Source organism: Erpetoichthys calabaricus, chromosome 12 (genome assembly GCF_900747795.2).
Source record: "Erpetoichthys calabaricus chromosome 12, fErpCal1.3, whole genome shotgun sequence".
Lineage (NCBI taxonomy): Eukaryota > Metazoa > Chordata > Cladistia > Polypteriformes > Polypteridae > Erpetoichthys > Erpetoichthys calabaricus.
The window spans coordinates 53458310-53602488 of NC_041405.2; the positions used below are offsets into that span (position 1 = coordinate 53458310).

Consider the following 144179-nt stretch of genomic DNA (forward strand, 5'->3'; position numbering starts at 1 on the left):
TTTTTCATAATATACTACAAAATTTAATTTTAATAAATCTGAATAGATGTCTATATTTTATTGTGACTGTAAACTATAAATTCTTGAACTATTCTAAGACAATCAATAAAAAGTCAGCATGACATGCAAAATCATTTTGGAAAAAGTATGCTAAATTTTAAATTAGTTTTGAAACTAGATATCCTGTAAGATAAATCCAGTACGCTTAATGATGAGCTTCACTTGCGATGAGAAGTACTGCACAGCCCTTCACCCCAGTTTCCAAAAAGATACTGAGAGAGAGAGAGAGACACAGACACGCAAAGGTTTAATATCAGTTGCAAAAAACACTTTCCGTACTGTAATGTGAAAATTTGAAATCACTACAGCAGCTCTGGATATTGCAGCTGCAGCTCGACAACCTATTTTAACATATATTTAATTAAAAAATATCGCAGTGGAACTAATGTGTCATCAGAACACAACAAGCTGAAAATAGTGATTAAAACTGTTCTTTCTGGAGATAACAATAAAAATAAAAGACATTCTATTATTATCATCATCGTCATCATCAGTCTAAATTATTTGGGTTACTGTAGTAGCTCTAACTTAGGATAGTGGCTCATTAAATCCATCACAGAGTTTTCCAAATTGCAACTCAACACATGATTCAATAAAACCGTTATAGTTTTACTTATATTTCCATCTCGTGTGAGAAGCTAGATAGCTCAAGATAGTATGAACTAAGATACTGAAATGATAAAATGCCAATAATTCTGAACACAACATGCAGGAGCAAAAAGTACTTTTCAGTGAGACATTGCTGTATGTTATGTGGTGGGTTGCAATATCTGAACTCTTTCCTCTCAGTAAGTGCATTTTAGAATCCAAGCAGTTCAATTAATTTATTTAGTTAGTCCTAAGTGAACCAACTTTGTTTTTTTTTTTTTGCTTTTAAGGATCGAAGCAGCAAAGAATAAGACATAACATACACTACCCTGTATCTGCTGTGTTCTTTTCCTTTTTACCAAAGGATACTGAACAACAAAACAATGTGCGTTTCTGCGACAAACTGTGCTTGACTGCTTCCATGGATGTAACTCTGGAAAAAAAGTAAAGAAAAATGTCATACAGGTTTCAAACTAATATAAAAATGCTACTTTTACTTTAAAAAAAAAGCATGATACTGTCTTATTAAAGGGACCTAAGCTACATCTAATAACCTAACTTCTGAATAAGTTGTTTCACAAAATGAAATGGTACACATTGAGTTTCAGCTAGCAGATATTCCCCACCCATACATACATTTTCTTAGCTCACTGCCCCAATTAAAGTGTCACGTGGGGCCAGTTATATTGTGGCAGATTTGGGTAAAAGGTAAAAAATTTTAAAATTACCCTGGATAGGAAGGCAATCAATCACAGAGCACGCTCACCCAAATCCTTACACACTAGTGTTGATCAGTGAATTTTCCAAAGTGTTATTCACAGTGAATTTGCTGCGTTCACATTTGTCCTTGTTTGTCGAATTACTTACTAATAATTAGACAGGTTAGGGAGAACTTTTTTCCCCATTATCCCATAATGCTTTACAAGGCCAGCACAATATCCCCTGTAGCTGTAACAGCCAACATTGGATGGGCCCGCCCCCAGGTATATAATGCGGGGCATTTGCAATATAGACTCTGTGGGACTTAGTAGTAGAACAAATAATTAAAAAATGCAGGTTGTCAAAATTGTGTTTTTATGAAACATATATAGCATAAATAACAGTTAACTCTACTTGTTGCCAAAATGTGCAGATCAGTCTTTGAGTTACTCGTCAGTATAACAGAAGTAGGCATGTACCCTATGTATGCATAATTAGCCATGCGGATATGACAAGCAAACCTTGAAGGAGCCTGGCACCGTTGGGGAAAAAAAAAAAAGACAATGAAATAATAATAACAAAGCAAAGCATCAGCACAGAAAGTTTGGAGAGTGATCAGAGCAACTTCAAAAAACAGAACGAGCCAGCAGCTTCAATCACGACATGCCTCTTTGAATTTTCTGCCTTTAAAATATCTACTCATTTTTTCTGACTTTCAACTACAATTTTGGCTTTTCCACTTTATTTTGAAGAAATATATGTTTACTCGTTTCTGACTGCAATCTTTCTTCTTTGATCTCACAGAGGCATGGTGGTGGTGGTTGGCACTGCTGCCGCACAGCTCAGGTCACCTTTTTGGCTACAATAATCAGTCCAGTATGATTTTCAGACATTTCCCTAGACCTCAGGGACACTCTGAAGATGATTACACCATTACAATCCAGTCAAATCTAATTCAGTTGGTCCTTCCCCATTGACTTCAATGCATTTCGCCATGTTCGGCAACATTCGCAAACAGTTTCGTGATTTCTCCAAACTCAACGTGAAGAAAACACTGTGGAGTTCGCTCATCACTACTACTCACCAATACAGAAGCAAATCTTTGGGATTGGTAAAGCCAGAGAAAACTGCCTAGACACGGACAGAACATACAAACTCCATACAGAGAATTAATGTATCAGACTTTGAATCCTTGTCCATGGAGCTGTGATGGACCAATACCCCTTAACACCTACAGGATAAGTAGTCAGAGAATTAAATATTCATTAACTTACCACTTGTCCTGTATTTGGATTCTTGTGTGCATATGGAGGTCCACGGATGTGGTTCCACATCTGGCCAGAAGTCATAATAAGCACAAAACACTGCGAGAAAAGAAATATGCTGGTTATTGTACAGACCAGAGTCATGCAGTAGTTAAGTCACATGCAAGTTAATTTATATATTTTCATTAAGACTATATGCATGGAGTTTGTTGCGACTTGAAAGTGTAACATCTATTTCTTCTAAGGTATTACTTCAGTAGGATTACTTCTCCACCCGGATTTATTTAGATAAAAATAATTTTGTAATAAAAAAGTGATGCTTATTAAAAAAACTCAAATTATCAAAACTTCCAAAAAATATGAAATGACTTTTGCCTGCAATTGGCTCAGGCTTTGAGAAAGTGGAACTTAAGATGTCCAGGACCATTAATCACAGTGACCCAATCTGAAACAGAAATGTGTCATTCTATAAGTCAATTAATCTAATTCAAAGTAATGGAGGTACAGAGTACTAACAGCATCCAATACAAAGTTAACTTCTAAATGTGAAAACTGATCACTCCATTGCTATATTACTGGATTATATTTTAAAATGATTTTGGTAACTGGCACCCCATCCATTGTTGGTTCCTACCTTGTTCCTGATGCAGTTGGTCAAGCCTATGCCTAGCCCTCTGACACAGGACTGACTTAAATGGGTTGGATGACATTTCTAAAAGTCTGTCAAGGCACTAAAAGTTTGTGGTTTGGACATAAGGGCACTGTTGGCTTGAGGTACAAACGAAATGGGAAGAAATTAATAAAACCATAAAGCAACCAGCTCTCAAATTCTAAGGGAGAACTGTCATTTTATTTTTTGTGCTCTTCTACGCCACCAGAGAGTTGGGTTTGAAACTCAGGCCAGGTAATATATGTGACATTTGCTCTAAAAGTGATAGAGGGATAGATGAATATTCAGTTAAAGCTAACAGAGAGATGAAAAAAAAATTGTACAGTACAAAGAGTATTTTCTTTCATTATTTGTATTTCCCACTTTTTTTAATTTTTGGTATTTGCATATTATATTTTTTTTCACCATGAGTTTAAATTTCTTCTTCTGTGTGTCATAGGAGTATAGGGGCATGAAGTTAAAATAAGTTGGTGTGTATAAGAATTATATGTACCAAGATATTTCTACAAATACTGCGACAAATTAAAGCAAAGATTCAAAACATTTATGCATTGTCTTAAAAGAATAATGAAGTTACACTCTGCCAGCAGTCATGCACATCAAAAGGAGAAACATTTGTAGTTATTGGTAGGTATTATTAAGATACACATATTCTAAAGCTAGACTACATCCATCCATCCATTTTCCAACCCGCTGAATCCGAATACAGGGTCACGGGGGTCTGCTGGAGCCAATCCCAGCCAACACAGGGCACAAGGCAGGAACCAATCCTGGGCAGGGTACCAACCCACCGCAGGACACACACAAACACACCCACACATCAAGCACACACTAGGGCCAATTTAGAATCGCCAATCCACCTAACCTGCATGTCTTTGGACTGTGGGAGGAAACCGGAGCGCCCGGAGGAAACCCATGCAGACACGGGGAGAACATGCAAACTCCACGCAGGGAGGACCCAGGAAGCGAACCCAGATCCCCAGGTCTCCCAACTGCGAGGCAGCAGCGCTACCCACTGCACCACCGTGCTGCCCGCTAGACTACAATGAATAATATAATTCATAAAACAAAAAATCTTACCAAAGCAGCAAATGCCCAAGCATTTCGATTATACAGAAAATCAAGGTTATTCCTTCTCAGATAGACCAGCCCTCCAATAACAGCGAGAAGAAAGCCCAACATGAGAGGGCCAGCATAGTTTGGTGGCCTAATTACACGTATCTGAAATAGGAATAAATAAAACAAGCTGTAATGTAATATCAGTTCTATCCGTTACCTTTTAAACCATAATAACCTCTAACCTTATCTCCAAAATCATATGGATGGGTACACAAACATGTATAGTAACAATTTGACTAAAATCTGTTATACAATTATGTTTTTGCTGATGCTTATATATTAAAAAAATTTAACACAGCACATTAAAATCAAAAATCAATTAACTCCTACCAAAACAAAAAAAAAATATCAGGGTACCAGAGTGCAAACACCTCACTTGTCCCACAACATCACCAACCCCATCCTGCTATCACTAGATTTTGGCTGCATTCATCAAACTTGCTAATATTAGTAGGCTATTAACAAGTTCTTAGTTTGTTTGCTTTCAATTGTCAGTTAAATACACCATTTTGTGGTATGTAGTATGGTCTCTGGTTCACTTCTTTTAGTCTTTTTGCAAAGCTAATTTGCACATCCTAAACATCATGCAACTGCACATTATCTAGCGTTCAATTTTACTTTTTTTGTTTGGAAGATGACACAAAATAAAGTTGAAGGTCTGTGTGCAGGAATCTTAATAAATGTAAATTTAGTGCTTGTGTGCAAGTGTCAGTCATGGAACACAATCAAGCAGCCATAATGCATTAAGCCCCCCAGACCATCAAGGAACTGAAAAAATCCTGATTGCGGAGTTCACTGTACTATAATGCAAGAACAAATCATATAAAGTTACATATCATGGTAATTTGCAGAGTGCACAATGAACTTCACACTTTGTGACAGTCAAACCAATAATAAGTTTTTACATTTATATAGCTCACTACTCAGCTCTTCATTGAGTGAGGAGCCACTTCAACCAATACTAAAGTGTAGCATCCTGGATGATGCAACAGCAGCCATTTTTCTGCCAGTACGCTCACCACGCATTAGTGGTTAGTAGGGCTGCAACGATTAGTCAATGTAATCGACGACGTGGATTACAAAAAATCGGCGCCGTTGCGCTGGAAACTGACTATAGCCGGTTCCGGCGGTTTAAGGGTTAAGTGAATATAATTTCAGTTATGTTTGCTAACGTGTTTGGAGCTATAGTAAAAGAATGAATAGGAGTAGTTGTTTTTGTGTATTCCTGCTACCTCTACTCCCTCTGAGCATCTCTTCTCAGCAGCTGGGAACATTGTCTCAAAGAAGAGAGCCAGCCTCACACCAGAGCATGTCAAAATGCTCACGTTCCTGCACTGCAATCAGGAATATATTAACTGAATCTTTTATAAACTGTACATTATTGTTTTATTTTATTTTAATTGAAGCTTTATTTAAACTTTTGGACTTTAAGACACACCAGTGGCTATTTTTGGTTAAGTTAAATGCACTTTTTTTGTTTAAAGACTATGTGCACTTTAGTTTATATTGTTTAATGTATTTCTTTTTTTATTGTGATGGTCACACTGATATAAAACACCTGATTATTTTCAAATTCATGTTTTATTGGTTATTTTAATTTGATTATTATTAATTTCAATCGTGTTAATGCAGAGACATCAGGGTGACATTCACAGGTGGACAGACATGAGCAGATGAGATAAGACATGCACTGGAGCCCAGAAAAGGATGTGCAACCACAGGTCGCAGGCATCAAAATAGTCAGGCATGAAATAATCGTGCCTAATCGAAAAAAAAAAAAAAAAAATTGAACAATTAGTCGACTACCAAAATAATCATTAGTTGCAGCCCTAGTGGTTAGGTAGTGAAGTGGTGAGAGAGAAAGAGACAGGGTATGATTACAGAGCCAAAATGACATGTCGTGGTGGGCAAACAAGCCTGGACATTGGGATGCACCCTAGTCTTTACAAAGGATGTCCAGGGATCCTTTATGTCCCCAAACAGTCAGGACCTTAGTTTTATATCTTATCCAAAGGATGGTGCCATTTTCACAGCACAGTGTCACTATCACTACACTAGGGCATTGAGATCCATATTCAGACCACAGGCTAAGCGCCCTCTGCTGGCCTCACCAACACCTCTTCCAGTAGCAACCTGAGCTTTGTTAGATGGTCTCCCATCCATGTACTGGCCGGGCCCAAACATGCTTACATTCAGGTGGATGACCTGTTCTGAAGCACATGTGGTATGGCAGCTGGGAATCTTGGGAATGTTTTGTTAGTTTTGCAATGTAAATTTAGAAGTGAATATGAGAGCCTAATGTATTTTGTAAAATATGTAATCAGCAGTACACACACAACACTCAGTGTGATGAAATGTTGCTTATCCTTTTCTTTTAATGTTTTTGTAAAAAAGCTAGTGAGGCCATGGTGGTGCAGTTGTTAGCACTACTGCCTCACATGTCTAAGTCCACAGTTCTGTCCCACAGTGATGATGAATTGCATTAAGCAGGTTTCAGAATAGTATGGTGTGTACTATAATATTAAAATAATCTGTCTTGAATCTATTAATTGCTGTCAGCCTCTAAAGAATGAGCCTTAGTAACATATGTCAACCTTAATGTTCTTAATGTTCAACTCTTTCAAAATTTGCATACAATCAACAAGATAATTAGGCATCATTTGTCATACCATTTGTGGTGTCAGATAAAAATCTGGCCACAAGTTAGATTAAACAGACATATACAATTTGATAATCCATGAAATTGTTGAAGGTATTTTGACAGGAATATTCTGACCCAGAATACATGTTGTTTTCTTCAACAAACATATGAAAGGAGATACAAGTTTAATTTCAAAGTATATTTTACAAAAAAGTAATGTGCTTAATAGATCAAACAATTAATAAGACACTAAGCAAGTTTCAAAAGAAGCATGGCTGCAAGAATACCCTCACATCCTTCACTAATAACCAACTGATTTTAAAAAGAACATTCATTGACTACTGTCAACATATTTTTAACAGGAGTTCAGTCGATGCACTTCCAGGAATTATTTGCTTCATTAGGAAAAATAAAGCTGAACTATAAACAAAACTGGGCTGAATGCAGAGGTTAAAGACAAAAGCTAAACATTACAAGTGTTTATTTTAAACCCATGGTCTGCATCTATCTTGTATGATTTTTTTAGGTCTTAATTGTACTGTACAGCTGGGTAACAGTGCTGGCATGAAAGCATCTTCAGAAGTTAAATATTCGCAAATGCACAATACAATCTTAAATAAGGTATAATAATAGAAACTGTGCAGCCTTAAAATACCTCCAAAACACAATATTTGCAGAAGAAAAAGCTGTTTTTTAAGTGTGAAAGGCTTTGCTGTGAAACAGTAAACCATTTAACCATGTTCAAGCAAGAACTAAGGCAAATAGGAAAAGCTTAAAATGAAATTAAAAGTGACACTCTGAATGAGGTCCTAACAGAAAAGACTACCTTAAAGATATTGAAGAAGGCCAGTTTGAAATATTCTTAAATTTTTTTAATTATATTTTCTCTTGAACTTTAACACTTCACATTTATAACTTTTTTATAAACTACAAAGGCTCTTTCAGGCTAAATGCTTGCCAATCAAGGCTGTTTGTGGCTTTCCATTTGTTAATTGCAAATTGTCTATATTAATGTGTTTCTGTTGAGATTTCTTATGAAAACTAATTACCTTATAAATTCTCTGTAGTTCATTAGTATTTGCAAAAAAATATATAAAATTTTATAAAAGGAAACATACAAAGCCTACACATGAAATGCAGCATTTTTAAACCATTTATGACACAATTCCAATAAATGTCAAACACGAGTTCAGTTCATTGAAACATGCTATTTTTCTTCTGCAAATGAAAATGGAAAACAAGTAAGTGTCAAAATACCAAAATATGAATTGGTTTCACATGATTGATATATACAGTATCAGTCAAAAGTTTTAGAACACCTCAGTTTTTCTTAAGAATTAAATCAATTGAAATGCAACGAATGAGCTAAAATAGCAAAAAAGGTAAGCAGTAAACTGCCAGAGATTTAAATTTAAAGTTTAAGTAAGCAAAAACTGGAAAAAAGGAAATTTTCAGAATATTACAAATGGGCCTATTTCAGGGAACAATTAATAAGTTACAGCCAGTTAAAGTATATTAAGCCTGGCAAGTTGAAGCAAACAATTTGCACAGGTGTACTAACTTCTTTTGATTACTTAAAAACCCTCTGTCTGTCTTAAAGCATAGTTGGAACAGACTGTGTTACTACACCCTCTGAAGTACTACTGGAATAATAACACTGTGGAAAGTTGTAAATTCTAGCGATAATGGCAAGAAAATGGCAATTAACAAATTAAATGGGAGAGAGCATTATTACCCTTAGTGGTGTATGCCCTTTATTTAGAGAAATTGTTAAAAAAAAATCCACAGGCAATTGGAAACTGGAAGAAACTCTGATAGGAAAAGATTTGGCAGACCCAAAGTTACAAATCAACCAGAAGACAAGTTTATGAGGGTCACTAGCTTGCATGATAGGCACCTCATGGCAAGACAGCTTCAAGCACAGCTTAACAGTGGTTGAAAAGGGGTGGGGGTTGATTTGTCTTCAAATTTGTTGGGTTATAAATTGATCTGTTTGTATGGAATGATTACAATGAAAATTAATAAAATAAAAATATAAAAAAAAAAATAAAAAACTGGTTGAAAAAAGCAAGTCTCAATTTCTATTGTGAAGAGGAGACTTTGTGCTGCAGGTTTGACAGGGTGAGTGGCAGTAAGAAAGCCATTCTTTAAAGGACAAAATAGGGCCTTGAAATACCAACTGTGGACTACTGCAGACTGGGAGAAAGTCTTGTGGACTAATGAATCAAAATCTGAAATCCCCAGTTCATCACGCAGGGTGTTTGTACACCCTTGAGTTGATGAAAGAATGGTTCCTCAGTGTGTGACACCAACTATCAAACATGGAGGAGGAAGTGTGATGGTCTGGGGTTCTTTTGCTGGAGGCAGAGTTGGTGACTTGCACATAGTGACTGGCATTCTGAATCAAAAGAGTTACCACAGTTTGGCTGTTATACAGTAATCCCTCGCTATATCGCGCTTCGCGGCTTCACTCCATCGCGGATTTTATATGTAAGCATATTTAAATATATATCGCTGATTTTTCGCTGCTTCGCGGGTTTCTGCGGACAATGGGTCTTTTAATTTCTGGTACATGCTTCCTCAGTTGGTTTGCCCAGTTGATTTCATACAAGGGACGCTATTGGCAGATGGCTGAGAAGCTACCCAGCTTACTTTTCTCTTTCTCTTGCGCTGACTTTCTCTGATCCTGACGTAGGGGGATTGAGCAGGGGGGCTGTTCGCACACCTAGACGATACGGACGCTCGTCTAAAAATGCTGAAAGATTATCTTCACGTTGCTATCTTTTGTGCAGCTGCTTCCTGAAACGACATGCTGCACGGTGCTTCGCATACTTAAAAGCTCGAAGGGCACGTATTGATTTTTGATTGAAAAACAAACTCTGTCTCTCTCTATCTCTCTCTCTTTGTCTGCTCCTGACGGAGGGGGTGTGAGCTGCCGCCTTCAACAGCTTTGTGCCGCGGTGCTTCGCATATTTAAAAGCCAAACAGCCCTATTGATTTGTTTGCTTTTCTCTCTATCTCTGTGACAGTCACTGCTCCTGACACGCACTCCTTTGAAGAGGAAGATATGTTTGCATTCTTTTAATTATGAGACAGAACTATCATCTCTGTCTTGTCATGGAGCACAGTTTAAACTTTTGAAAAAGAGACATGTTTATTTGCAGTGTTTGAATAAAGTTCCTGTCTCTCTACAGCCTCCTGTGTTTCTGCGCAAATCTGTGACCCAAGCATGACAATATAAAAATAACCATATAAACATATGGTTTCTACTTCGCGGATTTTCTTATTTCGCGGGTGGCTCTGGAACGCAACCCCCGCGATGGAGGAGGGATTACTGTATCAGCAAATGGTGTCTATTTTGATGAATCAAAAATATGAATAAAATTTTGTACACTTAATGATTCCTTGATTTATTTTTTATTTGCCATTGTTTATTTGTTCTATGCTTTGATTTCTTAAAACATTAAGAGATTAAACTGCATGCATTTCCATACAGTGTGAAAAAACTGAGGTGTTTTAAAACTTTTGACCAGCAGTTATAAGTATTGGCTTTATACTTTATATATTGAACAGATTAATGCCTTATGTTTTCTTAAACAGCACAAGTCGTACACGTTTGTAGTCCTTATTGCTATTTTTCTTTGAGACATTCAAATTACTTCACTTCTGATTCCAATGATCACTGTTTGCTTGGGAGATTATATGCTATGTGCTTTAATGCATATCTTATTTGTAGAATAAATGAATAAACAACCATGCTCAAGCTTCTCATCAGATCTCATTGGTATTATGCTCTCTCTTCCTCAGCAATCCCCTTAAACAAAAGTAGATTACCCACACAGGCTTAAAAATGACCCTAAAGAGCTCCCGATTCCAAAATTTCATTAGTAGAAAGCAATTAACTCATAACTCCAGCTCTTTTTATGTATTATTGCATTAGAATGTCTCACTGTAGCTGCTGCTAATCTTACAACATCTTCTGCTAAGACTAAGCTGCAAAACATTAATATACTACAGTACAATTTAGAATGCCAATATTAATGTGTCAGTATTGTATAGAAAAATCCTTTACTACTCAACATTAAGTCTTAGTTTATTATAACCTTAGAGTCGGCCTATCGGACCTTTGAAAACAAATTCTAGCACACCTATACTTTTTTGAAAAATACAGTATACACCCCAAATAAAGCAGTCTGAAACTATAAAATGCCAGCACACAATTCTTTAGTTAATTTGTACGTAGCTCCATACCATCTCTTTGAGTATTCCTCAATTTGCAAGGCTGACTGCCCTTAGTTTTCTTAATTCAAATTTAAAAAGGGATGATCAGAAATCTTTACGTCTAAACCTAATGGGGCATTCTACAGTGGAAAATGATCGGCTTCTGAGTACTAAAATATGTGAATTTCAAGCTTCTGCCATTTGTGGATTATAGTGTACCGTTCTTGATTCAAAATGACGCCAACATATTACACACTGAACTTCTAACGACGGAAAACAATCCATGTTTGAAGATTCATTCTCAACCAGTCAATGGATATCAGTACTACTCTCCTTCAAATGCCATAGTTAAAAGATGATCGGCAGAATTCTGTCATGGCAAGATATTGCTTAAATATTAACAAGCTTTGGCTAATTCTCGACACTGATGATGAGGACAACAGCAGGAGAAAAGGTTGCTGTTGTGAAATTAATAATAATAAAATATCAAGGAGTTAGGGTGTGTCAGATGGCACTCATTATAGGGATTAGTTATGGGTCAGTTGAATCTGTTTTTCATGAACAGTTAAAAATGAGCAAAGTGTGCACTCATTGGATACCCAGAGCACTGACTCCTGAAATAGATCATCAGCATCTTCTAAAGAGAATCTTAAACTAAAGAATTTGGAATTGAATACATCTAAGAAGCATTTTATAACAGGGGATGAAACTTGAATGCATCTCTCTCAACCATAGTCCAAAAAACAATCACAAGACTGAAAGTACGGTGGTTCACCAACATCAAAGAAATTCATGGTCCAAACCTGTGACAGAAAGATCATCTACAAAGACTTATCTTGGAGGTTGTAGAGAAGAATGATTATACTACTCAGAGCAACAGTTTACTCAATCAATACTATGCTGACTAAGCAATTGAATAAGCAATAAATATTCTGATCATTCCTTGTACATGCTGTATTAGTTTTGCAATATGGAAATAATAGCAGAAGAATCAACCACTTTGGAACTAAATTTTGTATCTACAAATGCAACTATATATTCTTTCCATTAAGTCTACAGCACATTAACTACTTCAATACCCATTGCTACAGACTCAAATGAAGGGAAGCAGGTAATTAGTTGACTGTGAGATATATTAATAGATAAACCTTATACAGTATATATAATATCCCCTATTGAAACTTATTTTCTCCTATTCACCCCGTGACCCTTCTCTGCCCTACCGTGGATAAGTCGCTTAGGGAGAATGATGGATTGATGTATCATTTCACTTCATTGTGAGTTATTTTATTGTTATAATGATTCAATTCCATGAAAATGTTTTTTAAATCTGTGAAAATTTTGAGGCTTACGACAACATCGGTTCTGTCTGCAATCCACCTTGCTAACTGCTCTGCAGCAAAACCTCGAACTGGAAGGTCATAGGTGTCAGCTCTTTTCGGCTTCCCTTTGGATGGGAAGTGCATAAATGTTGGAGCAGAATTCATATTCATCTATAGTGAAAAAAACAAAAAAAAAATCAATTTTAAGTTTAAATGTACAAGTTCAATATTAACATTTAAATGAAAAAATATACAGTATTTTCTCTTTTTGTATAACATGTCCAAAATTCAGCAGATTAGAACGTATGGTTCCATATTAATAAAGTGTATCACGGTGTTTTTTTTTTGTTTTTTTTTAAATGTTGAAAAAAACACATGCAAAAACAGTAAGTAAAAATCTAATGAAAAATACACAGCTATTGCGTTACAGAATACAGGCATACTGCAGCTCTGCCCAGGGTTAGTTCCTGCCTAGTGCTCAATGCTGCAACAGCAGATTCGGGTCATTCACAAATATTTTGAACTTGAATAAACACGTTCAGGAGATTGATTCATGGTTGGACGGACAAATTATACATAGTATAGTTTCATTTTTCATGTTGGGTGAACAAAACATTTTACACAAGAACAGAAGGAAATTATATATAGATTTTTCTGTTATATAAAAAAAATCTTGGGTTGAGATGCAATTTTTTCTGAGACACTTTAACGCAAGTGCCTTGAGCATGGGAAAGGCGCTATATAAATAAAATGTATTATTATTTATTATTACTGCGAGACAAGGAGGACAGCTGCTGTACAGGCCTTTAAATGTTGGAAGCGCTGCGGAACAAACAGATCACACAACACGCCACAAGCAGCAGCAGCAAGCCAGCTGACTGAGCATAGAGGAGGTTTATAAAAAAAAAAAAACAAAAAAAAAAAAAGTACTTGTTTCCCATTGCATCACTGTTTGAGAGGGGGTTTCAGAGAAGCGACCGTGTCTCCTTGAGGCGAGTTCACCCGCCCTCTTCACAACAGGAGCGGCAGAGACAAAGGGGTTGTTGGTGGGCTTAGCGAAGCGAGCAGGGGGCAAAGCCTCCTAGTGTATACATCTCCTATAATATATAATCCATTATCTCTGCGTTTTTTTCCTCCCACACACAAAACAATGTGCATGTTAGGTTAATTGGTAACTCTTATAAACAGTCCCTGTGCGAATATGGATCTGTATATGAGCGGGTCCTGCTAAGAGCTGGTTCCTCCCATGTGCACAGTGTCAACAAGATAAGCCCCAGTCCCCTGCAACCCAGAACTACATTTCACAAAGGATGTTAATTCAACATTCATTGTTTCAGCTCTACATCAACACTCTAAAACAAAACACATAGAAATAAAATACATAATGTGTGAGTTTACCATATGGAAAACATCTGAACCTTCATCAAAATCCACTGCAGCAAAAAATATCTTATTAGTGAAAGCACTGGAATAACGCCATGAATTTGCCAAAATCTGGTATTCTTCATCTGCCTGCCTAAAAAAAAAAAGGGTAAAGTGTTAATATACATAACATACACACAGCTCAATAGTGAAAATGCTCAACAGTGTAAATAAATATAAATGATGTCGTACATCATTTTGTCTACATTATTTGTTTATCTCACATGCCTAAAACATTTGCAGAAAAAAAGCAATAATTAGACACCCTTGTATTTGTTAAAAAGCTGAAAAAATCCAAATACATCAGCCAGTGCTACACTGTACATTCTTCTTTAGTTCAATCAGCAGAAATATTACTGACAGTAGTACTGTGAAGAAATTTAATGTGTGTACATATTAATATGATAATCTTTTTTCATTGCATGCTTCATTGGAATATTAGAAAATACTTAGACACATTGATTTTCACTTTTTTTTTTTTAATAAATTTGCAAACATTTCTGAAAACATGTTTTCACTCTGTCATTATGGGTTATTAAGTGTGGACTAATGGGAAAAAATGACAAGTTTATCCATTTAAAATGAAATCTACTACACAATAAGGTGTGCAGAAAGTGAAGGGGTCTGAATGCTTTCTGAATCCACCATAGTAAATGGATACATTGAGGGCCCTCATCTATCTGATAACCATTTACCCCACTGCACGACCTTGAGCAATCAAAGAAAGAATTGCACACTCTGCCTAGACCCTTGTCCATCACATGAAACACTAATCCACTTGCTAATTTAAATTTTATGATACATCTATGTTGCACTTGTATCAGAGCGGGGGAAAACGATACATGCTATAGCCAACTTGGGTATCAAACCCCAGTAAATGCTACTCAGAAGTTGACTGTACCAAACACACCTTGCAAAATCAACAACTCAGCTAAACTATACATACACAAATAAAAATAATGTTTGTGAAACATACTTAGAATTCATAGATTCACCCAATATTTACATAATGTAATTTGAGCAAGGTCATCAATATTTCTTATTTCCACACACAGGGCTAATGCATCACTTAATATTTTAATGTGAGAGAAAACAATCAATGTGTCAACAGATGAAATTCATAAGTATTATTAAAACTTAAATATGCACATTGGTGTATTATTTTGCATTTCTTCTAGCTACACAGAAAGACTTAAAAGTAGCACCATCACAATACATTGTATAAAAGGAATTTATAGACAGCATATCGTACATTTCATCATAAAGGTAATTACAAACATAAAATGCACATGCAGCTCTTATTCAACAACAAAGTACAATCATTAAAATGGTACCTAACAAATAATCAATTTTTAAACAATTACATACTTGCAAACAACACATTGTCTTTGAGGCTGCAGTGCTGTAAACATCACAACGACAGAGTAATTCCTTGGTGGAGCTTTCACTAAACGTCGAAATTTATCTCCATTCATACGAATTACAGCTCTTTTACTGGCCCAGTCCATCAGTTGTCCAACTTTTTCAGACAAAAGCATCTGCACAAAAAAAGAAAAGCCTTTAATCGTGCCTCAAGGAGTGGTGGCACGTGCCAAAAAAATTATTTTAATATCTATGATAATTGTATTATTTTATGATGGCTCAGATAGTGACAGGTAAATAATAAAATATAAATCAGCCATTTCAAGCAGTAATAGCCATTAGCAACACTGATTATATCTTGGCTGTATCAAATTAAATTAATGATATCTTTATTAAAAAAAAAAAAAAAAAGATATACATTTCTATCAAACACACAAGCATTTCTGGGAGTGTCCATATATTTCACGGGTAGTGTTATGTTTCAGGCTTTTTACATTTAGGGCATTGGCAGGTTAAGAGATTTGCTCAGTGACAAACTGCAAGCCAGTGATGGCAACTGAACGTTCTGGTTTAAGTCTATTATCTTAACCTGTATTGCCTGCCAATATCCCAAAGACATGCAAGTAAAAGGCCATTCTAAACTGACCGTGTGCGAGAATGAATATGCCATGCAATGGACTGACACTCATACTACAGCACATAATGAGGTAGAAGGGTATAACTGCTAGAAACATTTATGCATATTTGCACTTTAAGATATTTTAATAATGTAAATTACTGGCACGATGGCTAACAGTGCAGTCTCACTTCTTTTAGATACCACGAATACAACAGCCTGAATTCCCTTCTTCAAGAAAAGTAAAGGTTTTTTCAGTTTTATTTTCCTTTCAGAGTCTTCAATTTTCACTAATAGTACAAATAAACAATCGATTTTTATCAGAGTATAAATTTTATTTAGTTTTGATGCATAGCATACTTAGAATTAATAGATTCACCAAATATTTACATAATGTAATTTGAGCGATGTCATCAATATTTATTTCCACCCACAGGGCTAATGCACCACTTAATATTTTAAGAAAGGAATCAATGTAGACCAACAGATGAAAATGTTATTAAAACATCATGCAAAGTAACAGTTATTAAAAATATTCACATGGATATCCTTGTTGGGCATACATCATTACTGCCAAAAATAACTGGGAATGAAAGCAAAAATGCATAGAGCTATGATCTCCACACTTTGACAGGGCGTTATTTGCACCTCTGCATCTGTAAATTGAACAAAGTTCAGTTAAAATTCGGTACTGGAGATATGTCAACCATGAAGGACGAAATACAAGATCACCTGTCACTTTAATATACACCAATTAATCAATACAAAAATCCACGTATAATCGAGTGTTCCCAAAAGCAGAATTGAGGAAGCAACAATCTATTAAACACAATGAAGAAATTAAGCACTTTGAAAATATGGCGAGTAATTCTGCAAACCTTGAGCCTACAACTGTAGTTAAATGGTACGCGCTAAACATTATCTATTTTATATATTCATTCTACAGCTGTATTTATAAAGTACTTGAATAAAAAGTGAATGAAAGGTAATGGGACAGAAAATAAAACTAGGATGTTTGGTCCCTCCTTTTCTAAAGACTTCATGAATTGTTTTGAATGGTCACTACTGCCCGATTAATCCTCATTGCACCTCCTACTTCACAAAATCAGTTATCAACCGCTCCCACCCGCTAGCATTTACATTCTTCTGTAAAGAGACATTAAACGGTCACTGCTACCTCTTTTTTCTTCTGTCCATCAGAAGGTATTCCATAAAGAGTTATAAAAAGTAAGAATACTATACAGACTTTATGAAGACGCATGATTTCACTGCTCCCAAAAATACACAACGATTGGCAACTAACGTTTTGTAGGACAAGGAAACTTAGAACCACGTGAGTTGCAGCAGCCAATAGAAGGTATTTTTGGATTACAGTTAAAGGCTTGTAGCAGTATTCCTTCGTGTGATTGGCTCCTTGCGGTAAACCTGACAGCCTACCAAACAAAGACAAGCTGTTGCGTTCTCATTCGGCAATAAAAGCAGGAAGTCGTTTTTTTTTTTTCAATGTTCTTAACAAATACGGCGGCCGACAAGACTGTATTCAATGTGCTCTGGAGTGTACATTTAAGATAAAACGTAAGAAGGGATACATTAAAAAATGATAGGTTAAAAGTTATCAGAGTTTTTGATAAAATGTTGAATATTTGCTGGTTGTTAGATAAAATCCTTTTTCTGCAAGATGAATCTGAGGTAGTTAAAGCTTTTGAATTATTTTAAGGAGTTTTCATTGGTTTCTGGTCTAAAGGTAAACAAACTAATGTGAGTTTTTTTTTTCTATCAAGAAAGCAGGTGTTCAAGAAACAGGAGGCAACTAAAAATAGTACAATATTTTTAAAATCTCCAAAGGGTTACATATCAGTTTGGTCCAATGATAGAGAAATCTAGGTGAAAATTGTAACGTATACAGTAGTTACTTTGACATATATCTTTACATGATTGGGTTTGCCAGACGTGTTCTGTCCGGCAGACAAAGCAAGAAAATTAACGATAAAGCTGTGCCAAATTCACCCCGCCCCCCACGCAAGCTCGTGGGTCACCCAACCAAAATGTATTATTTTACCATTCTTAAGGTAAATGCATAACTGCTTATGATTTTCACAATATCAGGAGTGCCTATAGCGATCGTAAGGTCACATTTGTTTATATTAGTGTGTTATTGCTTCAGTTTTAAACAGTATTACAAGTATTTGACTATAGCTGTAAGGAGGTTGATGATAAACCAGATTCTAACCTTCCACTCCTGCCTAAATAAACCTCCGCCCGTTTCCAGACTGAAAGGTCGGAATCACTTAAAGATTTCATATACTGTTACCTTCTGACCTGTAGATTATACTCTTGAAATTGCATTACTATAGCTAAAACACGGCCTTTCTCGGGTGAATTCGGCACAACAACTGATTGGTTGCAGACACCTCTCGATTTGTTGGTGAATCAATTATTACAAGATGCTCAAATAATGACTTAAGAAGGCTATCACTGATAAAATTGACATGCTGTTCAGGAGATTCAATCGAAAGATTTGTTTTTCTTTATGCGTACCTCGTTTGAAAACATCTTTTACTTTAGTATTAACCAGGTTTGAAATGACTGGTACAATATATTTTAAAAGTAAGAAAAAACAATCATTGTTATTAATGAAGAATTATGATGATAGGCAATAATATGGAATAACCATCCTACTTATATGGATAAGTGAATTTGCCAGGTGTTTTGGCACTAAATGGACAGGAGAGGATAGGAAATATCTTATAGAAGAAGCTAGTCTATAAAGAATTACGAGAATTAGTTTTGAGACAGGACATCAAAGAGGATGAGGAGGAAAGCCAGCAGATCATAACACTCACAGTAAAAAAGCAGCATCATATGATCCTCCAGACCACAAAAAGCATTTTTTCTTTAGGTGTGTTTGGGTTGCTATTGATTTGTTTCATGACAGAGGCAATGAATCCTGTCCAATAAACATGTAAATAACACAAACTATGTTGAAGCCATATATTTATATTAAACCCAAGGCATGTTAACAGCAAGGTCAGGAATGTCAAATCCCAAACCAACAGCCCTAAACTAAAGTCTAAAGTAATCTGTGAGACGGTCAGTTCCACACCTAATAAAGAGTCTATTGTTTCAATACTTGCAATCTTTTCCACAAAAAGGTAAAGAGATAAAAGCAAAATTAAAGTTATGTATTTTTTTAAAGTGTCTTAATTACACTAATTTAAATTGGTTATCCTCTGTTTCCCCATAGTTTCTTGTTCATGCTGTGCCACATTTTTCAGGCAAAATTTTATGAGGTGTATTTGCCATCAGCCGGAGAACTGATTAAAGCTGGTGTTGTTCCACAGAAGATTAGTTTGGGCTTTAGAGTGTTTGTAGAGAAGCAGAAGAAAGAAGAACTTTAGTGTTTTGTGGAAGAAACAATGAAATACAGTAGCTGGAGACAAAGAACTGGGAAAAACTTGAATGTGCTGTAGCAAAGCCAGATTTCAGAGAAAAATTGATGTTCTGTGGGGACAAGGACAATGGGGATCTTTGTGTCTTGTGGAGTAGATCAAGTTAAAGAAAATGTTGGTGACTTGAAAAATAACAAAAAGTAAAACATTAGTTTTGGGGAAAGTATTTTAGAAAGGCTATGTTTGTGCTTAACCATAAGATGTTAGGGTATGTAGCATGAGGAGGCACAGTTTGGAAGAGTATACATTATTCATTATTTGCTAAATGACAAAGACATTGGGTAGATGTCCCTGAGGCTCTGTTTTTGACCAGTCAGCTTTTAGACAAAACACTGGGGTAGAAGGAACTCACTGTGTCTGTCTTTAACTTGATACAAGAGTTTTGATTCTCCCTTCATGTGAACATTCCACTCAAAATCATGTACTGGCTATAAGCCTGTCAACTAGGCTATTTAACCTGTGCCAGCACAATAAATGAAATAAATGGTATAAGGGCCAGACTATTTGTTTCTTTTTTTTTTTTTTTTGGCTTACGTCAGGTCACGGGCCCTTCTAAGCATATTGAGACAAAATAATAGAGAAGACATTGTCTTGACAATATATCTGGTTAGGAGGAGTAATGAAACATATAATGTTCTGTCCATCCATTTTTTTAACCCGCTTATCCAGGGTAGGGTTGTGGGAAGCTGGAGCCTATTCCAACAAGTATAGGCCACAAGGATGGAATAATCTTAGGAGAGGGTAACAGCCCATTGCAGGGTGAACACACACACACACACACACGAAGATCAATTTAGCAACACCAGTTCACTTAGCTTGAATTTCTTTGGACTGGAAAATGGATGGATGTAGGAGAAAATCAGAGCATCTGGAGGAAACCCATGCAGTTGTGGGAGAATTTGGAAAGTCCATACAGGAAGCACCACTACTACTGTGCCAGCATGCCACCCATAACATAACATTCTCAAACCCACTTAATCCAGGGGGATTGCAGGGGGTGGATTATGAAAAATAACATCAAATTCCTGCTTTATTCAGCCCACATCAATGGTATGAAAGAGCTGGCAGAGAGTTTTAATTGTGTACAGTCTATGATGTAAGGCAATCTGTTGCACATGTAATGCTAAGATGGAAATCGGAACAGATAGTGATCAGGCTAGAGATGATAATTGACAATGCCAGAACAAATTAACCAGCCCCTTGTTTTACCTGATACATTAGATGCAACAAGGCAACAAGAGCCATTTCAGTTTTTCATGGGAGAGATCCAACATCCAATTTTAGAACGGCATGCCAAAAAGCAGGTTGTCATTTAAACAACTGTGTCCTTTGAGGCATGCAAGCAAAAGTTCAGGAAAATTAATTGGTTATATGACTTGACAGTCTCAAATGGCTAAAATTGCTATTGCACAGAGATGCTGCACAATAATCACATTGAGACAGTTTCTTTATGTACACAGTGTTGGCAGACTCATGCATTCAAACACTTTGGAGCAGACTCTCTCACTTGAGTGCTATTACACCTGAAAGCTGTTTTTAAGTAAGAGCTAATGTACAAACACAAGTTATGTTGCACAGTTGAAGTAAATATTTTGAAATGAGTAGAGATTTTATTTCTTTATAGCAAATGCATATCCTTGATTGCACATTCTCCTGCTATTTTGGCTGTTTTCATTTTGACTCCAATTTGTTTCCACCATTCAAAAGCACACAGTGCACTGTTTTCAGGTGATCTAGAAATGTGTGTATGTATGAGATTGATAGTGGTCTCTCATGGATTGGCATCCAGTCTAATTCAGTCTTACAAGTGTTGCTGCTAGCATATGCTCTAGTGAAAAGACAGAATACGGTAAGGATTAGGCTGATGTTTTTTTTTAAATAAGTTTAACAAAAGAAGCTTACTGAGAAGCAGGAAAGCATCTTTAAAATGTAGGTGTAACAGTCTTAATGAATTAACACTAAGTGTAGTAACAGCAAGATGGAGCAAAGGCATTTCATACAATGTAATTTTCATATACCGTTTTAATGTTCAAAAGACTGATGAATGACATTGAATTTAAATTTACAAGGCTGTATCGGCACACTTACACAATGAATTAGGGATGAGGCAATTTTTGAGAGATGCATTTCTTGACCGTTTTATTTGCTTTGTATATCAAGGGTTCCTTTTGAATGAGTGAACATGTTGTCATTATTTTTATATTTGGCTCACTTTTCTTTATATGCATTCTTTTTCTACCCATTTCTTCCTGTGCAAGTACACAGGAGCTAGAACCTAAATGATAGTTTTTACTATAAAACCCCAAAACTGACAACACCTAGAAAGGAAAAAAAAAAAAAAGTATTGTAATTACTGAAAAATTGTAATGCATACAGCATATATAAAGCAATTTTACTTTGTACTTTAGGGTGTTTATCGTACTGTAATGATCTGAATTTCACTATGGGATTAATAGAGTTTATCAAATCTAATCTAATATACTGAAAGTGTAATGCACACAAATAATAGTCATATACAGTATGATACCAAATGATCAATTCTGGCCTTTCCTCAATGTCTGACCCAAAATAGTCTTTTTTTTTTTTGGAGGACAGAGGTCTTTGATTTGATGTGGTGTATTGTGAACTCATGTCGTTAATGTTTATGGAATTATTGTATGTGCTCATATGTCTTGTTGAAATGTTACTTATTTAATAATCCGACATCATCAGCAACCATGGACATACTGTACAGTTTTTTTACACGTTTTTGAAATATTATAATAGTCCCCAAGTTCCATATTAAACTAAAAACATAGAAATAAAAGTGGGAACTAAATTGCGTCCATGATTAAAATGTAACAAACCCTGTTCTGGAAAGTGTCCCATCTACCGCTTAAAGGTACTGCACACCAAAAGGCCTGTGCACGTCATTGATCCGTAACCAACAATAAATGCAATCCAACATGTAAGATGCACTGAAATGTAAGACATAGTCGTGTCGTGAGTTTAATTTTGGCGCGTCTTTTGAGTGTTCTGTTGGAAAGCAATCGAAAAAATCGTACCGAAATTAAACTAATTCCAAATTATAAAGTTCATTATTTTTGGCATGACTTTTTCGTTTTTATTTAAAAAGAAATCTGTTTTATGGAGTACTTTTAAAGTAAGAAACGAAAAAGGCGTGCTAATTTAAATGCACGGCATGAATGTGCATAGTGTTTCAGTGCATATTACAAGTTGGATTACATTTCATTTTGCCACGGTTAGTCTTTCACACTCACACGGTACATCCTTTTGCCTTGATAGAACTGTTTAATCCGAAGCTGTGGTGGCTTTTCAACTGCATCTATGTAAAATCGAGGTTAATATTTTAGACTTACAAAACGAAGCGTATCAGTGCGTTGTAGGCGTGTGAATTGTAAAACGTACTATTGGTGATTGGTCGGATAAAAGATGATTGACAGATGCTCTGTCGTCCACATTGCGGACTTGTTGGCCAATACTATCCACTTGCAAGACCTTCGTCTGCAGTTAGTCCTGTTCGACACAAGGGGCGTAGTTTACCTAACAGTTCGCGTGATGTTGATGTCAGTCTAACCGACATTGCAATTTTGTTATTCAGAGATACTGCAAGATGACGGAAGAAGACGATGTTCAGGCGTCAGTGGGTTTTTTACAAGAGATTTATACATCACCACTGAATCTGAGCCTTCTATGTCTGTGTATCTATTTGCTTTATAAAATAATCCGCGGCGATAAACCACCAGAGTTACCGAAAGAAGAGGAAGAGTTGCCAAAACTGAAGAAGATGGACTTCACGCCAGCAGAGCTCCGTGAATATGACGGGAAGAGGAATCCGCGGATTCTCATGGCTATTAAGGGCAAAGTGTTCGACGTGACCCGGGGAAAGAAGTTTTATGGACCAGGTGCAGCTAATTCATTTGTAGTTTATACTAATCTCGTGTTATTCAGAGTGCGCATTTCTATGTGGGACGACTGTAATTTCGTTCGGGATAAAACTTTTGAGAGGGAAAGCCATACCGTTTAAAAGAACGTTCCAGTGATAAATTGTGCACATTAGTATCTCAACACGCGAGTTTTAAAAATATTTGCAGTATTTTAGTTAGATACGGTGTCAGTGTCTCCTCTGCTTGCATTGCACAGTTCTTAAATTGGAGAAAAGACAAACATTAGATGGGATTTAGGGGTACAAACACGCGCAGTGACATTTTAAATATATGTATTTTATATTTCTGAAATTTTTTTTGCTTGCTCACGCTTGTATCATGCCTCACAAATTGCTGAATTTACTGGTTGCACAGAGGAGCCCTGGACAAAGTACACTTAGTTTTCGAAACCGATTAGGTTAAAGTTAAACCGTCGTCTACTCCCACTTTAGTACCCAGTGGGGCGCACGACAGATCTGTGAAATATGGCAGCTTGTGAGAAAAACTCGAAAATTCGTGCAAGTGGAAGGAGTTTTTGAAGATCACAAGGAGAAATGGTTTCCTCTATACAGAAAGAAACAGTTTCTTTGGATGTAAACGGGAAGCCACGCAAGTAGAAACACTGATAAATACCACTCAATTACTTAGTTATGCAGTTCGAATGACAACAGGGCATGCTTAATAGTCTAGGTACCTCTTAATGTTACCAATTTCCTATTTTAAATCAAGTCTTTAAATCCAGATGTTGTTGTGTCGGGCTTATGTAGCACCCTACAAATAACTTACCTATAAATGCTTGTCACTTATTGTTTGATTTAGCATCATGAAATAATAACAAAGTACCCCGAGTGTGTATAGTATTGCTATTCAGCATGTATTTAGAATTCTACTTGGAATGTCTTACGAAAATCATTTTGTGTGATTCTCCTAGTGAATGGCGCTATATGGTCTCGTTTTGTATCGCTTTGATGTTAAATCACCCCTTCATAAAATATTTTGCTTTCAAAGAGTATTTGTCAAGAGAAAAACATGCATTTATGTATCCACTTTAAATGACGAGAAGTGAGTGTGGACATCAGTAACCTTTCTGACACTTCCAAGAGCTCCAGCTAAAGCATTTTATCGGCAACCTTTTACCCAGTTCCAGCTGGCAACCAAGGACTCGCACGGCATCCGCGAGTGCTGCTTTGTCACGCAAAGGCCTCGCTTACACGAATCGCAAGCAGGTGAATAACAGTAGTATTAAATTCAATATCTTAAGCTGTTTTAGAAACACACTGAATTTTTTTAACCGCATTTGGTAGTCCTAGCTAGTTTTGTGTCATCTTGTCACGGAAAATCAAATTCTTTTGTGTGTGTGTGTGGTTTTTTTTTTTTTTTGTAGCTGCAGATCTTTAAAAGCTGGATAAAAACTGGAAAAAAGTAGTGTCGGTGTAAAAGTTGCCCTTTGGCAGGCTTTTCTTAAATGACATTCTTAAGGTAAAATGTTTAAATATTTGGAGCGTGCCCTCGGCAGTCCATATGGCATCCTGACCCAGACAATACGGTACAGAAAACAAATGACAGGATAGCAAATTACTTTATTATCTAAGCTTAAATAGTTGAGCCGCACATCTGATGGACTTCCAGTGCCAAAATGAATAGGTTTAACTTTAATTATGTACAGCAAAAGCATTTTTGCCAAGAAACAAACAATTAATAGTAAAGGTACTGAGTAAAGGGAGCAATTATTAAAACTGAAATTCCCCTTTGCTGACTATGGTTTTAAACTGTTTGCAAAACTAGGTCAGTTAGAGTATTTTATTATAACATGAGATTATAGTAATAGTCATGATTCTGTGCTACTGTATATCATTCAGAGCATTTTTTGACAGCTGAGACTAAAGCTGTTTTAATCTATAAGTGCATGATTAAATTCTCAGATGTTCAGTTGTGCAATTCACAATAAATGTTTGGTGATTGACAAGTGCCACATTGTATTTTCAGTACTAATGATTGGTTTAGCATTACAAGTATCCGTGTTCTAAGCTGTGCTTGAGAAGAGAGGTTTAAAGGTGAAGTAGTTCTGCACACACTGATCACGGCATCAGAGAGTGTGGGGATGTGTGGCATGTTGATTACCACATGCAAAAAAGAATTGCACTGTATCTGTGCATGTGACAATACGACTCTTCTAAACCAAATTGAAGTCAGGTTTAGTTTATCAGTTAAACAGCATGGGGTTGGAAATTGTCCTGGCAGCGTTGGATGCACGGAAGGAATGGACTCTGGATGGGATGTAAATTCTTTGAGCTCAAACATACACTGACCATCACTCATACCTGACCAGTTTAGAATCTGATTTACCTAAACAAGTATATCTTTTGGAATGTGGATTATTTTTAAAAATAGTTTTATTTTAGTTATATTTGCATTTTAGTCAGTGGAGTATTGGTCTTTGCCAAAGTACAGTATTACTTTAGCATGTTCAGAACTTTGAGGTAGGTGCCAAATATTAATTACAGCCACTCTTTGGATAACAGATGGGCAGAGAGATAAATGAGGCTATGTGCCCATATTGCTAGAGTGTTTTCCCTTTCAGGTTAGTACATTTGCAAAGTGATTATGTGAATTGGACTGGATGATCAATAACCCTGAACCCTTTAAAATTAGTTTAATATATAAGTGGTGATTTACTGACATAATGCTAAAATTTGTATTTTTATCATGATTTGGAAATTTGATTTCCATAATAAAGTCAATTTCTTCTGGCAAAACATTTTCTTTTTTTTTTTTTTTTTTGAAGTAAAAGCAAAGATTTAGAATTTCACTGAGTAAGTTATCGCTATGTGGGAATATTTGAAAATTACCAAATAATTATTAAGAAAAATTCACATGACAGGTTGGGGTCTTTTTGACTTGCAAAGAAAAGGAAAAAAATGTTTTTTTGTTTGTTCTAGTTATTAGGGCGCAGTTGGGTGATTAAAAGGAAGAACAAATTATGTGGAATAATGATGATGATGATTATTATTATTATCATCTGTCTAGAGGTGTAAATGGTCACATTGAGAGCAACAGCAATGCAGGAGGACCAGTGCAGAACATTAACATTTATCCCATGTGAGCAAGAAACACGCAGATTCGGGATTCACACACTTTAACCAATGGACAGACATTTTAGTATATGGTAACAATGATTGAAATTTCTTAAGTATTAGAACTATTTTATATTTTAAGCATGTTCTATCTTCCAGAGGAAAATAGTAATTTAAACAATCTAAATAGGGCATATCATCTTCATGAAGGTTTCTTGCAAGTTGGCCTGTGTTGGTAGACTAACTGGCTCACTGCATTAATACATAGTGTAACATATGACTTAATGTGAATTATCTTTTTTTGATGGCTAAATTTTAATAAACAGAGCAATCACAGCATTATTAAGTCAATCAGTAACAATTAAAATACTCATTTCAAAACTATGCAGAGGTATGATTAATACACATGTAATAAACACCACAACACTAAGCAACGCATAGGTAGATGATACCTGGCTGGACCAATCCGAGCTAATAAAGTCACTTACTGCCCAACAAACTTTCCTGGGCTCTGAAAGTTAAAAAATATGGTTTATTTAAATGGTAAATACTGTATTCTTTAGAATACTGTCGGTAGTGAAGTGATAGTGTTTATTTAAATGGTAAAAAGTACTGTATAGTTCTGTAGAGAAAAGCCAAGCAAAATGACACCTTTTATTGGCTAACTAGAAAGATTACAATATGCAAGCTTTCAAGGCAACTCAGGCCCCTTCTTCAGGCAAGATGTAATCAAGATGTATAGTTCTGCATATTCTGTTGGATACTGATGTAGTGAAGTGATTTTTACTGTTTAAAACAAAAGAAAATTGTGGTATTTAAAACAAAAATGCATTTAAGCCATTTGCTTAAATAAAAAAATAAATCACCAGAACAGTATCTTATTCAGCCTCACACTCCCAGACAAGAGTGATTTTACCTTCTACCATCAATTTTTTTCTGTTCAATTAAGACAAATGGCCTGCTGGCATACTCCCTACCTGTAAGGTCTTGCCAGACCATGCACAGTCCTTCCATTAACACCTAGAAGCTGTGCAGTATTTTAGTTTTCTAAACATCTCTCATAGCTGCAGCTAAGAGTTGAAGTACTTCTGAGTGCACTGAGCGAGTTCTGGTTCTTTATGCACTAGGGTATGTTTTAATAGAGTTCTAGATGTGACCTTTAGTCTGATTAAAACTTGTTTAGAGGAAAAAAACAACCTTTAATTTCTTTAGTGAATGGGGATTGAACTGTAAGCCTTGGGAGGTAAAGTCCAGTGGCTTATCCCCTAGGGTGATGATACTTTGTGTATTTCCAAATGCAAGTGTACATTTACAATATAAGATTTAAAGTTAATCTTCTGTTTTATACACAGTATGGGATTAATTTGCTGTTTACCTGAATTTATGGGGAATACAAATATATTTTTCTGAAAAAAATATTTTCTCATTTACAAATGTGTTAGGTTACATTTTATTATTTTATTTTGCCCTTTTGAAGTGCATTAATGGAAAGGTGCTTTTGTCACTACAATAAACATAATTCATTATCCATTGAAGTGTTCTGGTAGTCTTCGTATTTATTGTTTTTGTTCTGTGTGAACAGTGCACCATTATGATTAATCGATTGCCCACACCCCATTTTGCACAGCTTCAATCTCCCAAAAGCCTGAAGAGTTTTCATGTGAAAAGCAGCAGGAAATCCTCAGAGCTTAAATAGACAACTTGGGAGACCATTATGAAAACAAAAGTGAATGTGCAGTTTTTCAATTTTAAGTCAATTATGCTCTATTTAGTTGAAGTTTTGGTTAATTTTTTTTAAGTGAGACAGTGACCATTTGTGGGGAAAAAACTAAAAAAAACTGCTTTGATAGTATATTCATACCATATTTTTATTTTGTTTACAGAGGGCCCTTATGGGGTGTTTGCTGGAAGGGATGCCTCCAGAGGGTTAGCAACCTTTTGCCTGGATGAGTCTGCACTGAAGGACGAGTGTGACGATCTGTCGGATTTGAATGCCATGCAGAAGGAAACCCTTAGCGACTGGGAGATGCAGTTCACTCGTATGTCTGTCTTTGTCAGCATTTACAGTGTTTAATTTTATCTTTTGAAAACAACAAGAAGAAGCTGTATATTGGGAAAGAAAGTATTTGTTACTATTCCTTTTTCTTTGTTTAAACCTTTTTCTAATTGTTTTTTATTTATTCGAATAGTGCATGCTGACTACATTACTTCATGATGGCTCATGATTAAAAAAAAAAGAAAAATATTGAAAATATTTAGACCAAACCCTGTGATAAAGGATCACATATATGATTTTAACCTGCTTAAATCCTGATAAGATGTGGAGACAAATACACATTAATAATATGCAGATAAATAATTTTCCTAAAAGTTTACATTTTGAAAATACTATCTGGTGTTTCTTAACAACCATTTTCCAAGGTGACACACTTAATGCAATGATTGTGATGTTGGCATGCCTGTCTCTTTTCTGTGTTTTTCTCCTCCTCTAAGCTCTTTCCCTTGCTAATGGTGTCAGTAACTGCTTAGCAACAGCCACAGTTGTGCTCCCATTTAAGCCAAGTTCCCTCTGAAATCTGTCCAAGCGTTTAAACGAGCGGTGCATTTGTTTCATTGCTTTATCTAGTCGTTTGTTTTCAAATCTCCCTTGTTTTTCACTTTGTGTGTGTATTTTAAAACCTTGCTGACTTTTTCAATTTTGAGATGAATTTGTTGGTTATTAATTTTACTTGTTTGTGCACCATCTTGAGCTTACCTTTACTATGCTTATGAATTGCCTGCCTATCTCTATATAAGCTTATGGTAATTTTAACCTATCTGTAATTGAACAAAACAGTTAATGGGAAGATGTGCTAGCACATACTATGCTTGGAGTCCCACTTTTGTCCAGGGTCAGTGCTTATTAGACTGAATTATTTTGGCAACCTCTTTCCTGTCAGCCTGCAATATTTTTAGTACTTGTGCTCATCTAAGTGCCTACAGCACACTTTTACAGAATTAACAATCTTAAATAACATAAGGCAGATTAATTTCCTAATATTTGTTAGATTTCACTACCCATATTTGTGTGATCCCAGATCTGCCGGATAATTATGGCTTTCACTGTATGTAGGCTGTTGAACTTCAAACTCCTGTGTGAGCACTTGCTCCATGTTAATGTTCTTTTTTTGGTTATTTTGAACCATGCCCTTACTTATTGTTTATTATAATAGCTATAACTAAATTGCTTACTAAATTGGAGTGTTTTCACGTCTCCGAGGTGCCATGTTACATGCTAACCCTTAAGAATAAATCAGAAGCTTTACAAGGGGTGATTGAGAACACCTGAGCCTGATGTATTAAGAGAAACACCAGCAAAAGCAAGCCAGTTTTATTTTTGAATCTAATCTCTGTGAACTCTAATAGGCTTTTGGTCTTGCTTTTGGTCTTGTTTATGTAGCAACTCCTGTGTAGAGTAGTTATGGATTTGAAAAGATGCCACTGTTTCTGGAACTGCTTTTAAAACCCTGTGCAGTGTGCGCGGGAACATTTCCTAAAGACAAACTCCAACCAAAAATAATATATTTTTTCTAGGTTACTTACTCAGTGTAATTTGTAGTGGAGGCCAAGAAATTTTTCATCTCATGGTTTCAAGCAGAATGGAGACAAAAACGTTTGATATATAGTAATAGGAGCCAATTGTAGCTGATGTTGTACCAGAGCAAACAATGTGAAAAACGTCCATGGGAAAAAAAGAAAAGGCTTATGTTACTTGTGTTACATAATACATGTCAGTTATCCAGTTATATGCTCAAAATGTTCAAAAGGCATGCTTTTTGGCTAAAATAATGTTAAGTATTTACTTCCTGAATAATTAGCGTACATCTTAAACAGGAAACTGAAACCTCATGAGAGTCACTTTTTCAACTGAAGACCCACCTCTTACCCTCATTCATTGGTCAAGAGCCCTGTCCTGTCGTTAGTAGCTCACATGTGGATTATGCAACACAAGTAATGTGAGATTTGTTTTTTTCACCCATGGACTTTTTTTCACATTGTTTGTAGTTGTACAGCATTGTTCACAATTGTCTTATTATTATATCAAGTTCTTTTCCTCTCCATTTTGCATGAAAATACAGTATTAGGAAAGACATTTTTCTCAACCACCAATACAAACTACATGGGGGTAAGTTAATATATAAAACATGTTTTTGAGTGGAGTATTCCTTTAAACAGAATTGGCAGAGTTGACATCTTTACCTGATTGATTGCCACAAACACCAAAGCAAATTGACATAATATTGGACCTTTTCAGGCTTATAATCAATATTGAATACATTCTTGAAATCGTTTAAAAATTGTGCATGTGACCTTACGAGCACTGGGTTGGACTTTGAATCGAAGAATTACCATACATCCTTGTTTAGATTCTCAGTCATACTGATGTATTCAGGTTTCATCTCCAGTTGTTAAATACTTCTTAAAATTTTCCCTTTCGTGGTTCATTACATTAGCATTTTCTTGGAATGTTGACTTAATGTTTCATTTTATGAGTCAACATTATGCACGTCCAAAAATATTTCCTTCAAAATCTGGACCCACCCAATGCCTGCCATGCAGAGTTTCAGATAAGGAGAACAAAAAACTAGAGGTGCTAACAATGGAAGCAAAGAAAAAGGAGAAAATAAAGAAGTTTAATATACTGTATGTATACACATTCAGACATTCATACGTGCATGCATAATACTGACCATCCCATCCCCCAGGTAACTTTTATAAAAATTTGAATATATAGAGTGTAAGGACCTTGAATGAAAGGATCCCAACTGGGAGGTGGGTGGTGTGGAACTCTCAAAGCTGAAAATTTCAGCTATCTTCCAGTAAACCTTTATGGTATGCAATACAAGTCTTCAGTTGCTGCCCTCTAGTGGCGATCAAAGTGTGTTCCCCAAGTGTGAGTCAAGTTGCCTGCAAGCAGACCGTAATCAGGGGAAAGTGGCATTTAAACCTCTCTGATAGGTTAGTCTTTATGTCCTTACTAAAGCATTTATTTGACTGTAACCAACATCTACACTACTAAATCAATAGATACATGAAAAATGGGCCTAGAATTACCATCAAGGAGTACACCATCTTCCTTGTGGATAGTAAGAAGTTTGGGTTCAATTTCATGCCTTCCTGCTCTGCTTCTGTTTGCTTGCTGTGGTCGCCCAATGCTCTCTCACCCATACAACACTTCTTCCATCTCATCCTTTCTCTTTAGTCCAGCTGATCTCGGTCACTGCGGACATCTCTCTCCTAAATTCACTTGGATGTCAGATTGAAACACTTAAGTCCGGTCACCTCCATGGCTCCAGTGACACAAGCACCAGTGTGTCCAGCTGTTAATTGATCTTCATGGCCAAAGGCTTATTATGGATCACTGGCTAAAATCTGATACATTGAAGTGCAAATATAGCAGCCAGTGTTGGTCTGCAAAATTCATTTTTTTACAGTGAATGTGCTGCATACACCGGTGATCTTGTTTGTTGAATATTTTCTTAGAAATTCAGTCAGGCAAGCTCAGACAAACATTCTTTTTTCCATAACACCCCATAATACTTTTTGAGGCCAGCATAACATTACAGAGCTGTAGCAGCCATGCACTGACCTTTAACGCATACATACTATAAGCATATCTCACATTTTATGCTGATACCAGATTTGCTTCATGCATGCATACCTGATTTGTACTCCAGGTGGATTTGCACCCCGCATGCATTTATATAAAAAAATTTGTGGGGTATATTTATACAGGGTGCTGCAGGGAAACGGGAAATGCACGAATAAACACATTACAAAATACATTTGATGATGAAATGTATTGTACAGGATATGGAAGTAATGATGGTAATCAATATTCATTCAATATTCATTTTATGGTTTGAAGAAAAATTCATGAAGGTGTTGTCCATTTCTCTGTACACATTCTGACAGCCTGTTGTGGAAATTCTGCATTGCTCGATGTTAACATGTCAAGAGGAATGCCAGCGACTTCCTCCTCAATTTTAGTTCTGTAATGGTTGCAGGAAGTATGCAGTACACTTGGCTTTTAAGGTGTCCCCACTAATAAAAATCACAAACAGTGAAATCTGGGGATCTTGGTGGCCATGGAATGTCATGGTTGTGTGAAATGATGCGCCTTCCAAACAATCGTCGAATTGCTGCCATCGATTGTCGGACAGAATGCGAAGAGGCTCCACCTGGGAACTTCTTTTTTTTTTTTTAAGGCTGAACCCGTTTCTTTGAAATTACGCACCCATGTTGTAGTCGCTTGAGCAGACAGGACATGACCATGACGTATCAGCTGGTAATGACGTTGAAATTTCCTTTGTGCAGCAGTCACACTATCACCATTCTTATAAAAGGCTTTCACAGCAAATGGTCATTGCGCACCACTCCACTGCCCCATTATAACTAACTGCAAGAAGTTCTAAATGAGGTTGCATTGGTCCCAAACAACTGCCGACACCTCGGGGTCGCCAACACCTAGTTCCAAAATGTCCCGTTTCCATACACCACCGTGGTGTGTATATATACTGTACATGCACACATATATATATACATACAGTGATCCCTCGCTATATCGCGCTTCGCCTTTCGCGGCTTCACTCCATCGCGGATTTTATATGTAAGCATATTTAAATATATATCGCGGATTTTTCGCTGCTTTGCGGGTTTCTGCGGACAATGGGTCTTTTAATTTCTGGTACATGCTTCCTCAGTTAGTTTGCCCAGTTGATTTCATACAAGGGACGCTATTGGCAGATGGCTGAGAAGCTACCCAACTTACTTTCTCTCTCGCTCTCTCTCTCTCTCTCTCTCTTGCGCTGACGTAGGGGGGCTGTTCGCACACCTAGACGATAGGGACGTTGCTACCTTCTGTGTGCAGCTGCTTCCTGAAGGACATGCTGCACGGTGCTTCGCATACTTAAAAGCTCAAAGGGCACGTATTGATTTTTGACTTTATTTTTCTCTGGCTCTCTCTCTCTTTGTCTGCTCCTGACGGAGGGGGTGTGAGCTGCCGCCTTCAACAGCTTTGTACCGGCGGTGCTTCGCATACTTAAAAGCTAAACAGCCCTATTGATTTTTTTTTGACTGCTTGCTTTGTTCTCTCTCTCCTGACGCGCACTCCTTTGAAAAGGAAGATATGTTTGCATTCTTTTAATTGTGAGACGGAACTGTCATCTCTGTCTTGTCATGGAGCACAGTTTAAACTTTTGAAAAAGAGACAAATGTTTGTTTGCAGTGTTTGAATAACGTTCCTGTCTCTCTACAACCTCCTGTGTTTCTGCGCAAATCTGTGACCCAAGCATGACAATATAAAAATAACCATATAAACATATGGTTTCTACTTCGCGGATTTTCTTATTTCGCGGGTGGCTCTGGAACGCAACCCCCCGCGATGGAGGAGGGATTACTGTACATACATACATACATACATAAAAGGGGTGGGCAAAAGTAGGTTTACAGTGAGTACACAGCATAGTTAGCAGACACTTCCCTTGCCCTCAAGGTACACTTTATAGACCACTGAACTCAAAACTAGTCCAGTTCCTCCTTCCCCATTGACTTTAATGCATTTCATTGAGTTCAGTAAAGTTCCCTAATATATCTGCAATTTTGACAAATTCCGCAGGGTTTGTTCATCACTAATAGCCACACTGGATTTAATTTTTTTGTATTTTTTATATTAATGCCCTTCATAAAATAAATTTGGAATATAACGCAGAATTATGCTAACAACTGTTAGATTCAGATGATGCCCTGTTAGATTTGACTTTAGCAAAGTGGTTCTCAATCCAGAAGCACTCAGGTCTAGATCAGCTACTGTTCCTGGTATTGTTCATGGTAGTAGTGTCCTTAACTAGTGTGGCAGACAGCTGAGACCCATGCCCAGCCAGGATGCCCCTTTGTCACTAGATCCGGGGGAGCAGCCATGGGAGCCACGCTACGTCCTTCGGAACCTTTGTTGGCAGCCCCACTGGGTTGCGTCGGGGCCACTTTCGTGGAACACCGGAGCTCATCTTGGTTGGGCTCTGTGGCCTCCGCCAGGGGGAGCTGCATGGCTTAACGAGCCCATCTGGGTGGGAGTGCAGCCACACCCGGAGGTGCAGCCAGAAGTAGGTCAACGAGCATCTGCAGCACTTCCAGGTGGGCTACAAGAGGAGCCTGCAGCCACTACGCAGGGCGCCAGAGTCGGGAGGAGGAGGACGAAGCTGCCTTGGGAGGAGTGGAGAGAAGAGTGTGATTTGGGGTGTTATTTCTTTGTATTTTGGGACTGTGTTGTGCTTGTGGGGTTCACAGGAAAGACGTGCCCCACAGGTGATGAAGAACTTAAAAGTTCTTTTGTTTATTTTACCTGTGTCTTCATTGTCAGTCTGTGTCGGGTCGGTGCCAACCAAGTGCCAATATCACACTAGCTACCATTGTCTCTCTCTCTGTGAGGTGGTGTCATCAGTAAACTCTCCACAGGATTTCCGGAAGTAGTAATCAACAGGTAGTGCCGTTAAAGTTACAAGTTAGTGTACTGATCACTGTGACCCCAAACTTCAGATTTACCTGTGAAGGGCTAAGTCATCAACCCGACCAATCGCAACCCCCAGGGTCACAAATCCCCAGTTACACGGCTGTCCTTTTGACTTGAATCCCATTTATTTTTATTTTTCAGACAAATACCACTATGTGGGCAAACTTCTGAAGCCAGGAGAGGAGCCATCGGAGTATGCCGATGATGAAGATGAAAAAGACTCGAAGGACAAAAAGAAAGATTAAAAACTAAAACACTAAAGAAAAAAAAATGAAAGTAATTCCTCCATCCCTTAAAGTTTGCTGAAGGCAGTCAATTAATTTTCTAATTTACTTTAAAGTAACAAATTACTGGGGGCCTCTTGCCTGTTATGTAGGGAGTTTTGAAGGCTGATTAACAGCAGTTTAAACTAACTAGTGTTTATTTTATCTTTATACTCATGACATGTATTACATTTTCTTGATGTTGTTAAATTCCTAATCATCTTTGTGTATGCTTTAGAGGTACCAAATGTAGAATTCATAAATTTCTAATGTCATCTGCAGGTGACTGATGGATTGTCTAATGTCTGATGAATTTTACGCCACTGTAACTCCCCTTTTTATCATTTAAATTCTTCATTTTTACTGAGTAAATCAATGTTACTGTAATTTGAAAATTGAATATAAAAGACTATCAAATAAGGGAACCTTTAACAAAATGTGATAAGGGAACCTTTAACAAAATGTGAAAATATGATATTTGCAGGAATATTTGTGTTACTAAAATCAATGTAGAAGAGTAGAGCAGGACTGATTTAATGGTGGGTCTTGATCTTTCACTGAACATTGACTATTGAGAATATCGGCTCGATTATTACAGTATTCTGGACAACACGGAGTCCTTTCCAAACTGCTAAGCTTATTTTAATGGATGACCAAATTTTATCATTTATTTGTGTGCATACAGATTTATATCTACTTTATATTTGTCTGTAAAGATTATCTGTTAGGAAGGTTGTCCTTTATTCGTTACGTGACCAGATTTTATATTTAAAAACTTCCAACAATGGAGGGGAGTTTACAGAATTGAAGTAACCTGCAGCTCCATATTTTGAGGTTTTAGGATATGTAAGTAAACCATCAGGTTGAGAATTGAGGGATACACCTTGATATTAAAAACCAGTTATTTACCTTTAAATGAGCGCAGTGTGAAGATACGTATCTTCATAAAATTTCCATGTATACGATATCACCATTCTGGCACCTTGGCAATTATAAAATGTGAAGGGCAAGAAAAGAGAAATTTAGACAAATGAAGTGTTGCTTATATGAACTCAGTGCCATCCTGTTTCATTATCTGGGAGGCTCATTTGAACTCTCGCCATCCACCAGGGCACTTTGTTGCTTGGAAACTAAAACCTGGGTATTGTGATTGGCATTAAATGCCCTTGGGCAGCGTGGACAGCCTCTGGTTAGAAGTGCACGCTACGTGGGAGTATTAGCCGGGTACTGAGCTCCTGGCCGGACTGCACCCAAACCTACTGAGTTTAACTTCCTTTTCACCAACAAGTAGTCGTCATTTCTCTTGTGTTTTAAGAGACGTGTTCCCAGCTTTTTAATGTGACTTTTGTGTATTAAATTTGCCATCAGAATTATTTTTGGGGATTTTTCTCCTTGTCCTTCAACTGAGATAGCCCTACTTGTGAGTGGTGAAGTGGGCAGCCCAATGAAACATGAAAGCCTGTGATTGAAGGGATGTTCATTTCTCCCGTGTATTCATTCCATTAATGAGGCAGAGGTTTGTTCGGTTTGTTTGTTTTTTTTTTCAGATTTTTGCGATTTTGCTGCTTATAAAGAAACATGGCAACTGCGTATGGTTTTTTCTCTTTTGTAATCAGTAAAAAAAAATGATAATCTGTTTTTATTTACTGAATTTTCTTAAAGACAGAAAAATAAATGAATAAATACATTTATTTGGTTGTGTTTTTTGAAAAAATATTTGTATAGAATATTGTTTCTTTAATCTACCAATTTCTGTTTTTGTAAAAATAGAAACACTTCAAAAGTGATACATAATTCACTTTCAACCAGCCCCAGTCATTCCAGTGAAGAGTCCTGGGTGGCTGCACACAATCCCAGCAGCACTGAGCACAGGGGAGGACGACGTCTAAAGGCCATGTCACATTTGACAACTTTCCCAGCAATTTTTCATTTGTAGCCTTCATCTTCATAACTGGAGGCTCCCGTGAAGCCTAATGTCGTGTAATGTGACATACCCAGCAGCTCGCTCTGATAAAATCAGACAGGTGTGATTTTGTCTTTAGTCGGAGGGTTGGCCTGTGTACATGTCAGAGCTGACAACCAAGTCCACGGTGTATGTGTAGACTGCAGCAATGAGAAATAAGGAACAGGGGGCTTTGGGCTCGTCTGTCTCGTGTTTTACGTACCACAAATGAAAAGAAAAAAAAATTGCTGTGGAACTTGCTGTGCCTGTTTGTACCTCACCAGCTCCATTGGGCAGCGCGTTATTGGTTGTCGCAAAAAAGGGCTGAGCAAGACTGTGCTGGAAGATCAGCACTCAGTCACCAAATGTGACATGGCCAGTTGTTTAAGTTGACATCGTCCAACAACGAGATTGACAAAGCAGTCAGTAAGTCGGACAAACCCAAAAATTAAAAGTTAGGTAATGTGACATGACCTTCAATTGAACACTAACAACGCAAGGTAAAGCAGAATTAACTAAAACACATGTATCTGAGATGAAGCCGAATTCACAAACTCCACACAGAGGGGTTCAGGCTGACATTTGAACTCGAGACTCTGGAGACGTGAGGTACAAGTGTGACCAATGCACCACTATCTGTCTCTTAAGTGATTTTAATCTTGAGTTTAATAATATTAAAATAAAACGCAGTGGAGACATTTATTCCATGGTATTAAGAAGGGAAGCACAGAAAAGAATTTGACAAATTACCTGGTGAAGTCTGTTTTGCTGTTTAACATGCCATTCTGCACAAACTGTTTAAATGCAAATGGCTGAGGTCAGTCTGAGTGCATGTTACGTGGAAATGCTGCATGATTTAGTCATACACTGTGCTTGCATTCCGGGCCAATAAGCACACACTTTGGACTCTATGAAAATGGCACATTTTGAGGTAAAGGTCAGGCTGACTGGCAGTTTGGGGTCTGCTTTGGCTATGGTAGCACCCCTTGGTCCTAATTGCTTCCTAATAGTTCATCTGATGGCACACCCATGCATACACCTCTCCTTACACTCTCAATGAGCCAGTTTAGAGTCGCTGGTCAACTTCATTAGCGTCTTGTGCATGTGGGAGGAAATCTGGAGTAGCACGACAAAAGCCATGAAGTCACAGAATCCACAATTTCTGTAGCTAGTCAGTGAGCTGGGACTCCGACCCTGGCGTCCGGAGATGAGAAGTGGCTCAATATGGCTTTTTCAAGCCAAGGTCCCATAGGATCACAAACTGAACAACACAGCCAATCCTGGCCTCCTTTTCCAGGCAAGTTTCTCCTTATTCTTGTTTGATTGCCTGGCTTTCTGTTAGACCAGTTTGTCACTAGGAGTACAAATCTCAAGTGATCCCCGAGGCATCATGTCCCCCTCCACTACACCAAAGCCATCATCCATGAGGGGAACAGATGGGTGTCCCAAGTCTTGGTAATTTTAAGCAGAATGTGTGCCTGAAGTGGAGTGTAACGTGTTAATGGCTTCACGAGTCAAAAGCAAACTAGGGCACCGTGTAGGTGAAAGGGCCCCCAAGTAACATAGAGGGGGAGATACTGGAAACAAAGAGCATTGATCGATGTGGAGTTGGAGAAGGAGATGGACCTCAGCATGAAATTATTTTCAGTGTGGAGTAACTGATGAGTAATAAGATGAAGACGATAAGATGGCATGCCTTTTAGCATAGCAGGGTCTGTTCTACAGCTAGCAGTTAGGGGTCCGGGGGCAAGCTGGAGCGCTCCTTGCAGGTACAGAAGGAGGTGGCTTGGAGCACCGGTTTGCTGGTGTAGTTGAGTACTTATGAGACAAGAGGATGCCAGAGGACAACTGTGGACTTTTAAATTTAAAAGGTGTGAGGAAGGAGTGGATGAGTGAACACAAAGTCTCTAGTATGTTCATATAGCATTGTTAAAAAACACTTAAAATGTGTCTGAGGTACATTAAGTCCGCACAAAAAGAGAATGAAAATGTACCTTCATGAAACACAGTCAGATCTGATCAAGTTCTTGTGTTTTATAAATATATTTAGTCCTTCATATGCAGCAAAGTAAATAACATCCATCCCCAAAGTGAGCTCCCGAAGATTCACAGTATGAACACTGGCTGCTGCGCCATGTCCATAGCAAAAAATCTAAACTGACAATTTATTTACAGGTTCCTCTTACTGGATTGCACACAGCACACTCTTTTCTGCTTGGCTGTGCGACTGGAGCCCAGCAAAAGGGCCGGCGTAGTGTCCATGATGTTTGCTTTTGGCCTTACATACAGTGGTGCTGCGATGATTACTGTGACCCTAAACTGACACGAGTACATTTACTTCGCAGCACATGCAAGATAAACTGCACTCTCCAAACAAAACTAACTTCTGTGCGATTGTTTTCCCTTGACCTCTTCAGACAGCTGGAGTACATGTGTGCACAACGTTACCAAATAAAACGCAATACTTCGGCAATGTGATGGCGTCTTTTTTTTTTTTTTTTTTTGTAGAGTGTGGGGAATATGCTTTGGTAGTAAAGTGTAAGGGTTAGGTTTTTTAAAGTAGTGCATATATTTGTACTAAAATAAGTATTCCATTATGTTACTCATTACTCTAAAAAGTAATCTGACTACATACGTTACCCCCAAACCTGTAGAGGAATGTGAGTATGGTGGTCAGTGCTATCATACATATTACTGAATGAAGAGAGAAATGGTGAGAGATGAATGACCATTTAAAACATCATTTAAATTAAAGGCTTATGCTTAAGTGCTGAAGGATTAAAATGAACACGAAGAAGCAAGTCAACCAAATTCAGGAATTACAGAGCATCTGGAAAGTATTCACAGCGTGTCACTTTTTCCACATTTTGTTATGTTACAGCCTTATTCCAAAATGGATTAAATTCATTTTTTTCCTCAGAATTCTACACACAACACCCCATAATGACAACGTGAAAAAAGTTTCCTTCAGCACTTAAGCATAAGCCTTTAATTTAAATGATGTTTTAAATGGTCATTCATCTCACACCATTTCTCTCTTCATTCAGTAATACGTATGATAGCGCTGACCACCATACTCACATTCCTCTACAGGTTTGGGGATAACGTATGTTTAATCCCATTTTAGGAGTGCAGGGGTCCGGTGCCAGTCCGTCACAGGGCATGCTCACGCACACATCCACATTCCTCATCCAGGCCAATTTATAATAAAAGTATTCTACAATTAATATAACAGAAAAGTCTTTTATTATCCAAGAATGTTCTGTAAATACAAGTACTCTTCAATATTCCAGGCCAAAATGACAGTGTTAGTGTTAGTCACAAAGTGCGTTCTTTCAGGCACTTCGGCGTCAGCGACTCTGCTAAAGTGTTACAGATTTCAAATCTTTAACACACAAAGTAGCCTGCATAACAATTTGCATTTAGAAGGACTTTGCACCAACTTTGGAGATTATTTTTGTGTTTTGATTTCCACGAATCATATTTATAAATACTTATTTCAATATTTTAAAGAAAACTGTACAAAACTCTTTTCTCTCTTATAAAAAGGCACTTCAAGTTAACAACATGTTAAAGGCAGACTCGGGACACTCTGCGGAGATTCCTGCCCTCACCTGGACTAGAGATTCCTGGGGGAGTCGGACCCCATTGCTGGGGACAGGCTGACCTGGATAGGCCAACGCAGTGACACCCCTCACGAGGACGAGTGGATAGAAAGTGAGTGAAAACATATGTGGCGTTGTGACCAATTCAACGATTTCCGATGTCATGACATTTTTTCACATTTGTCACCAACACCAATGCAATGTAGTGGGACATCACAGGTAAAAAAAAAAGCAGCTGAATGCCAGCCAGCCATCGTTCATCCTACTCCTCCAGTGTCACAGGCCACCCCATTCCTGATTATGGACACCTTTCTTTTTCTATAAATGTGGCACAATCTGTTCAAATGACCAGACCAAAATACAAACCGGTTCCGTTAATGCTGGAAAAGGGTTGAAATCTGACTGACGACGAGATGCTCTCCATAATCTTTATATCTGTTCAGTTTTAACTTGGCAGAAGGAGCAAGAACAGTTCAGAACTCGTGCACTGATTGAATGTACCTGAAAGACATGGTTGAAGTTTACGTTTCATTTTTGGATCCCTGCTTCATTTTGGAGTGTGAAGCCAAACCCAACAGCAGGAACGCAGGAGTGACACCTGAAGACCAACATCACAAAACCAAGTAAGCTTCAACGCTCATTTTTATTTAATTTCAACAGACTGATTAATGAGCTCAAAAAATGAATGAAACCTCAGGGTTTCACTTTCTGTGGTGATATTAATCTTTCCTTTCCAGAACATTCTTCCTTTGGATCGAGTTCCTCCTCACTTTGAAATTTTATTAGAGGTTCTTCTGCCCAGAGGTGCTTTCCCAGGCTGATGGGTGGCATGTTTCAGCGTAAACCTGCTTTTTGCACACGCTCTGTTCTCGTCACTAGGCTCCTTACAGTTTGTTGGCAGCCACTGTCTCATTTCCTCATGATAATAATTAAAAGACCCAAAACTCTGAAAGTAGTTCTGACCATTTGCCGATTCATCCCACAGATACTTGGGATTGTGGTAAAGTTCTGTGCGTTGATCCAGCGTCCTTTTGCCTTTCGTTGTAGACCTCGACTTGTCTGCCCTTCTCTTCTTGTGCTTGGGCTCGTTTTTGTCATGTCGTGAGTTCTTGCGTTTCTTTCTTTCTTTCTTTTCCACATCCTTTTCTTTGCATGGATGTTCCATTTTTTTGCTTTTTGTTTTCTTGATTTTTGGACACAGTTGGTCCATCCCCGCTTCATTGAAGGAATGCATTTTCTTTTTCTTTTTCAAAACCTTCTCTCGTTTTGCCTGTAGAGGTGGTTTTACCGAGAAGCTCTCGCCTGCTGGGAAGACGTCACCATCTTCTTCATGCCAATTGTCTCTGACTTTGTCATTCTGCTCCTTACTTTGTTTTGAATGTCTTTGTGATCCTTTTTTTTTCCTTATCTTACCTGAAATATTTATATTTTCCCAGTCGTTTCTGACACCAATGTTTGCCTTGACCTCGTCAGTTGAGCTGGTTTTTATTTTCTCCGAGTGTACTGACATTAAAGCCTCCGGTGTGCAAGCTCTTTTCTTGCCATATGCTAAATCTGACTGCTGAATCTCCTCCATGTCTTTGAAAGTCCTTGCTTTTTTGCACTGTTCAGAAACATCTCTGTTGTTTCCCATGATTATCCCATCATTGTCCAAATCAAAAGAGTTGGTTTCCACCCTTTTCAAAGTAAATTTCCACATGTGCTGGTCTTCCTTCCTGAAGGCTACGTGACCTCCATTTTGGTAGATACCAGCTTTGGTGCTAACATTCCCATCTGTGTTCCGTAAGCTAATCTGGAAGTTTTTTCCATTGCTGCATACCATTCTCTGCCAACCTTCAGTCTGCTCCTTAGGTGCTGGAAGGCTGTGGCAAAGGCGAGCATAGCTGGGACAAGAGTAATAATTTAACAAATAGTTCAGGAACTCTTCAGATTCGTAAATCTTCTCTCGTTTACCTGATCTGTTCAAATTGCTTTGTGGGGGGACGTAGCTCATTTGAACACGCATGCCCATGTAACGTTTGAACGACTGGGCTATGTCTCGATCTTCGTGGTTTTGCTTGATTGTTACCTTTAGGCTATCGCTCTCATAATTGCGAGTGGCACTCTTAACAAGAGCAACCGACGACTGGTGTGGTATACTTGACAAATCTCCATCAGCATTAGTCCTGTCGTCATTATCACTGGGAGACAGTTTTCTGGGCTCTTCTGGAACCTGTTGGGCTTCTTCTTCCTTTTCTTCCATTTTTTCTTTTGGCATTTCTCCTGACTTGGGAAGCTTGTTTATAGATTTCTGAAATTAAACAACATTAACAGTTACTTAAAAAGTCACAATGATGTGAATACTTACTTACTTCCCAAAGTACGGCTACCAAGGACATGGACACCTGCTCCATGAGCCAATGGTCTGCTGGGTGAAGTACGTCCTAATGTTTTAGTGAACTGTACCTGGAGCTTCCTTAGCGTTACATTTTTTCTCGAAAAGACATGTAAATAGAGTTGATTATTTTGGCTTGAAAAATTACATATGTATTAAATCTGATCTTTCTACTGTAAAATGTGCAAAACACTAAAAGTATAAAGTCAGAAGTGTAGAAAGTATAATAATGATACAAATAATAATGAATAATAAAAATAATGCTAATACTATATACAGTATATTGTCAAAATGTGTCGTTTGTGTGGCATATCTTGAAGCACATTGAAATACACACTCCAACGTCACAGTTGGGACAATGGTAGTATGATTCCTTGCAGATTTTCTTTCCAGACTGATTGGGTTTTGAACAGCACACTGCACACGTGCGATTGACATGAGTGACACTTTCGATTTCACAGCCTAAAGACAGATTCACTTCATCATCACCGCTCGTATCGCTGTCAAGAGCGGGCAACAACTGGGCTGCTGAAAAACGTCTCTTACCAGACACCGTTATGAGGCCAGGAGTAGACGTGTCTGCGCCGTTTCCTAGGTAACACTTGGGCCTGTCGCTTACACAACACACGCCTAAATCGTTTTCCTTATATCGTTTAATTTTTTTTTCCCATGTATTTCAAAAGAAGTCTCACAGGGAATGCTACACAGCTTATTTACAACCTCACTCAAGTCTACTTGACACCATGTGCTATGGAGACCAGCATCCTATTAGCTTTGCATGTTGATTTCACACACTCTCTGGAGGTAGACAGTGAGAAGTCTATGACTCGTAAAGCCCCCCCACCCGACTCCATGACATCACAAGCAACTGTCAGTTGTAACCTTCACTTACAACATCTTAGTGAGTTGGAGGCAGTTACGGCCCACTGCCCTGCTGCTTAGTCTGACGTACCCAGTGACTTACCAGAGCTGGTCTGTGATTGGCTCCAACCTGATTGAGGGGTGGGTTGTATGTGCCAATGAATGCTCATCTGTAAATGCGGTGACGAGTAATAAGGCATTTTGGACCTCACCAGCCAACGAGAAGCTTGCCTGTTTGGTGTCTCATGTTTTACGCACCACAATAGAATGGAGATTATAATGAATGCTTCCATCTGGCAGCATATTATTGGCTGTCACAAAAAAGGGGCTAGCATTCTACGTTAAATTTCACCTATCACACATCTGTCTAACTGTGAATTCTATAAGGCTTTGGCTGAAAATGTAACTTGTATGCTAATTTTATACTGATAAATATAAACTAAAAAGTGCAGTGGTCCAAGCACTGATTTCTGAGCAAATATATTTTTATGCTCACTTATTGTGAACAGAAAGTCTTCCTCCTGTTTTTTGTGCTTCCTGTAAACTGGAGCATGAATCCATGTCACTTACAGTTTCATCACTAACCTCTCATATGGTAACTCCAAAAAAAAAAAAAAACTCCATACTGAAAACAAAAAAATGATATTGTATGTAGCACTACGATCAGAAGCTATTGTATTGTGTATTTGTGAAACACGCTGTCCCTTATCCAGACCCATAATGACTATGCCCATGGCGGATGTGGATTTCTTTAACTTCACTTTGACGAAGGAATCCATTAACTTACTTGTGAAACAAGTTATCTTGGCCAGCCTGTATACAGTCAGTGAGGTCAGGTCAGTCGCCCTTTTAATTTACAGTATTATGATGTTGCATCTGCTCAAAATTTTACTTACCCAAATAAAAACCTGTTGTTTTCACAGTTTTTCTAATAGTACTAGGGTGTTGTACCGTGTCAAGCAAAATGACACATTTTGTTAGCTAACTAAAAAAATTACAATATGCCAGCTTTCGAGGCAACTCAGTCCCTTCTTCAGGCAGATGTAATACAGAGACTGGAGTTCCCTGTGTTTATACACACACTAGGACACGTACAGCATTGGGAAACTTTTACGTGGGTCAACTTAAATGTAAAAAATTAATAGACCTCTTCAGGCAAGAATGTGCAGTCAAGATCTTTGGATAAGATAACTGTCCAAGAAAGTCCTTTGAAGTTTCTGATGGGTTTTCCATACAATGTGGATCTGTAGTCATGTTCTGTGGGTCAGTCCAAGAGATGCAAACAATCCTCATATCTGGCCATAAAACTCTTGTCTCTATTTAAACCATGTTGTAATGTGTTATATTTTAGCATCACATTAACTGCCTGTTCCTTTCTCTCCTGCTGTTTTGAAGATGCCCATAAGCACAGTGACTTTACAGTCCTTCTCACAGTGTCCATGACTGCTGAAATGAGCTCCTACAGGAACATCTGTGTTGCCATGCTTAATGTGGAGCCTGTGTGAATTCATTCTTTGGCTGAGTGTTTCCATATACACTGCAGGGTTGGGACATTTCATACAAAGAATTAGACCACATTAGATGATCTGCGGTGTTCTTGTCACTGAGAGACGTATTCCCAGAACCTCCCCTCCTGGCATACAGATAACCACCACGCCTGCAGCAACTTATTGTCCAAAGCTCCCTAAGTGAACCAACAGATAATGGTACGTCGTCTGTCTGCCTACAGAAAAGATGTCAAACCTGTGCTCACATTTATAATACAGATTGTGTAGTTATACCACATTACTGACGTCAGTAGGGAAGAGCAGCAGGCAGTAAGCTGGAGAGAGAACACGCACATTCAAAGAGGCTGTTGTGCTGGAGAGCGTGTCGGGAATCACTTGATTATTTTGGGGGTGGGGGGGGGGGGGGGGGGGGGGGGTTAAACATGGTGAGCTGGATTTTTTTTTGTTTTATTTTGTGTTTCGAGTTATCCCTACCCTGAACAGACCTGAAAAGATGGTGAAGGGGCAAAGGATCGGTGTGCAGGAGTGGACTTTGAGTGTCTTGGGAGAACCTTTTCCTGAATAAGGAGAGAAAGGGAAATTGGCCCAGAGTGCCAATGGTTTTTTTTTTTATATTTTTAATTACATAAATATGGGCTGTTTAATGGACTTTGCACTGCTTGAACTTTACTTGTTCGACTGATGATTTTTGGAAGACGCCACATATCACATGTTTTTTTATAAAGAACTGTCTACATTTTATTTATGTATTTATTTATTACATTTATTTATGTGTCTCACTCACCATGCTTTAGGCTTGATATGACTGTGCCCTGCATGGCAGCCATTGGAAGGCTTGTGACAAGCAGGGGGCATAACAATGAGCAACTACTACCCCTGGCAAAAATGATGGAATCGGTGCTCTTGGAGGATATTCATTCAGCCGTTTTACTTTGTTGCTAAAAAAAAAGGAATCACAGATATGACACAGACCTATTTTATTTAAGAGCTGAACATTCTGGAATTGTAAAACATACATACTTAGATGAAATAATCAATGGCACATTTTTTGTTTGAACCAAGTACAGGTACTTGAAGAAATTATGGAATCGTTAACCCAAAAATCACAATGAGTGCTTTGCTGTATCCCCTCTGGCTCTTATGGCAGCTTGAATTCTATGAGGCATGGACTTCACTAATGGAAAACAATATTCGTCATCACTCAGGTTCCAACTTTATTGTACAGCAGTTGCCAGATCAGCTTTGCAGTATGGAGTCTTGTCTTGGACCATTTTTTTCAAATTCCACCATAAATTTTCAGTCAGATTGAGAGCCAGACTTTTTGCTGGCCATATCATTGAGTTGATATGCCTTTCCTAAAGAAATGTTTTAACACTCTTTGCTCTGCGGCGAGATGCATTATCATCCTGAAAAATGACTTCATCACCACCATCAAACTTAATTTCCATTAGGAATGAGAAAAGTGAGTGTCAGTGTATACCTGTGCATTTACTGGAGAGGCAATGATTGCCATCTGCCCTGGTCCTTTACGTGACATGCAACCCCATATCAGAAATGAATGTGGAAATTTGCTTGTTTTGTTCAGGTAGTCATATTTATATGTTTCATTGGAACGGCACCAAACAAAAGTTCCAGCATCATCTCCTCGGCCAGTGTGGATTCGTGTTTCACCACTGATTATTATTCATCCAATCAGCCACAGTCCATGACTACTTCTCTTTAGCCCTCTATAACCTTGTTTTCTTCTGTTTATGTGTTAATGATGGCTCTTTGGCATGTAAATCACATTTCCTTCAGATGATTTCTTACAGTTCGTTCACCAACATTGACTCTGCATTCTGCCCACTTGTTTTTCATTTCTTTTGTTGTGCATTTTTTCCAGGCATATTGCTTTGAGTTTTCTGTCCTGATGCCTTGACGTCTTCCTTTGTCTACCTGTAAGTTTCCCTTTTCAAGCTTTCCCATTTTGTTTGTACTTGCTCCATATTTTAGACACATCTGACTGGGAACGACCAACATGTTGTGCCGCACGCTGTGCTGAATTTTATAATCCAATCCATTACTTCAACTGACAGCTCCCTTGTTGGGGCCACGGTTTCTGTCAGTTAGCCCCGTGCAACAGCTCGTCTGGGTCTGCAAGCCCTCGCTCTGAACTAACGACTGACTGGACTATTTAGGCACATGTGCAGGGATGTGTTGTAGAAATTTCATTTAATTTTTTGAGATATGTTTTACAATGCCACAATGTTCAACTATTAAATAAAAATAACCCTAACCCTAATTTTTGCAACAAAGTAAAACAGCTGAATGAACTCCAGTACTCCAAGAGTACAGATTTCCCTCATTTCTGCAGGTGTTTTACTCAGACAGCTTTTCTTATTTACTGTATTTAACATTTGAATTATATACAGTTGGAATATATAACTTCAGTCCATCAAGAAGACCCGAACTGCTGTGGACTCACACCATGACTGGTAACTACCGATGGCCAGCCATGAACCCGCAATGTCCGCCTCAGAAGCGATCTCTGTGCAGCGTGTGCTAAATGGAAAGCTCCTTTGGTCAACTGTGCAGAGGCTGCTTCTGAACTCTGCAAGTGGAACACTTCATGGTAATGTCAGTTGATCTCTCTCTGCATCAGCCCCCCAAACTTTTTTTTGCAGCCACTACACTCCACCCGTCCACAGTGTAAATCCCATCGTCGAAGCCAAGTGAACTGTTGTGGACTCCCACACTTTGAAGATTTGCACTGTGGTAACTGCCTGTGGCCAGCTCTGTGCCCGTGACGTCTGGCTCAAAAGCAGCTCCCTTACAACGAGAACTACTAAGAGAACTCCCAGTCTTGGCTGGCTCTGAACGCTACAAGTGGGGCACTTCTGGTGACGTCAGCTAAGCTCTCTCTCTTAGTTCCCATCTTTTCTGTACAAAATGGCCACTACAATAGCATTAAGGCCACTGTTTTTTGAGCCTATTTCATATTTACTGTTTGTCTATACTCTGCTGGATGATAATTTCAAATGTACATTTTATTACATTGCCAGGTTTCTGTTTTTGTACATATTTTATTAATATTACTGTATACAGCTATATCAATTTTTTCTTTATGAAAACAACTTCAGAAATTTTTCAGCAACAAAGAGTGCAAAGTCATTCTAAAATAAAACTATGAATGTTTAAACCAAATGATGCAACAAAATATCGCAGGAACTATAAAATACTGTGACTTTTAAAACCATAGGGAAAAAAATTAGGAATCCTCAATACAAAATACTTGAAACCACAAAGATTAACAACATCATAACAAAAATAATAAGGGAAAGGAGAATAACAATGACCAACTTAAATACATATGCCAGGAAGAACAGAGCATGTGCATCTGACCACTTAATGCCTACAAATATCAAATTCATGCATGAAATATTCTAAATGTTTCTTCATGGTAACAAACCATGTGCCTGTCTTTTTGGGAATATTAGGCTCAATGGAATCAAAGCAGGGCCCTTCATTCCTGACTCCCGGTCTAAATGTGTTTTGTGTCTATGCTTTCCTCATTTATTATGTAAATATTTCACTAACTTATTGACAGAGGATATAATGGCTAACTTTCCCAACTGTAACCCGAACAATAGAGCACTATGACTTGTAGAATAGAAAATACTCATTTCAGAATTACTAGACACTGTAAACTCACGTCAGAGTGGGAAAGCAGCAGGCCCTGATGGCTACCCTGCCAAATTTTATAATAAATTCTCAATTAAGTTAGCTCTCCTTTTATTAGCAACATTTACAGAAGCTGAACACAATAAAATTCTACCTCAAACTTTTCGCCAAGCATTAATTACCATCTTTCCGAAGCAAAATAAGAACTTAGAAAATACTCATTTCAAGGAAATACAGAGGGAGGATTACTTGACCCCAGGGGGAAACTTGGCTTTTTACAGAAGTTCTTTAAATAATTAATACATAACTAGCCAACCCGCGGCGTAGCATACGCCGCATAATTATGTATTGATGGGTGAACACTTCCTGAAAGACACAGTTGTCCAAATGGGGTGGGTTTGAGGATACGACTGTTAGTGAATGAAAAGATGGAACTCTGGAGAGAGCAACATGCAATTGTCCGTGACTGAAAACTGGAGGACCGCCGCCGAGCCCCCACCTCCCAGAGCGAGGGACGGCGAGGGGCACCCAGTGAGGACGCCCTTTCAGCCCCCTCCGGAGAGAGGGCGGGGAAGCGGGCCCGAGAGGTTTCGGGTCCTAACCGTCCAACGACGGATCGGCACAACCGGTAACGATCCTTTCGCAGGTTCACCTACGGAACCCGTGTTAGGATATTTACATCCTCTAGATAGGCAAGTTCGATCGTCTGACGCCCATTCCGTCCCCGCCATTCTAGTCTGCCGATTTCTTAAGTCATCTCTTAGTCATCGTTCGGTACGCACTGCCTGCTCATGTGTCCGCCCCCAACTCCACACCTGAATTGCTTTCGTCTGTGTACAGTCCACATGCACTTGTGAGGCACGTTGACTGTTCATTTTCCAAACACCACCTCAGTCGCTTTAGTCTGTGTTACAGTTCGCATGCACCTGTGAGCCATGTTCGGGCCACGTGAGGTTTCCTGTGTTGAGTCAAATTAAGCCAAAGGCTCCACACCTGGTGGTGCCCTTCCGTCAATTCCTTTAAGTTTCAGCTTTGCAACCATACTCAGACCGGAACCCAAAGACTTTGGTTACCCGGTTGGCTGCCTGGCAGGTCATTGGAATAACGCTGCTGGATCGCCAGTTGGCATCGTGTATGGTCGGAACTACGACGGTATGTGATCTTCTTTGAACCTCTGACTTTCGTTCTTGATTAATGATAACATTCTTGGCAAATGCTTTCGCTCTCGCGCCATGGTCGGCTGCTTAGTGAATTGTTGGTGGGCGGGGCTCGGTTTTGCATGCGTCTTGCTTGCCATGGATTGCGTGCAAAACAGACATATCTTTTTGAAAGTTTGTCCCTGTGCCTTATTAATTGTCATTGCAAAGACCAATCTAACAGGAAACTGTCTGCGTGTAAAAGTAAAAGGCAAATTGAATCTGATGGGGTCAGGCAAATCCAGCGAATAAGGACAGCTTGTGAGGTAGTAGCTGCGATTGTTTTACACTCTAGTACATTGCGGTGAATGCTGAGAACAGTCAGTCTAGTGCCTTTACAGAGACTTCTTGCTGGCATGAGGTTTCTGAGAAGTATGACGACTGAACCAATTTTAAGTTTGACTTTATGCGGAGGCATGCAAGTGGGAGTAATGGCTGCCCGGCGGCGGGTCATGGGAATAACGCTGCCGGTTCGCCTGTCGGCATCGTTTATGGTCGGAACTACGACGGTATGTGATCTTCTTCGAACCTCCGACTTTCGTTCTTGATTAATTAAAACATTCTTGGCAAATGCTTTCGCTCTTGCGCGAATTGTTGTCGTGCGTGTGCCATAGTCGGCTGCTTAGTGAATTGTTGGTGGGCGGAGCTCGGTCTTACATGCGTCTTGCTTGCCATGGACTTAGTGAATTAAATATATATCTAGATAATAATTCTTTACATTTGTATATCGCTTTACGTAGATAGTCACATAAATAAATACACATACACTATAGTCTGAATGCATTCCAAAATGACTAAAAAGAAAGAAAACTTCTGCCTTTGCAGTCCCAGTCACAGTGAGACATCATGCGCTGTTGGTATAAAGGAGCCCTAGTAACATTTCTTCACACACTTCTGCTGAATTATTCGTTGTCTAAGAGTCCCCGGTGTTAGGGCCAGTTTAAACTTCAGGCTTAGAATATGTACGCAAATGCATCATGGCTGCCACACATTCCCAGTGATGATCTGATGTGTCCTCTGAGCACGTTGTCAGAAATTAACATAACGTGTACGCAATTTGCAGTACCAGCAAAATATAGGTGGCGTGTGTGTGTTCAAGTTTTGGTGTGTGACGTTACTATCAACACGTGATGTCTTTCAGTTCCAACAGTATCAATGTGTGTGCTTCAATGTTTCATTAATGGTTTGATGTGGTGAAGCAAATCATCAAACTTAAATGCTGACATGCAGATGTCTTCATGGTGCTTTTCTTCATTCATTGATCACATATGCAATACAAGCATCGTATATTCCGCAAATAATGAGTCAATACCTTTAAAGGTCTGTTGGTGTCTTTTTTTTTTTTTTTTTTTGCACCTGAAAGTAATCTTATTTTTAACATTTTTTTTCCGTCAACTCACAACACAGTGAAACCAGATGTTGTTTTCTCACCGTGATGATCTCTCGCACTGCCACCTGGTGGAATCCTCCAGATTTATTTAAAGTACATGCACTAGTATAATCAGTACCCTGCGTGCGTAGCAGCGGTGTCCTCAAGCTCACGCATCGTGTAGCATTAAGTACAACCCCGATTCCAAGGAAGTTAGGATGCTGTGTAAAATGTAAATAAAAACAATGCAATGATTTACAAATCTCATAATCCCAGATTTTATTCATGATAGAACACAGAAAAACCATCAAAGTTTGAAAGTGACACATTTTACTATTTCATGAATAATTCCAGCTCATTTTGAATTTGATAGCAGCAACGCATCTCAAAAAAGTTGAGACATGGGCAACAAAAGGCTAGAAAAGTATGTAGTATAAAAAGAAACAGCTAGAGGAACATTTTGCAACTAATTTGGTTAATTGGCAAAAGGTCAGATACATGATTGGGTATAAAAAGAGCATCTTAGAGAGGCAGAGTCTCTCAGAAATAAGGATGTACGGAGGTTCACCAATCTGCAAAAAACTGCATCTATAGATTGTGGAACAATTTCAGAGTAATCTATTAATCAACAGTACATAATGTCATCAGAAGATTGAGAGAATCTGGAGAAATCTCTGTGCACAAGGGCCAAGCCCAAAAATCAATATTAGATCAGGCAGCACTGCATTAAAAACAAGTGCGATTCTGTCATGGAAATCCCTGCATGGGCTCAGGAACATTTCCAGAAATCATAGTCTGTGAACACAGTTCGCCGTGTCATCCACAAATGCAGGTTAAAGCTCTATCCTGCAAAGAAGAAGTGATTCTTGAACATGATCCAGAAACGCTGCCGACTTCTCTGGGCCAAAGCTCATTTAAAATGGATTGAGGCAAAGAGGAAACAGTTCTATGGTCAGACAAATGGGAATTTGAAATTCTTTTTTGGAAAACATGGACGCCACGTCCTCTGGACTGGACAGGATAGGGCCATCCGGCTTGTTATCAGTGCTCCGTTCAAAAGCCTGCATCTCTGGTGGCATGGGGGTGCATTAGTGCTACAGATTTTAGAGTAGCAAATGCATATTTCAGCAAGACAGTGCTAAACCGCACACTGCATCTATTAGAACAGCATGGCTACTTACTAGAAGAGTCCGGGTGCTGAACTGGCCTGCCTGCAGTCCAAACCTTTCACCAGTTGAATACATTTGGTGCACCAGGAAACGAAAAATACAACAAAGAACACCCAGGATTGTTGAGCAGCTAGGATCCTATATCAGACAAGAATGGGACAACACTCCTCTCCCAAAAATCCAGCAACTGGTCTCCTCAGATCCCAGACATGTATGGATTGTTGTTAAAAGAAGAGGGGATGCTACACAGTGGTAAACATGGCCCTGTCCCACCTTTATTGAGATGTGTTGCTGCCATCAAACTTAAAATAACCTTATTCTTTTCTTAAAATGGTGCATTTTCTCTGTTTAAACATTTGATATGTTTTCTATGCTCTATTGTGAATAAAATATGAGATTTGCAAATCCTTGCATTCTGTTTTTTATTTACATTTTACACAACACCCCTACATTTTTGGAATTGGGGTTGTATATTCCTGGTCTTAATGTACCAGAGAGAAGGGATGTACAGCATTGCTCATAAACATTCTTAAATTATCTTTTAATAAGCAGGTTAAAAAAACGGATGGAAATATGCAGTGGGTTCAAGAATTGTTTGTAGCCTTGATAAACACCAAAAATTCATAGAAAATAAATACCTTCTGCCCAAAGAAATGAAAAACTGCCAGGGTTTATATTAATGCAGTTATTTTGAAACAAATGTTTTTAAATGAGCAATACCATTTTGATTTTAAACATGTGCATCGCAGGTTTTAAAGCAGAGTGTTTGACTTTAGTCGTGCATGTCTTTGTTTGAATGGTATTTATGATGGTTCCACTTGACCTGGAGGCACTTCCTGGGTGTAGTGTTCTGGCACCGGACATACTGCTGGGTCTGACATAAAGGTAGTTGTTCTGCCTTCCCCGGGAAGCTGGAGTCAGGAGGAGGAAGAGGAGAAGAAAGACAACACTTCTCTAAGTGGATTGTGGTTATGCTCACAGGAAAGCCAGCAAGAAGACATCTTTTTCAATAAAAGAACATTGACTTGAACCAAGAACTGAGTCATTGCAATTGAGCCTGGGGTTTGGGGGTCTGCAATGCCCCTGGTGTTCAGAGTTTCTTACTTCATGTAGTTTGCACTGATGGACAAGAAAAATTTTCAATCTCATGATGAAAGAACATAAAGTTTCTGATCATACAGGACCCAATAGTGACCAATGCTGGAAAACAGCAAACAATAACAATAATTTTCATGAAAAAAATCTCACATTACTCGTATCACACAATACATGTCAGTTCATCCAGTCGTATGCTCACAATGTGCAAAACGCATGTATTTTTTGCTAGGATACTGTTAAATATCTTGAAAAAGAAAAACTAATCCTCAAACAGGAAGCCCCTTCACATGGGGGTCAAGGCTTTTGAAATGAAGACCTGCCTCTCCCCCTCATCCATTGGTAAGAGTCCTGGATTTTATGACATAAGTAAGTGAGATTTTCTTCATGAACATTTTTAATGTAGTTTGCTGTTGTCCAGTGTCGGTCACTATTGATCATGTTCTCTCTCCACAAAATCACTGGGTCATTTTTTTTTTCCTCGGCCACCATTATAAACTACGTGGGGTAAGTAACATAAAAAAATAAATATTTTGGATGGAATATCCCTTTAAGAAAATAATCATGTGCCGAATCAGCTGCCCAGAAATTGACCTATTCTAGTGATATAATGCCAGTCACCATTCTGCTTTAATGACCTCTTGGTTACAACCATTAACGGTGTGTCTGACTGTGGAGAGAGTGTCAACCTTGTTGAGAGGTTTTCTTACCTCAGCAGCAACATTCATGTCTCTGTTGACTCTTCCTATGAAGTCACTAGATGGATTGGGAGAGCTTGGGTGGTTATGAGCTCGCTGGAAGGGAATGTGTGGCACTCCCAATATCTATGCAAAAGGATGACGGTCCAAGTCTTTAGAGTCCTGGTGCTTCCTGTTTTGCTATAGGGTTATGAGACATGGACACTATCCAGTGACCTGAGACCAAGACTTGACTCCTTCGGTACTGTGTCTCTTCAGAGAATTCTTGGGTACCGCTGGTTTGACTTTGTGTTAAATGAGCGGTTGCTCATGGAGTCCCAAATGAGGCACATTACCTGCATTGTGAGGGAGTGTCAGTTATGGCACTATGGCCATGTGGCGTGATTCCCTGAGGGTGATCTGCCTCACAGGATTCTCATTGTTGAGCACCTGAGTGGCTGGACCAGGCCAAGGGAACACCCACGTAACACCTGGCTGCAGCAGATAAATGGTCATTTCTGGAGGGTGGGACTGGACCATGTGTCTGCCTGGGGGGTTGCCAACCAAGATCCTGAGCTGTTTCGTCGTGTAGTGGGTGTGGCAACGTGCTATAATAGTGCACGCTCCCCAACCTGACTTGACCTGACCATTCTGCTCTGAGGAACAGTATGAAATCAAAGGTTTGGTTAGACGTTTGGCTAATTACTAAGAGACAATGTGTTGATTTAACCCTAGTCCTGCACCTTCTAACATTTCCACTAAGGCCACCTACATCCTAGTGCTGGTTTACATAAAGGCCTGAACTGTTATGACTCCTCTTCTTTATGAAGTTTTCCTGAACAAAATACGTTTTTCTTTTCGTATATTTTCGGTAGTGCATACAGTGCATCCAGAAAGTATTCACAGCGCATCACTTTTTCCACATTTTGTTATGTTACAGCCTTATTCCAAAATGGATTAGATTCATTTTTTTCCCTCAGAATTCTACACACAACACCCCATAATGACAACGTGAAAAAAGTTTACTTGAGGTTTTTGCAAATTTATTAAAAATAAAAAAATGGAGAAAGCACATGTACATAAGTATTCACAGCCTTTGCCATGAAGCTCAAAATTGAGCTCAGGTGCATCCTGTTTCCCCTGATCATCCTTGAGATGTTTCTGCAGCTTAATTGGAGTCCACCTGTGGTAAATTCAGTTGATTGGACATGATTTGGAAAGGCACACACCTGTCTATATAAGGTCCCACAGTTGACAGTTCATGTCAGAGCACAAACCAAGCATGAAGTCAAAGGAATTGTCTGTAGACCTCCGAGACAGGATTGTCTCGAGGCACAAATCTGGGGAAGGTTACAGAAAAATTTCTGCTGCTTTGAAGGTCCCAATGAGCACAGTGGCCTCCATCATCTGTAAGTGGAAGAAGTTCGAAACCACCTGGACTCTCCCTAGAGCTGGACGGCCATCTAAACTGAGTGATTGGGGGAGAAGGGCCTTAGTCAGGGAGGTGACCAAGAACCCAATGGTTGCTCTGTCAGAGCTCCAGAGGTCTTCTGTGGAGAGAGGAGAACCTTCCAGAAGGGCAACCATCTCTGCAGCAATCCACCAATCAGGCCTGTATGGTAGAGTGGCCAGACGGAAGCCACTCCTTAGTAAACGGCACATGGCAGCCTGCCTGGAGTTTGCCAAAAGGCACCTGAAGGACTCTCAGACCATGAGAAAGAAAATTCTCTGGTCTGATGAGACAAAGATTGAACTCTTTGGTGTGAATGCCAGGCGTCACGTTTGGAGGAAACCAGGCACCGCTCATCACCAGGCCAATACCATCCCTACAGTGAAGCATGGTGGTGGCAGCATCATGCTGTGGGGATGTTTTTCAGCGGCAGGGACTGGGAGACTAGTCAGGATAAAGGGAAAGATGACTGCAGCAATGTACAGAGACATCCTGGATGAAAACCTGCTCCAGAGCGCTCTTGACCTCAGACTGGGGCGACAGTTCATCTTTCAGCAGGACAACGACCCTAAGCACACAGCCAAGATATCAAAGGAGTGGCTTCAGGACAACTCTGTGAATGTCCTTGAGTGGCCCAGCCAGAGCCCAGACTTGAATCCGATTGAACATCTCTGGAGAGATCTTAAAATGGCTGTGCACCGACGCTTCCCATCCAACCTGATGGAGCTTGAGAGGTGCTGCAAAGAGGAATGGGCGAAACTGGCCAAGGATAGGTGTGCCAAGCTTGTGGCATCATATTAAAAAAGACTTGAGGCTGTAATTGCTGCCAAAGGTGTATCGACAGAGTATTCAGCAAAGGCTGTGAATACTTATGTACATGTGATTTGTTTTTTTATTTTTAATAAATTTGCAAAAACCTCAAGTAAACGTTTTTCACGTTGTCATTATGGGGTGTTGTGTGTAGAATTCTGAGGGAAAAAATGAATTTAATCCATTTTGGAATAAGGCTGTAACATAACAAAATGTGGAAAAAGTGATGCGCTGTGAATACTTTCCAGATGGTATGTAACTTGATTTTTTAATGTTGTTAAAATGTTACTATTTATAATTTATTGTTTATCCCCATGCCATTTTTGTTTAGGGGCATCGCTATTTATCAATCTTGGCTAAGCAAGAGGCTGGGTTGTTAGTGTTCATTTCCTGATGTTGTGTTAGATTGCATCTCCAATCTGTCCATTTTTTAAACCTGCTCTGTGCGATTCTTTTATATCTGAGTTTACTCAAAAAGTCTAAAAGAATAGAAAAGAAGATGATCAAATCAGTTAGCTTACCTGAATGTTTTCAAACAGCACAGCAAGAAGCTTTATGGACTGTAGTCGTCTCAGAGCCAGTACAAACTTCCGCTCTTCCCACCTACTGTCCTGTGTCACGTCAGGTTCTTCCGTATCTTCACATTTCACATTTTCAACATGATGGTTATCCTGTTGCTGTTTTAGCCTCTGCTCTCTTTTCTTCTGTTTTCTTTGCCTTCTAAGAAGGTGCTGAGCTGCCTTTCTTTTACTAATATTGGAAGAGCAAAAACAATACTGCATGAACAATAGGCATAAATGTCAAGCACTGTTCTACGTTATAACATAACATTTCTCAGACCCACGTAATCCAGTTCAGGGATGTTGGGGTCCCAAGTCTATATATACCTTCAGCATTGGTTACAAGGGAAGAATCACCATTGAGTGGGGTGCCTGTTCATTACAGCACCCACTCCTGGACACAAACACACTCACATGGGGCCAATGTAGAATTGCCAGCGACATATTTGGAATGTGGGCCAAAAACTGGAGTACCAGGAAAAGACATCCACACGGACTGGGCTTAGGTATAGGCTTCAAGCCACCAGTAAACGAAGGCATACTTGCAGAAAATCCGCTTATCCATTTACTAACTCTGCATATTCCAGTATAACATGAAAAAAGGCAGACACTATGCCAGCAGCCTTGCGAACAAGGCAAAAAAATGACCCTGAAAGGAGAGTTGATCTGTCATATGATTCACGAACACACACACACATACTCACACTCACTGAACTTTTACATAAAAACAAATCAATTCAAATGCATGACACAATAATGCTCCATGTTCCACCTACTCCCTTCCAGCATTTGGACCCCATTTCTGCAGCAGGCTGGCTGGTGTTTTATTTGGTGTTTGCATGTTTTGCCATCCTAAGCAGAAGCCACATGAAGGGCTGGCCATAGCAATTACAAATTTATACAAGGATTCAGTTCCACTCTCTCTCTGCCTACTAAGAATAAATCAACAACATGCAACACCCATTTCATGTAATAACTGCAGTGCCTTCAGCAAATATTCAGGCTCCTTCACTTTGTTCAAATTTGCTAGCTTGCAGACTTGTGGCAAAAAAAATCAATTAAGTTAACTTTTTCCCTCATCAAGCAACACTCAATACTCCAAAATGAGAGAGTGAAACCAGGTTTTTAGATTTTGTTGCAAATCTATTATCAAAGGAAATCCTGGGATGAGACTTTCTCGGAGATCATTTCAGGTCCTGCGAGATGAGACTTTTTGCAAAGAGATGTTGACAAGTCCCGCCCTCCTCTCAAACATTTACAACCACGCCCACGGTCCAATCACTTCTCATTCATGTGTATGCTATTGTCAGACACAGTTCCTGCACTCTCAGCTCCAAGCAGGGTCCGAAATAAAAGACAAAGAGTAGAAGACAAAGTAGAACGTTGTAAAGAGGTTCAAAAACACTGACGCGATACACATGCAGAGCAGGTTAGAGATTATAGAAGTACTAAAATTCAAAAGTCTCAAAAAAATGATAGTAAAGATCGCATTAGCGCAAACAAACGGAAATTATTACTTGGTGAAATAACGGAACAGCGAAAAGAGAACAAATATATTGTTCGGATTTAAACTTTAAGTCGGAAACTTTTAGATCGTTAAATTCGTGTTGCCATTAGGAAAAAATAGTGTTTCTTCCCAATGAAGAAGTCTATCCGTGAGAATTAAAAGATTTGTTGTTTGGTGAAAGTGAAATCCACATATGCGAGCGGCAGAGACGTGAAGTGGCTGGTGCATAGCGCAGGCTGGGGGGCTGGCGAGTGAAGCAAGAAGGAGGCGAAGTTTATTTTTAAAACTGAAATATCCCCTTGACACAAGTATTCAGACACTTTAATCAGAACTTAGCTGAAGCACCTTTGGCAGTGATGTCAGCTGGGAGTCTTCCTGGGTACTGCGAAAGTGGGTTTTCTGCCAATTACTTTTTTCTGCAGATCCTCTCAATCTCTGTCTGGTGGGATGGAAATCATCAGTGGACAGATCTTTTCAGGTCTCTCCAAAGATTTTTGATTGGCTTCAAGTCTGGGCTCTGGCTGGGCAACTGAAGGACATTCCCATAGCTGACCCTAAGCCCCTCCTGTGATGTCTTTGGTCATTATCCTGTTACAATGTTCACGAATGACATCTCTGTACTTTACTCTATTCAGTTTTCCCTCAACCTTGTCTACTCTCCCAGTCCCTGGTGCTGAAAAACAACACAACAGCATGATGCTGCCACTACCATGCCTCATTGCTGAAATGGTACTATGCAGGTGACGAGCAGTGCTAGCTTTTCTCAGGACATGACGATTAGACGAGGCCTGACAGTTCAATCTTGGTTTCATCAGACCAGAGAATTTTGTTACTCATAGTCTTAAGAGACATTTAGGTGTGTTTTTGTAAACTCCAAGTGGGCTTTCCTGTGCCCTCTGGCCATTCTGCCCTAAAGCAGATTAGTGGCGGTTGACCTTCTGCAAGTTTCCCTCATCTCCACACATGGGGGAGTTCAGCTGGAGTTACCACAGGGATCTTGGTCACCTCTCTTACCAAGGCCCTTACTTAGTTTGGCCGGTCGGCCAGTTCTACAAAGTGTTGTGGCCGTTCCAATCTTATTCCATTTAAGAAATATGGAGGTCGCTGTGCTTTTGGGAACCTTCAGTGTGTCACACACGTGCGCATGGGAGGCAGCTAAAGAATTCCACCTGGCCCTGTTGACGTCACTTCCGGGTCCGAGCCTATGGAGGAAGACCTTGTCGGCTCTGGCCCCTTTGATGTCATGTCCGGGCTCGAGCCTATGGCTGAAGACCCTTATGAGCCCGACCCCTCTGACTTCACTTCCTGTCTTCCCCTATAAAAGTCTCCACCTTTTCCTTATTCCCTCAGTTCTGTTTTGGACTCGGTTTTGTGCACATCAGTGCTGTATAACATTTCGCGACTTTGCAGCCAGGATACCAAATATACGGGTGGCTGCCCCAAACCTTGCTATGACTCTGTGTGGAGTTTCTGACATTGGCGTAGTCAGCAGGATGGTTGAATCCCGGAAGAGAAGGGGAGAGGACCTGCAACGTACCCAGTTGGGAGCGTACCATGGTTGAGTTTTCAGGCGGGGTGGGTGTCCCGCGGTTCGGAGAGACCAGGTGCAGGCTCCGCTCCCAGCACTCTTAGCTGGACAGCCTGGGCAGGCCAGGAAGTGTGCAGGAGGGGCTCACAGAATTGCGCTGCTCAGGATGGGGAAGGCGAAGGGGGCTTATTATGCTCTCTCGGGGGAGAGTGCCCACCTCCCTGTGAAGGCAGAGCCCTGATTTCCACCTAGGGGTACCCCAGACTGGCAGGTGAATAAAGTGAGAAAGTGGAGGTTCGACCCAGAGTGGCCGACCCACAAGCAAGCCTAGTCATTATGGGCTGCAGTAGAGCAATGGTTATGGCCAGGTGAAAACAAGCCCAATCAAATAGTGGAGCAGGTGGCATGCTACCTGCTCCTAAATGCTCTACCCCGCGGTTTTGCCCAGACAGTCTGGGGTAAAGACTTTCAAAATATGGAAGGGTTAATAGAACGCATTGAGTCGTAGGGGACGGCCTTGCAACCTGGGAGAGCAGAACCATCCATTAGTCGAGCTCAGCCGGCATACGTACCAAAATCTCTCCCCCCCCCCGACAACCCAGAGCTTGTGCCAATGTCTACGGAGTTGCGGGTGTGCAGACCGCTTGGGAACGAGGAGGGATGCAGGTGGAGGGAGAGGAGGGGTTGGTGTGCTCTGACTAACCCCTTAGCGGTCCCACACACAGGAGTGGTGATTGTTAACGGGTTTAAGACCAAAGCCTTATTCGATTCCGGCAGCAACATTACAATTGTTGCCCGCTGGTTTGTGCTACCGTGACATTCGTTAAAGATTAATACCATTATCACCTGTATCCATGGAGAAATCCGCTGGTACAGGTCAACCACCTGTGTCATCAGTTGTGGAGGATCGGTAAAAAAATTAACCGTGGCGGTCCTCCCAAATCCACCACACCCGGTGATGCTGGGGTGGGACTGGTCTAAAATTAAAAGTGGTGAGACACATACCACTCCTGGTTCTAATTTTGGCCTAGTTGTAGACGGGGATGAGCCGTCTCAAGCTGCCTCCATGCCGTGTAACCAGCCAGTGGAGAAAGACAAAGTGGCCTCCCTGAGTGACGTGGCAACTCCCGGACCGTTGCAAACCGATACGTCATCCTCCAGTGCCGAGACGGAACAGGAGGAAACCACGCTTCTTGAAGTCGGCCCAGACCCTCTCTCCCTTTTACAGTTTCAATTTAGGGAGACGCCAGCTTCTTTTAAAAGGAAGCAGTGGAATGACGATTCCTTTAAGTTTGCAAAAAATGCAGTGGTCCTGGTCAATGGCCGGCGCACTCAACAGTCGATGCCACAGGATCCTCACTTTGTTTTGGAGAATGACCTTCTATATCACGTAGCAGAGCATGAAAACAGGGGCGCAAGCTACTGCTAATCCAGTTGACCTTCCAGCGGCATGTTTGTGAGTTAGCACACGCCCACCTCCATTTGGGCACCAAGAAAACCCTGCAGCAGATCAAACTTCGCTTTTATTGGCCGGGAATCAATGAGGAGGCTCATCGCTTTTACACTTCCTGCCCGGATTGTCAATTGCGACAAATTCCTAGGAAGGACTGTACTCCTCTCGTTCCTATCACCCCAATTGATGTCCCATTTCACACAATTGGGGTCGATTTAGTTGGACCCCTAGAACCCTCAGCCCGAGGACACAAGTATATTTTAGCCCTCCTGGATTATGCTACCAAATACCCCGAAGCTGTACCGTTGCGCTCAGCTACTTCTAAAGCCATTGCACGGGAATTGGTAGGGGTCTTTGCGCGAGTTGGCATCACTAAGGAAGTCCTGATGGACCAAGGGACACCTTTTACCTCAGAGACGTTCAAGGAGACTGCCAAGTTACTTAAAATAACGCATCTAAAGACCGCAGTGTATCATCCTCAAACCGACGGTCTGGTAGAGAAATTTAATCTGACTCTCAAATAAATGCTTCGTAAGGTGGAAAACGAGGATGAAAGGAAATGGGATCAGCTCCTCCCCCTCGTCCTTTTAGCTTATCAGGAAGTCCCACAAGCCTCCACGGGGTTCTCCCATTTTGAATTATTGTATGGGCAACAACCCTCGGGGCATATTAGATATTTTAAAAGAAGGATGGGAAGAAGAGGCTCTTCCCTCTACAAATATATTGGAGTATAGATAGATAGATAGATAGATAGATAGATAGATAGATAGATAGATAGATAGATAGATAGATAGATAGATAGATAGATAGACGTCTCTCCAGGAGTTCTGCCTGGGAGATCGGGTCATGATCCTAGTACTTACCTCCCACTCTAAGTTACTTGCCCATTGGCAAGGTCCATACAAAGTTAAGGAGAGGAAGGGACTCCTTGACTATTTGGTGAGTCAACCCAATCGTCAGCTGAGGGAGCAGGTTTATCATGTAAATCTGCTGAAACCGTGGAAGGACAGGGACCCCAATCCCTCCTCCGGTCAGCCCCGCTCTCTCTTTGCTCACACAGCTAGCCTTAACTTCGGTGCGGATTTAAGTCCCAGACAGCGACAGCAGCTGGAAACAGTTATCCTGTCCGTCCCGGAGGTAGTGAGTGAAAACCCTGGAAGGACCTCTCTGATTGAGCACGACATTGTGACAGAGCCCGGGGTTATAGTCCGAGAACGTCCATATTCTCTTCCTGAGACAAAAAGAGCTGAAGTGGAGTTTGATATCAAACACATGCTGGAACTAGGAGTAATCAAGGAAAGTCATAGTCCCTGGTTCAGTCCCACTGTCTTGGTCGCTAAGCCTGACAGGAGTTGGGAGGTTTTGCAATGACTTCCGTCGACATAATCAAGTCTCCCAATTTGATGCTTATCCAATGCCATGAGTGGACGACCTCTTTGGACAAGCTAAGTATTTGACCACACTGGACATGACAAAGGGGTACTGGCAGGTTCCTTTAACAGACTCCGCAAAGGTTAACACCGCATTCAGTACCCCTAATGGACACTGGGAGTATTGTGTCCTTCCATTTGGGTTACACTGGACTCTGGCAACCTTCCAGTGTCTGGTGGACAAAGTGCTCAGGCCTCATAGCTCAAACAGTGCTGCCTACCTGGATGACGTAGTCATCTATTCCAGCACATGGACGGAACACCTACAACAGGTAAAAGCAGTATTGCGGATACTTGGTCAGGCCGTACTTTGGATTAATCCCAAGAAATGTTTCTTTGGATTGAGCGAAGCCAAGTATTTAGGCTACCTGGTGTGTTGGGGTACCGTGAAGCCACAGTGCTCCAAAATGGATGTCATTTTGAAATGGCCCTGTCCGCGAACCAAGCGGCAGGTCCAAGCCTTTCTCGGGTTGGCAGGGTACTACTGTCAGTTTGTGTCCCGGTTCTCGGAGAGAGCTGCGCCCTTGACTAATCTGACAAAGAAGAGGACCCCAAACATTGTGGTATGCACTGAAAAGACAGGCGCTGCATTTAGTGACTTGAAGCAGGCCCATACGTCCACACCTATTTTGAAAGCACCTAACTTTTCTTTACCTTTCATCCTCCAGATGGGCGCTTCGGGACACAGGCCTGGGGGCCGTGCTGAGCCAAAGTGTCGATGGTATGGAACACCCCATCATGTTCCTGAGCCGGAAACTGTTGAAACGAGAGATCAGGTATGTGGCGGTGGAGAGGGAGGCTTTGGCAATTAAATGGGTGATTACACAGCTGAGGTACTACCTGTTGGGCCGGGAATTCACCCTTGTCACGGACCATGCACCTTTACAGTGGATGGCCTGCACATGGAGTCGAATCCACAGGTCACCCGGTGGTTTCTTGACCTACACCGTACAAGTTTTCGCTCGTTCATTGTCGGAGCTCTCTCCATGCCAATGCTGATGCTCTTTCTCGGGTTCACAACCTCTCAGTCAGGGTCGCCCAACCCGATGGGTCTGGGCTGACAGGGAGCCTTGTCACACATGTGCGCATGGGAGACAGCTAAGGGTCTTGAGTAAGGGCAATTCTGAGTCAGACCAGGATGTGGCTTCTTTTTCTCGCTTTCCTGCAGACCATCCATGGGAGATTCCACCTGGCCCTGTTGACGTCACTTCCGCGTCCGAGCCTATGGAGGAAGACCTTGTCGGCTGTGGCCCCTTTGATGTCACGTCCGGGCTCGAGCCTATGACTGAAGACCCTTATGAACCCGACACCTCTGACTTCAGTTCCTGTCTTCCCCTTTAAAAGCCTCCACCTTTTCCTTATTCCCTCAGTTCTGTTTTGGACTCGGTTTTGTGCACAGCAGTGCTGTATAACATTTTGCAACTTTGCAGCCAGGATACCAAATATATGGGTATTCTTGCCCCAAATCTTGCCTCAAATCTTGCAGGACTCTGTGTGGAGTTTCTGACAAATGTTACATATGTTTTTTGTAGCCTACCCCAGATGGGTGGTTTTTGCTCTGTCACACAACTGTGGGGCAAGTGTGCCATTCCTAATTATGTCTAATCAATTGAATTGAACACAGATAGACTCCAAAAAAGATGTAGAAACATCTCAACGATAATTAATTTAATGGGACGCACATAAGCTAAATTTCAAGTGTCATAGCAAAGGGTCGGAATATTTGAGTCAGTGTGAATTTTCAGGTTTAACACATTTGCAAAAAAGTCCAAAATTGTATTTTTGCTTTGTCATTCTGGTGTATCAAGTGTAGTTTGATGAGGGAAAAAAATTTCATTTAAACAGTTTTAGCATAAGGCCAAAACATAACAAAATGTGAAAAAGGTGAAGGGTTCTGAATAGTTTATGAAGGCACTGTATATTATAAAATGGATTGAAAATTTTTTAAAGAGCAATACACTAATAGCAGGAAAGAGCTAAACATTTCAGTACCTTTCGGCCTCTTCCTCCTCTTTTTCTCTGAGCTTCTCCTGCTGCCTCTGGTCCTCCAGGTTTTTGAGCTGTTGCTTCTCCTGCTGTCGTCTCTCAACAGCAGCGTCGCTCAAGTGGTTTGTTGTGTCAAATGTTACCTGTGCCAGACAGATGAGAAAAATGATTTAGGAAATACTGTCACTGCAAAACCCTACATTTTTATTCATTTTTATAGAAATTCCTTGTCAGGCACATGAGGGGCTTGGTTTTATCCCAGGAGGGAGGATCATCATACACAAGAAGGGAATCATCCCTACATGATGATTACTTGCCTCTCACACACCTAAACACACACAGGCACAGTGAGGCAATTTAGAGTGAGTGCCCAAACAATCGAGAAGTGTACATCTGGATTAAAGGAGGAAAGACAAGAATGTCAACAAACAGTCCCCAAGCAAGAGTGACCAACAGGCAGGGAGTAAGAAAGCCATGCTGACTATTAAAGGTAGTGCAATGCTTGGGCAGTGATGGCAAACATTGTAAAAGCCCCAATTCTAAGCAGATGACACTCATATTTATGTTATGATTGCAAACCAGGACTCCATTTTTCTATTTTTAAAGACTCCAAGGTGAAAAAACTAGGATGTCTTAAACTGAACCTACAACAATTTAAAATTCTGTTTAGATTTACAACTGGCAAACTAATTCTGAGCTAAGCGGCCCAGGTTATGCAATATTTAAAGTTGACCTCTAGGTTATTAATGATGGATATCACCTCAATGACATTCACACCTCAAGCACAATATACAAAAGAAATCACCTGCTTCTTACAGACATTGTGCTTTATTGCATAATTTTTACAATGAGGGATGTGAGATCTTCAATATGATAAGTATAATATGACTATTAACGCAGGTTAAGCACCTCTCAGTACTTGGTGTAAATAGTAATTGTTATGTAGTACTAAATAACCAGTTGTATCACCTTTAGCAGCAAAAAATGCAACCTGACATTTTCTGTAGTTAATGATAAGTCCATCATAGTGCTTTTAAGGACTTTTGGCCCACTCCCTCTTGAAAATGCTTCAACCTCCCTATCACGTGTGGGCTCTTAAGCTTTAACCGTTTGTTTCAAGTCTTGATGCAACTTCTCAATGGGGTTTAAGTCAGGACTTTGATGAAGTCATTACAAAAGTCAAATTACTATTTTTGCAGGTGGTTTGTAGGGGGCGTTGCAGCACCCCAAACCCCTAGACACAACTTCACAACACAGTCCTGGGTTCAACTACAAGACATTTATTTTGAACAGCATCTCCACAGAGTTGTAGTATCCTTCTTTCTAGACCACGTAGAAAGCAAGAAATTTGTTTTTCTTCATCTCCCATGCAGTCTCATCCACCTCTTCCTGACTCGGACCCCTGAGAGGACAGAGATGGCACCTTTTATGCCAGAGATAGGAATACTTCCAGTGTCAAGGAGGAAACCTCTGAAAGTAGGGACAGCCTTCCCCAGCAGCACCCCGGCAATCCGGCAAGGCTGCTCCACAGGACCACAACTCCCAACATGCCCTGCAGGTACATGAATGGGCATACTAGCCCAGGAATGCTGCCATCCAGAGTTTCGGGGCGGGAGGGTATGTACTCTTGGGAGGTAGTTACCATCCACTACAATGGCCTCCCTGCCAGGTAAATGTATGGGGGTTTATCCCGGCTGGGATGTCAACCCAGACATGTCGTCCATCACAAGCCATTCTAACATAAAGTTGTTTGTGTTTTTGGATCATCATCTTTCTACGTTATCTTGGTTTTCATAGTTTATTCTTCCTGAAGATTCCTCAGATATAAAGAATTGCTCCTTGAACTATGGCAACCCACTCAGTTGTCAAGGTTCTTATTGTGGAATCCAGTGCTAGCCATTCTCCAGACATAACAGTGTCCATGTCAACTAAACGGTTTCACTTTGAAGTCCTCTGCCCAGAAGTCTTGCACGTAACTACACTTGAGGACAGCACTCATGTTTTCAGGAATGGCCCATGCTTTCCAATTTGTTGGTCTGCCATGTGGCTTCAAGAAAAACCATGGACTTTGCTCAAATGGCACATCTGAAGATTGCTTACTGTTCAAACTTTATCCTTTTGAAAAGTAGGATTTTAACAATTATTCACTGGAGGCCCATAACTTTGGAAATTGATTTGCAACCCTTGAAACATCAGGCTAATAAACTGAGCAAAGCCTGAATGTGACCTGATTGTAAAGCAGAATATTCAAACAGTCAAACTGAGCTCATTCACGGAGGAAAAAACAAACATATTCACACTTTTCACACCAAGTGTATTTGTTTGCCTTGGACATAAGAAAAGTAAAATATCAAAGTCTGATTATTTTGTTTTTCTCTCAGATTCTCCTCTGCATATAAGCCATGAAAAGTCCAGAATAAATTATTTGTGTAAAATATGCAATAATGCAGAAAATCACAAAAAGGTCAAATACTTTATTAAAGCACATAAAGGCTGCAAATTTTGTCTTATACTTACCAATCAAAGTTGCTTGAAACTTTTGTTTTTTCTCAATTATTGTGATGCTCTACTTTGGACCCTAACAACAGTCTCAGTAGCTGCTGGGCCTACAGAACGCTTTTGCTCAAGGACTAGTCATTTAATTCTACTTGGTGCAAATGGATGCCTGTGGTGTTAAGCAATTATTTAAAAATTCCTCTTTGAATACCTAAAGTGGCATTGAAAAGTCTAGGCACCCCTGCTTAAAATGTCTGTTACTGTGAGTAGTTAAATGAGCAGAAGAGGAACTGATCACCAAAAGTCTTAAAGTTAAAGATTGAACATTTCTTTAATATTTTAAGCAAGACTACATTTTTATTTCCATCATTCACAGAAACAAAATATCAAAAACATGTAAAGGCCCTAAAGCAATAGTTTGGGCACCCGCCATGGTCAGTACTTGGTAACAATGCCTTTGGCAAGTATCATAGCTTGTAAACGGTTTTTATAGCCAGCTAAGAGTCTTTCAGTTCTTACTTGGGGTATGTGCACCCATTTGCCCTTGCAAAAGGCCTTTAATTCTGCAAGATTCTTGGGCCTTCTTGTCTGTACTACTCTTTTCAGATCTATCCACAGATTTTCAATGATGTTTAGGTCAGGGGACTATGAGGGCCATGGCAAAACCGTCAGCTTGCACCTCTTGAGGTATTCCATTGTAGATTTTGAAGTGCGTTTTGGATAATTATCTTGGTATAGGACTCATCCTCTTTTTAACTTCAACTTTTTTACAAATGGTGTGGTGTTTGCTGCCAGAATTTGCTGGTACCTATATTACTAAACCACAGTTTAAATTTATGCACGGACGGTGGACGCACCGCATGCGCACTGCGCCTCAGAGTCAAACCCAGTGGCTTCCCAGAGTCAGTAGGTGACGCAAAAACAACACAACCTGTGAACTAAACCTGCTCTAATCCACTGTACCAGCGGTCTGTGTGGCATATCTGAATCACATAACGGAAAGAGCTCAACGATTTGTAATACCAAACCGAGCCCGTAGTTCCCAGAGTCAGTGCGTGGCGCCCAAACACTACAACCTGTAAACTACACCTGCTCTAATCCACTGTGCCAGCAGTCAGTGTGTGTAAGTTGGAGTATGCTTCCTAACAGTAAACGACTTCTACCTAATGACACAGCCACAGAACAACAAAGACGAGACCGCATGGATAAAAACAATACACGGAGGCTCCTACGACGCGCTTCAGACACACCAGAAGCAAAGACGTCACGGCTCCACAATGAAAGAGCTCAACTAACGGAAATCAGCACGCGAATCCGCCGCCGTCAGCAACCGACTTCTCACTGACGACACAGCCATAGAAAAACAAAAAAGAGACTGCATGGATAAAAACAATAAACGAAGGCGCCTACAACTGAATCACAGCTCCAAAAAGAAACTGCTTTAGTACAAATATGTTTATTTCATTACATGAACTTTCCCAGGACGCACCCACCCTCCGTGATATTTCATCCCTCCAAGTATCGGAGGGAACAGAAAGTGATTGCCATTCTTGGATTTGCAATTCTTTCCAGAATCGCGGGCTTGCTGGTTTATTAGAATTCATTCTTCCCTCTGCCAATGACATGTTCCCTGTGCCATGGCTGCAACCCAAACCCAAAGCAATTTGTAATTTGCATCACTTGGGGTTTCATAACAAGCCATAGTCGTAATTAAGTAATGAAGGTCTGAGACCTTGGTAAAAGTTACCAGAGACCTCAAATACCTTGGGGTGCCCAAACATTTGCATGGTGCTCCTTTCCTTTTTTCACTGTACAATTGTACAAAACAAAAATAATACACGGATCTTGCATAAAATGCTGAAAAGAAATGTGTCATTTTAACTTTAAATCTTTTCGTGATCAGTTCATCTTCCACTCACTTAACTATCACAGGAATAGACATTTTAAGCAAGGGTGCCCAAACCTTTGCATGCCACTGTATATAATTTATTGGTGCTGCCAGTATCCACATTTCTGACTTGGTTAATTGGCACCTTTGCATTTGTGACACATTCTTGTTAGAAATTCCAGACTAAGGGTGTATGTGCAACATACAAGGTTCACACCAACGCCTATTATATTTTTCAGAAATATTTTATAATGCAGTCTTTTGCAATCATGTGGATTTAAAATGGTTTAAACACACTATGGAAATACAACATTGACCCATTTTAATTCAACAGGTCATTAAGTTTGGCAGAAAATCTGAGGCTGCTGCTGTTGAGTCGGACCTAAATTTGGTTGCTGCAGGACAGCCTTTGGATGAGCGTCCAGATAATGGAATACATGCTGGACATAAAACACCCTGCACAGATTGTCAGCTGGGTAACATGAAACAGCATTATATCATTAGTGTCATACTTTAACATAACATAACATTGTCAAACCTGCTTAATCAATTGAGGGTCATGGGGCCTGAAACCTAAATTATCTTACTTTGAAAATATAAATTGTGATAAAGAGAAAATGAAAAGTACTTGTGTAGGCATGTGGGGCCCACTTCACTACAAAAGTTTCAGAATTTGTGCAAGTAGATCAACTGAAAGGCTCCAAAAGTACACTGATCACAGATTAGAAGGTGAACAGACCACTGTGATGGCAGAGGAACCTCATTTGATTATCTTCACAAGGAATCCACCTTCTGGTTTGAGGTTATAAATGCTGGAGTCTTATATCATTCCTGCCTCAAACAACAAGCACAGTTAGGCGCTGAAGTAGAAGGTTGACGTGATTGGCCAGACTAAGTGAAGGGTCATGGTCAAACTGCAATAATGTCTAAGTCAGAGGTCCCCAACTCTGGTCCTGGAGGGCACCAGTGGCTGTAGGTTTTCATTCTAACCCTTTTCTTAATTAGTGCACTATTTTTGCTGCTAATTAAGTTCTTTTGCATTAATTTTAATTGACTTGTTTTTTAAGATTTGTTTCCCTGAATTTCTTCATCTTTCCTTTGAAGTGCTTCATTTGTTTCCTTAAACAGAAATGAAATGTGAGGTGAGTGAGACAACAGAAGAGCAACTAATTCAGGGCCTCAAACTCCAACCAATTTCACTCCAAGCAGTTGCTTAATTAGGTGTCGATTCTTGTTGTTAATTAAACTCGTTCTTTAATTCCATGGCTTGTTGCTGCTCTCATTGTGCAATAGCACACATTTCCAACATTGTTGATTTTCTCTTTTCTAAGAGCTCTGTTAAAATGTTTTGTGGATCTGAGCAGATCAACATTCCTCAGCCCTTCATCTTTCTTTATGTTCAGATATTGTATGATGGACACCAGTTGTTTTGGCTCATTTTGTATCTCATTACTGTTTGGCTGCTAATGAAAGAAAAACAAATTAAGGGGTCTGAGTCTTTAAGAGCAAGTCACATAAAAGTAATTCAAAAGAAATTAATTAGCAGCAAAAACAGGTCACTAATTAAGAAAAATAGTGTTAAAATGAAAACCTGCAGCCACTGGTGAATCAAAAGATGGACCAACCAACAACTTCAGCTTGCCATGAATCCCTCTATTTCATGTTATGGGATTAAAAAAATGTGACACACCAATCTATGGTCAACTGAATCAGGAATCAACAGCGCTATGTATAATGGTGGCAAGGGGCTCAGACACGCCATGTCATAGACACATTTCATTAAACCACATTTCAGTTTGGGAACAACCAGGTACTCCTTTCATTTTTGTTTGGTAATTGTGATTTTCCCTTTGTTTAACACTCTCTTGGGCTGCTGTTATTAAGGTGTACTTCCAGACATTTTCAAAAACCCAAAAGCACAGTTAATCAATAATAATAATTCATTACATTTATATAGCGCTTTTCTCAGTACTCAAAGCGCTATCCACACAGGGAGGAACCGAGAAGCGAACCCACAATCTTCCACAGTCTCCTTACTGGAAGGCAGCAGCACTACCACTGTTATTTGCACTCTTATATACTCAAAAAGACCACTAAAGATACAGAAAACAACGGAAGCCCAAGACCAGGTGCTAAGATCAGATCACAAGGCAACCTAGTAATGGCCAATGGACTATTTAACTTGGGCACAGTATGAGGAAAGGCAACAGTTTATATTTAGTTGAATATTTACTACAGGGTGGCACACTGTTTAGCATTGCTGCCTTACAGTTTCAAAATCCTTGGCCCGAGTCCCATCACTTTCTGTATGGGATCTGCTTGTTCTTCCCATGTTTGCGTGGGCTCTTTCTTTGGGCATTCCACTTTGCTTCCAAGCAAATGGTTAACTGGTGACCCTAAATTTGCCCCCTGTATTTGAGTGTGTTTTTGATGGGCTGGCACTTCTCTGAGGTCAGATTCTTGCCTCGTGCCTGATGCAGCTAAGACAGGCCTTGTGTTCAGTCTAACTGTTAAGCCTACAGACTAATATCTAAAAATCTGACTTGATGAATGCATCTACTGCCTCTTTATCTATCTGCCCTCTTGGTCATGAGATGTACACACATTGTGCACTTCTTTGATTATATTTATGAGAGTTATACATACCCAGTTCATCTATCAGTGGAATGGAGCTCACCTTTAGGCTGCATGCCAAAGCCTTCCCATCATCGTCTTTTAACATAAGTTTCATTCCTCGCAGTGATTTCATTGCCCGGAAAAGATCCTCTTCCGTTTCATACTGAATGTAGACGTCAAATGTGTGAAGCCCTCCAAAGCTGTTAAGGGAGTTGCGACTGTACATCTCCTCCCGGTACATATCCAGCATAGGAATATCCATCTTTCGAATGGTTCCAAACTTTTCAAACACTTCTTGGACAATTTCTTCAGAAGGCTTCTCACTGTTGGACACTTTGCAAGCAAACCACTTACATGGAAGTCCTTCCACATGAACTGTGTCTATTATGCTTTCAGGAGCTCTAAAGAAGGCCTCCCATTCTGGCTGGGAAGGGAAGTCCACAAAAGATTCTTTGGCCTGGACTTTCAATGGTTCAGAGAAGCCTGGCACAGCAATGGTCTTGCCATGAAGTCTGCTCTGTAAGATGTAAACCAGGCTCTTGGTTTCGAGTTCTCCTTCAAAGTGAATAAACTGTATGCTGCTCTTGGCCACTCGCAGAGCACTGAACTGGTACGGCTGCACCACCTGCTTGAGTTTGGCCATCACCTCCCAGTTTGAGCACACCTTGCCGGGCTCCTTTAGCTCTGGAAGCATCACTGTAATTGCCAGTTTGGCAATGGGCGTCAGGTAAAGACAATGGATTGGACACAGATCCAGTGCTTCTGACGTGTTGTGAACAATTGTAGCAAGCATTTTATCACCATCTGTTGGTTTAAAATAAGAAATACAGAAAGTGATTAAAGTAAAAATACAAACTGTTAATATAATTAAATGTGATACAATTCAACGATCTAAAGTATGTACTCTAACAGTATGATCTAATGTATGTCAAGTATGTACATTTAGGACACATGACTTTAAGGTACATTTAATGAACTTATTGTGTGCACTTCAACCCCCTCATAAAATCAACCGTCTGTGAATATTGACGGAGAATACACGATGAGACAGGCAGAGCACACAGGGGAGTTGTCACGCATATCCCCCAATATTGCATGGGTTCTTTCTCAAGGTGTTTTAATTTTGCTGTCAATGAAATGGTTAAATCGTGACTCTAAATTGTTCACCGTATGAGTGTGCCTATGATCGACTGGCATTCCTTCAAGGTTTGGTTGCTGCCTTGCACCTGATGCTCTTAGAACTCTTACAAGACACTGAAAAATTAGTTCACACTTTTGCTTTTAGTCGAGTTGATTACTGTAATGCACTCCTAACAGGACTACCTAAGAAAGACTTCCATCAGCTGCAATTAGTGCAGAATGCAGCAGTAAGCATCTTAACCAGAAAAAGAAAATCTGAGCACATCACACCAGTCTTAGCGTTGTTACATTGGTTACCTGTGTCACTCAGAATTGGCTTTAAAATACTACTAATGGTTTGTAAAGCCTTAAATAATTTTGCTCCATCCTATATGTGCCTGTCCCACCAAAACTCCAAGTCGTAATCTTAGATCTTCTAATGGTGGTCTGCTTAGAATTCCAAGAGCCAAGCTTAAAAGAAGTGGTGAGGCGGCCGTTTGCTGTTATGCAACCAAAAACTGGAACACTTTACCAATTAAAATTTGCCAGGCCAATGTTGTAGAAAATTTTTAAAAACTGCTAAAAACCCATTATTTTAATTTGCCTTTTTCAAAGCTACATTTCAGTTGTGTTCCTAATGGACTGTATGGGTATAGAATTATCGTATTCTTCAGGAATCTGCAATCTGTGCTAAACTCTACAATTCTCTTTTTCAGCTCTTCTGTGGTGGCGACCAACTTCATCAAATCCTTTCATGTGACGCATGAAAACTAAGGACTGATTTAGGAACATTTATGTTAGGTAGAATGGGGTCTTTGGCCTTGAGACCCCTGCAGATTTTGGTTTTTTTTTTCTCCAGTTTATCTGGAGTTTTTTTTTTTTGTTTTTGTTTTTTGCTGTTCTCCTGGCCATCTGACCTTACCTTTCTCCTTTGTTATTCCTTAATATTATTGCTTAATTTTTTTATTTTTCATTTCATATAATTGTCTTTTTGTTGTCTTGTAAAGCACTTTGAGCTACACTGCTTTTATGAAAATGTGCTATGTAAATAAATGTTGCTGTTCTTGTTGTTGATGCAGCCAGGATAGACCGTCTGTTTCACCTCACCATTAAGCATAATGTCTAAGAGGATTAACCACATCTGTAGCAGTCATCTTTTCCCATATTAAGTAATTTGCTTTTATTTTTGGGTTCTTAAACTCACCAATAAGATAACATCTCATTTTTGTTTAAGTTCACTGTCAAAAAGTGAGAACCCAAAAATCATCTACTTATAGAGTCAAAGAACGTTATTTTGAATTGGGCAGTCACCGTCTTTTCTGTATACCGCACTATAAATAAGCATCTACATACACTTCTTTGATGTCTTTACATGATCCTTCCTGGGGATTCCAACATGCAAATTGAAAAGAATCCCCATCACCCCTGAAACACAAACGGTTACTGATCACTCAAAAAATGGGTAAAAACAGAATGTCCATCAACCCCAGGGGTGTCCAACTCTGATCCTGGTGGGCCAGAGTGGCTGTAGGTTTTCATTCTCACCCTTTTCCTAATCAACAAGCAGTTTTCACTGCTAATTAACTCCTTTTCCTTTATTTCAATAGCCCTGTTTATAAGGATTCAGTCCTATGAATTGATTTGTTTCTTCATTAAATGGCAGCCAAACAGAAATAAGATGTGAAATGAGCCAACAGATGACCAGTTAAATTGGAACATCAAACTTCAGCCAGTTTCACTCCAACCAGTATCTTAATGACAAGCCAATTTTTGCTGTTAATTAAAGTCATTATTTAATATCATAACTTGTTGGTGCTCTCATTTTGCCACAGCAGACTGCTGATTTTCTATTTTTTCCTAAGACCACTGTCAAGATGTTTTGGTGTCCTGAGCAGACCAACATGCCTTAGACCTTGGGTCACCCTCCATGGGTGACAGGGCCTTCAGCTGTATAGCGCCCAGACTCTGGAATGACCTACCGAAATTAATCAGGTTGGCTAACTCCATGAATTCTTTTAAAAACAACTCAATACTCATCTGTTCAGGAAGGCTTTTAGCTCTACCTGACTTTACTACCCTTCTTTCAGTTTACCCCTCTGTCAATATGCTTATGTAACCTGTGTGTGTGCTAGACCATCAATTATGTTGTCTGTTAGGCTTTTTTCTCTAAATTTACTATCTTACTCTTCTTTATTTATTTATCTGGTTTAGTACAATGCTATATACTGTATACCCTGCTGTTCTTTCTTAAACTCTGTGAAGTGCCTTGAGCATGGGAAAGGCGCTATATAAATAAAATGTATTATTATTATTATTATTAGACCTTCATCTTTTTTTATTTTCAGGTTAGCTGGTCATGTGGTGGCTTGTTTTGTGTCTCATTATTGTTTGGTAGCTCATTAAGGAAAAAGAAACAATTAAAGGGTCCGAGTCACGTCAATTAAAACTAAGACAAAACAAGTTAATCAGCAGCAAAAACAGCTCACTAATTAAGAAGATGGTTGGAATGAAAACCAGCAGCCACTGCAGCCCACCAGGACCAGAGTTGAACACCCCTGATCAGTCACTAGGAAAATGCAAGGCCTGTCACAGATACATAAAAAGGGTATAACAACTCACATTAAATTGTGATTCTTACCTTTAAAACTTGAACCCAATGAATGGTAACCTTAAAGGCTAGGGCTAGAGATCTTAAACATGAATGCCACATAATGTCCATCCATCTGTTTTCCCAACACCCATTCCATGAGAAACCAGAGCCATCCATGGAAGCATGGCAGAAATCCACCTTGGGTGGGGTGTCATTCCAAGACAAAATAAATAACTTTTAAAAGTAATATACTTATACTTTACTTACTTAAAAAAAAGAAGGATAGTTGTGAACCATCATCTTTGAGGAAGAATTGTGGTCGGAAAAAAATCTTGAATGATCACAATTGGAGATCACTTAAACATTTGGTGAAATCAAATCGTACAAAATAAGCAGTGGGACTCACCGCTATGTTTAATAGTGAAACTATGAGTGTTTCCAGACACGCAATGTGAAGAGAACTCGACGTGCTGACACTAAACAGCTGTGTAGCCTTAAGAAAACCACTCATCACTGTGGCTAATCTGAAACAAAGGCTTCAGTTTGCTAGGGAGCATAAAGATTGCCCTCTGGAGCAATGGAAAAACGTCATGTGGTTTGAGGAGTCCAGATTTACCCAGTTCCAGAGTAAAGGGTGCATCTGGGTAAGCAAAGAGGTGGATGAAGTGATGTACCCATAATGCCTAGTGCCTACCAATCAAGCCAGTGGGGACAGTGTTACAATCTGGGGTTGCTTCAGTTGGTTGGGTTTAGATTCAGCAACGTTATGTGCCCTAAAAATGAGGTCATCTGACTACCTGAATATACCAAATGATCAGGTTTTACCATCAATGGATTTTTTCTTCCCTAATGCCACAAGCATATTCCAAGATGACAATGCCAGGATTCATCGGGCTCAAGTTGTGAAAGAGTGGTTCAGGGAGCTCAAGACATCATTTTCACATATGGATTGGCCACCACAGATTCCAAACCTTAACCCCATTGAGAATCTTTGGGATATGCTGGAGAAGACTTTACGCAGTGGTCCAACTCTCCCATGATTAATACAAGGCCTCACAGAACACATAAACACATGATGAAAATTACAAAACTCAAATTAGAAACAAATTAGAAACTTCGTTAAAAGCAACCCGTCCAACATCCCTCATCATTCACCTGTATCTATCTCTGAAGGTGATAGTCGCTTGTGTGGATGAAGATTCAGACAACCTCCCCAGAGAATAGCAAAACAGTCTAAAGAATTTATGTGTTCATGACAGGAAAGGGATATCCCAATTAAAATTCCAGAAAAGATATGAAAGTCTGCCATTCAGTAAATATGCCCTACTTCAATATGCACCGAGCACATGCTGATGCAACTAAAAACTATTCATTGATCTCGTATCTCATCTTAAATTGAGCCTGGTCACAATTTTTGGAAAATGGAGATTACTAATATAGGTGTGTGAAGTTTCATTTTATGCTATTTCAAGGATTCAAGGATCACAAACACAATAATATTTTTGATATTAATTTTCTATCCACACATTTCTATTACAATCACGAATATTCAGACTTTGAACATTTAAACCAAAGCACTCATTTTAAATATCTGATGCAACTACTCTTGTTTATCATGTACTTCTGTCTCATGCTAATTTAGACTTACCATTTTGGTAAGTTACTTCCATTTCGTTGACTGAGATGTGTTCAGTTGTAATGTTTTGTTTCCAAATAAAACAATCTTAAATGTAAAAATAAACCAAATTGCATGTGGTCTCAGGTCTAAAGAAATTCATGGGCACTGCAAATCATTGGGTAAAGACAGCACATCCAGAGTGCACTACATGTTGGCTGGACCTGCAAGTGTCAGTTACCCTGTACTCTGTAAATTTGACAATATACAGTACCACTATTACTATCACTACTACTTAATTCTGGCCGAACCAATCATAGATGGCAGCATCATGCACTGTGCCCTCCTGCTAATATCAAACTAAATCCCAAACAAATAAATAGAAAACTCAAGAGATCTTGGCATGTGTCCTGGAGTGGAAAATCTTCAATTTTTTAACTATATTCAATTTTAATTATTCTGCTCAAACAAACCAGGATGAACAGAATTTACAGGACTTTAATTACAGGCATTGCAAGCATCCTTTCTTGTAAATTCCTCCTGTGTTCTTGCACCACTAATTTATGCATCTGTTCCAGTCAGTTAGTAGTTTATGACCTGGGAACTGATGGACTCCATAGGAGTAGGAATTACAGAATTAGTTTACAGTTTGAGAAAGGGAGAAGCAAGGAGATACTTAAAAGATTAAACACTTCGATCAGAGTCATTCATCATCAGGACAAGATAGCCAATCAAATGGGTGTAATGTCTCATATCCCAATACCCCATGGGTGCATTTTAACATAAATTTAGCTCATCTGAGGAACCAAAGAAAAAAAAAGTCAGAGGGGCAACAACATAGGAAGTGACAGCAGAGATCAAAAGATGCGAGACCATCTGATTTGGATGGCAGGAAATGTACCCTCAGAATAACAAAGATCACTAAATCAAAAGCCACCCAGAACATCATCCACCACTTGACGTTTCTGATTTTCAAGCTTTTCCAAGACTGTTTATATCCAGACTTTGCTATCTATTTTATTTTCTATTATATTTTCCTCTATTAATAAATGCTATGCTGCTTTTAAATTTTCCATACTATGTCTTTTATCTAGATTGGCTGAAATAATAAGAGAGCACCACGTGTGGGAAGATTGCTGCCTTCTTGCTCACAGGGTTTATCAAGACTATAGTGGTTGTTCCTCAATAATTAGAACAAGTGCTGTAAACGTAAGACATCATTTGGTTGGTAAGTGTCTTTCATGCCTGTTTGTTAGTGCTGCCTATGTAGAGAATCCCATCCAGAATACTGTGGAATGACTGGCAACTGGCCCCCTCGAGACTTTGTCTGGCAAGGAGCGCTATGTGCATGTGTGTGTGAGAGTTCTGTGTGGAATATTGCAGGGTGACTGGCATCTGGCACCAGCCGAGACTTTATCTGGATAGGATCGCTATGTGTCTGTGAGTGTATTTATGCGTGTGTGTTAATATTCAAGGATGGGAGTAGATGAACCCAATAAATGTTCCCGGCATATTTCTCAATCTTAACGATAATACAACATGACATGACATATTTGTTAGTGATAACACAACACCAGTGGCTGTCACCTTATAACTGAAGTTTACCTGCCTAGTCAGACATGCTTACAATAAGCACTGCAAGTAGTTAAGAAATACTAATCTCATTCTGAACACAAACAGCTGTGCGGAACATTCTGTATCTTAGCATTTTTTACACCAAATGCTGGCACTGCCACCTGAACAATACTAAAACTAAAATATGTAAATTAGTAAGATAAGCCACTAGAAACAGTTGACTACTTTTAGTTTCAAATCCTCGTTAAAAACAAGCATGGCTTCAAGCCAGCTGAATTCAAAGATAAAACAGTAATTATACCATGGAACAACCTAGAGTATATAACATTTAAACTTGTGAAAATGTTTAAAATAAAGAACAAATAGTCTGTATTGTAAGGCAGTGCATTTTCATATCTATGTGAAGAATTTAGGTGCTTCAATAACAGTCCCATGAATGGTTTCAGTTATAAAAATCAAAAATGGCTTCTCAGATATTTTGTGCCCCTTTTGTCCCTTTATCTAATCACTCTGTGCTTTTATATTCCATGCGAATATATTCTAAACCCAATATTTCCAAAAGACAAGATTATGAGGGGGTCAGAACCTAACACAACAGCATCAGGCTCATGGCAATAATCAACCCTGGACAGGTCAGTAGTCCATCACAGAACACACTCATGCACACACTTATCAAGTTAGGCCCCACAAGTACATCTATGAAGGTTACTGACTTGGGCATTTAGGCTGACAACCTAAGCATCAAATTCTTGTTCTATTAATGACCTCAGCTATCTTCTTCACCCTCCGTAATATCACATAGCTCTGCATAAATTAACATAGGCATCTGGTTGTAAATCTGCAGAATACGTAAAGACGTCCCAAATTCTCTTAGTTACTTGAGCAAGTAGAGGTGAGGATGCATCTTAATTACTGCAGTAATGTGGTAGGGTCAAGGCATATTGCAAGTGCATGTCAGTGCTGCTGGCCATCTCAACAATGGTCCAGTTGAAGAGCAGCCTTCTCCCTGATTCTTAAAATCAAAGCAAGTAAACTATCATACAGCCGCTACCTGAGAAAACCAAAGTAGCAAACCTTAATGACTGCTGTCCTATGGTACATAGGCAAATGTTAGCTCCCATAATATTCCCAGACCCACTCCAATTTCTGTAATAAACTAACTGAACATCAGATGATGACATTACACTGGCACTAAAGACTGACAATGAACGCCAGGAAAAGTTAGACTCCTACATCAAGATTCTGTTAGTCTTTAGATCAATTCTTTCCACAATACAATCTTGAGTGCAACTCCTTCTACCATCTGATACTGGATTTCGTAATGGTGTTATCAAAAATAAAAGCTCATCTGCAATGATTTTAAACATCCGAACTCTTCAAAGACATTACCTTAGCTCCATACTCAACTCACGTCTAAATGTCTGTTGATATCACATTTGTTGCAGCATTTGTTGCTGTATTGACTTTCTGCTGTATCCCCTTTATTTATTAATATATTCCAAATCTCCATGCCCATTATGTTTAATGTATCTATTTTTATAGTAAGGAGAATACAAATAATCATTTCACGGTTACATATAGCAAATGCAACTTTAACTTGAAGTGTATGCAAATGACAAGAAGATTTCATGTGACACACTTTTCAGCTACAGTTTGCCTGTCTACCTACTGTTCCATGTATCATCTGGGAGACAAGATGTCCCTCTAAAAGCCTCTGAGAGTGGCCACTGCCTTTCTCGCTTCAGGGAAATACGCATGTTGGTAACAAAGCCGCTCCAGTCGGGGCAGTAACAGCCATTCTCGTCCACCTGGCAACAGCAACACGGTAGAGCAGCTGAGAGCCAGCGAACTGGCAAAGACAGTGTCACCCTTTGAAGTGCTAACACGAACAATGATGGTAGAAATGCATAAATGTGTTGAAAATACGAGGAGGTGTGAGGTATATTACATAAAAAGGCTGAATATTCTGAATGCTGTTTGTCATTTGCATAATCATTTAAAGTCATTTCTGAATATTAAATACTAGCAAAATACCCATGCTTCACAGCGGAGAAGTAGTGTGTTAAAGAAGTTATGAAAAAGAAAAGGAAACATTTTAAAAATAACGTAACATGATTGTCAATGTAATTGTCGTAGGCTTATTTTAGTATTGACAGTGAATTTGATAATTGTAAAGAGTTTAATGTATGATTGTAAATGTTGTGTATGAGAAATGCACATTTTTAGGATGCAAGGATCTCTTTGTAAATGACGTTTGCAGTTCTGCCCTCGGGCTGTAAAATGACCAAGCTGTGTGCTGAGCTTACTCTTGAGCATGCAATGCACAGTTGGCCATGTGAGAAGCAATCTTGTGTCAAGTCAGTGCCGACCTTTTTTAGAGTCTGGCCCTGTGACTTATTTATTGTCATAGTGAAGCAGACCCTTACTGGAAATTGGAGGCGTTTGAATTGAAATGGGAAGTCAGAGGGTATGAGAGGGATGCAAGGAATAAATACAGTCTCCCCTGAGCCAGTTCCAGCGAAGACAGTTGCCTCAATGAGGTTCTTGTGCAGAGATTTGATCTGAAGCCTGGTGCCGTTACAAAGTTTTGGTGGTTGTAAGTTTCTTGGTAAAGCGGTGCAGTAAACGAAAAGGCAGGAGTCACCAGCAGGAAGCAAGGCCAACAATAACAGGCTTGAAGCAGTGGAGTAAAGAAGAAGGGAGCAGTGAGCACGACGAACAGCTGAGGAATGTAAGGAAGCGAGTGAGGAGGCACATGAGCGCAGGATGTCGTTAATGTATATAGGCAGGGAGTCAACCACGTGGTAGATGTGCGGACAGCGGCCGTGCGGAAAAAGGAAGGGGGACCGTCTCTGCCGTGAAATAAATCATCTGTTAACGGAAATAAGGAATGAAACCGCCAAAAGGAGTGGTCAGTTTCGAAAGTTCCTTACGGCATAATGGTGAGAACCACTAAAAAGTAGATGTTATTTTCTAAAGTTCGTTACAGGGCATGGCGCAAAATGAAACATACTTAACATTTGTAAGCACAGTGTAAAGGATGAGCATGGGAAATTTGGGCTTCCTACATATACTGGAAGTTGCAGAAATAGTGAGGAGGGGTTTCCCCTATCTATATGTACAGTTTAGGGGGTACACCCATTTTCCCCCCTTGGGTGTTGCAATAGGACATGAAACATACCTAACTTTTGTAAGTACACGGCAAGGAATGAGCACGTGAAATTTCAGCTTCCTACCTATATGGGAAGTGGGAGAATTAGTGATGAGTCAGTGAGGGCTTTGCCTTTTATATATATAGATAAATACACATGCAAAAAGAACGTCTCAGAAATGTACAGATACTGTTTTTTTATAATGAATACACCTCCCCTTATTCTACATGGAACCAGAATTTAAAGTTCCTCCCACTTGTATGTAACAAGAACGTAAACCACACCGTTATGTTGTAGCACATGTTACATAATAAGGACTTTTTCCATTAGTACCATATACAATATACTGCCTATTACATATTACAAAGGGGGTCAGTACTTGGTGTGTGCAGATGATTATGTTACACACTTTATTAACATTGTTACAGTGTCTAGTTTTCTAAACATGAATACAGGGTGGGCAAAAGTAGGTTTAGAGTTGTGAATACACAAGGCCTGCAATTTGAGCACTTATGAGATTGTACCTAAGAGTACTGTGCCATTGTGACATACTTTTGAGTTAATAAAAGTTAATAAAGCTTCTGTAATAATCATGACCTGTATGTCTTTGATCACATAAACAACAACAACATTTATTTATATAGCACATTTTCATACAAAAAAGTAGCTCAAAGTGCTTTACATAGTGAACAACTGTAAACACAACTGTAAACTGTAACAGTATTTTTGCCCACCCCTGTATATATTCTCTGAGATATGATATACTATACATGGCAGATGTTTTAGGAATATCCTGTACTATGTGATAAATAATAAAAACACAAGACCACAGACACAAGTGGCAGAAAAGTGGCTTATCTGCTGGATTCCATGATGAAAACTAAAGGTTTATCAATACAGGAGGAGGAGGTGATCCTCAGATCTGAGGAGATGTTCTCTCAGACTAAAACAGACTAGCAGATATGGTCTGAACACTGTCCGAGAAGCTACCTTTTGAGTTGAACCAAGCATATCCCACAGAAAGGACGTACAATATTTCCCAACTTGACTACACTTCAGAAGCTGTAATTGCACCTTAGAGAAAGGGAATTCTGGTCTGCAGTGCATAAAACATCCACCAAGAATGAACATGCAACCCTCAAGCCATCTATTCATTTGACGTGTTGGTTTCAGCAGAAGCTCAAATTTAGGCCACAAACGGTGATCAAGGATCAACCCTGAATAGGTGCTGGTGTAATTTATCCAGAAAGATCTACCTAAAAAAATGTTTTACGATAGTTAAACACAGACAGAACATTCAGACTTCACAGAGAAGTAATCTCTGGTAGGAAATCAAATCAGGGTTTGAGGTCTGTGGTGTGGAAAGGCTACTTGTTAGACCACCACCTACGGTATGTTATATAGATAATTAAATGTGACCAGCAGACACATTGGCATAATTGGGGGGTGATGTTAGCAATGCAGCAGAAATCAAAGCTTTATTAATATCAGCTTTACATTTCATAAGATCTTTCTTTGGCAACCCAATACGCTGGCCTTTACAACTATTTATTAGCTTAATCTTGCAAAAGGCTCATCAATAATGCAACAAAAACTACCTGGAAATAAACCCAAATTACACTGGAAAGTTTTGCAATTTATTTTCCTGTCTGCTCTTTATCAGGCATACGAATCTCACAAAACTATACGGTATGTGTTTGATGTCTTACCCATAATTATCATAACTAATAGGGAAACCACAGTGTTTCCAAACAGGAGATGTGTGCTACGAGTAATTTGGGTTGTGCTACCTCTGACTTGATCTTCCTTCTTATAACTTCTGTTTACTTTGTTAGCAAGTGCAGGCTGTCTTTCACTAAAAAATCAACTACTATTAATGAGAAGTAATATCATTAATTGCATTATGGCAGCTATGAAGTGCAGTCATCAGAAAATTAAGAGATGGTACATGTAACCCAGAATGAGCAGTAGCAAACCATTGTGGGCAAAAAATGAAGGAAGAGGATTTTCAACAACCTTTGGGTGCTAATGACAATGACTTGCAAAACCACCTACAAACTAACTCTTAGCCTAAACTGGATATAAATATGCATATCAAGACAGTAAAACAAAAACCTCACACCGGTTCCGACTCCCCAACCACACTGCCTCTTACATTTATGTAGCAGACGTCCACTAGCAGACATAGCAATTGGATGACCCACTGACCTGCAACACAGATATAAAAATAAGAAGTAGATTATAAAAGACAGACTTCTATAAGTTATGGTAGCATCAGCAGGTTTCCACTATGAGCCCAGAGTTAGCTTTGCACCAACATTAGACCAAACAGAAAGGCCATTGTTTAGAGGTGAGAAGAAGAGCAGAGAGCTCTAATAAAAAGAGAATAAAGATAAGACAAGAAATTTCCAAAGAGAAGACTGAGGAGATTAAGTTGGACATAATGTGATGGAACAAAGAGACAATGGCAGTCTAAAAACACAAAGGAGAGGTACAAGGGGCATGAAGGAAACAAGCTTATCAAAAACATTAAAAAGATAATCCTGTAGTGTTTGCAGGACGTACAACATGAACAATGTGCAAATATAAAATAAAAATGTTGGTGATTTTTGTTTTTTGACATCAAAGAAACATTCTTAAAGGTTGCATGGACTGGATGTTGGGCAGGGTTGTGGGGTTCAGCGGCTGTGGGCATCTGTTGGTGAAGAAAGATTCACTGATGACTTGAGTTTGCTGTGATGAGTCAATGGAGGCTCTGACAGGGGCTCTCGAGAGACTGAGCGAGGAGTCTGAGTGTCTGGGCTTGCATGTGTCCTGAATAAAAACCAAGATCCAGGCCTTTAATGACCTCTTGGGTACAGCCATCAGCAGTCTGCAGAGAGAGTGTTGACCTTGTCGAGAGGTTTCCTTACCTCTGCAGTGATATTCATGTCTCAGGTGACTCTTCCTATGTAGTCAATAAACAGATTGGGAGAGCATGGGGGATCATGAGGTCGCTGGAAAGGAGTGTGTGGTGCTCTCGATATCTCTGCAAAAGGATGAAGGTCCAAGTCTTTAGAGTCCTGGTGTTAACTGTTTTGCTATACGGTTGCGAGACATGGACGCTATCCTGTGACCTGAGACGAAGACTGGATTCCTTTGGTACTGTGTCTCTTCGGAGAATCCTTGGGTACTGCTGGTTTGACTTTAACTGCATTGTGAGGAAGCGTCAGTTACAGCATTAAGGTCATGTGGCACAATTCCCCATGGGCAGTATAGCACTAAAGGATCCTCATTACTGAGGGCCCGAGCAGATGGACCAGGCAAAGGGGATGTCCACGTAACACCTCCCTGCAGCACACACTGGGTGGGACTGGACAGTGTGTCTGCCTGGGGGGTTGCCAACTGGGATCCTGAGCTGTTTCCTCATGTGGTGGGTGCGGCAACATGCTGTACCAGTGCATGCTCCTTGACCTGACCTGACGTGACTCTAAGGCGAAGTAGGAGCAGAGGGAAAATCATGCATCCAAAAAGAATAAATTGGTACAAGCTTGTAAGTGTCTCTCTACAAAACTGGCACAATGTGCAGCAACTGGCTTCTTACCAGAAGATATGAAGCAGGAAACATCAGTAGGTGAGAGCGAGGAAGAGAGGCAGCAAAAGTCTACATATCTTCAGGGATTATCTCACCTGAAGGTAAAAGAATAAGTAGGGGAAACGGGAATCTACAGTGAGTGACATTTACAAAGCTTCAGTCCATTAAAAATATCACAAATGTACTGTTAGCCTGATATTCCCACAAAGGAAAAATATGGAGCAATCAACACTTCGGTTTATGTTGTACTTCAAAAGTAAAAATATACTGTGCACACATACACTGGCACAGGCCGAGGCTCCCTATGATCTTGTACATTAAAATTATTCTAACTTCACTACTAAACAACTGAGATACACTAACCTTACAAGGTCATTATGTCAGCATTCATTCATCTGTTTCTTAAGGGTGGTTTGAAGCGAAGGCCATGCAGAAGCCATCTTTGGACAGATTGTCATCTGATACATTATGCTTATACCAATCCAATTTAAAGCTACTAAACACGTGAGAGCAAGTAAGAGTCCCTGCTGTAAACTGACAAGGTCACATATAGACAAAGGAATTAAACTAGGACACCAGAGCAGATATTATGTATCAGGGACTGTTTCGTGCCATCCACTGTCTAGCTGCAAGTCACTTCTACTTCTGGACAGAATACAAACTTGTAACTTTTAACTGCTCATCTTGCAGCAGGCTCATTTCACTTCTGCACTGTTATTTCTGCAAAGCAACTGCCGTTTAAAACTTATATTTTGAGTGCAACACCTGTTGATGGTGCCTTCTTTTGCATGTGTTGCACTCTGGATAACAACTTGCTGATTAAATGAAGGGAAAACTCCATGGATGTTTTTGATTCAAAAGGGGTGTATTGTCTCATATCATCTTTTCAAGAAATGCAAATATATATAGCAGGGTTGTTACACTCTCTAATCTTTAGACACATCTAAGCAGTAATCTGAAACTAAGAACGTTTATGTAGGCAGCTGCAACACATACTACTGACTGACTATTCTGCACATTCATTATTTAGTTTCCTGGTTGACACTTACTGACAGGCACATGTTGCATTTTTATATATGATGTGCTTAATTTGATATGTTTACTGTTATTTATGGCAACTGTTTCTTGCAATTACTTTGATTAGCTATGTCTGCCATTTACTACCTTGTTATACCAAGAGGAACAGTAAGGAAATAATATTTTATTGTACTTGGCACGTCATTAACATAAATTTGGTTTAACCATCATTAATTTCACTATTTAATAACATGTATGTGTACTAATAACATAGGTATCATATATGACTTGTAAGAGTTTTAACTGTTAGAGCACAGAGAGTTCACAGCTAAGCCTAAGCTTAATGCAGCAAACACTGGATACCCAGCAGCGCCTTTAGCTGCACACGTCAGAGTTTCCATGCCCAGTGACAGAACAACCCAGTGATGGGTAAGGCAAACTATTGTTTTCAGAGTATAAAGTCTCCATCACAATTATTCTAACATTATGGTGAAAGAATCGGACTATTAACATAAATATTGTGGGTAAAATACTTGCACAGTGATTAAGAAATAATAAGAGCACATTGTTTCTTACTACCAATAATAATGTTTGAAAAACAAGATGATATGTTGATGAAATTACATTACAAAATATGTTTTAACATTACTGTTAACAAAAACACAATAGTGAAGGTGTTAAAGTCACATGTACGTATTTTTAGATTTGTTTTTGCTACATGAGCTGTTTTTATTTTTCTGAACTTGGTTATTAGCCACTGGGAATTCACTAAATTAAACTCTTCTTCTGTTCAGTGCTATGGGAATACATTCAGCAAACCTGGGGGCAAGTGGCACATTTCTTCAGGGACATCCCCTCTCCCGCTCCTACTTTACTATTTTTATCCTAACAAATATGAAGCCAGTTAGTAGGCTGAATGAACAACAAACTGTATACACTGTAGACTTGAATAAGAATATAAGTAAATTTAACAAAGAAATGCTTGCAAATTAGATTTTTATGCAAAAAACAAAGACTGTAAGGATTTCTGACTGATTAACAAACAAAAGTGTAGAGTTCAGATATGATGGACTAAATGTACAATACCAGCTCAATGTCGGCTTTATGAACGAACTCACACCTCAGACCACCCAGTCAGGGCCTACCCAAGGACCCCCTGGAGTTGGGTTTCTATTTCTGAGATGTGCGCCTCAATGGGAGAGCTGCAATCTCATGTTTGTCCATCCAGCTGATGATATTATTTTTGTCTTCCAAAACTGGAAACATTTTGTTCATTTTAACATTAAAAAGTAATAGTTCTGTAATAATTTTCTCTGATATGTATTACTTTACCTTAATACACTGTATTACCATGGTTAGAAATATCGTTAACATTTATATTGTTTTATGATGGTTTTAAAAGCTCTGAAAATTATTTTATAGTGCTCATGAGAAAAAAAGGCATATATAATTAAAGCTAATAGTCAATTTGCAACAGACGTGTAACGTGTAGCACATGAACTTTCAGGATCCATTAAACGTACTGCTCTTGTAACTATGACGACAGTCTTAGGATGCGTTTACACTCTGCAGAGAATTGAATCTTCTACAGCCAGATTTATAACTATTAGGAGGCTACTAAAAATATTATTGTAAGTCATCTTTGTGGAAGCTACCCTTTGGAGTTAGTTCTCTTGCCATTCAGAGCCAAACTGAAGCAACTCTTCAAACCAAGATTATGAAAAGGGCTCCCTCAGCTATGCTGGCATTGAAGCTCTGTCTCCTTAGCTGTGCTCATCTGTATTTCATCCACCACCTCGCTCATTAGATATGCCTTACCAGTGCACTGGCTTAATGTTTCCCCCAAATGTGGTCTTAATGTACAATACGCAACGCATATGACTTTACTTTCACACTTTGCCACTTATTGATACTTACGCCAACATTTTGCTAAGTTCTTTTAAAGTACCCTATCGATCTTTTCAAAATACCCTATATTAAGATACACTTTTGTACTTTTAAGCACTATATAAACTTGTGTATGGTGTGATTTACACTCAAACCATGTATGCACAAAACATGTTTACATGTTTAAACAGCAAAACCATCATAAAGTATGCAAGTAGCTTCAATTCATATTTTCCTGCCACATATGTAAATTTGACAAACAGCAGCAAAGCAAAACCTGAAATAATGCCAGCCAGTCTGTAAAACCTGAAATGTTACAATAAAAAATATTACATTGTTAATAAATTGCAATTATTGCAATGATTTGTAGCATTATATTATGGGAAATAAATGTGTGTATTTTAAAACATTCTGATGTCAATCAAACATAACAAGTGTATTCATGTGGAAAACTATTACAGAGCTCTATTTAAACCAATCTTTGTGTATATATGATGCAAGCAAAACTGAATCTAACATACCATAAAAAATGCTTAAAATACAAAGCACTTGGAGCAACTCTAAAACTCAACAACATTGTTGAATCTTAGACCTTAGAACTTAATTTCTTTACAAAACAGAGCTTAAGATTGATATCAGTGGAGCAGTTCCAAGAGGCAAACCCAGGATTCTGCCATTTACTCACAATTGGGGAGTCTCCCCATTCCTCTCCTCCTAAGCTGCCCATCAGATGTAAACATAAGAGAAAACACAGAAGAAGATACTTTTATTGTAACAATTACATTAATAGTAAATACTTTGCTAAAATGTGTACGGTTATGAGCTGTCCCATAAAGCTCTGCAATTCATGCAAATTAAGCTGGTGTTTATAGGTTTATAGGCTCACTATTGTCACAAACACAGTTTACATTCAAAAATGCACACTCTGGGTATATTCTGTTTAGTTTAATGTTTTTGACTTGGTGTCATAGAAAGAAATGTGTTTACAAGGAGTACATTAACACAGAGTAAACAGATCCAAGTAATCTAATTTGATTTTTTTATATATTTTTTTTTTTTATAAAGTCACACAAGTGTATTTCTTAACATGTTATGATAAAACAGACTCTCCATCGCTATCCTGCACTTTACCTTATTCAACAGGAGCAAAAGATACATTTGTCTATGAATGCTTCTTAATGGTGGCAGGGCAAGGCAATGGTAACTGCTTTTGAATCTTAGCTCTGGCCAATGCCTGTGTTCAGTTTGCAGCTTTCCTACACATTTTTCAACAGGTATTCAGCTTCATCTCTTAAATCTCAAATGTGAGTTTGTGACTTTGACCTACAACTCTAAACACTATCCTGGTGTGACACAATTTAAATGTGTTCTGCAATGGACTGGTATCTTGCGCAAAATTGGTTCCAAGTGCGAAATCTTCTAGCTCCCTGCAACCCTAAGTATGGATTAAGTTACTTCACAAAAATAATAAAATGTATGAATAATCACAACACACGATATTACACTTTTACTTCTATGAAACCATTACCAGCAATATCAGGAGTAAGACAGGAATTAATCCTGGAGTAGTGATAGTAAAATCCATTCAGACAGAGTGGGCAAACTCCATGAAGACAGTGCAGAGGCCTGAATCAAATACAGACTCTGAAACTGTAAATAAGAGACATTTCATGTAAAGCATTGCTCAGCAGTGTTTTTTCTTTATAAAATATTTTCAGGGATGTATCAACCCAAACCTTTTGTCTGTACTTCCTGTGTGGGATTTTAGAGAGTGCTGTTTTAAAAAGTGTTCCTCTAGTAGATAGCAGAGCAAAGCACCTCCACCCTTGAACAAATTTAACAATTACAATTTTCTGGGACTAAAAAAATACACTTACCAAATGTAAGTTGTATTATTATTAATTTCCAAAGTTAATTAATTAATTTAAAAATTATGCAGACTTAGGTTGCTGCAGCACTGGCACACTGAGCATCTCGCAACACCAATTACCACCTGACACAGCTGGTGAAGTCGACATGTACCTCCTCTCACTTTAATGATTTTGTGCCAAGGCCAATGATTACAAAAAATACTCACTGGAATATGTCAATGTTACAGAATGTATTATATATACAGAACATACATACATACATACATACATACATACATACATACATACATACATACATACATATATATATATATATATATATATATATATATATATATATATATTAGGGGGCTTTGCCCCCTGCTCGCTTCGCTCGCCAACAACCCCGGCCTGCGCTACGCACCAGCCACTTCACGTCTCTGCTGCTCGCATATGTGGATTTCTCTTTCACCAAACAACAAATCTTTTATTTCTCCCGAATACGCCTCTTCATTGGGAAGAAACACAACTTTTCCATGATGGCAACACAAATTAAACGATCTACAAGTCTTCAACTTAAAAAGTTTAAATGCGAACAATATATTCGATCTCTTTTCGCTGTTCCGTTATTTCACCAAGTAATAATTTACGTTTGTTTGCGGTAATGCGATTTTTACTATCACTTTTTTGAGACTTTCGAATTTTAGTACTTCCATTATCTCTAACCTGCTCTGCATGTGTATTGCACCAACGTTTTTGAATTCTTTACAACGTGCTACTTTGTCATCTACATTTTATATATATATATATATATATATATATATATATATATATATATATATATATATATATATATATATAAATATAAATATATACACATACATACATACATATATACATACATACATACATACACACACACACACACACACACACACACACACATACATACATATATATATATGGTCTACCTTGTGCCAATACTGTATATCATCATAACAGGAAACAAAATGCACGAACCAAAACAAATATATCATGAAAAGAAAAAGAGTGCAGTATGTCATCTGGAACTATTATAATGGCAGTTCCAAAAGTGTGCTTTGTTATGCCTTCTATATCAATGTGTCATATAAAATGTTTTAGATAGTGTGTTAACTGGGGGAGCAAATAGGCCTAATATGATTGTCTTTAAAACTATGAATACTCTTATATTTGCTATTATATTTTTGTCTTATTAAAAACGTTTGAGTATATACAGTATTTGTTACAGAAATGTGATGTACAATTAACAAGAAGTGGTTTATAATGAAAACAGGTTTATTAAATGACTACTGATTTTAATATTTCAGTTTGTGACCATTTAGAATTTATCGTGATCACTTTCATGATTGAAAATATTAAAATAAATTCCTAATTTGGAAAAGACTTTTATAATTACTGTTTTATGCACATAAACTGTATACTGAAAACACAATTTAAAGTGAACCATTGAGCAGCTGAGAGGACCACCTATTTCTGTATCACTGCAGGTGTTTTGCTGTGATATATAATAAGATAATTCTCCAAAAAGTTCATGAGTGAGAAAAAAGATTGCACAGTATCTAAAATAGAGAGATTAAGCTAATCAATTTGCTTTTCTAATTATAATATGGCAACAGTACATGTAAAGACAAAACACATGAATTTTCAAAAAAAACGGTGCAGGAAATTTAACAGTACAGCTGCTAAAAATATAAGCACACAGTCATGTTCATTTTGTGAACTTGAATGCTTAAAAAACTACGACAGGTTCTTGCTTCTCAGTGTTGTATATTTCTTTGTGAAAATGCACCTGATAACAGCCCTATACAATGCCTGATGACCTCAATTATGAATGTATGACTTCCTTGTCTTTGTAAATACATTAATGATGGGAATTAGAATAGAATTTAAGATCTGCACTGTGGTATATCACACATTCCCAAGCTCACTCCTGGGGGAAACACAAGCAGATGTACTGATTTAGAAATTATTACAAAAAAATTAAGAAGTCTGAATATGATGCCATTCTGTTAATATTGTTACTTTATCTAGCATTTTTCCCCACAATCAGCTGAAGAAGTCCCCAGAAACTATGGTTATGATTTAACCAAATGCTTGCTTTTGACTAAATATCTAAATTAAAGGCATCGTTTCTATTCTCAGCCTGCTGAACCACAGCATACATAGCCGCATGCATTTCATATTTTTAAGTTTTTTTATGACACTGGAATGTTTTCATTTGCATATATACAATACAAAGTAGAAAGTTCCTTTCTGTGCTCGCCCCTTACATATTTCATTCAAAAGTATCCGAAGCCAGGTGAAAGGAGAAAGAAGGAGAAGCTCATTAAGGTTGATCTGTATCTGCCTACAAAACACACGAGTGCCCCCATAGTTAAACATAAAGGTAACACCACAGGCCACTTCTGATTGACAGATAGAAATGAAGACCAACTATGATAATGGGGAGTAAGTGATGTTGGCATCTATTTAAACCAGTTCTCTCTATCCACAACTTATTCCTTGGTTTCTGACTTCAAGTCTCTTTCCTCTTAACAGCTCCTCACTGTAGTTTTTCTGGCAATCAGCTGCTACTGTAGCTACTCTGCAACTGTGATGGAACATATGACTAATTCTACTATTTAAACCTGTTGAAAGGCCAAAACAAAAATGACACTAATAAATAGCTAAGTAAGTGGTGAACCTACAGCAAGAATTCAGTTTCTATTCGTCAGAAACTTTGCAACCAAAACCTACAACCGCTGCGAGTTTGTCCACCTTTGGTTTCGAAGAGACCAGTAGTGTAGAGACAATCAAACCAATGAAGTACTCCAACTGACCTCTGAGTAAGGAGTCAACAGAAACGAAAATGAGCCATCGGCGAGATCCTTCAGGACTCAGTTTGCATGTCCAAAAGCGGAATGGTCCCAGACTGCATCACAATGATTGTTAAACTGTGCCAACCATTCTAAGACATGCCTAATTCCATCTGGACGGTGACTCTTTTTTCCGCTTTGCAAGAAACACATTTTAGCCAATAGGGTCTGGTTTTCTCAGCCCATTATATTTTCATCTGTTCTATCCAAAAGTCGTATACAACTGGACTAGAGTACACATTCTGCAAAACAGCTAATAAAGTTCCTCCGCATACGGCAAGGGGCTGCATCTCCAATGCCCGCCAGGCTTCTCTGAACTGCATGAACGATCAGGAACGTTCGTTTTGATTTGACAATTATTCCAACAGATAAACAGGCTTACCTCTTCGCAGCATATTCACCAATGTTCTGACTTCTTCTACCGTTTGATTTCAGCCAAATCTTCAGCAGCCACACAGCTCGCTTTACATCGCTGGTCGGCGGCGCATACTACCGGGTTGCTGGCGAGATGTCAGCGCAGACGCAGCGACTCCGCCTTCCCTTCCTGCCAATGTTGCCGGGCTCGAGACCACGGTGACAGGTGTCACCTTTTGACTTCGTCTGTGAGATTGTGGTCAAAACGTTGAAAAAAAAGTACAAAGTGTTTTCATTTTTACGCTCGCTTTTAATCTAGCCGGACATTCGTTCTTCCACCTTTTCTCGTGTTTGTGTTATAATGATGGTGATGTTTTAATAAGTATATAATTCAAAATAAGCAAACAAGATAACATTTTTAACTTAGCAACACAGGTCAAACAAAGTCCGAACAGTCCGAGTACCACACTGTATGCTATTAACTCTTAATACAATAAAAGAAATAAGTTGTAAACTCCAAGAGAAAGGTTGCAGCTTTTAAACGTCAATAAACTACATTTCCCACAAGGCTTTACGAGGCAATTTACCGCTCTCTTTTATATATCTTTAAATGCTAAAAAAAAATTACATAATTATTCACTGATAATTATTATATCTAATATTATACACATAATCACATAAAAAAAATACCGAAGAATTTTAAATTATTTTATACATCGGAAATGTTTCGCGGTATTCCTTCCGGAATAAGGTGGCCATTTTGATTTCCCCCAATAGTTCAATTCTTCAAGGGTATTCAGTTCGGTGGGAGAGCAGAAAGAGCAAAGATGTATAATTTGGCGAAAGCAGCTGTGAATCTCAGCGGTAAGAGTACTCCCGGGGATGTGTTTCTAAGGGGTGTATTTCTGTTATCGTTTGGTAATTAATACTTCATATACGAGAGTCCGACATTTAGAGGACGTCGATCATGTGCATTCACATCTCAGCACATTTATTACATAAAATGTCTTATTACACGTTTTTGAATTTATACATGAAAGTGTCGTTTTTGTAAACTATTTTGAAGTGTACGGTGGTTCTTCCGTATTCTTCAGTATTGCAGTCGTTAAAGGGTGAATGAACACCACAGTAATTCACCGTGAGCAGTGACCGAATCTTTCACGTCGCCAGTGTGTGAGCAATCCGACATAGCAGTCCTGTAAGAAAATGGATCACCAAACAAATGTTGGGTTTGTACCCGGTCAGTGAATGCATACACAATGGTCCTCTTCCGCTCGGAGACCTTGGCTGCTATTCATTGTTAATTCTGAAATGGAAGAAGGTCCAGAGCATATAGGAGTTCAGTTTGAGTGAAGGGCAATGGGGAGGCTTGAACCTGAATGCGTTACAAAGCGGTGTTAGTGTCGGCTCACAGGGAAAGGCTACATGTACTACCCCGGTGTTAGTGTCGGCTCACAGGGAAAGGCTACATGTACTACCCCGGTGGGTACCATCTCTAACCTTGGGAGTTACAAACACATACGATGATGACTTAATGCTTCGGTAGGATACCTTAAATTTTGAAGTTTTATGTATTGGTGCACTAAAACCTTTTTATAGGTTTTTATTTTTTATAGATAATTAGATACCGTCACGTTTTCACAGGTAACTGGTTGCATTGTGCAGTCTCATTGCACCACCGTTATCTTATTTCTTAGCTGTAAGCACTGGCTGGATGTTGCTGAGTAAACAACTTAGAATTGTTCACTTAAACGCAACTCAACTACATCATAACGAGTAACAAACTATGCAGACTGTTACAGATTCAGGCGTGATAAGTTATTGCATATTCTCGTTCATTCTGTCCATAGTGTGAAAATGATCCTTTAGTGTAGTAATGTCTGCGTCATAATAATAATAATTCATTACATTTATATAGCGCTTTTCTCAGTACTCAAAGCGCTATCTACACAGGGAGGAACCGGGAAGCGAACCCACAATCTTCCACAATCTCCTTACTGCAAAGCAGCAGCACTATCACTGCGCCACCTGTAAAGTAAGAAGTACACGTACAATATATGGATGAAGCTGAAAAAAAGATCACCCACCTCAAGAGAAATCGGCATCTGTTCAGCCTATAGAGAGCTGTAGAGAACATGCCTGGGTTTGGGGTAATTTGTGTTTATATTTTTGTGGGGGTTGGGTGGGTGCAAGGGCATTTTGTAGCAAAAATCTAGCCCCGTTATATTTACTTGACATACATTTTGTTCTCATTAGCCAGGTTTCCATCCAAGGAGTTTTTGCGAAAAAATATTTAGCGCTTCAAATTTTTTTACCGATATAGCTGATGGAAATGCTAATTATCGATAAAATGTTGTACATGTCGACATAATATTTTTCCGTTTAACTTTAGCGCATAAATTCCATATCGATACTTCAGATGTCGCAAAAACTACATTGGAAACAGTTTTTGTCGGATAAAAGGGCTTTAACGCAAATAAATGTCACATTTTCATCACGTGCAATCAAAACGAGAATGGCGGAGCGGCTCGCATGGTCTGATGAAGAGAGTTTTTTTTTTTGATTAAACGTCGTTATTTTGTATTAATTCAAATTTCAGTTTTAATTAAAAACCTTAAGGGAAGTAGGTTAATTCAGTTGTTATCGCACTGTGAAGGGATGTTGAAAGGTAGGCTCACCTGTACAGATCCGATGCTGCGCAAACAGCTGCATCATGGGCACTTCCAGGAGTGCCAACGCAAATGTCTCGTATCATGCACCTGTCATCAACAAGGGCCTGGAGAACAATAGATGGCCACCCTTTGCGATTAATGTAATCGCGGTAGCCTTCCGTCGGGGGAAGAATAGGCACATGCGTGCCATCCAGCGCACCGTAAATCTGTGGCACAAGATGCACCAAGGAATTGCGGTATGCAATTTCATTGGCCTCCGCTACAGTCGGAAGTCTGATATAACGCCGCATTAATTTTTCTTTAATAGCGGTGCACACAGCATATACACATCGATGGACAGTAGTTTTACTAACCCCGAAAGTTTCTCCAACTACTCTATACTCGGCGCAGGTTGCCAGCTTGTAAAGGGCGATGGCAATCCGCTTTTGGGTTGGAACCGGTGGTCGGTGGCAACCTGTGATGGGCGCAACATCAGGACTGATGAATCCACACAACATCTCAAACGTCGGCCGTGTCATTATAAAATGTTGCAGCCAGAGATTTTCTGTTAAGTGTCTCTCCACCACCTCCTCCCAGAAGGTCTTATTCCGTCGTCTCTCCCATACCCGTGGGTTTCGTCGCACTGGGGTACTTTCTTCGAGCTCTAGGGCTATCAGACAAGCAACTGCTTCATTCTGCTGTCGTCTTCGGATATTATGTACAATTCCAATTATTTGTGAAACTGAAATAACAGTAAGCTGGCAAATTTCAAAAAACTGTCTGAATAATCTCTCCATTTCTTTGTTTCTTTGTTTAGTGGAGGGGGTGTAATGTGGAAAACAAAAGGTAGATAATTTGCGACATACACAAAATTATGTATGGAAACGGCTCAAGGGCAGATTTTTTTCGCGATACAACAAAAGTTATGCGACAGTTCGTTTTGGGGGGGGATGACGTCATCACGCACACCATTTTATCGATAAAAAGCCAGTTTGATGGAAACAGGCTGGAGACAGCAAATTTCGCACATTTTTTTTACGTATATTCTGTTTGTCGATAACAAAACGTCGCAAAAAACTGGATGGAAACTTAGCTATTAAAGGATATTCTATTTGTAAACTGTCAAATGTAGCCTACCTGTATAATCACATGAATTTTGCAAGAGTGTATTAAGTGACTTTCTAAATTGGCCCTAGTGTGTGGCTGGGGTGGGTACAGTATATGTGTATGTGTTCGACCTGCTATGTTCCCTTCTTTGCACCATATGCTATCTGGGATAGGTTCCAGCAGAACCCTGTGACCCAGTCCTGGACTAAACGGTTTAGAAAATGACTGATTGCCTTTTAGTTTAGTCGGGTATTTTACCACAGGGTGAACGCTGTATTTTGATTTGAAAATATATACTGTGTTATGATTTATATTTCATAGAGTTTTTGTAGCTTCTTGAGGGTTTTAGATTAAGTGTTTTTTGGCTGTCTTTAGTCACTGTTGTGTGTTTGTTTTTTAGCACGTGGTGTTCGCTACACAGCAGTTCGCCAGTGCCATCACAAAACAGGCCCTAATTTCCATGAGAAATATGGCAACCTTCTTCTGGCAACAGGATTCCTGTTTTGTGCTTCTGTATGGGGATATGTAAGTTTTTTGGATTTCTGATGCCATTCATGATAAATGTTTACATTATGGTGATATAGTAGCAGTTATAAAAGAGTTTTATACAATACAAAAAGGTTTTATACAATATGTCTTTTATGGTGTATTTTAAAAATGTTTCCAATTGCTGAAAGCAATATTTAGAATTCCAGTGGAAAAAATAAGCATTTTTTTGACCATCTGTTTTAGGGAGTTTAGGTAGACCATTTTAGGCCTATTCTAATTTCATACCTCGACTGACAGGTACAAGGACAGTAAAGATATTTTGTATGCTATAAACTTAACAGTTTCAATTAAATATCCAGTGAAATTTGTAATACTGAACATGCTGTTTCAAAGGTTGTATAGTTTTTCCATTCTGATATGTCCGTTATGCAGTTCTTGTGCTTTTCGTGTTTCTGTTGTCTCTCAAATAGCTGTATTCCTCCTGAACCTCCTTGATGTCTGTCTTGTATTTTGAGATTGCAGCATTACAAGTGGTCAGCTGTAGGGCTGAGCCAGGGGTTGATATTGTCCGTTGTCCAAACATTTGAGGAAATGTCCTCAAAACGGCAAACTACAGCCATCGGTTTTTCTCCCAAACGGCAACCCCCACCCCCGCGTCCTTTCAAATAAGTTGTCATTCAGTCCAATTTGCAGCAGGAGGCGTGCAAGATTCCTAAGTTTAGCTATAGTTTAGTACCAATGTGTGTTGTAGCTGAGGAAAGGCAGCCTGATCAGTGCATCACACACACAGTTTGAAAGGGAAGAGCACAGCTGGAGTGCTCACGATTCAGAGTGCCCATGGTTTCTCACTCTTTACATAGCTATTTTAGGTGGCTCTCTATTCTTAAAATGATTGTTCACTTTGGCCACACAAATTGGAATTCTTTTGAGACTTGATCTGATTTTCCCCTTTAAAGGGGGTCTCCTAAAGCCACTCACTTGCATAATGGAAGGGGGTGGAGGGAAAGAGAGCAATGCTATTTTTGTTTTATCCCTTATACCCCAATAACCGTTAGCATGTTATGTCGGATTGGACACCTTCCTTATTTTAGCAGATCAGTTTAATATCTAGTGGTAAATATTTCAAGTAAATATAAAGCTCTTTTTAACAATTTTGCTGTTTGCATTTAAAAAATTAAACAATGTGACTAATATGGTCTACCCTCCACCCTGTGTTAGCAGAGAGAGTCAATATTGTTGAGGTGACCATCCTTCCCAAGCTGCTCTTCCTATTACAAAGCATTACCATATACATTAACAAATCCTTTTTTAACAAATTAGACTCAATCATAACTTGATCTATTTGGAATTCGATACATCTACCCATCCAAAGCGAGACAATACAACAACCTAAAGCAGAAGGGGGCAAATGAGGGTGCAAATATTCAGTGTATAAAGTCCTGGACATCAAACTGATGAAATGACAGAATTTGATGAATATCCATAAGCCTGTTTAGAAATAAAATCTTGAGAAACTTTTTATACTCCCTGCTCTGTGCCCCAGTTAATACAAATTGCTGTTATTACACTAAAAATCCAATTACCCTTCATTCTCTCAGAATATGGAACCAATGTAGGAAGCACTTTAAGACAAAAAAGCTTTTATCTGTTGCACTCTACATAACAACCACATTTTTCCACCCTCTCAAACATATACACTATTCAATGTCTGGAAAATGTCCATGATTAAAACACTTAAGACTTGCACATAGATGTCTTTGCATCCTATGAACAACTATGCTTCAAATACAACTTCTCATCAACACAATTCCTTCACTACTTTCAAGGTAGAAACTTTGCTAAACAGAACCTGCCCAGTTTTCCTCACCTTCCACCTTGTTCTATTCCAGAAGAATTATTGATCAGTCTTGAGGACTCGGGTAGCATCTTTACAATTTATAAAAAAAATATTTTAAAGTCTCTTCCTTTCAAAGACACAAGAGTACATTGGGGAAAGGATCTGTTACTCAAGTAAGAATTTGTGTTTTTTGTACACATTACAATGCTTGGCCTATAAACATATTTTTATTTTGTTATTTTTATTTTCTGCATCATTCTCTGATTACAGTAATCCCTCCTCCATCGCGGGGGTTGCGTTCCAGAGCCACCTGCGAAATAAGAAAATCCGCGAAGTAGAAACCATATGTTTATGTGGTTATTTTTATATTGTCATGCTTGGGTCACAGATTTGCACAGAAACACAGGAGGTTGTAGAGAGACAGAAACGTTATTCAAACACTGCAAACAAACATTTGTCTCTTTTTCAAAAGTTTAAACTGTGCTCCATGACAAGACAGAGATGACAGTTCTGTCTCACAATTAAAAGAATGCAAACATATCTTCCTCTTCAAAGGAGTGCGAGTCAGGAGCAGAGCATGTCAGAGAGATAGAGAAAAGCAAACAAATCAATAGGGCTGTTTGGCTTTTAAGTATGCGAAGCACCGCGGCACAAAGCTGTTGAAGGCGGCAGCTCACACCCCCTTCGTCAGGAGCAGAGAGAGAGACAGAGAAAAACAAAGAAGCAAAAATCAATATGTGCCCTTCGAGCTTTTAAGTATGCGAAGCACCATGCAGCATGTCGCTTCAGGAAGCAGCTGCACAGAAGGTAGCAACGTGAAGATAATCTTTCAGCATTTTTAGACGAGCGTCCGTATCGTCTAGGTGTGTGAACAGCCCTCCTGCTCAATCCCCCTACGTCAGGATCAGAGAAAAGTAAGTTGGGTAGCTTCTCAGCCATCTGCCAATAGCGTCCCTTGTATGAAATCAACTGGGCAAACCAACTGAGGAAGCATGTACCAGAAATTAAAAGACCCATTGTCCTCAGAAATCCACGAACCAGCAAAAAATACGTGATATATATTTAAATATGCTTACATATAAAATCCGCGATGGAGTGAAGCCGCGAAAGGCGAAGCACAACATAGCGAGGGATTACTGTACTCTACATTAAAGAGTAACTTACTGCACTGTTGCTGCTTTAATCCATTTATGTAATTCAGCCTCCTAAATTATACTAATGATATTTTTTGAGGGCGGCACGGTGGTGCAGTGGGTAGTGCTGCTGCCTCGCAGTTAGGAGACCTGGGTTCGCTTCCCGGGTCCTCCCTGTGTGGAGTGTGCATGTTCTCCCTGTGTCTGCGTGGGTTTCCTCCGGGTGCTCCGGTTTCCTCCCACAGTCCAAAGACATGCAGGGTTAGGTGCATTGGCAATCCGAAATTGTCCCTAGTGTGTGCTTGGTGTGTGTGTGTGTGTATGTGTGTGCGCCCTGCGGTGGGCTGGCACCCTGCCCAGGGATTTGTTCCTGCCTTACGCCCTGTGTTGGCAGGGATTGGCTCCAGCAGACCCCCGTGACCCTGTAGTTAGGATATAGCGAGTTGGATAATGGATGGATGGAGTGGAACGCACAGAATATATACTTGAGCTCATGCACAGAATATACTTGAGCTCTGTATGTACAAAGCATTTAGTCATACAACTTAAAATCTTTTATCGAGCACATTTATCTTGTTTAAAATTGACGAAAATGTTTCCAGGGCAAGATTCAACCTGTGATCGTTGCAGTCTAGCTCCAGCCTCACTGGGCCACATGTTTTGGGCGTGCACTAAATTAATAACATTTTGGACAAAAATCTTTGCATGCTTTTTAGACAGCCTTGGCGTTACAGTCACTCCTAATCCGCTAACAGTGTTTGGTGGACTCCCAGATGGGCATAAAGTGGAGGAGGACAAACTGTAATTGCCTTTACTTCACTACTAGCTCGTAGACTTATCTTGCTCAACTGGAAGAATCCTACCCCTCCACTCACATCAGTGGGTAACTGATGTTCTATACTACTTGAAATTGGAAAAAGTCAAATTCTCACTTAGAGGATCTGTACAAAACTTTTTTAAATATGGCAGGATCTAAGCAATAACTTTTTACAATAAGCTTCCATTTCAAGGAAAAGGATATCCTCCTTTTATAAGAGTAGCTTTGGTTGCTGGCTCTTCTGTCTATCTTGGGTGGGGTCGAATTTTGCATTGATTTGTTAAATTTGTCTTGACTGTATGGAATGTTATGTTTCTAATTAAAATCAATAACAATATTTAAAAAATAAATTTGAAATAAACTACGGGTGGCACAGTGGGTAGCACTGCTGCCTTGCAGTAACAAGATCCGGGTTCGCTTCCCGGGTCCTCCCTCCATGGAGTTTGCATGTTCTCCCCGTGTGTGTGTGTGGGTTTCCTCCGGGTGCTCCGGTTTCCTCCCACAGTCCAAAGACATACAGGTTAGGTGCATTGGCGATTCTAAATTGTCCCGTGTGCGTGCATGCCCTGCCCAGGGTTTGTTTCCTGCCTTGTGCCCTGTGTTGGCTGGGATTGGCTCCAGCAGACCCCCGTGACCCTGTAGTTAGGATATAGCGGGTTGGATAATGGATGGGTAAACTAATTACACTATAGAATTATATCAAAGCAGTGCCTTGCATTTTTTAAAGCCAGTGCCAATTGTGGCATTATCCTTCTGCATGCACATTGCAGATTGAACTTTTTGTGTCATGTCGTTTGCATGCATAAGAAAGGTCAAAATGAGCTATAGACAAGCCACAATGAAACAACAAAATGTTTTTGTTTTTTTTTTTTTAAATTTGTCAAGTTGCTGCTTCTTTTTTTTTTTTTCTCCTTCTGAAGGGAGAGAGAGAATTGAGGATGCAGTGTTTGAGTGAGCCTGTTGGTAGACATTTTTTCAAATCCACTTTATACAGCAGATCTATTTTCAAGGTTTCACGCCAGTGCAGCATTGTGAATTATAGCAATTTTTCACCCTTGAATCCTCATAATAGCATTACCGAATACTGCTACATGCACTGAGTTGCTGCAATCTGTGAGACAACAAAACTGACTTCTGTGTCCCAAGCTTAAAACACCTATGCAATAAAGTAGATGCATTCTGCGGTACATGGGTAGAGCAGCTAATAATTTGTAATCCACAAGCATCTTTTCTTGTAATGAAACATTGTCAACGTTTTAAAATGACAATGTGAACTTCTAAAAAAAAATTGTGCTGCACTTGTCAGGTCTTGCATTCACAGCTATTAGCATTTTGTCAAATATAAGGACACTGCACGTTGGGTATTATCCTTGCATGGATCAGTTTGTTAATGTAATACATGTGGGAAAAACTAATTTAAAAGAACAATGTATTGTATACAGCTGACCGTTTTTCTTTGTCATCCTTTCAAGAAAGTATTTGCAAATGAATGTCACGTATATTCGTTTAAAAGGTATTTACTAAATGTTGGTTTAGTCCATTAAAATGGTGGTGTTAAACTTTGTCGATTCACAGAAAAGTTACTTCTGGCTCTGCTAGAAGTGGAAGGCAAATGTAATTTTACTAGTAAGGCCAACACCAAAGATACAAAAATTTTTTTCTTTTTTTGACTTTTTAGATTATTTGATTTTAACTTTAAACTGTTATTTCTTGTTGCCCTGGTCCTGTTTGCTAAGTAATGAAATTTTATTTTGTCACTACAGAATATCTAAATATTTGTACAATCGATTAGGTATGGAGAATGTTGTCAGCTAGGATATGCATATCTTAAGTGGATGAATCACATTATACAGTGGTTTAAGAAACTATTCATACCCCCTTTACTTTTTTCACATTATGCTATGCTGTAACCTTGTGCTAAAATCATTTAAATTCATTTTTCCTCCCACATCCAGCAATTCAGTACCCCTAAAACGACAAAGCAAAAACAGGATTTTAGAAAGTGAGTCCTTGGTCACCTGTTATCTTGGCCCTTCTCAAATAATTACTCAGTTTGGCTGGGTAGCCAGTTCTGAAAAGAGTTATGGTGGTTCCAGAGTTCTTCCATTTAATAATTGTGAAGGTACTGTGGTCTTGGGGACCTTCAATGCTCCAAGCATTTTTCTTTTCTTTTCGTAGCCTTCCCAACATCTGTGCCACAACGCAATCCTGTCTCAAGGTCTGCAGGCAATTTCTTTGACCTCATGGCTTCATTTTTGTTCTGATACACTGTCATCTGTGGGACCTCCTATAGACAGGCTTGTGTCCTTCCTAATCATGATGATCAACAGGATGGCGTGTCCCTGAGAGCAGCATAATGTGAAAAAAGTGAAGGGGGTCTAAATAGTTTCTGAATCTACTGTACTTGGTGGTACAGTCTGCAAATAAGTCTTGCATCACATGGAAAAGCCGCATTTGGTGACTAATACACATGTAGTTGCTATCTGTCAAAGACCATTGAAACTTGCTTTATAGTTTGCACGTAATAGGACAGGGTGATGACCTTGACTGCTGGAAATTTTAAGTTTTCTTGGTAGCACTGCCAAAGGTCCATCTCAGTAAGAGGCTTATTGAAAGAATAAATAAATGTCAACACTGCACTCTTAATATCCTAACAACACCAATGACTTCACTTTCCCGCTTTTATAGGTCATAGGAAACTGCTAAAAACCATTACAAGCTAGAAACAAAACATGGCTGGCTTACACTATTACCAGCCTGAACACAGTTTTGCATTATTGTATCCGCAGTCTCTCTCACGCTAGCATGACTCGCTGTTACTGGAAAGCACTAAGGTCTGAATGGGGTTCCTATTTGTTTGTTTCCAACTAAAGTCTCTGCCCTCTTTCTTGGTCCCTCCTGATCTAAAAGATGTGCTAACCTTGCTTTGCCGGTAGGCTCCTGTAGCTCAACAACCTAACCCTGTCTAGCCTTCTCCCACACACTGAATCTCGCCCTATCCATCCTGTGAAGTGCCTGCAGATCTGCTTCTCAGTTGTGTCTATAAAGAGGATTCTGTTCTAAGGCACAGTATTTTCTTTCAAACTCATTATATAACACTGACACTTTAAATGTGTTTTTCCTGGGATCCTCCAAAACTTTGATTTTCAAACTCTCGGGGAGTCCTAGACCCCTACATATTTTGCTCCTTGAATATACTTGTAGGAATCTGAAAAAATGTGTGTGTTTGTGCGTGGACTGTTGTATAATAGTTGAGCATTTTTTGGATTATTTTTGTATGTGTTTTACTTTTGTAGCAAGTTTATGTGTCCTAACCAAAAGCTCATTCTGTGTGAAATGCAGTTAAGATATTCTTGAACCATTGAGAACTGTGTGCTTGATTTGTGGGTTTGTAATTGTGAGGTGCTGCATTGAGGGTTTGTAATTACACCAACTATTAAATGGATTATAATTATATCAAATCCTAGAATGAAATCTGTTTTATAATTATAATTGAACAAGTTTACACTGTTCCCATTGCAAAATTATTGCCTTTATGTTGACTAGATTAAATTGTGTTGGCCCTGACATGTTTCCTGGCCTAGCACCACTTAACGTACATTTTACTTTTAGTTCTAGAATGTTCCCAGGCTAGCATTCAATAAAGTGTTTTTTGTTTTGATGATAGCACTTCTTTGCACATAAACAAGTGTTTTTGAACTCAGGAATTGTTTAGACTGGAAGTACTATATACATAAAATAGATATAGAACATTTTTATCAAGATGCAGTATTTACAAATGTTTTGTGTTTAAGGAAATGTAGTCTATAAACTGTAAATGTTAGTTAAATAATTTTATTGTTTATCTTAATGTAGAATTTATTTTTGTTTACAGGTAGCAACACAGACTGGTTTGGTCTGGAATATTTCACCAGTTGGGAGGATAACCCCCAAACCATGGAATGAAGAGTAAAGAAAACTGTTCTTTGCAGAATTGCTTTTGAAGTTCTGAACTGCTTATCTGTAGTGTTGCTGCTTACAAACAAATGTTATAGCAGGTCTATTGTGAAAATTATCTAATAAATTTTAAAAAACCATTTCACTTGCTCTGTTTTTTTCTTATAGTAGACTTAATTAAATGCACAAGTCAAAACAGGATTACTGTTACTGTAAAACAGTTATTGGTTGGTTATATTTCTAACTTGTGATAATTGTAACCAGTGATTACTTTCACCAACAGGAAATATTAAACACAACTGTACCTATAACCAGGTTTCCATCCAAGGAGTTTTTGCGAAAAAATATTTAGCGCTTCAAATTTTTTTACCGATATAGCTGATGGAAATGCTAATTATCGATAAAATGTTGTACATGTCAACATAATATTTTTCCATTTAATTTTAGCGCATAAATTCCATATCGATACTTCAGATGTCGTAAAAACTACATTAGAAACACTTTTTGTCGGAAAAAAGGGCTTTAACGCAAATAAATGTGTCACATTTTCATCACATGCAATCAAAATGAGAATGGCAGAGCGGTTCACATGGTCTGATGAAGAGACTCGTTATTTCCTCAATTTAATTTAATCATTAATATTAACTTTAGTTTTTTTTGATTAAACGTCGTTATTTTGCATTAATTCAAATTTCAGTTTTAATTAAAAACCTTAAGGGAAGCAGGTTACAGTACTAATTCAGTTGTTATCGCACTGAGAAGGGATGTTGAAAGGTAGGCTCACCTGTACAGATCCGATGCTGCAAACACAGCTGCATCATGGGTACTTCCAGGAGTGCCAACGCAAATGTCTCGTATCATGCACCTGTCATCAACAAGGGCCTGGAGAACAATAGATGGCCACCCTTTGCGATTAATATAATCGCGGTAGCCTTCCGTCGGGGGAAGAATAGGCACATGCGTGCCATCCAGCGCACCGTAAATCTGTGGCACAAGATGCACAGTCGGATGTCTGATATAACGCCGCATTAATTTTTCTTTAATAGCGGTGCACACAGCATATACACATCGATGGACAGTAGTTTTACTAACCCCGAAATTTTCTCCAACTACTCTATACTCGGCGCAGGTTGCCAGCTTGTAAAGCGCGATGGCAATCCGCTTTTGGGTTGGAACCGGTGGTCGGTGGCAACCTGTGATGGGCACAACATCAGGACTGATGAATCCACACAACATCTCAAACGTCGGCTGTGTCATTCTAAAATGTTGCAGCCTGAGATTTTCTGTGAAGTGTCTCTCCACCACCTCCTCCCAGAAGGTCTTATTCTGTCGTCTCTCCCATACCCGTGGGTTTCGTCGCACTGGGGTACTTTCTTCGAGCTCTAGGGCTATCAGACAAGCAACTGCTTCATTCTGCTGTTGTCTTCGGATATTTTGTACAATTCCAATTATTTGTGAAACTGAAATAACAGTAAGCTGGCAAATTTCAAAAAACTGTCTGAATACAATCTCTCCATTTCTTTGTTTCTTTGTTTAGTGGAGGGGGTGTAACATGGAAAACAAAAGGTAGATAATTTGCGACATACACAAAATTATGTATGGAAACGGCTCAAGGGCAGATTTTTTTCGCGATACAACAAAACTTATGCGACAGTTCGTTTTGGGGGGGATGACGTCATCACGCACACCATTTTATCGATAAAAAGCTAGTTGGATGGAAACAGGCTGGAGACAGCAAATTTCGCACATTTTTTTTACGTATATTCTGTTTGTCGATAACAAAACGTCACAAAAAACTGGATGGAAACTTAGCTATTGATGTATGCCTCAAACTGTAAAGTTAATGTTTTTCATACTCGGAACAATGTTAGAAATTAGAATACAGTTATCCCCCACTATATCGTGGTTCAGCTATCGTGCCCCCGCTACATCGTGGATTTATTATTATTATTACTAGGGGGCTCCGGCCCCTGCTCACTTCACTCCCTCTGCTCACTTCGCTCCCCCACCCCCGGGTTTGGTTTACCGGATAAACAATTTAAAGAAATTATTTTCATGGGAATTTTTACATATACATTATTTTCATTTTTACTTTAAAACTTTTGTAAAAACAATATTTGACCTTTATTTCCTGCCCTGGGTGTGGTTAAATCTCTTTCTCGCGGGACTTGTAGCGCTGCTTGCATTGTGAAGGGGGTGGTCTGAACGCATGCTAAAAAAAAATGCGATCGGTTCAGCTGCTGTCTTGCTGCTGCTGCTGGCCAACTGTGTGTTCTGCTTGTCGCTCTTTGAGTCAATCATTTAAAAGCCTGTACAGCAGCTGTCCTTTTGCCACTTCGTGTCTCAGCCGCTAGCGTTCTGAAGGGGGGATGGTGGGGGATTTGAGGGCTGAACGCACGCTAAGGAGAAGTGCTCAGATCATCTGCTTGCTTGCTGCAGCTGGTACTGGTGAGCTGCTTGTTCTACTTGTCGTTGTTTTAAGAGCTGGGAGCACCTGAAATGTGTCTGCCAAAAGCATTCCAACAACTGCTAGGTTAGATGTCCGTGAACTTATTTTAAATTGTTTGTAAGTAGGGTGTGACGTGCAAAAGTCCCCATCTCACAGGTTTTGCTTACTACGGTTGTAATGTCTAGTCTCGCATGTCGTCAAAGTGTCTCTCTCAGATTATCTGGTCTCATTCGCTTTGCTCAACCCCCCCAGAGGCGCGCTACGTTCCTGCCACTTCACGTCTCTCCCGCTCACGTTGTGAAGGGGGGGGAGCTGAACGCACGCTAAGGAGAAGTGGACGGATCAGCTACTGGCTTTGTGCTGCTTCTGCCAAGATGCGTGTTCTGCTTGTCGATCATTTAAAAGCTTGTACAGCAGCTGTCCTTCTGTCTCACTGCCTTGTCTTGCGTGACATTAAAATATCTGTCACGGGATGTTAAATTGTCTTCTGAGAAGATCACGCCTGGTCTCCATGTCAAGATTTTTTTTTTTTATATATAATAGAGATGTTACTCATATCCTTAGCCCGACGTCCACATATCATATGTGTTTACAAAGTGTTTTAATAAGTTTGTGTTTAAAGTGTGTGGGAGGGGTATTTTAAGGCTTAAACTATTAAACTTTTTTTTTTTTATTTATATGGTCTTTCTATGCTAACATTATAGCAACAGAGTTTGGACATACAGTGATACCCCGCTTGTTGCGGATTTTCACCTATCACTGATGGGTCTGGAACGTAACTTCCGCGATAGGCGGAGGATCACTGTATGTCCAAACTCTGTTGCTATGTGAAGTAACTTCTATGCTTTTAAATGGTATGTTATTGCTTGTGATCTTGATTTTTATGTTAGTTTATCTGTTTAGGTTTATTAGCATTGCCTTTTAAAGAAATTACTGGCTATGGAGGGAAAGTATACTTTAAGCACTGCCATACTCTGGTATTCAGAAAGTTACCTCACTCTATAAATTATTTGAATGCTGGTCAGGTTTTACCTGTTTAAAGGAGTGGCTTTTATTTCGTTCTCACTTCTAAGAATTCATGGCTTAAAACTATTGTTCACATAAGCATGGAAATATGAAAAGCCTGTTGGAAAATATTTGAACATCAGCAGATCTCAAAATCCAGTAATCCTTTCTTCACTCTCTCTGGTAAAGATGTGGTCGCAGGAAAAATTACTGTAATTACAGGATGTTATTTTAACATCCCAAAAAACTTTTTTTCCTGAGTGGCAGAAAAAATAATCAAGTGTTAAAGAAGATAAGTAGTTTAGCTGGTTGCAGTCTGTTGCTTGCTGTTACATGTAGCAGATAGTCTGCTAGCTTCCATGTGGTTAAGTTAAAATAGTATGTGGTTTACCACAACAATATTGGCAAACGTTGAAAATAAATCATAGTGCCAATAAAAGTACAAAATAGAAATGCTGCAATCAATTTGAAAATGGTCTCAATTTTGATATTGTGAACTGCCCTGCTGGGTTCAGTTAGCATGAATCCTCACAAGACTTCTTTCCAAATGATCACAGAAACCAATACACCATCTGAGGTGAGGTACCAAAATGAGGTATTGTTGTAGCTGTACTTGGTGCTGAACACAGTAGAGTTGAGGGTTAGTATGTGATGCACTTGCCTGTCCTGGAAGTAAAATAACAATAATATGTATGTTTGCTTTAACCAGACGGTGGCATTTTGAGTGCTGGCCAATAATCCTGATAAAGTGTAAGAAGAGAATATCACTTTTATTAATGCTATTTTGGCTTGTTAAAAGCACTGAAATTTCATTAGTCTGGCTTAGCATTTACGTAAAGGTTTGTGGACAGCAGCTTTCCAGTAAATCTGGTCTTTATTCTGAGTGTTTTCTGGTTAGATAGACTTCATTTGTCCCAAAGGGAAAATATAAAACTTTACAAAATTTCAAGAAAGAAAGTTTAAATAATCAATTCAATTCAATTTTATTTGTCATTCAGCAGAACATCCAAGATGTGCTGCAGAACGAAAATACGATGCACAAGACATTAATAAAAACACATAGTTAAAATCAGCCTACAATAAAATACTAAAATGCTTCATTTAAAAGACGAACGGCAGTAGGAAAAAAACAGTTTTTAAACCTGGTAGTTCTACAAATAATGTATATAACAGACAAACAACTACCCCCACAAGTAAGATTGTTTTGGTTTAAATAAGTGAGCTGCTGCTGTTAATCACAGGCCTGTATACTAGTTTTATTTAAATTTAATGTCAAGTTTTATTTCTCTGAACCCTGAGTAAACTAAAGAGCACTCATTTTTTTGGCTTAAGAGTTTAAGTTGAGAGTGTCACTATAAAGTGGTTTACATACCACTCGGCTCCAGAAGACTTTGAATCCTGATCTGGCGACTGTATTAAAGTTTGTGTGGGTTTACACTTGCATGTGTTCAGTCAAGTTCTGCTTAGAAGATTGATCAAATGCTGTTTACCAGATGGAAGAAGAGTAAGCGTAGGGTCGGCAGATTAAAATCTGTAGGAGAAGATCTAAATACCTTTACATTTCATACTGGAAAAGCATGGTGAATCCACAGGGGATACCCATCCCTAGGTACTTTACTGCTGGATGTGTGGAGTTTAATGGGAATGCCCACTAGATATCTGAATTTTGTATCCTATGGGACAAGTCTCTTAGGGGCAGCTGCACAAATACTACTCCATTCCATGTCATTGTTGTTATTGTATACATTCCTCCTCGGGCAGACGTGGAGTCAGCGAGTGACATCATCCATTCCGCTGTTGCTAAGTTACAAACGCAGCACCCTGAGGCGCTTGTGCTAATCGCTGGAGACTTTAACCATGTGACGCTGGACAAAACATTACCTGCATTCTCCCAGTATGTGGACTGTAACACCCGGGGAAATAAGACTATTGATTTACTGTATGCAAACATTAAAGACGCATACAGCGCCATCCCGCTGCCTGCGCTTGGGAAAGGAGATCATAACCTGGTTCAGCTTCAGCCTCACTATAAACCAAAAGTTAGATTCCTACCTGTAACCACACAATCATTCAGGAAGTGGACCCCGGAGGCTGAGAATACTCTGAGAGAACTTTTTGGAACTACAGACTGGGATATACTGCAGGGATCTCATAATGAGAACATTGAGGAAGTTGTTGACTGCACTACTGACTACATCAACTTCTGTATGGACATTGTAGTTCCAGTAAGAACAGTACGCTGCTATGCTAACAACAAGCCATGGATTACAAGTGACATCAAGGGCCTTTTGAATCAGAAGAAAAGGGCTTTTAAAGACGGTGATCAGCATGAGCTGAAGCGCGTGCAGAAGGAACTCCGACTCCAACTCAGGGCGGCGAAGGAGCAGTACAGGAGAAAGCTGGAGCAGAAGTTGCAGAATAACAGCATGAAGGAAGTGTGGGATGGGATGAAGATCATCACTGGCTGCAGCTTGAAGCGGGGTACCACCATTGAGAGAGACGTGAAGAGAGCAAACCAAATGAACAACTTTTTTAACAGGTTTGACCACCCTAACCCACTCTCACTCTCACCTCGGAGTACTGCACCCTCCACACATCCTTCTGCTGATACCAGCATAGGAAAAACATCCCCACCCATAATAACAACAGCGCAAGTGAGCAGAGAGCTGAGGAGACTTCGTGCCAGCAAAGCAGCGGGTCCAGATGGAGTATCGCCACGACTGCTGAAGGTCTGTGCATCGGAGCTGGGGGGTCCTCTACAGCGCATCTTCAACCTGAGCCTGGAACAGGGGAGAGTCCCGAGGCTTTGGAAAACATCTTGTATCACCCCAGTCCCAAAGGTATCACGTCCTAGTGAGCTGAATGACTTTCGGCCTGTTGCTCTGACATCACATGTGATGAAGACCATGGAGAGGCTGCTGCTTCACCACCTTAGGCCACAGGTTCAACACGCCCTTGACCCTCTGCAGTTTGCATATCAGGAGAAGGTGGGAGCGGAAGATGCCATCATCTATATGCTACACCGATCCCTCTCTCACTTGGACAGAGGCAGTGGTGCTGTAAGAATTATGTTTCTAGACTTCTCTAGCGCCTTCAACACAATCCAACCTCTGCTCCTTAGGGACAAGCTGACAGAGATGGGATTAGATTCATACCTAGTGGCATGGATCGTGGACTATCTTAAAGACAGACCTCAGTATGTGCGTCTTGGGAACTGCACGTCTGACATTGTGGTCAGCAACACAGGAGCGCCACAAGGGACTGTACTTTCTCCGGTCCTGTTCAGCCTATATACATCGGACTTCCAATACAACTCGGAGTCCTGCCATGTGCAAAAGTTCGCTGATGACACTGCTATCGTGGGCTGTATCAGGAATGGGCTGGAGGAGGAGTATAGGGACCTAATCAATGACTTTGTTAAATGGTCCGACTCAAACCACCTACACCTGAACACCAGCAAAACCAAGGAGCTGGTGGTGGATTTTAGGAGGCCCAGACCCCTCATAGACCCAGTGATCATCAAAGGTGACTGTGTGCAGATGGTGCAGACCTATAAATACCTGGGAGTGCAGCTGGATGATAAATTAGACTGGACTGCCAATACTGATGCGCTGTGCAAGAAAGGACAAAGCCGGTTATACTTCCTTAGAAGGCTGGCTTCCTTCAACATCTGCAATAAGATGCTGCAGATGTTCTATCAAACAGTTGTGGCGAGCGCCCTCTTCTACGAAGTGGTGTGCTGGGGAGGCAGCATTAAGAGGAAAGACGCCTCGCGCCTGGACAAACTGGTGAGGAAGGCAGGCTCTATTGTTGGCATGGAGCTGGACAGTTTAACATCTGTGGCAGAGCGAAGGGCGCTCAGCAGGCTCCTATCAATTATGGAGAATCCACTAAATAATGTCATCTCCAGACAGAAGAGCAGCTTCAGCGACAGACTGCTGTCACTGTCCTGCTCCACAGACAGATTGAGGAGATCGTTCCTCCCCCAAACTATGCGACTCTTTAATTCCACCAGGGGGGGTAAACGTTAATATTTAACATTATACATAGTTATTGTCTGTTTTTTTCACCTGCACTGTTATCATTCTTTAATTTAATATTATTTATTGTATCAGTATGCTGCTGCTGAAGAATGTGAATTTCCCATTGGGATTAATAAAGTATCTATCTATCTATCTAAAGGCAAAGACATTTTTGTAATGACGTCAGACACATTCTCACACTGGTAAATTCAGCCCTTCTCAGTTACAAGGTCTAGCAGCACTAGGATTTGATTCAACCCACCACTTTTTATGCAAGTCTTTGCAGGGCACACTCACACGTGGCAAACTTAGAAACTCCAATTAGCATGCACATGTTTGAGGGGGGAAAGTGCGCATTCTCCATGCAGATGGTACCCAGGCTGGGATTTGTTATCCAGAATAGTTGAGCAGTAATCCTATCCACTGTGCTCCCTATAGACTACTGATTAATATACAGTACATCTTCTTTATACAATATAAAAGTTTGCTTGTTCCCTTAGCAAAGGCCCTAGTAATGAGAGAACTTAATTAGTCAAATGTAGATCAACAATTTAAACAGATCAGTAACAAGGTGCTGGATGCTCCAATAATTCTGACATTTCTCACTTTTGTATCAAGCCTAAATACAGTGCATCCGGAAAGTAGTCACAGTGCATCACTTTTCCACATTTTGTTATGTTACAGCCTTATTCCAAAATGGATTAAATTTTTTCTTTCAGAATTCTACACACAACAAACACCCCATAATGACAATGTGAAAAAAGTTTACTTGAGATTTTTGCAAATTTATTAAAAATAAAAAAATGGAGAAAGCACATGTACATAAGTATTCACAGCCTTTGCCATGAAGCTCAAAATTGAGCTCAGGTGCATCCTGTTTCCCCTGATCATCCTTGAGATGTTTCTGCAGCTTAATTGGAGTCCACCTGTGGTAAATTCAGTTGATCGGACATGATTTGGAAAGGTACACACCTGTCTATATAAGGTCCCACAGTTGACAGTTCATGTCGGAGCACAAACCAAGCATGAAGTCAAAGGAATTGTCTCGAGGCACGTATCTGGGGAAGGTTACAGAAAAATTTCTGCTGCTTTGAAGGTCCCAATGAGCACAGTGACCTCCATCATCCGTAAGTGGAAGAAGTTCAAAACCACCAGGACTCTTCCTAGAGCTGGCTGGCCATCTAAACTGAGCGATTGGGGGGGAGAAGGGCCTTAGTCAGGGAGGTGACCAAGAATCCGAAGGTCACTCTGTCAGAGCTCCAGAGGTCCTCTGTGGAGAGAGGAGAACCTTCCAGAAGGACAACCATCTCTGCAGCAATCCACCAATCAGGCCTGTATGGTAGAGTGGCCAGACGGAAGCCACTCCTTAGTAAAAGGCACATGGCAGCCCGCCTGGAGTTTGCCAAAAGGCACCTGAAGGACTCTCGGACCATGAGAAAGAAAATTCTCTGGTCTGATGAGACAAAGATTGAACTCTTTGGTGTGAATGCCAGGCACCGCTCATCACCAGGCCAATACCATCGCTACAGTGAAGCATGGTGGTGGCAGCATCATGCTGTGGGGATGTTTTTCAGTGGCAGGGACTGGGAGACTAGTCAGGATAAAGGGAAAGATGACTGCAGCAATGTACAGAGACATCCTGAATGAAAACCTGCTCCAGAGCGCTCTTGACCTCAGACTGGGGTGACGGTTCATCTTTCAGCAGGACAACGACCCTAAGCACACCGCCAAGATATCAAAGGAGTGGCTTCAGGACAACTCTGTGAATGTCCTTGAGTGGCCCAGCCAGAGCCCAGACTTGAATCCGATTTAGTATCTCTGGAGAGATCTTAAAATGGCTGTGCACCGATGCTTCCCATCCAACCTGATGGAGCTTGAGAGGTGCTACAAAGAGGAATGGGCGAAACTGGCCAAGGATAGGTGTGCCAAGCTTGTGGCATCATATTCAAAAAGACTTGAGGCTGTAATTGCTGCCAAAGGTGCATCGACAAAGTATTGAGCAAAGGCTGTGAATACTTATGTACATGTGATTTCTCGGTTTTTTTATTTTTAATAGATTTGCAAAAACCTCAAGTAAACTTTTTTTCACGTTATTATGGGGTGTTGTGTGTAGAATTCTGAGGAAAAAAAATGAATTTAATCCATTTTGGAATAAGGCTGTAACATAACAAAATGTGGAAAAAGTGATGCGCTGTGAATACTTTCCGGATGCACTGTAAACAGCCTGGGATTCCTAATTAACCCAAAGAAAAGCCATAGTCCATATGGAGATGTTGGAGTGTTGCAGTTCTTCTGTACATCATTATTCTGGTTAACAGCTTGAGGATCCTGATCTAAGCAGTACAACTTTGCACCAGTGCTTTTGTATTTAGCAAATTGTAATAAAGATGCATAACCCTGCATGTTCTGCTGGGCTTCAAATATTAGCCATGGCCCAGAAAATTAATTAGTTGGTTCTCTGCTTTTTCTGCTTACTGTACTTCCATTGATATGTTTTTAATTCATGTTGTTTCTAGGACAGAAAACTGAGGGCACAAAGCTTTTACTGGTTAGCTCCATGTGCAAAGCAGGAACCAAGCTTGACAGAGCACAAGTGAGTGACAACTTGAAATAGTAATGCAAAGTGTAACTTGGTAACTACAGTACTGACTAAGGTTATACTGTATATAGCACAGGTATCCATTCATGTATCCATTTAGATGTTCTGCCCAATTCAGGGCTTCAGTGAAGAGGGTGCCCATCAACTTGTGAGGAGCTGATGCCACTATCAAGGCACCACTGAATTCAGGTAGCAACACTGGAAAGCTCATGGTAGGGAACCCTCATGGATACTCTGACAATTGGAGAGTTGCATCAGGCCAGTGTATATTCACCAGCTAATTAAAATGGATTAAGTTTACATCTACACTGTCCTCCACAATATTTGGGAGAAAAACACATCTTTCCTTGATTTACGTCTCTGCTCCAAAGTTTAAAATTACAAAAATGTAAACAATTCAGACTTTCATTGAAAGGCATTTGCATACCTGTGGAAATATTCTACATGGTCCCCCCATTTTAGGGCACCATAATGCGTTTGACAATTGGTGTCACGGATGTTTCTTTGTGATTCCTCAGGTGTGTTTCATTGCTTCATAATGCCATTGTTAAACATGAGGACAAGAGCTCTGCCAATGAAAATCAAAGAAGCCATTATGAAGCTGTAAAACAAGAATAAAACCATTAGAGACATTGGTTAAACCTTAGGATTACCTAAATCAACTGTCTGGAATACCATTAAAATGAAAGAACGCACTGGTAAGTTCAGTAATCTCAAAGGGACTGGTATGCCAAGGAAGAACTTGACTACTGATGACAGAAGAATCCTCACTATGATAAAGAAAAAACCCAAACTCCTGTCTGACAGATCAGAAACCGTCTTCAGGAGGCAGATGTGTGTGTGTGTTGGAGGCGATTATCCTCAGAAGACTTCATGAACAGAAATACAGAGGCCACACTGCAAGATGCAAACCACTAGTTAGCCACAAAAACAAGATGGCCATATTACAGTCTGTGAAAAAGTACTTAAAAGTTCCTGCAGCATTCTGGAAAAAGTTCTTGTGCACAGATAAGACAAATGCAGTAAACTCCCAATCAAAAAAATTCCAGTTTTCACACACAGATAATTAATGGAAAATTGCATTTAAACAATTTGTCTTTTCACACTTGCACATTTTTTTTTTGTTCTTTATTTCACCTTATACAATTTCTTGCATTTGGAATTTGTTAGTTTTCGCATACCCCTTGGGGTCAGAGCATAGGGTCAGCCATTGTACAGCACCCCTGGAGCAATTACAGGATAATGTTTCTGACCTACCAAATGAGCAAGGACAGTCTGACCCTTCTGATGATTGTTAGTTTTGACAGTATTACTGTAAAAGATCGCTTAAAGATGCCAAGGAGCATTCCTGCTACGTTAAGACCAATCTTTAAAACACACTTGAGTTATAACACTTTATCTAATTATGCTCCATCACTTTTATTTAATGGTATCAGTATTATGGACAAGCAATTTAATAATGATTTTATTACAAAAGTTTTAATCTCAGATCAAAGCACTTCAAGAGCTTACATGAAGTTTGAAGTTTCATACCCCAAATTAAATGTGAATAATATGTGGATCTTCTCTTGTAAATGTTTGTTCTCGGTAAAGTCAAGGAAATTCGCTTTAAATTAAAACTTATTCTTATTATCTTTGTAACGGTTGGCTAAGCAAAATTTCTAATAACGTGTCTCCTTTAAGTTCATTCTATGAAAAAGAAGACAAAAACCTTTCACCATTTATTTTAGTCAGAGGTTGCTGCTCTGCTGTTTGTATGTTTTTATACAGATCATTGAAAGTATGATTTTTATTTTGGAAAGCAGTTATATCAGTTTTGATAACACTTTAAAGTTACTTTGTCTCTGGAGAAAATATCATAGTCACAAAGCCAGAGCCACAAACCCAAAGCCTAACTTTAGACTGTTCTTTTGTGATGCTGAATCCCTCTGTATGTTTATAAAAACAATGACAAGGCCAAAAAACAGCAAAGCTGGCAAATCATATTCTTCACTTAAAATCAAAAAGTCAGGAACAACCCCTAAAGGGGAAAATAATCTATCACAGAACATTCTACAAAGCTACATTCACTCACTAATGGCTGTTATTTAACACTTGACCTAACAGCATATCTAGGTGTAATGTGGGCAAAATGGATTCAGAAAATGGATGGATGTGTTTTGTATTTGTTAATGCACTATGGGAATGTCAATATTTAAGCAGTGTTATGTGGAGTGTGCAAGCTCTCCCAGTGACTGCATGGGGTTCCTCCCACACTCCAAAGACATGCTGGTGAGGTGAATTGGCGACATTAATACAATCGGCCCGGTATGTGTGTGTTCGGCCTGCGATGGACTGGCGTCCTGTCCAGGGTTTGTTCCTACCTATGCTAACTTGGATAGGCTCCAGCAGACCCCCGCGACCCTGTTCAGGAATAAGAGGGTTAGAAATTTTAATTTTTTTATCGTTTGTTTTTTCGGCAATTGTTAATTTTCATTGTTGTATATGTATTTTTGCTCTTATACACAATGTCGCCAGTTAAGCTAACACTCATGTCGTTGTTACATTAATTCCAAATTAAAAGTGATTTTTTTTTGGAATTTAACTAACTGAAATAATCAGTGACTGCCTTTCACGCGCTTATGACAAATATGAATTATGTTTCGAATAAACAAAAAAAGTATTAACTTGTAATGGAGAGACACATTATTATGTAGGTTATCGTTATTACGCTATCGCTGAAAACGAAATGCTTTATTGAAGAAATACATAGTCGGACTAAACTGTACCGAGAAATCGTAATTTGCACAAGCAAAGACGCAGCACTCTATGAAAGACACGCAGTGTAATAATCCGATAAACTCGAATAAAAAAAATCATTGTTTAGTAAAGTTCATTTGACTGTGGAACCTTTATTCATGAGCCATTACAACTAATTACTATGCACTCACTCCATAAATACTCTCCTGCTGAATTTGTATGAAATGAATCGGTAAACTATCAGTCGTGAAGACAATTGTTCCGCATTCGGGCACCGTTAATTCTCGCGTGATTTCCTTTGCGTAACCTCCAGTACGGGGAGGTTTGGGTGGTCACGTTGTCAGAGTGAGAAAGAGAGGTTTGGGGCGGGACTGGAACTGGGACTTCGGCGTAAGTTCCGATCCAAGTCACTGTGACTGTAATGACCGTGCAGGTCTGTGGCAGTCTTATCTCAGTAAACCTTGCAAGTCTGCAAGTGACGTGGAATACGTGACCGACAGCTGCGCTGCGTTGTAACGTCAGAGGTGGTCACAATAACGAATCTCGAGGTCCTCGAGCCGGCCAGGCAACAGGAGTCGTTTGACTGGAACATTGGCATGTCTTAAGTAGTGACAATCAGGTGAGTTTTTTCCCCCCAAACAATTCACGACAACCGTTCAAGTTTCAGGGGTAGTCTAAGCACTATTAAGTCGCTTAGGATACTGTGTTAACAGACACACGCTTCTCGCACCTCAGTTTTGACATTTGAGTTGTTGTGGCGATGATGCGAGGCTTTTGGGCTGAAGCGAATGTTTTCTTCAACGCATGAAAGAAGAGGTCTTGGCTCCAGTGTTCTAAAAGCAAATGTTAGGAAAGTTGTTTCTATGACGTCGTGAGTTATCGATGAACACAACTACATCCCCTGGTCTGTTTGCGAGTCTGTATTCATGCAAACTTAGCAGCTAAACAAAGATAACGTGTTTGGCACCGAATCGGTTCGTCGTGTACTGCTGGCTGGCACATAAAATGTACGACACGACTTTAAATTACTATTGTAACCACGACTGCCTTTTAACATTTTCGGCATGTTGTCGAGCACGTTCAGTTGCAATATTAAAATACTGCGCGAAAGACCCACGTTTTCTACGCCTAATGTAGAATGTCCTGAAAGTAGCAGTAATGTGTTCTGTATTGCCGGCTTTGTCTTTTTCGTTTCCTTAACCCGTTTCTTCTTCATCGCTGTTGTCTATTACGCACACATAGATATGTTTCGTCTTAATACTTGGACTGAAATGTGACTTTGCAAAGCGTATTGTGAGGTAGGTTCCACAAATTTGTAAAACATTCTCGTTATAGGTCTTATAGCACAGCAGCATGAATTGATTGGTTTTGCTTAGGACTTGAAAAGTGAAATATTCAACAAGAAATGATTGTGCAGGATTTCCATGCTATGCATAGATTGAATAATAGTACAGTATACTGAATTAATAGTACTAGTATCTCCAGATGTTCTGGATAGTGAATTAGAATTGGTATGGTCTGATTAAAGGTTCACCTTGATGTACTGGTGCCACATCCAGGACTAATTCCTGCCTATGGCTTAATGATGCTCACCTAAACCTTGAATTGGCTCAGTGGATTCAGAAAACATGTGCTTTATAAGTATGTAAATACTTAGAACTACCACAGAAAACCAAGTGTTAAATATTTTTATTCATCTCAAGGATCTGAGGGTGGCATAGTAACAAAGCTGATGTCATTGTCGTCTTAAAGCTTCAGGAGACTGGGGTTTGAATTCTGGCACTGCTATTGCTTATGCAGAATTTGCATATTGTCCTTTTGCCTGCATGGATTTTCCTTTGGTTTTCCTCTCACATCCCAAAGATGTACAACTTACACAGCATTCAGTACTTGTGTCTTTATACTGGTACTGGTGTCCAGTCCGAGACAGGCTTCCTCGGTGCCTGGAGTCGGATAAATGAGTTCAGAAAATGACTTTATAAATGGACATTGTATTGCAGTCATAAATGACTTGCAGTAATGTAAAATAAACATTGATGGTTGTCTTTTAACTTTCTTTAAGCATCAACTGCATGGTATATGTTTGCTTTTTTTTTACTATTTTAAGTTTTAAAATTGTGTTTAACATGTAGATAAATTACATAAATTAGTTATTGAAATGTCATTGGTTAAGTGGTACAATAATGGTTTTTAAAACTCACTAAATGATTGATTATTTTATACAGCAGCTTTCATGGCAAGCATCATTATAGCACATTTTTACTTGGAATAGTGAGGCAAAATTTATATGAAACTTTTCCACTAACAGAAGAAACCCATCAAGAACCTGCATGGCCCACTTATTTCTTCCATCTTCTGTGGTAGTTGTCTACAGTATATGCAGTACTTCATACAGTATTATATCCAACTTGTTCTAAATAATAACTTTAAGTGCTTGAACTTCATTTGTGTTCACATTTTGGTGCTCATCTTACTGTATTTTAAAGAAAAAAAGCAACTACTGGAAAAAAACTGGGGTAATTGCTTAAAACAGTGAATAGAATAATGGTGCTTCCAGTACAGTCTTCTCTTTTGAATGGTGATTCAAGTTTAGAGGATTCCTTAGCTGTATTGTTACTGTGACCTCCTTAGTCATTTCCCAGATGTAAGTTTTATATAAAGTGAAAAGAAGTTTTTTTAACAAAGCTGAATAGAAACAAAACAGGAATTGCCTGGTTCTCAATTCTAGTGGAAAACAAAAGAATTTTTTTAACCAGTTTACTAGTCACTCTTCTTCATGCTGTGCACTGAAACGTAAGACACCTTTGCAACTCTTTAGCTGTTTGTCACACTTGTAAGATATCAAAAAGATTGTCAAAAAAATAATAAATAAACAATGTGGGGTTCACTAGGAACCAGAAAACATCTTGGACGTCAGTAAAAAAAATCAGAAAGAAACCCGAGGTGGGAGGCTTCAATGGATGGATATGTTTTGTGTTACTTGATGTGATATGGTTATACCCGTATTTAAGCAGTGTTATCTGTTCCAGAATGTACTATATAAGAAAGTCTTTGGAGTTTGTAAAACTCTGTTGTGTATTGGTGGTTAGAATTTGGTGTTGATATCCTAATTTGAATTTCTTATCTGTTGAAAGAAAATGAGCAACACACTAGCTTCATTGTACCTGTGAATCCCCAGCTTTAAGCATATAAAGTGATGCTTGTTACATCCAGTTAGTTTAATTTTCATGCTGTCTGTGAAACGGCTAAGGACATCAAATCTATTTAAGCTGTCTTGCCTTTTTACTTATTCTTAATTATGACTATGGGCTTGGGTTTGTTCGGCTCATAATACCTTTATGACATCTGCATTGATATGAATGGTAAAAAAGCTGAATGCTAAATTACATTAATGCGATCTCTTTTAATTTCTTTTTGTTGAAATATAGTTCTGTTATTTCATTTTGTTTTTAATATATGTGCTTGTTCTGTATTTTTATGCATATATTACTACTGGTATTATTGTGGTTTTCATACCCCACATTTTCTCAATTTCTATTTCTTTATATTTGGAGAGTTTTTCTGTAGTTTTTAGAGAGGTGTTCTTTTAGTGGGGACAGACATGTTGATGAGCAGACCAGATCTCTCCTGGTCCTTTACTACTATATTGGGGCTGTTGGTCTTGATTTCTTTATCAGTTTGTATTTGCATCTCCCATAATATAGTTGCCTCATCATTTTCAGTTACCGTTGACTGCTCATGTTCGTAACATTTTCCTTTGACTTGGATGTTATAGTGTTTTCATATTGCTCAGTGGAGGTATGCTGCTCCTTTGTTATGTATTGCATTTTGGCTAATTCTGAGCCGCCAGGGACTAGATGGTCTATTGTCTGTTCTTGTTTGTTGCATATCCTACACATCGGGTTAGTGCTGTCTATGTTTTGTACCTAATACTTGTATGCAAAATTTGGTTGACCTAAGTGAAAGCGTACTTAAGTTATTGTGTTTACATACACGCAGACAGACAGACAGACATAATTCTAAAAATGGTATTTTTGGACTCGGGGAGGTCTCAAGACATCTAGACTCATCAATACCTCGAAATGGAATTTTTGAAGGATTCCAGTACTTTCCCTATACTTCATAAACGAGAAAGCTAGTGAGGTCTAAAACATTGAGATTCATCAAAATCTTGACATCAAATCTTTGGATGACTACAATACTTTCCCTATATTTCGTATACGAGAAAGTAATAAGATGTATCCAGTGAGATGTATAGTAGTAGTAGTAGTATTGCCACATGTGCAGAGTACAGAAAAATTCTTACTTGCATGTATGTCCAAGCAACATGTAAAACTCCTATGATAAATCAGAATTTAATCAAAAGACAAACTTACCTGATGTACTCCTTATACCTGTTTTTCATAGTGCCTACTGTGAGACGTGCAATATACAATAGAAGAAATATTTTTAAAAAATATATTAAAAATTACTATTTGCAAACCACAAACTGAAAACAGGAAAACAAAAGATGGGCAGCGTGGTGGCACAGTGGTCCGCACAGTTGCCTCTCAGATATAGCACCATGGGTACAAGTGACATGCCTGGTCTGTGTCTATGTGGAGTGTGCATTATTATATTCTTCATGTTCTTGATGGACCTGAGTGGTGTTTATACCCCATCTCCAAAGACATGTAAAGTAGGCTAATCAGTGACTACAGTGTGGCCAGGTTGTAATTCAAACTGCTGTTCATTGTTTAAGGTCTGGTAATATAACAAGGTAGAAAATAGTTAGCGTAAGTAGGTAAAAGCATTAATTAGTATGACATGTCTGGTAGATTTTTCTTTTTTGTCTGCTAAAGACAAAAAAAGATGTCTTCTTCAGCACTTATATTTCTGGTAAATCTGATCACTCAATTCTGATATAGTGTGGCCGTTTTCAGAGGTTTTCTCTAAATAATTTTCACTCAGTCATTTGGAAACCGTTCTAATCATTGAACTTATATAAGTTGAAAGAGCCTGCCAGTTATGAAGTTCTGCTGGTCTGTATTGAGAGTTGTCACTTGAAACATTCTTTGTCAGCATGAAGCATTAACACGATTCAAGAACACCACATTTGTTGATATTAATGCAGTTGTAAGTACAGTAGTTTTTTGTTTTTTTTGTATGCACAAGTAGGTCATACTGTAGTCACTCATTCAGTGTCTTAATCCACAAATAGTTAACATTCCTGTCTGTTGTTTGCAGGCAACTGGGCAGTTTGCACCATGGATTACTAGAATTTCTTTTTGCAATGTATCTATTTGGAGGGGGTACAATATCCCATCCATCCCTCTAACACTCTTAACCAGTTCAGGTGTGTTAGGAGTCCATGGCTGACCTGGCAGCATTGGGAGTAAAGCAGAAACCAGCCCAGGATGGAGTCCTTGGTTTATCTCGGGGCATACTGTTTCATTATTTTGTGATGTGAACTATCATTGATTCACTGAGAACAAAAATTCAGGAATTTGTTTTATTGTTTTGATTCACTGAGGACAAGAATTTAGGAATGTGTTTTTTTGTTTGGCATTTTACACATATGCATTTATTTTACCCATTTTGTTAAAAATATAACGGAAGTCATTGTTTCCTCCTTTAAATGGTGCACTGGGCTCTTTATTCTGTCTTGTGAGAAGAGAAATAGCCTGCAAATAGTTTTATTTGTGTGAAGAAGAGATGTGGCAAACCCTAATACTGGCATACGTACAAATATTTCCATAACAAACAAACGTCCCTGCTTTTTTTTTTTTACTGCTTTTCTCTCTTCATGTATTTCCATATTTTGTGATTCATCAATGATAACAAAATTCCAGTATTAGTGTTTATGTATTATAATACAAAATTCAGGAAGCTTGGTGGTGCAGTGATTAGTTCTGTGACTTGCAGATGTAGCATCCTGGATTTGAGCTTCATGTCTTGTCATTGTTTACATGTTTTTTCTTTTCTTTTTTTATATAGTACAGTTTTCGTTCCCAAAATCTACACAGATTAGGTAATTGACAATTCCATGTGAGTGTGTGCATTTGTGGGCCCTGCAGTGGTGTCATGTTACATGTGATAGCAGATGTTTTTTGAGGTAGGGTAGTTATACTCACCACTAATGTTGGCACCAGAGAGTGATAAAGGGTTGCATGTTGATTAGCACACACAAGTAAGAATTTTAGTGTGTTTTGTACACATTACAATGCTTGGACTATAAACATATTTTTATTTTGATATGTTTATTTTCTGCATCATTCTCTGATTACTTTATATTAAAGAGTAACTTTCATAGTGCTACAGAAACATATTACAGTATATGAGGTACTGCACTGTTGCTGCTTTAATCCATTTATGTAATTCAGCCTCCTAAATTATACTAATGATATTTTTTGAGAACATGTGCCTTTTAGCCCCAGGTTGCCTGTCAGCTTTTTTGTCCTGTTAATCATCTTAAGATGACATTTAAAGATCTGTAAACTGTTTTGCACAACACCATGATGCTTCCTCTTTCAGCCATAGTCATGTGCCGTTTCTCCAATGTAAGAATGAATCATATAAATTTTCAGCCGTTGTAAAAATTATTCAACTTTCTTAGTCTTGTTCATATAATATGTTTGCCTATACTGTTTGCTATAAAATAGAATAATAAGGAATTTGCTTTGGATTTTTTCACTTTGTAGAGTTATATAATATCAAAGTGAAAAATGAGAGCTCTTTACGTTATACCCAAAAAGTAGTGGTAAGTAATTCATTACACAATTGTTTAACTCATTCTAAATGTATACTCCCATTACCATATTATTCTGTCAAATTCAGTTTGCTAAATGCCCCATTCAGCAGTACCCAGTACCCATCTTCTTGCCTTACCCCATTTTAGTCTGATTTGTCTTACTTAAGGTCCCATTTATCAAAATCATTACTTTTAATTTTATTTTGTAAATAATATCCATCATTCTTTTCAGTATTTTTGATATTAATTTTCTGAAAGATTTTTATACATCACTACCACCTGAGTGCATCACATAGTGCAAGGAAAAGATATTTTATTCCAACAAAGATAGGGATATCATTTATGATGACACATTTACTTTAAGTCAGTGCAAGTGCCATCACATTGGCACAGCAATGGAAATCAAATGGGAAAGGCTGGGAAACAATAAATGAAGGAGTTTGCTTTGATTACAAATAAGTTATAATAACAGATTCCATAGAAACAGGGTTTCATTCCAGCCCGCTTGTTACTTAGTAGCCAGTTACTTCTTCTAATGGAACGGGCTTTTTGTACCTCGGTGTTAACAGATTTGCTTTTAAGATGCAGAACCTTTTTTTTTTTTTCTTAGCTAGCAGCCAAACGGTAATGGGATGCAAACTCTAAAAACAGATGCCCAGCTAATTGAATTCCCTTTGTTTCTGATTCAATAAAATATTTGAAAAGAAAATAGAGAGGGTCTTTGATTATGATACAGTAGTGAATAAAGGTCTGCCATGGTGCGCAGAATAGTTTGAATGGGACTCTTGGGAGGGGAAAAAGAAAGTCAACCATTTTGGAAACAGTTATGGTGTGACAGAGTAAGTGCACTAAGAAGTCATAGGTTTATGTGACATATTTTATTAACAATGAGAATTAGTCTGTAATTAATGGCTGGAATGAAAACCAGCACTGGCTTTGTCCCTTTAAAATTTGAAACTGGTTTGGCTTTTCAAATATATTTAGCTTTTGTAGGAAGTTGGGGTTATAGCAGCAGTGTTTTTTGCTAGAAGCAGCTACAGTATAAGGCATAATAAGACTTACATGCATCCATTTTGTCCTTCCAAATGCAGTCTTCCTAATTTAAAGCATCTAAAGATATGGATAGAGAGAGAGATATACAGATGTTGACAAATTTGTTGGCATCCTTACAACTCAGTGAAAAAGTGCTGTATTCCACCTGAAAAGTGATTATATGAAAAATTGGCCTATTTATACCTGCATGCTTTTGACATCTCATTGAGTAAAGCAGAGCAAGTATGAAAAGAGATCAAGTAATGATTATACTATAAATACTGTATATTCTAAAATGGAGTGGATACATTTGTTGGTACCCCTGGAAAAGATCATAAATAATTGCATTTGAATGATTTTTCAAACTAGCTGTATTCTTTATTTGGCATCACTCATGTCTCTAATCATACAATTAGTCAGCTAGCCTATTTAAATGTAGAATAGTACTCGGTCTGCTTTTTGTTATCCTCCATCATGTGTCAAAGTACAGAGTTGTTTGAGGAAATAGAGAAAAATGTAGACAAGCATGTTAAAGGCAAAGGCCATAAGAACATCTCCAAGCAGCTTGATGTTCCTGTGACAACAGCTGCAATATTATTAAGATGTTTAAGGTCCATAGGACAGTAGCCAACCTCCCTGGATTTGGCCACAAGAGGAAAATCAACCCCAGAATGGGCAGAAGGATAGTGAGAATGGTAGAAAAAAGTCAAGGATATCTCCCAAAGAGATACTAGCTGAACTCCCAAGGTCAAGGTCCATCAGTGTGTGATCACACTATCCATCACTTTTTAAGTGACAGTGGGGCTCAGTGGAACATGATCCTGGAGGACATTTCACTGTTGATTGACAAACATAACAAAAGCCAGACTGGAATTTGATAAAATGCACATTGACAAGCCACAATTTTTCTGGGAGAATGTGCTTGGGACAGATTGGCTTTTTGGCATGTCACATCAGCTCTATGTCAAAAGACAAAAAAATAAAGAAGAACACCATACCTATTGTTAAACATAGAGAAGGCTTAGTTATGTGTCAGATTGCTTTGCTGGCTCTGGCAGAATGTTGCTTGAGTCAGTGCAGGGAACAGTGAAATCTCAAAACTATGTTCTTCAGATATTCTGGAGCACAACATGCTGCCCAGTGTGAGAAAGCTCTGTCTCAGATCATGGATCCCCAACAGGAAAATGAAACAAAACACATAGCTAAAACCACCCAAGAATAGCTAAGAACAAAACATCAGACTATTCTGAAGTGGCCTTCTATGAGCCCTGATATGAATCCTATTGAACATCTATGGAAAGAATTGAAATATGCAGTCAAATCTGTCATAGCAGTTTGCTTAGGACAGGTGGGCCAAACTACCTCTTGACAGGAGCAGCCCAAGGAAGTGATTGCTTCTAAAGTTTGTGCAGCAAAATATTAGGTTATGGTTCCCATCATTTCTGTCCATGGCATTTCCATTTGTGTTATTATTTGAAATATTAATTTGAATCAAAATAAGCAAAGTCTGATTTTTGTTAAATATGGAATAAATAATGATGGATACCAGTTACTTTTGTCAGTTTCAGGTTACTTCAGAGACAATTGTGGGTTCTTCTGTTTTTGTGCAGGGATACCAACAAATTGTCCATGTCTGTGGATACATTTCTTGAAAACCTTTCATTTAGTGTTTTTTTTTTTCTTATAATATTTAGCCTTTTGTTTTTGTTTTTTTTTTTTTTTTTTTTGCAATGATTGCAGCTTTTATCAGATATTTTTTTGACCATTTCCTGTTTACATTTTCTGAAAAGAAAAAAAATTATTTAATTAAAGTGCTTTGTAGAGTAAAAATATTTTTTCTTTTTTTGTTTGGGAAAAAAATAATCATTTTGGTTTTTTGATTTATCTACCTAGTCATTTCTTCTTCCCCAAATCCATGTTTTTCCAGACTATATATATTAATAGTAATAATAATACATTTTATTTATTCAAGGACACCGACCAATAGATAAGAATCACATTATAAACTAAACTAAAAATACAAAGAAATATAAAAAAGTTAAAATCGGACAGAGCAATTTAATCAAAGAGAAAAATTCTAATTTTGTTTTATCTTTCTTTGCTTATTATCATTTTTTTTCTGATCAGTTTTGTTCTACCATTTTCTGGGAAATTGTACAATGTTTTAGTAAGTCAAGTCATTGCCCCTCTAATTAGCGCCTGTTTCACATAGGGGAGCTCATTTGTTATTGTACTGGATATAACTTTAAACTAACTTTTATAAAGTACCAGTAAACCCCCGATTCTCTAAAGAATCGCAAATCCAAGAATGGCAATTACAGTGGTGTGAAAAACTATTTGCCCCCTTCCTGATTTCTTATTCTTTTGCATGTTTGGCACACAAAATGTTTCTGATCATCAAACACATTTAACCATTAGTCAAATATAACACAAGTAAACACAAAATGCAGTTTGTAAATGGTGGTTTTTATTATTTAGGGAGAAAAAAAAATCCAAACCTACATGGCCCTGTGTGAAAAAGTAATTGCCCCCTGAACCTAATAACTGGTTGGGCCACCCTTAGCAGCAATAACTGCAATCAAGCGTTTGCGATAACTTGCAATGAGTCTTTTACAGCGCTCTGGAGGAATTTTGGCCCACTCATCTTTGCAAAATTGTTGTAATTCAGCTTTATTTGAGGGTTTTCTAGCATGAACCGCCTTTTTAAGGTCATGCCATAGCATCTCAATTGGATTCAGGTCAGGACTTTGACTAGGCCACTCCAAAGTCTTCATTTTGTTTTTCTTCAGCCATTCAGAGGTGGATTTGCTGGTGTGTTTTGGGTCATTGTCCTGTTGCAGCACCCAAGATCGTTTCAGCTTGAGTTGACGAACAGATGGCCGGACATTCTCCTTCAGGATTTTTTGGTAGACAGTAGAATTCATGGTTCCATCTATCACAGCAAGCCTTCCAGGTCCTGAAGCAGCAAAACAACCCCAGACCATCACACTACCACCACCATATTTTACTGTTGGTATGATGTTCTTTTTCTGAAATGCTGTGTTCCTTTTACGCCAGATGTAACGGGACATTTGCCTTCCAAAAAGTTCAACTTTTGTCTCATCAGTCCACAAGGTATTTTCCCAAAAGTCTTGGCAATCATTGAGATGTTTCTTAGCAAAATTGAGACGAGCCCTAATGTTCTTTTTGCTTAACAGTGGTTTGCGTCTTGGAAATCTGCCATGCAGGCCGTTTTTGCCCAGTCTCTTTCTTATGGTGGAGTCGTGAACACTGACCTTAATTGAGGCAAGTGAGGCCTGCAGTTCTTTAGACGTTGTCCTGGGGTCTTTTGTGACCTCTCGGATGAGTCGTCTCTGCGCTCTTGGGGTAATTTTGGTCGGCCGGCCACTCCTGGGAAGGTTCACCACTGTTCCATGTTTTTGCCATTTGTGGATAATGGCTGTCACTGTGGTTCACTGGAGTCCAAAGCTTTAGAAATGGCTTTATAACCTTTACCAGACTGATAGATCTCAATTACTTCTGTTCTCATTTGTTCCTGAATTTCTTTGGATCTTGGCATGATGTCTAGCTTTTGGTCTACTTCTCTGTGTCAGGCAGCTCCTATTTAAGTGATTTCTTGATTGAAACAGGTGTGGCAGTAATCAGGCCTGGGGGTGGCTACGGAAATTGAACTCAGGTGTGATACACCACAGTTAGGTTATTTTTTAACAAGGGGGCAATTACTTTTTCACACAGGGCCATGTAGGTTTGGATTTTTTTTCTCCCTAAATAATAAAAACCATCATTTAAAAACTGCATTTTGTGTTTACTTGTGTTATATTTGACTAATGGTGAAATGTGTTTGATGATCAGAAACATTTTGTGTGACAAACATGCAAAAGAATAAGAAATCAGAAAGGGGGCAAATAGTTTTTCACACCACTGTACTTTCTGTTCCCTCCAAACTTTGTAGGGATGTAAGATCATGGAGGGTGGGCGCGTCCTGGGAAAGTTTTCATTTAATGAAATAAATATATTTGCAGTAAAGGTGTTTCTTTTTGGAGTCATGACTCGTTTGGTTCTGGTGTTTCAGAAGCGCGTTGTAGGTGCCTTCGTTCATTGTTTTTATCCATGCAGTCTCGTTTTTGTTTTTCTATGGGTGTGTTGTTAGCTAGAAGTTGTTTGCTGTTAGGAATCATAATTGAACCCCTGACTGCAGGAACTGTGGAGTAGCTGACTGCTGGCACTGTCAGTAGTCACCACTACCTCAAGTTTAAATATATACACATATATAGATAGTCGCCGCATTCACTGTGTTTCCCAGTAGACACGATACGTCAGCCTTATTGCGAGTGGCAAAAGTGCCATTTAAACTAATACAGGTAGACGTGGAAACTGGGTTTTCTGATGAAAAAACAATAACGTTTAAAACAGTATAATTTACATACAACAGATTTTGACGAATCGTTTAAATGCAATTATTTATATCCATTGATACACTAATAATGGCAATTATTAAATAATAATAATTATTATTAATATTAACCATTCCTCCCATATAAGTAACATTTCAGGGACTGCCTTCTTCTATCTTCGAAACTTTGCCCTGTTCTTACGCAACACAGTACTGAAGTATTGTTTAATGCCCGAGTCTCGTCACGTATAGATTAATGTAATGGTATTCTATCTGGCATCCCACAAAAACTTATCAATCGCTTAGAACTTCTTCAAAATTCTGGTGCCAGGGTAATATCCTGCTGTTGTAAATCCACTGAACATATTACACCTATTCTCTCTCAACTTCACTGGCTCCCAGTTAACTACAGAATACAATACTAAATACCGCTCTTAACATTTAAAGCTCTCCACAACCTCACTGATCTCCTCCAGACTTACACTCCTCTCACTCACTCAGATCTTGTAATTTGAGAGTATTCAGTCTGGCAATATGGTGCAGCCTTAGTTTGTGGAAGACAGACGCAACTAAAGACATAAGCATAAAATGTTGGTTGTCAATTTCAAACTGTGTTTCCTCAATGTGCTCCTTGAGAAAAAACATCATCAAGTTTGAGAAATGTTAACAGCTAACAACAATCTACATAGTGACTAAATACGTTTAGCCAAAACGTTGTTTGGAGGCTCACTTGAGCACATAAATGCATAGCTTTGCTAGCTTAGCCTGGCTTAGCTAAAGTAAAGATTGTAAAACGGGATTTTCTAATGGCCAAATATAACCAAAACAATTGTTCAGCCTTACCTATGAAATATAATCCCCCGGGATCTGGTTTGGAGCGTACAGCGGTTTGTACAATCCCAAGCAGCACATTATTCATTACTTCACTCCACAGCAGCACATTATTCATTACTTCACTCCACAGCAGTGCCACTCACAATATGGCGGCGATGTTGACGTACGATTCTGCTAGTCATGAGGCGTCTAGTTATTCTATGTCAATGTTTAAATATGTCACCATGGCAACTTGTTGGCGTACACGCTTTATGTCACGTTTAGTTTACAGGTTGTGTTGTGTTGTTTGGGCGCCACTTACTGACTTTGGGAAGCCGCTGGGTTTGACTGTTGGGCGCTGTTCGCGTGCGCTTTTGGCACGGGTTGCGTCTGGAATCCGTGCATATATACAACCTTCATAAACATTAATAAACGAAGGTTTTATATGCGGTGGTGTGCGCGTTCGGGCGGCGGTTGTATTGTGACCTGAAGTTTAGTTTACAGGTTGTGTTGTTTGAACCTGTCTGGGAACCGCTGGGTTTGACTCTGGGGCGCTGAGTCGCAGTGCGCGTGCGCTTCGATGCGTCCTGCGTCCGTGCATATATACAACTGTTGTTTAGTAATATAGATACTATCTGATTAATAAATAAATAAATAAAATAAAAACATGTGCCAGAAGCCAATGAAAGATGCACAAGCCCCTAGGTGAATGAAAAAGCCTTAAAGCTTACCAAATATGTCAACTTTGAAGGAGCAAATGTTTTATTACAACTCCAACAACCCCCCAGTGCCAAGATATATTCTGCTGATAATCCCACTTTTGCTTTTGCAGTTCAATTTTTTCAAGTTATGTTTTGACATGGCTTGTAATAATTGACAGATGCACACTCACATCGTATGATTATTTTTTCCTAAATGCTCTTACTTTTTGACCATTACATTCTGTGTTATGTTAAATTGCCTGCAAAGCGAGTTTCATGCCAAATGGCAGTATTGTGAAAAGAACACTAGAAGTTTCATTGTACTTTGTAAATACATAACAATAAATTTGAAGTGAACTTATTGCATTGCATTGTATTTTTAATAAAAATCTTAGAAAAGCCAAGCTACCTGCACGTCACAGTTTCCTTGAGGTGTTTTGCATATGCACGATAAAAACAATAAAAAGGCAGATTGTGAGATCGAGCAGATGAAGATGCATAAACCAATTATCAACTTTTATAATGCAGGATGAGTTGCGCTTGATGATGATATGGTATTAACAGAAGGTAGGACGATATGTTTGAGTAAATTCACTGGCATACACTGATACCAATAAATACACAGGGAGGATGTGTAAGACCCTGGCACTGTGAATAAGGAATGACGGCTATGTGCTACCTGGAGAAGCCAGCATAAAAGGAGCTCCGCAAGCAGAGGCATCATGCAGGCGCAGCACTTGCTGAACCTGTAAACTGTCACCTTGTTTGGAGTTTCTATTAAACCTCTTTATTATTTTAGGTCATTATCTTTTCCTTCCCTGTATTTTGTTGCATTCTTTTTACCTTCTGCTATTCACATTTTTCCAGAGTATAGTGTTAAAAAGCATTTCTATAGCAAAAGGCTGCTTTCACCATGGATCATGCTGATTTTTGTTTCCCGATTTGTGAATTGTAGCTATTGTTTCTCTGGCTTTTAAGTCTTCTTGTAGCTTATGTGGTTAGTAAGTTTTCTTTCTCTATGATACATTTTGTTGAAGAATGCCCTCTTCTACTTAGTTTAAGAAATAAGGATTTTTTTTGACAGTTCTTTATATAGCAGATCTGCCCTTTAATTTGGTGCCTTTTGAACTTTTTTATAAATTTGCTCTGAATGCTTATTTATTTATTTTCTTTACTTATTTTTTGCCCTCTTAATATATTTGTTTAGGAGCAGTACTAAGTAACTGTCAAACTTCCTTAAGAGTAGTGTGTTTAACCTGAACCTAAAATTATTTTATTTGCATATGGGGATGCCCTGCTACTGGCAATTTAGGATCGCCAGTGCACCCAACCTACATGTCTTTGGACTGTGGGAGGAAACCGGAGCACCCGGAGGAAACCCACGCAGACATATTAGGCATGGAAGGACCCAGGAAGTGAACCCAGGTCTCCGTACTGCAAGGCAGCAGCGCTACCACTGCGTCACCGTGCCGCTCTCATGTGAATATCAATTTAGTATAATTCAGATTATAACTTTCATATTGGGCATGGATGGTATTTTTAAAGCTGAAAAGTGCTGTCTGTCGTGGAAATCTGTGTGTTGTAACTGGATAACATTGTTAACTTGTGTCCAAAGGTAACAGATGATTACTGCATTTTTAGTTTATGTTAAGGCCTCTTTACAGGCTGAACTAGATGGCTGTTAAAGAAATAAGGCTATTTTGAAGAGGTGTCTGCTGGTTTGATATAAAGCATGGTACAAACAATTATATCTATAGCGCCAATAAAAAGAAGAAATATTCTCTACTCATGGTCACTTGCCAAAGCTCTTGTGTATCTGTGCAGACAGGGCTGGCACATTAAGTAATGCCATCTGATATAAGGCACATTTTTGCACCACAACACGCCCCCAGCCTCCCCCCCCAATATATCTTTACTAGGCATGACTCAATACACGTAATCTATATGCAATACTAGCAAAATACCCACGCTTCGCAGTGGAGAAGTAGTGTGTTAAAGAGGTTATGTAAACATATATATACATATACATATATATACATATCTACATATGCACATATCTACATATACAGTAATCCCACGCTATATCACACTTCGACTTTCGCGGCTTCACTCTATCGCGGATTTTATATGTAAGCATATTTAAATATATATCGCGGATTTTTTGCTGGTTCACGGATTTCTGCGGACAATGGGTCTTTTAATTTCTGGTACACGCTTCCTCAGTTGGTTTGTCCAGTTGATTTCATACAAGGGGCGCTATTGGCAGATGGCTGAGAAGCTACCCAACCACAGCGCGTATTATGTATTAAATAAAACTCCTCAAATATATTGTGAGCACGGGGGCTGTTCGCACCCCTAGAGGACACGGCCGCTCCTCAAAAAACGCTGAAAGATTACCTTCACACTGCTCCCTTCTTTGCTGAGCTTACATGTGGCTGCTTTGCAAGCGATATGCTTCCCGCATGGTGCTTCACATACTTAAAAGATCAAACAGCACGTATTGATTTTTGATTGTTTGCTTTCCTCTCTCTCTCTCTCTCTCTCTCTCTCTCTCTCTCTCTCTGAGGGGGTGTGAGCAGAGGGGCTGTTCGCATACTGGCGTAGAGGATACAGACCCTCCTCTAAAAAATGCTGAAAAATGCTTGCTCCCTTCCTCGCAGCTATTTTGTCCGGTGGTGCTTCGCATACTTAAAAGCCAAACAGCCCTATTGATTTTTGACTGTTTGCTTTTTTCTCTCTCTCTCTCTCTCTCTGATGCGCACTCCTTTGAAGAGGAAGAAATGTTTGCATTCTTTTAATTGTGAGACGGAACTGTCATCTCTGTCTTGTCATGGAGCACAGTTTAAACTTTTGAAAAAGAGACAAATGTTTGTTTGCAGTGTTTGAATAACATTCCTGTCTCTCTACAACCTCCTGTGTTTCTGTGCAAATCTGTGACCCAAGCATGACAATATAAAAATAACCATATAAACATATGGTTTCTACTTCGTGGATTTTCACCTTTCGCGGGGGGGTCTGGAACGCAACCCCCACGATGGAGGAGGGATTACTGTATATACATATACAAATTTACACATCTACATATATATAAATATATACATATGCACATATATATATAAATATAGACATACATACATACTTATATATATTCACAGCATTCGTAGTCTGAATCACAATCTGATTGTATGGGTGGTTACCTACCAGGTAACGCTTATGGTTGGCCAGCAAGTCAGCTAACATCCGCCACGGTGCCTTCAATTGTGAGAAGCAGATCATAGAATGGTTGAAAATAGTTTACTGTCAAATAATGCAAAGAGTACGCGACACGTGTTTCGCCCTAGTTCTTGGCTCATCAGGTGTACACACTCACTGCACTCCCTTATGGGAATCGAACCTCAGACGTCAGCGCTAGAGGCGAAGCCCCCAACATTGTGCCACAGCGTGTGGTTCGTTTATCTGACAGCATGTAGATCGGGGTAATTACATTCACGCCATTTGTAGTCTGAATCACAGTCTGATTGTTTGGGTGGTTACCTACCAGGTAACGTTTATGGTTGGCCAGCAAGTCAGCTAACATCAGCCACGGTGCCTTCAGTTGTGAGAAGCAGATCAAAGAATGGTTGAAAATAGTTTACTGTCAAATAATGCAAAGAGTACGCGACACGTGTTTCGCCCTAATTCTTGGCTCATCAGGCGTACACACTCACTGCACTCCCTTACGGGAATCGAACCTCGGACATCAGCGCTAGAGGCGAAGCCCCTAACATTGCGCCACGGCGTGTGGTTCGTTTATTTGACAGCATGTAGATCGGGGTAATTACATTCACGGCATTCATAGTCTGAATCACAATCTGATTGTACTAGGGGGCTCCGCCCCCTGCTCGCTTCGCTCGCCAACCCCTGGTGTTGGGAAATTACAAAGAGCATGATGTATGAATGAGATATAGCATAGTGTGAAGGTGTAGATGACGCAGATAGGAAGCAAACAATAAAGTGTTTGGCACAGTGTAAAGGTTTATCATTAGTAGTAAAGATAGTGTCTTGTCCTTGAATGAGTTTTCATTGGCATGGAGCATTTATGACCTTAACTTTAACGTCAGATGAACGTCGAACTTGTGAGAAGGCCACATAAAGTTGTCTATGTACAAAAACGGGCTCAGATAGGTAGATGCCAACCTTGTCCATGGTTTGTCCTTGTGATTTGTTGATGGTCATGGCAAAGGCAGGTGTAATGGGGAATTGTTTCCGTTTAAGTGTAAAAGGTAATTCCAGGTCAGAACTTGTAAGGTCAATTCTAGGAATTAGAACAGTATTGTTAGCATGTGATCCTGTAAGAACTGTTGCTTGAATAACATTGTGTGTCATGGTGTAGACGACTAAACGTGTACCATTGCATAAACCTTGTTTAGTGTTAAGGTTTCTTAATAGCATGATTATTGTTCCGTTTTTAAGGCCAAGACTGTGTTGTGGTAATCCGGCTGGGTTAATAGTGTTCAAATATTCTAAGGGGAAATTAAGATGGTCATTGTCGTCATCAGAGTCAACTTTGTCAGAGCTTAGAAAGAGGTGTGACTCTCCAGGAAGTAATGAAATGACCTGGTTATTAATGTGATCAACAGTAATATTTTTTGGACATAATATAGTTCGTTGTGTTAAAAGGGGTATTTGGTCTAATGAGACCGCTGTTCCAAATATCTCTGTAAGTAAGTCGTCGCAGATAAAGGGTTGAGGAATTGTAATAATATCTGGGTGAAGTCCATCTGTATTGGTGAGTGTACAATGTCCTAGTTGTAATAACCAATTGTTATATTCGGGATCTGGACATCGCATGTTTTGTACCAAGTGTATCTTTTGAAAGCAATGCCAATTGTCCGCGTAACATTTTTTGTTCCGCGGTTTTAGAAGCGCGTTGTAGGCGCCTACGTGAATTTTTTTTTTTTGATGCGGGTTCGTGTTTGTGGTCCCGTTACTCGAGCCGTCTAGTTTTGTACCCGTGATCGTGAATTGATGACTTGTTTGATCTTTATCGTTAGGAATATGGATAAGTAATAAGGAGGATCAAACTCACTGTTAATATGCGGACTGTTCGTTTCTTCGTATTATCACCAATCAGGTCTTGCGCCAGTATATGTATTGTAGTTCGGTCTCTTGTTGTTTATGTATGACGTCGTCGCGTATTTTAAGGTGGACTGAACAATAGCTGAGCGCATGGCATGTGGAGTAATAGCTAAGCACTGTCTAAAATCTACTCCTAATGAAAGTACCTTTCCTCCAAAGGGAATATTATTATTCATCAACGCAATGCCAATTGTCCGCGTATTTTAAGGTGGACTGAACAATAGCTGAGCGCATTGCAAGTGGAGCAATAGGTAAGCACTGTCTAAAATCTCCTCCTAATAAAAGTACCTTTCCTGCAAAGGGAATATTATTATTCATCAACGTTTGTAGAAGTTTATCAATAGTGTTGAGTAAGTGACTGGATGCCATTGTACATTCATCTATAATTAATACCGTCTTTTTCCGAAAATAAGACACTGTCTTACTTTCTTTTTTGGTCCAAAATACGCACTAGGGCTTATTTTCGGGGGAGGACAAAAATAAAAGTATATTTATATATTTTTATTTAATATTTATTTATTTTACACAGAATACAGAAATTAAAATTTATTCAATTACAGTCATGTCATCTTCTTCTGGAACATCGTCATAAATCAAATTCTGAATTCTGTTCTGATTTTCCTCCAAATCCATTTCCTGTTGAATCATTGGCCCGAATCTCTCATGTCTTGCAATATAGCTATCGTTAAATGAATACTTCTTGTCTAAGTAGCCTGTTCGTAGTGCATTGGAAACACAACTATCAGTTATTTTGTCCCATGAATTTTGTACCCAATTCACAACTTCCTGTAAGCCTGGTTTTACAAAATTACCTCGATGATTTCTCACCATTCTGTTTTCAATATATTCATTGATATCCATCCGCAAATGATCCTTGAATGGCTTGTTTATTGCAATGTCAAGTGTCTGGAGGTAACCAGTCATTCCTGCCGGAACCATTATTTGATCAATCTTCCTCTCAGCAAGAAAGTTTTTCATGTCTTTAGCGCGGTGAGTACTGGCTGAATCCCAAACTAGTAAACCTCTATTTCGACCCCTCAACAGTGGTGGCAGCATAAAATCAACCCACTTTCTTATAACTGCTTGGGTGCACCAGGCTTTTTCACTTTCAATGACATAAATTCCTGAAACGTGTTGAATCTGGTCTTTTTTACCTTTAGTGATTAAAAATGGCGATACTTTCTTGCCATCTAGACGAATCGCCAAAATACAGGTAACACGTGCACTATCGTAACCGGTAGAAGGAACGTAAATTGACGAGGAAGCCTTGTGGTGAACCGTCGTTTGAGCTCCTTGGCCTAGGAATACCGCGGTCTCATCCATAGCAATCATGTTGGAGAGTTGGTATTTCGAAAAATCAATGCCATCAACAAAAAGCTTAAACGCAAGTGCACGTTTAACAACTTCATTGTCTTCCAGCTTAAACATTGTTGTTGATCTCCTTAGAGACAGTTCATGTCGTTGAAGGAAGTTGTCCAGCCAGTGTGACGATGCTTTAAATTCTTCTGTGGATATATCAAATTCAATTGCCGTTTCAAGGGCAAATTTTTGAATATCAGCCCTGCGCACAACCAAAGCCATTGCTCTCCTGTCGGCAATCCATTCCCAGATGCATTCTTCCAACTCAGAAAATAACGGCTGCCGACCTGATCCAACTCTGCGTTTTTTCTCATTTCCTTGGTCCACCAGTTGACACAGGTTATCGTAGTCTGCACGCCATTTACGAACCATACGGAGATCCAGCATCTTCTCTTTACAAAAGGCTACAAGATTTACACCCCTGGAGTCTTCCACAATTCCCTTTTTGTACTCGACGGAATAGCTCTTTCGTTTTGTACCGGTACTCATTTTAACTGCGGTTAAAAATTATTCACTTTATAAAAAATAAAATGAAATAATCAGACTTACAAGACTGAAATGAACAAACGTTGTATCTGCACTGTCGCTCAATGTAGACTGCTGCCTTAATGAACAATTATTTATAGTGTGCGCCAACGACGCGTTCCGTCACATTCCGCATATGCATGCCCCCCTCCCCACCTCATTCGACCATACTCTGCGATACGCGCGACGCAGTACAACACAGCAGAGCAGAGCGGACACAATATTTATGTATTCATGCTGCCTTATGTTGTATTTTTAAGATAAATTCCAAGAATTAATTTGAAACGAACTGTAGAGGTAAACAATGAATTTCTCGGAATATTTTATTTCAAACATTTCTCTGAAATACGAGTATTAGGGAAGCTAAACATACTTAATACATCAACAGCATTTTTTAACGAATTCTTTTTTTCACATTATTTTAACTAGGGCTTATTTTCGGGGGAGGGCTTATATTACAAAAAGTTCCGAAAATCTCGATAGGGCTTATTTTCGGGGGATGTCTTAATTTCGGAAAAAGACGGTAGTATGGCAAGACGGATGTCACGTGCATTGTTACTGTTCATTTTCATAGTGGATACCGATGTTTCTGTGATTGGGACCGGTATTTTGAATAAGGAGTGACATGTGTTTTTGGAGCCGAGACATTTTTTCTTGGTTTCAGAAGCGCGTTGTAGGTGCCGACGTGATTTGTGCATATTTGCGTTCTTGATTTGTTTCAGGGTGCACTGTTCCAATGCGATGTAATATTTGTCCACATACGCGAAAGCAGTATGGGCCATTGCCTTTTGGTGACCTGATATTTACTCCGGTAGATGCAAAAGCAAATGAACTATTGTAGGATGTAATGCAGTTCATGAAGTTTTTACTTTCAGGTACTTCGTTAGTTAGAAGCTTCTGTAGATATGCAGGATATGAATGTAAAGGAGGCAGTCTAATTTGACCCTTTTGACAACAACGTGTAAATTCATTACTTGTATTGCCATTTGTTTCTTCAGGGAAGTTAAGTGAATGACAATGATTGCAAATGACATTCATTAATCCCAAGGAATTTTCATGAATAGTGAACTTATTATTGAACGCGTTGTCAGCTAACTGGCGCAATCGTTTAGCAGGTGTCTGTCGTTGATGTCCTTGACGTGTATCTTTTGCTTGTGCCGTTTGAGAGGCGCGTCGTTGTATGTGCAGGATTTGGGACGTGCTATTCTGGAGCTGTAATCGATTTGCCTGTGGTGTGTGAGAAGCCTGTTGCAGTTTACGGCGTCCATTGTTTGTATTGAGCCTTGCCCGTTTTTGTATGTTTAATATGGAGCCTTTTCTGTGGTTGAACGGTTAATAGTGCATCAGTGTAATGAGATCGATCTATGCTGCATAATTTGAACGTGTTCAGATGACGTATGTTTAATACGGATGGTTCGTTCAGTAATGGGGCTTTGTGTCTCATTTCTTATTTATGTTAGTGTGGTCGTGGGTCTGAATCCGCCTTTTTGTGTGTGTTTCGTGTGCTATGTCCGTAGTCTGTCCCGTTTCGTGTCCAATGGGTTTGTGTGGCGCTCGCGTCTGACTTCTTTTTTTTTGTGTGCTAGGGGCGCGTTGCCTCACTTTTTTTTATCTCTGTTAGTGGAGGGGGTGTTTGTGTGTCGTGGGTCTGAATCCTCTTTTTTGTGTGCGTACCGTTTCGTGTGCTATGTGGCGCTTGCGTCTGACTCCTTTCTTTTTGGTGTTCTAGGGGCGCGTCGCCTCATTTCTTATTTCAGTTACTGGAGGGGGGCTTTGTGTGTCGTGGGTCTCAATCCTCTTCTTTGTGTGTGTTCCGTTTTGTGTGTCATGGGCTTCGTGCGGCGCTGGCGTCTGACTCCTTTTTTCTGTGTGCTATGGGTGCGGCGCCTCATTTCTTATTTTACGTTGCTTTCCATCTGGTTTCCGTTGCTTGGAGGGGGGGGGGTTTGTGGGGGCGCCTGCACAGCACGTCTTTTGCGTCCACGGCCCATGGCCGGATGTCCCTGCGTCCATCCGGTTTACCATTCTCGTTTAGTAATATGGATGGGTGGTTACCTACCAGGTAACGCTTGTGGTTGGCCAGCAAGTCAGCTAACATCTGCCACGGTGCCCTCAGTTGTGAGAAGCAGATCATAGAATGGTTGAAAATAGTTTACTGTCAAATAATGCAAAGAGTACGTGACACGTGTTTCGCCCTAATTCTGGGCTCATCAGGCGTACACACTCACTGCATATAGCCAAATTCCCGGGCTTCGCAGTGGTGAAGTATTGCTTTTAAATTTTAATTAAGAAGAAAAGAAAACCTTTTTAAATTGAGGGAAAATATACCAATAACAATTTGTTAAGGATCTGCTTTTTTGTGAAGCTGCCTTTACACAGCCTGTCCGCTGTTTTAATGAACGCCATATAAGGCCGTCCTTTCTCCTTGCTTAGCGGTTCTGTATTGTTTTATTGTTCGTTTATTACGATTGTTATAGTTATTGTGTAGGTATTTCAGAGTCACTTTTCTGTTCAGGTACCCATTTCCTTTATGTAATCCGTGGATTCTCCGCTATTTTTTGTTCGTTTATTACGATTATAGTTATTTATTGATTCCGTTCTTTAGCTGACTGCCTGCTCATATAAGGCGCTCTGCTGTTTTTTTGTGAAGCAGTCTTTACACAGCTTCTCCACTGTTTTATAAACGAACGCCATATAAGGCCATCCTTTTTCCTTGCTTCGCCAAGGAAGCAGCCTTTTTATTTAATCCACGGGTTCTCCGCTGTTTTATTGTTTGTTTATTACGATTGTTATAGTTCTCTTTGTATACCACGTTGTCAGTTCAGCACTCCGGTTGTAATATGACCAAGTCGTGCAAGCTTACTGTTGAGAATGCAACGTATAGTTGTACAGGAGAAAAGCAATCTTGCCAAACTTAATTTAAACTTACGGTTTACACCGTGCTTTGTTTCCGCCTTAGCTGCACTTATGAATATGCTTGTATGCATCACTCGCTTGCTTCTTATTGTTTTGCTGCCTTCTCAATTGTGTAATGAATGTTTTCTTCAGCGCTCTTTGGGGCTCTTCCTTGTTTTCTACGTACTGCGTTCACAGTCAGTTCACATGATTACGTGGGAGGTGTGATGACGCGATACGCAACCCCGCCTCCCACGGCCAGCGAGCTGCAGTCCATTACAGTATATGGACAAAAAAGAGGTTCCAGTTATGACCGTTACGCTTTGAATTTCGAAATTAAACCTGCCTAACTTTTGTAAGTAAGCTGTAAGGAATGAGCCTGCCAAATTCCAGCCTTCCACCTACACGGGAAGTTGGAGAATTAGTGATGAGTGAGTGAGTCAGTCAGTGAGGGCTTTGCCTTTTATTAGTATAGATATATTACAATATAGAATTCGTATTACAATGCTCCCACAATATAGTACATCCTTGGAACAATAGGCAGCATAATAAGCAATAGTATTTTGGGGTAAAAGTGAAAAATTTTAAAAGGATTAGCTTTATAATCAAAAATTTAAAATAGACATTATAAACAATACAAAGTTAATACATTTCTCATTGCTTCTGTTTGACCTGCATATATATTGAATTTTGCAACTGAGAAATTGAATACACAACTAAACCTGTCTGTTTTGCTTATCCTGCTCACTTCTCTAAATACCTTGGCAGTTCCAGACTGTGTCCTGCCACCTCAAATGTGCCTGCCCTTTCTAACTAAACCCATGTATTGCAATCATTGTACCTGTGACTGAAATATTGATAACATTCTAGAAACTGAAAAAACAAAATGTAAAAAATACCTGGAAAATGCTGCTCTGAGGTGATTGCCTTGTTGCCTCGCTATATGTGTTGTTGGCCCTGCATATGTTAATGCTAGTTATTTTAGAGTGCTGTCCATGAAAACGTTGAACTATCTGGATCTACTGTTGGTACATGCTAAAATAAATGTAAACAGCCAGCCATAATACCAGGCTGAAAAGAAGAATCAGAATTCTGTTTTTGTTCTGTAATATAGATATTGCCTGTGGTGACTTTCACCTTTAAATATAAGTACATAATTACCGATTAGGAATCCATAATTAAAATGAATTGAGAAGGATCAAGAGAGTTTTCTTTTCACTTGTACTGTAGATTGTTTAGTTCTGATTAAAGCCAGAAAATCAACTTCAAACACAATGAATTTTATCTCCATACTTTTAAAATGAGTTGATTTTTTTATAGTCAACAACAGAGTTTTGTTCTCTTGTCAAGTGTCCTTTGGACTCGTTTATTTTTTGATAAGTTTGGTATGGATTGTTTTACGTTTAGGAGTGGTCAGTACTATAGATTAAAATCACTGTTCAGGTTGAAGTTTAAAGTGTGGTGGATGACATCATAAGTTTGTACATAAGTTTAAACAGAAATATGTACTCCTGTGCTTTGTAAATTGCTTGTTACTGTATCCTGTGGAAGTCATGAAGTTAAAACTGATTTACAGTTATACATTAGAGACATTTAATTCAACACTGTATGTGCAGATGACCTAAGCAAGATCTCTCACTTGAGACTTAGTTAGGGGTGGGCAGTATGACCAAAATTCTATATCACGGTATTTTTCTAAATTCTGCCGGTTTCACGGTATTCTACGGTATTTTTTTCCCCATGCATGAGTGGATGTTAACCACATTTTCCACTG

The 144179-nt window shown here is 39.2% G+C and overlaps 5 protein-coding genes across 6 annotated transcripts in view; 3 read left to right on the plus strand and 2 right to left on the minus strand.

Moving 5' to 3' along the window:
* LOC114662176 (magnesium transporter protein 1-like) overlaps positions 1-18331 on the minus strand; it is a 27263-nt gene extending 8932 nt beyond the window's left edge. Inside the window, exons 1-8 of the mRNA XM_028815537.2 lie at positions 18297-18331; positions 17163-17418; positions 15376-15545; positions 13984-14101; positions 12616-12756; positions 4363-4503; positions 2622-2711; positions 1018-1081 (exon numbers count right to left, since the gene is read on the minus strand). Coding sequence (XP_028671370.2) covers positions 1018-1081; positions 2622-2711; positions 4363-4503; positions 12616-12756; positions 13984-14101; positions 15376-15545; positions 17163-17418; positions 18297-18331 — 1015 coding nt within the window. The remainder of the gene's footprint in view (positions 1-1017; positions 1082-2621; positions 2712-4362; positions 4504-12615; positions 12757-13983; positions 14102-15375; positions 15546-17162; positions 17419-18296) is intronic.
* Positions 18332-22968: 4637 nt separating this feature from the next.
* Positions 22969-35671, plus strand: pgrmc1 (progesterone receptor membrane component 1). Its single transcript, XM_028815538.2, has 3 exons — positions 22969-23339; positions 28318-28473; positions 35124-35671. Exons 1-3 carry the CDS (start codon positions 23048-23050, stop codon positions 35225-35227), a joined length of 552 nt encoding a protein of 183 aa, XP_028671371.1. The 5' UTR covers positions 22969-23047; the 3' UTR covers positions 35228-35671.
* Positions 35672-40665: 4994 nt separating this feature from the next.
* Positions 40666-94357, minus strand: LOC114662178 (A-kinase anchor protein 17B-like). The gene is made up of 5 exons (XM_028815540.2): positions 94084-94357; positions 72487-73229; positions 65432-65568; positions 57483-57711; positions 40666-43082 (listed from the first exon to the last, which is right to left on the minus strand). The coding sequence occupies exons 1-5, from the start codon at positions 94094-94096 to the stop codon at positions 41559-41561; spliced, it is 2646 nt and encodes an 881-aa protein (XP_028671373.1). The 5' UTR covers positions 94097-94357; the 3' UTR covers positions 40666-41558.
* Positions 94358-94774: 417 nt separating this feature from the next.
* Positions 94775-106154, plus strand: LOC114662179 (cytochrome c oxidase subunit 7B, mitochondrial). Its single transcript, XM_028815541.2, has 3 exons — positions 94775-94919; positions 98214-98338; positions 105964-106154. The coding sequence occupies exons 1-3, from the start codon at positions 94883-94885 to the stop codon at positions 106039-106041; spliced, it is 240 nt and encodes a 79-aa protein (XP_028671374.1). The 5' UTR covers positions 94775-94882; the 3' UTR covers positions 106042-106154.
* Positions 106155-119159: 13005 nt separating this feature from the next.
* LOC114662180 (copper-transporting ATPase 1) overlaps positions 119160-144179 on the plus strand; it is a 140704-nt gene continuing 115684 nt past the window's right edge. For both annotated transcript variants that reach the window (XR_003717965.2, XM_028815542.2), the window contains exon 1: positions 119160-119458. The gene's annotated coding sequence lies outside the window, so the exon portion shown is untranslated. The remainder of the gene's footprint in view (positions 119459-144179) is intronic.

Bases quoted from the DNA above. Each gene is read 5' to 3' on its own strand.
- pgrmc1 (XM_028815538.2), top strand. From the start codon at position 23,048: ATGACGGAAGAAGACGATGTTCAGGCGTCAGTGGGTTTTTTACAAGAG. The intron at 23,340-28,317 runs GTGCAGCTAATT...TTTTGTTTACAG, and splicing joins AAAGAAGTTTTATGGACCAG to AGGGCCCTTATGGGGTGTTT. The intron at 28,474-35,123 runs GTATGTCTGTCT...TTTATTTTTCAG, and splicing joins CTGGGAGATGCAGTTCACTC to ACAAATACCACTATGTGGGC.
- LOC114662178 (XM_028815540.2), bottom strand. The intron at 57,712-65,431 runs GTACTGAAATGT...TTCCAATATTAG, and splicing joins GAGGAGGAAGAGGCCGAAAG to TAAAAGAAAGGCAGCTCAGC. The intron at 43,083-57,482 runs GTAAGCTAACTG...GTTTAATTTCAG, and splicing joins TGCTGTTTGAAAACATTCAG to AAATCTATAAACAAGCTTCC.
- LOC114662179 (XM_028815541.2), top strand. From the start codon at position 94,883: ATGTATAATTTGGCGAAAGCAGCTGTGAATCTCAGCG. The intron at 94,920-98,213 runs GTAAGAGTACTC...TTTGTTTTTTAG, and splicing joins AGCAGCTGTGAATCTCAGCG to CACGTGGTGTTCGCTACACA. The intron at 98,339-105,963 runs GTAAGTTTTTTG...TTTTGTTTACAG, and splicing joins GTGCTTCTGTATGGGGATAT to GTAGCAACACAGACTGGTTT.